The 136,267-nt window shown below is 58.0% G+C and overlaps 5 protein-coding genes across 12 annotated transcripts in view; 2 read left to right on the top strand and 3 right to left on the bottom strand.

The window, feature by feature from the left end:
* LOC116436038 (acidic leucine-rich nuclear phosphoprotein 32 family member B) overlaps positions 1 to 3,169 on the top strand; it is an 8,348-nt gene extending 5,179 nt beyond the window's left edge. For both annotated transcript variants that reach the window (XM_032092913.1, XM_032092912.1), the window contains exons 6-7: positions 1 to 30; positions 1,244 to 3,169. The exon at positions 1 to 30 is cut by the window's left edge and continues 25 nt beyond it. In XM_032092913.1, coding sequence (XP_031948804.1) covers positions 1 to 30; positions 1,244 to 1,332 — 119 coding nt within the window. In that variant the 3' untranslated portion in view covers positions 1,333 to 3,169. The remainder of the gene's footprint in view (positions 31 to 1,243) is intronic.
* Positions 3,170 to 4,472: 1,303 nt separating this feature from the next.
* Positions 4,473 to 12,667, bottom strand: ZNF414 (zinc finger protein 414). Of its 4 annotated transcripts, none has more exons than XM_032093043.1 (9): positions 12,543 to 12,667; positions 7,993 to 8,117; positions 7,544 to 7,639; positions 7,358 to 7,465; positions 7,059 to 7,164; positions 6,401 to 6,933; positions 5,995 to 6,045; positions 5,328 to 5,483; positions 4,473 to 4,898 (listed from the first exon to the last, which is right to left on the bottom strand). In XM_032093043.1, exons 2-9 carry the CDS (start codon positions 8,060 to 8,062, stop codon positions 4,822 to 4,824), a joined length of 1,197 nt encoding a protein of 398 aa, XP_031948934.1. In that variant the 5' UTR covers positions 8,063 to 8,117; positions 12,543 to 12,667; the 3' UTR covers positions 4,473 to 4,821. The 4 variants fall into 4 exon arrangements, with proteins under 4 accessions (XP_031948934.1, XP_031948935.1, XP_031948932.1 ...); XM_032093044.1 differs by lacking the exon at positions 12,543 to 12,667 and adding an exon at positions 11,576 to 11,965; XM_032093041.1 differs by lacking the exon at positions 12,543 to 12,667 and having other exon boundaries at positions 7,993 to 8,873.
* Positions 12,668 to 15,472: 2,805 nt separating this feature from the next.
* Positions 15,473 to 30,756, bottom strand: MYO1F (myosin IF). The gene is made up of 28 exons (XM_032092999.1): positions 30,650 to 30,756; positions 27,119 to 27,256; positions 25,280 to 25,369; positions 24,708 to 24,802; positions 24,090 to 24,177; positions 23,808 to 23,897; positions 23,164 to 23,295; positions 22,950 to 23,084; positions 22,740 to 22,872; positions 22,020 to 22,216; positions 21,846 to 21,926; positions 21,564 to 21,650; positions 21,319 to 21,405; positions 20,811 to 20,978; positions 20,644 to 20,729; positions 20,192 to 20,273; positions 19,983 to 20,089; positions 19,665 to 19,763; positions 18,990 to 19,134; positions 18,778 to 18,892; positions 18,011 to 18,180; positions 17,732 to 17,877; positions 17,301 to 17,447; positions 17,073 to 17,221; positions 16,759 to 16,842; positions 16,468 to 16,669; positions 15,912 to 16,078; positions 15,473 to 15,835 (listed from the first exon to the last, which is right to left on the bottom strand). Exons 1-28 carry the CDS (start codon positions 30,650 to 30,652, stop codon positions 15,759 to 15,761), a joined length of 3,300 nt encoding a protein of 1,099 aa, XP_031948890.1. The 5' UTR covers positions 30,653 to 30,756; the 3' UTR covers positions 15,473 to 15,758.
* A 1,168-nt stretch (positions 30,757 to 31,924) lies between these two features.
* On the bottom strand, positions 31,925 to 94,206 carry ADAMTS10 (ADAM metallopeptidase with thrombospondin type 1 motif 10). The gene is made up of 25 exons (XM_032092711.1): positions 94,167 to 94,206; positions 81,484 to 81,795; positions 75,503 to 75,858; positions 70,704 to 70,863; positions 67,631 to 67,848; positions 66,087 to 66,170; positions 65,582 to 65,727; positions 61,780 to 61,823; positions 60,390 to 60,495; positions 58,570 to 58,716; positions 56,369 to 56,510; positions 52,217 to 52,324; positions 49,006 to 49,151; positions 48,172 to 48,235; positions 46,579 to 46,681; positions 41,806 to 41,939; positions 40,563 to 40,686; positions 40,024 to 40,104; positions 38,588 to 38,751; positions 37,883 to 38,009; positions 36,440 to 36,569; positions 35,887 to 36,091; positions 35,088 to 35,264; positions 34,240 to 34,396; positions 31,925 to 33,599 (listed from the first exon to the last, which is right to left on the bottom strand). Exons 2-25 carry the CDS (start codon positions 81,569 to 81,571, stop codon positions 33,490 to 33,492), a joined length of 3,321 nt encoding a protein of 1,106 aa, XP_031948602.1. The 5' UTR covers positions 81,572 to 81,795; positions 94,167 to 94,206; the 3' UTR covers positions 31,925 to 33,489.
* Positions 94,207 to 98,512: 4,306 nt separating this feature from the next.
* On the top strand, positions 98,513 to 132,235 carry LOC116436126 (tyrosine-protein kinase ZAP-70). Of its 4 annotated transcripts, XM_032093056.1 has the most exons (14): positions 98,513 to 98,834; positions 100,607 to 100,653; positions 117,340 to 117,790; positions 120,429 to 120,589; positions 121,772 to 121,910; positions 123,452 to 123,530; positions 124,161 to 124,201; positions 125,347 to 125,395; positions 126,023 to 126,203; positions 127,479 to 127,685; positions 127,958 to 128,150; positions 129,181 to 129,321; positions 130,898 to 131,010; positions 131,445 to 132,235. In XM_032093056.1, the coding sequence occupies exons 3-14, from the start codon at positions 117,389 to 117,391 to the stop codon at positions 131,566 to 131,568; spliced, it is 1,830 nt and encodes a 609-aa protein (XP_031948947.1). In that variant the 5' UTR covers positions 98,513 to 98,834; positions 100,607 to 100,653; positions 117,340 to 117,388; the 3' UTR covers positions 131,569 to 132,235. The 4 variants fall into 4 exon arrangements, with proteins under 4 accessions (XP_031948947.1, XP_031948948.1, XP_031948946.1 ...); XM_032093057.1 differs by lacking the exon at positions 98,513 to 98,834 and having other exon boundaries at positions 100,485 to 100,653; positions 126,029 to 126,203; XM_032093055.1 differs by lacking the exon at positions 98,513 to 98,834 and having other exon boundaries at positions 100,485 to 100,653.
* The last annotated feature ends 4,032 nt before the right edge of the window (positions 132,236 to 136,267 follow it).

The following is a 136,267-nucleotide window of genomic DNA, read 5'->3' as shown; positions in this document are numbered from 1 at the left end:
AGGAGGATGAAGAAGATGAAGCTGATGAGGGTGAGTTGAGTCCTAACAAACCAATTTCTTGCAGAGCTGCCTCAACAGTCAAATATTTGATGTTTATGGAGCTTCCCCAGCCTCAGCGCAGGGCTGGTGTTGCTGCAGCTTTTCTGCCCAAGCTGGGACCGAGCAGTGTCACCATCGGGGTCACACAGGGAGGGGAGAGGGGCTTCAGGACCTCCAAATTCCAGCCATGCTGGATAATTCTGGGACATGTGAGAGGTCAGTGGCTTAGAAAAGCAGCTCTGGGAACTGATGGGCCGTGCAGGAGCAGGGTTCTGTCTCAGGAGTGAGCGAGGGAATCTCCTGGGGACACGTTCTCCTCTCCCCAGTTTAGACCTGAGCTTGGGGCCAGACTCCTCTGGTTGTGACAGACACGAACACCCAGATGAGTGTTAACAGAGTCTTGTGGCTGGAGTGAATTCAAACAATCTTGGATGAAGATTTAAGGTTGGGAAATCCCTCTGAGTCCAACACCACCACATTCACCACTAAGCCCTGTCCCCAAGTGCCACAGCCACACGTTTTTGAACGCTTCCAGGGATGGTGACTCCAGCACTGCCCTGGGCAGCCTGTGCCAGTGCCTGACCACCTTGTCCTTGAAGGGATTTTTCCCAATATCCAATCTAAACCTCACCTGGTGCAACTTGAGGCCATTTCCTCTTGTCCTGTCACTCATCACCCGGGACAACACTGAGCCCCCCCGGCTGCCCCCTCCTGTCAGGGACTTGTGCAGAGCCACAAGGTCCCCCCTGAGCCTCCTTTGCTCCAGGCTGAGCCCCTTTCCCAGCTCCCTCAGCCTCTCCTGGTGTTTCAGCCCCTTCCCCAGCTTCATTCCCATCTCTGGACATGCTCCAGCCCCTCCATGTCCTTTTTGTGAGGGGCCCAAAACTGTCCCCAGGGTTTGACGCCTCAGCAGTGTCAGCAGAGGGGCCATGAGCTTGGTCAGGAGTGCCTGAATTCTGCAGATGCTGCGTTTTTGAGGGTGCTCAACAAATACCTCCCCTTTTCAGCTGTTGAAATGCAGGATGCTTGTAGGGCATGGAAGGTTTTGGTGTCTCCTGCCAGCCCAGGCTTTTCCATGAGGAGCAGGGCAGGGCGGATCTGCTCCCAGATGGTGCCAGTCTGCCCCATGCTTGCTCCCAGCTCCACAGCTCAGCTGCTGCTCCCCGGGCTGGGCTGAAGGGTGAATCCTCCCCTCTCTTTGCAGACCATCCATGTGGGGAGAAGAGAAAACGAAGTCTAGAGGATGAAGGAGAGGAAGATGCAGAGGATGAAGAGGACGATGAGGATGACTGATCCCAGCGAGCCAATCAGTTTTACAGACTCTGACTGTGCTTGTCTTAAACCTCCCCGTTGTGTCTGTGTGAGACTGTAAATCCCCGTCTCCCACTCCTCCTGCTCCTCCCCCTTTGTATGGCTGCAGCGTCCACAATATATTTTTTTAAGATTTAGAATACTGTAGGCATTCAGGGGAATCTTCCATACAAGGCTCACTTCTTTCTCACAAGTATCTCATGACCAAAGGCTTCTCCGTTCGGTGGTTTGTGCAGCAGCTTGCAAAAAAAAAAAAAAAAAATCACAAAAAAGAGAAAAAAAAAAAAAAAAAGAAAATCTCCTCCGTAGGGTATCTTTGTGTCCGAAATCAGCTGTACCACACTGGACCCAGAGCTCCAGCTCGCACCTTGCCAGCACAGAAGGCCTTTGCCACCCTCGTGCCCTCAGCCCAGGGCTCTGAAGACGCTTTTTGAGCCATCTCGGGTGCAAAATCTGGTTCATCTGCGTGGACTCGGAACGATCCCTGAGGGTGTCTCAGCTCTGAAATCATGGTGATGTGATCTCTGGACATGCTTGAAGATGCTTTTAGTGCTGGGGATGGGGGGTGCCTGGGGTTTTGGGGGGAGGAAGGGAGGGAGGGGGCTGCTTGCATGACCTGGTCCCTCTGCGATGCACCTTGCAGTAGCCCTGCACTTGCTTTCCTATTTTTGTTATAAACTGGAACATTTTTCCCAGTGGCCGCCCGAAACCCATCCCTTGGGACGTCCCGAGCGAGTGGGGATTTCGTGGCCGTGTCTGTGCTGCGGGGAGGCTCCCGGTGCCCCCGCAGCACCTTTGGGAAGGGATAGGGAACGCAGGTGTGGGGATACTGCTCCTCCATCCGTGTCACACTGCACAGCCCCGCTCAGCCACGATCACTGTGATGCTCCTGCAGACCGTGTTAGCCTGTAAATTCTCAGGGTCCTTCTGCCAGCCAGTGCCAGCTCTGCACAGGCCCTCGGTGCCAGCCTGGCCTGGGCATCCTCCTCCTCCTCCTTTCCCAGCACGGAGCAGAAATCCAGCTCCCTCCTCGTGTCCCTGCTGCGGGGGTTCTGCTGATGCCACCCCGAGGTGGCTGCAGGGAGGTTTTGGGGAATCCAGCCAGGTGCAGCATTCCCAACCCCATTCCCACCTTCCCTCACCCCAGAGGTGTCCGGCCAGCACATCCCTCGGGAGAATGACCCTGGGGCGGGGGGGATGGGGACACCCCAGGGGTGCAGACAAGCACTGGCACTTTGTGGCATTCCCGCTGGGTGCTCCGGGCACTCTGCGGGCCCCCGAGGCTCCAGCCCTGCCCTCCGAGGGGGGTTTGGGGCGTGTTTGCAGCACAGCCCCGTTCCCGGGGTTTGTGGGGTGTGGTTGCAGCACAGCCCCGTTCCTGGGGTTTGTGGGGTGTGTTTGCAGCACAGCCCCGTTCCTGGGGTTTGTGGGGTGTGTTTGCAGCACAGCCCGGTTCCCTGGGTTTGTGGGGTGTGTTTGCAGCACAGCCCCGTTCCCGTCGCTTCGTTCTCGCTGGTGTCTCTCGCATTGTACAGTCGCTGTGACCATTCGGAGAAGAACTAATCCTGTAAAATGCAAAACTGAGTAACTTATAAATGTTTAAGGAATTTAAAAAAAAAAAAAATCTCAGAGCAGCAGTTACTTCTAATTTTTTTTCCCTGCATTTTTAGCAGATTGTATGGATTTTATATTAGCCTAGTAACTGTCAGGTTTTGATTGGTCAGACTAGTCCCAGAAATAAGGATCTCCAGCCCTTTTGTATCTTTTGTTACAAAATTTGGATAAAATTTTAATAAAGACTTCAGTTTTTAAAAATGCATTGCAATGGAGCTTAGCTTGGCTGCCTCTGCCTTGGGAACAGCCAGGAATGCTCTGAGTGGGAGCCGTGGGGCAGGTTCGGGTCTCTCCTGGGAGCAGGGGCTGTCCCCGGGAGGGCTGGGTTCGGCTCAGCCTGGGCTGGGGGGGACGGAGTGGGGGCTCTGCTGTGCGGTGGGGTCTGCAGGGCCCCCAGGGGCCAGTGCTGCCCTTGGAGGTGGCTGGAGCCGGTTCCAGGGTCAGGCACAGCTTGGGAAGGGTCTCCCTCCTGCCTTTCGGGGTGGGCACTCACCAGGTGAGTGTTCGATGGGCTGGGGGCCAGGGCTGTGCCAGCTGGGGATGGGGGCTGAGCTGGGCCCCCTGCCCCCCTTGGGGGGTTCTGTGACCCCGTGCTGGCTCTGTGATGAGCTGGCACTCTGTCTGGTCTCAGCAGCTCAGGGACACTTCAGGGTGTCCATCCCCCTGCTCAGGGCCCGAGGGGACCGGGCTGGACTGGGGAGGGCACGGTCCCAGCTCAGGGGGGCCGCAGGAGCGAGCCGGGGCAGCCCGGGGTGCTGCTCGCCCTGGGCAGGGATGGCAGCGGGAAGGAGGGGTGCCCACCCCGCCTAGGTGGCCACTGGGCCTTTCTGAGCCCCATGCCGGTGTTTGTGTCCCCGCCCGGGGCTGGCAGCAGCAGGGCAGGGGGTGCCGGCGCTCCCATCGCTCCCATCCCTCGCTCCCAGCCAGCGCTGGCGTAGGCACCAGCAGGTCCCAGCACGCTTCCCCTCAAACCAGTTTGCAGCAAACTTTTCACCCCGCTGGGCTGGGACCGGCAGAGCGGGACTGGGGCAGCCCCAGGGTGCTCCCACGGGGGGTGCAGGGGGGGAACCCCCCCCGGGCTGGGCACCAGGGGCCCTGCCCCTCCCAACGGCTCTCCCGTGCCATTCCATGCCCTCTTCGGGCACCTTTGCCTGCGGCAGGGCTGGGACAGGCACTGCGGGTAGGGTCCCACCCTGCTTTGGGTGCTGGGCTGCAGCTGGCAGAGGCTCCAGCCCTGCTGCTCAGGAGCCCTGCATGCTCTGGGATGTGCTGGCAGGGGGAGGAGGGAGCGTCCCTTCCCCTTCCTCAGACCTTCCCCTCCCCCAAACACTTCCCTTTCTCCTTCCCCAAAGCAGCCCCTGGCAGGGCCAGCCCGGGAGCAGAGGGTCACACCCCCCTGCACTCACCATGTCCCCTCCTTTGGTTTTGGGGGGGCTCCATAGTGCCAGCCCCGCTCCCCCATCACCCCCAGCCCCCACGGGACTGACAGAGCCTCTCCCGGCCGCCACTCCTGTACAATTCCCATTTATTATTCCAAGATCTCATTCCAGAGAAGTCCACTAACCCCTGAGAACCTACCGGGCTCCCCCCAGAGCCCCTGGGGCTGAAGCAACAGAACCTTTAGGGGAGGGAGATGCAGGGGTTCCGGGTGCTGGAGAGTTTCCGAAAATAAAAAGGAAGGGGAGAAACTCCGGGGCAAACATCCGCCCCTGTGGCACCGCGGGCTGGGCTGGGGGTGCTCCTGTCACCAGGGAGGGGTCCCTGTCCCAGCACGGTGGCAGGGGCTGTGCTGTGCCCCCTGCCCGGCTCAGGGGAGGGATGGGGAGGCGCAGGAGAGTCCCGTGGGAGCCGAGGGCATCAAAGCTGGGAGTACAGGGAGTTCTCCATCTCCGGCGGCAGCTTGGCGTGGAACGGGGCGAGGCCCACCCCGAAATCTGCAGGGAGAGGGGAGAGAACTGTCAGCACGTCGGGGAGGGGCACATGGACCCCCGGGGGCATCACAGGGCCTGGGGGGCACATGGAGGGCACTGGGAGGGGACACAGACACCCCCAGGGCACAGCAGGGGCTGGGGACACAGGGAGGGCAGGCACATGGACCCCTCCAGGGCACAGCAGGGGCCGGGGGACACGGAGAGGGCACTGAGGGGCACACAGACCCCCAGGGTCCTGCACAGGCTGGGGGGCACAGGGAGGGCACACAAACCCTTCCAGGGCACTGCTGCAGGCTGGGGAACCACGGACTGGAGCCTGGCCAGCCCCTGCCAGGCCAGAGCGAGCGGGATGTGCCTTATCCCAGCGGGGCAGGGAGCCCATCCCCGTGACATCCCAGCAGCCGGGGCGGTCCCCACGGGTCCCTCCCGTACCCATCTCGGCCTCCAGGCGCCCGGGCGGGGGGTTCTTGCGGTGGTCCTCGGTGTGCAGGGTCATCTCGTCGCGGGAGGCGGTGGAGAAGGGGCACTGCGTGCAGCTGTAGCGGCCCCGCGTGTGCTCCCACACGATGCGGCTGTTGGAGGAGTGCCCTGCAAGGACGGGCGGGCAGGGAAGCACAGGGATCGCCCCGGGATCACCGCCGGGATCGCCCGGAGCCGGCTGGTGCCGCGGGGCTACGGGGGCTGGAGCCCCCCCGCTCCGAGCCCCACACGCTCAGGGGTTCCCTTCCCACGGGAAGGACCCCGACTCTGGGAGCAGGGAGCCAGGGGTCCAGCCTGGGCTCATACTGGGGGCACTGGGGGCACTGGAGCCCGGGCAGCTGCTGCTGCTGCTGCTCCTCCTCCTGCTGCTTCTGCCCTCGGGGCCAGCCTGGGGGGTTTGGGGGGGGTGCAGCCGGAACCCCCCTGCCTCCGAGCCCACCTGGGCCGCATCCCCTCTCCGCGGGGCTCCCGAAAAGGAGGGAGCCCTCCCTCCCCCTCTGCTCCCCGGGGAGCACCACAGTGCCCCTGGGGCCTCTCCCGTCCCCTGTGGCCCCCCCCGCCGCCCCCCAAACCCCCCCGTGACAGAAAGCAGCCCCCACCCAGTAGGTGCCAAACTAACCTGGAGTCACTCCTGAGCCAAAGCATGGGAGGAGTGGGCTGACACTCACACCTGCGGAGGGAATCGAGGGGCAAGACAAGCATTAGGTCTTCCCCTCCCTGGGGGGGACACGTGGGAGGGCAGGCCTGGCCCGGCCCCCCCGCCTCGCACCCCCAGCACGCCGGGGAGCAGCAGGGCCGGGAGAATTTGGAGGCGTTTTTTTTGGCGGTCGCCGGTGCTTTGCCCAATCGAACATCACAGAGGGGCTGGCACAGGTGGCACGGGGCTTTGTGGGGGGGGCTTTTGGGATGGAGGGGGAGGAGGGGGCCGGATCCTCGGCTGGGCGGCGGCGGGTCCTCCTCGGGAGCTGCTGCTGGTCAAGGCGGGAGCAGAAGAAGGTTTGTCCCGCACGGCTCTGTGCGCTCACCTTGGCTTTTCTTCCAGACGGCGTTGGAGACGCTGGGGGGGCCGTGGCCCGGCAGGAAGGGCCGCAGGCGGTGCTGAGCCGGGGGCTGCGCCAGGCCGTAGGGCGAGGGGGGCACGTAGGACAGGAACGGCCCCGGCACCGAGGACGGGGGTGGCCCCGAGAACCGAGTCAAGGACGACGGCCCGAACAGGCCGGGCTCCAGCAGCGGGAAGGGGTGGGGGGCCGGTGACACCAGCGGCAGCGGCTCCAGCGAGCCGGGCAGCTCGGGCAGCCCCGTGGGCAGCGCCGCCGGGGCAGTGTCCGCGCCCGCCACGATGGCTTCTTTCTCCAGGGGCCGGAGAGCGCTCGGGAGCTTGGGCAGCCCCTCGGCTGGCTTGGCCGGGGGCTCCTTCTCCGGGGCAGAGGTAGCGGGGGGCAGGACGGGCCTGTCGGCCCTGGGGGGAGGCGCGGGGCCGCTGGCGCTGTCGGAGCAGACGTGCAGGTGCTTGAAGAGCGAGCGGTGTGTCCGGAAGCGCAGCAGGCAGTTCTCACACCTGGGCGGTCGGGAAAGCACCGTCAGTGACGCTCCCCTCGGCATCGCCCCCAGCCCAGCCCGCTGCAAGGGGGGCTCGGTGTCCCCAGAGGGGATGGGATGGGGACAGGGAGCAGCGGGACTCACTTGAAGTAGCGGTTTGGCTTGTAGTGCACCTTCATGTGGGCCATTAGGTCCTGCATGCTGGGGAAGGTCTCGGTGCAGCCCAGGGTGGGGCAGTGGAAGGTTTTGCCTGAGCAGAGAAATTCAGAAAGAGATTCAGCACCAGCCCGGCTTGGGACAGCCCCACTGCTGGGTCCCCAGCACCTCCCACGCTCCCCCCACTCCCATCTCCTGGAACACCATCACGGGCCCTGCCTCAGCTCTGAGCCCTGCTCTGCTCCCTCCCACCCAAAAAAAGGGCACGTGGCGTGTCCTGGCCTTACCCTCCAGGGACTGCGTGGGTCTGTAGTGGACCTTCAGGTGGTCCATCAGCTCCTGCATGCTGAGGAAGGCCAGTTTGCAGCCGTAGCTCGAGCACTGGTAGTGTTTCCCTGCAAGGACACAGATCCGTCGGGCTCGTCCGTGCCCCGGCTGTCGCTGTCCCCTCCCCGGGGCGGGGCTGGGCTCACCTGGGACAGGTCTGCGCTTCAGCGGCCGCAGCTCCGGGGCCGGGGTCCCTGCGCTCCCCGGCATCGGGGCACTGGGCAGGCCTGGGTCACTGCAGCCTGCGGGGAGAGGGTGTGAGGCTCAGCCCTGCCAAACCACCCCTCTGCCCTCCCCATCTCTTAAAAACAGCGGAACGGGGCCCGGGGGGTCTGGCTGGAGAGGGCTGGAGCCCTCCAGGGTGTGAGAGCTGGGAGGGGCTTTGCTCTAGGAAAAGCTGAGGTGGGAGAGTGAAGCCTGATGGTGTCTGGAACACGCTAGGTGATGCCACCTGCACACCCAGGCACACCCAGGCACATCCTGGCACAGCTGAGCACATCCCCATGGGGTGGGATTCGGCCAAAGGGACCTCCTAGGACAAAGGCGTCCCCCCTGCTCCTCCCCGACTCCTCTCACCACCCCTGAGGGCACTCACCTGCCCCCTCTGTGCCAAATTTCCCCCGCAGGGAGAAGGTGGCCACAGCCTCGTCTTTCTCCGTCTTCATGGCTTGGCTGGAGCTGGGCACGGGCACAGGGACACGGCGGCTCCTCCCGGCGATGCTGCACCGGGAGCAGGGGAGGGAGGTCAGATCCCAGCCCGGGACCATGGTGACTCCCTCCTCCTGCTCCTTCTCCTCCTCCTCCTCTTCCTCTTTTTCCTCCTCCTCGGTGCCCCGTGGCCGTGGGACCGACCCTCCCACCCGGGGCCGAGCCCACAGGAGATCCTGGCTTCACAGGGGCTTTGAACCCAGAGCTGGCACTGTCCCTTCCTGCCTCTCCGGCCCCGGGGTGTCCCCAAAGCCCCCAAATGCCCCCACAGGTGTCACCAGGATCCTGCTCGTGTCCAGCTCACAGCATCTGTAGCCAAAAATTGCCCGAAGTGCAGGATCCCCTCCAAGGCACAGCCAAACCAGGGACTGCCAGAGCTGTTCCAGCCTCCTGCTCCCAAGGCTGGGGGGGCTCCCCTCCAAATTCCAGAGGGTTTTCCAGTCAGGAGGAGCAGCAGGTCCCACTGAGTGACTGGGAGTTGGTGATGGGCACGTGGGGACAGCTCCTGCCCAAAATGACATCGGCTTGGCCTCACCATGCCTTGGCACGAGGCTCCTACATGAATAAGCCAAACTCTAATTCCCAGTGAAAACCATCTGGAAAACCCCCTCGGTTTGGGAGACTTCTCTGTAGTGTCTTAATGTTGGAGTGAGAGAGAAAATGATGATCATAATGGCGATAATAATGCTAATAAATCATAAGCAGTGATGAAAACAAGGACAAAAGGATAAAATAAAAAGGATGAGAGGCTAAAAATATTTATAATAATGCTGATAATGATAATGATGAAATTGATCATAATTGTAATAATTATAATAATGATAAAAATTATAATAATAGCAACAATAATAAATATCAGTGCTGGGGCTGTGAAGTGGGCACTGGCCAATGTTTCCCCAAGAGCTCAATAATTCCTTGGGAAATCTCCCTGGGGATCAGCTCTGCTGGCTGGGGCACCCCATCCTTCCCATTAACATCTGCTCCAGAGGCATTTTCCCAGCTTTTAGCTCTGGGGGGTCTGGCCCTGCGGGGCTCAGCCTGGCCAAGCCGGACCCAGCAGCTGTTCCTGCAATACCCAGCACGCTGGGATCACAGCCCAGTGGGAAATAAATCAGGGAGTGGGGGAAAGATCCATGTGGGATTATTGCTGTGGCTGCTCCCGGCTTTGTCTGTGGGTTGTGGGGCTTTTTTTTGTTGTTTTCTCAGCTCAGCGGCCTCGGGATAGAATCAGCCAACCATGGAGGGGGACTGGCCATGGAACAGGGAATTTGGGGGAGGGCTGGGGCTGGTCATGGCCCAGGGGGGGAAATTCAGCCCTGCATGGAGGGGATGCTCCATCTTCATCCTTCTTCCCTGCAGGACATGGGGTAAACAGAGAAAGTTTAATGGAGCTTTGTTTATCAGGTAGAAATGAGGGTTTTGGTGGGAAAAAAGGTCTTGGGAATCTTCTTTTTGGGGAGACAATGCTGAAAAGCTCGAGGCAGGGCTGTGTCTGTCTGCCCAGCCCCGGGCAGTGTCCCTGTGGCACCGCCACGTTTTGGTGCCCGACCCTGAAGCCGTCAGAGCTTTCGGAGCTGCCAGAGACTGCAGTGAACAAAAATTCCTGCTTCCCTGCTGGAAATGCCACTCTGGACCAAAGCTGGGTGGCACAGCCTGTGCTCAGGACCCTTGGCAGACCCTTGGCACCAATGGCCTCCAGATGAGCCCGAGCAGAGCCACAGCACTGGGGGCTCAGCTGCAGCACAGGGAAGTTTTTCCAAGAGATCAGGAAATTCTTCCTCAGCAGCAGTGCAGCAGGGGACAGGGAGCTCCTGGTGCTCCAGGGTCAAACCCAGCAGTGCCTTTGCATGTTGGAACCTCCGTCCTGTCCCTCTGGGATCACAGAAGCCACTCTCCATTTCCCCATTGCAGCATCCCAGTGATGCCCTGTAAGCTGGTTTTTTCCTTGGAAAAGCTGGGAAAATGCCTCTTGAGCAGATCCTGTGAGGGCAGGTGGGATGGACGCTGGGCTTGTGGCCCCGATGTTCCACAGGGGTGACATGGCAGAGGACACGGTGGCAGCACCATGGCATCACCCTGTGCCCAGCCCAAGGACTGGGTCTTGGAGAGCAGGTGGCACCTGGATCATCTTGCTGTCATTTGTCACCTCCCATGGGATGGTGGCCAACACTTCTCCTCCTGCAGGACTGTCTGTTCTGCAGCCCTGAGCATGACACCCTGACCCAGGTGCTGCTGACCTGCCACTGTCCCCATCCCCAGTAACCTCCTGTGGTCACCAGAGATGTGATTGCCCCAGAAATGTGACTGCCCCAGAAATGTGACCCCCTGGTGACATGATTCCTCCAGAGGCAGGACATCCCCCTAGAAATATGACACCCCCCGAGATGTGACCCTCCTGGAGATGTGACCCCCAGAGACACAACTGCCCCTGAGATGTGACCACCAGTGCAAACCTGCCCTGGACCCCCCAATCCCAGAGCTGCCGCTGTCACTGTCATTATCCCCAGGGTTTTCCTGCCACAGGTTCAGCCTCCCCAAAAAGCTGCTGACACCAAACTCCCTCATCCCAACCCCCGTGGGGTGAACAGGGACCTGAAAAACCCTTCCAGGGCTGCCAGCCATGAGGGTGGGCAGGACGTTTGCAGCTGCCGGTCACCCCGCGCAGGCTCTGCTGCTGATTCAGTGAATAATTAACACAGCTCATCCCCCTCAAACCATCCGAGGGCTTTATCCATAGCCCGAGACTTTTCTCAACCCACCCCAGGAGGATAAATGGGACAAATAATCCGATCTGAGCATCTCAGTGCATGCTCTGAGGCCCGAGGATGAGGAGGCTCCCCCCAAACGCGGCTCCTCGGTGCAGGAGATGAGACAAAGGCTCTGAACAAGGGGCTCATGTGATTGCAGCCGGGGGAGGACGCGCCGGTGGTGCCACCAGCACAACTCCTCCAGTGCCACAGGGTTCAGATCCACAGCCCCAACTCAAACACACCCTGTGGATTCTCCTGATGCCTCCAGATATGGCAGGGAGCCCTCAGAGAGCTGGGGGTGCTGGGGGGAGGATGCTCCAGGCAAGGTGGGTGCCCCAACCCCAGCATGGGCTGGAGTAAAGCCGCTGCCTCTGCCCCTCCCTGCGTGGGTTCCCTGCCTTCCAACTCAGAACCCACATGGAGAGCCCGAGGAGCCCCCCCGAACCCAGTGACAGGGTGAGCATCCAAAGGGGGGACACGAGCCCCGTGCACAGCCTCACTGTCACATCCCCATGGTGGCCACGGGGACAGCTCAGCTCAGGCCCCTCTTCCCTCTCAGGGGGGAAGCCTGGGGGTCCCCAGTATCCCCTGCTGCCATTTCCCCACATGCCCACACCATCCTGGTGCCCCCCTTTATCTGGCTGCCTGTGGATGGCCAATCCACCCAGATGCATCAGCTCTGCAGCTGGAAAAAAACCCCTCCTTTCCTTCAGGACCCACCTGGGGACGGTGGGGCTTCCTCCCTGAGGCTGGGCAAAGCTGACCTCGAGCAGCAGCACCAGGCTAGTTCACACCGCAGCCAAGGCCAGGAGCCCCCGGCTCTGGCAGCAACAAAGCGGCTCCCACAGGTGTGGGAGGATGGAGGAACCACAGGGAGATCCTGGCAGGTGCATCCCGGGATGTGAGGGGGGTCCTGGTGCTCCCACAGGCCACACACCTGTCAGGACCCAGGGCGAGTGGCTCCCGGGGCTCCCTGTCCCTGTCAGCCCCACAGGGGGTAACCCCACGGGAAGCCCCCATGGCTACCGGTTTCTGGAGCTGGTAGCCCCCCATGGGCCGTACACCCATGGCTACAAGTCCTGAGGGTAGTGACAGCCCCGGGAGCACCCCCACGGCCACCCCCGCCATGGGCAGTGGCCCCGTGCCCCGAAGCCCCTGTGGGCAGCAGCCCCGGGGCTGGTGCAGGTCCTGGCTCCCTGCAAAGCCCCGGTACCGCGGGCCCCGCTCCGGTACCGCTGTTGTCCCCAGTGCTGGTCAGCCCCGGTGCTGCTCCAGCCCCAGGTGCCAGGACAGCTCTCGGTCCCAGTCCATCCCCCGACAGCGGTGCACCCCCGGTGCCAGCACATCCCCTCGTGCTGCTTTATCCCTGGTACCGATCCAGCTCCGGTGCCAGTCCACCCCTGGCCCGGTACATCCCCCGGTGCCAGTGCCCCCTTCCCGGTGCCAGCACACCCCGGTGCCAGCACAGCCCGGTGCCGGGGTATCCCCGCTACCGGTACAACCCCGGTGCCGATACAGTCCCGGTGCCGGTACATCCCCGCCGGTGCCGGTGCATCCCCGGTGCCGGTAAAGCCCCCGGTGCCGGTCCATTCCCCGATCCCGGTGCTCCCCCCGGTGCCGCTCCCCCCTCGGCTCCCCCGGTGCCCGCCGGACCCTCCCGGTCCCTCCCGGTCCCTCCGGGCCGTACCGGGGCAGCGGCGGGGCCGGCGCCTCCCGGGTCGCGCATCAGCGGCGGGGCGGCCGCGGGGCCATTTTCTGTGCGGAGCTGTCGCGAGAGCGGGGGGAGGAGGAAGAGGAGGAGGAGGAGGAGGATGACGGGGGGGGAGGAAGGAACGTGCGGAAGGGCGGGCGGGGGCCTCGGGAGGGGACCGGCCCCGCCCCGCTGCCCTCCCCCCGCCCCGGCTGCTTTTCCCGGGGGATTCTCCCCACCCCGCATCCCAGCGGCTGCGGACAGCTCGAGGATCCCGAGGTTTGGGAGCATCCCGGGGGTGTTGGAGCATCCCGGGGGTGTCGAAGCACCCCGGAGGATTTGGAGCATCCCGGGGGCTTTGGAGCATCCCGGAGAGGGAAAGATATCCGAGCGTCCTGAAGCTTTTGGAGCATCCCAGGACCCTGGAGCATCCTGGGGTCTTGGATCATGTCAGGGGCTCAGAATATCCCGGGGGCTTGGGCATCCTGAAGGCCTTGGAGCATCCCAGGGCTTTTTGAGCATCCTGGGGCTCTGGAGCATCCAGGGAGACTTCAGAGTACCCCAGGGGCTTTGGAACATTCCAGGGACAGGGGTCATGGGGCATCCTGAGGCTTTGGGGGCTTTGGAGCATCTTGGGATCCTCAGAGCATCCTGGGGCTTTGCAGTATCCTGGGGGAATCAGAGCATCCTGGGGTGCTCAGACCCTGAGCCCTGTGGGAGACCCTCGGAGCATCCCAGGGCCCTCTGAGCACCCCAAGCTCCTGGGAGCACCCCGGACTCCCGGGAACACCCCGGACTCCTGGGAATACCCTGAACTCCCGGGAACACCCCAAACTCCCGGGAACACCCCTCCAGCTCATGTGTGGCCCTGAGGAGCAGCCCAAGCTCCTTGGACCCTCCAAGATCCTGAGAGACCCCCAAACTCCTGGGAGCCCCTGGAGCCCTTTGGAGCATCCGGAGCTCTTTGGAGCACTCCAGGGAGTGCCTGAGCTGGCCCAGCTCCCAGCTCCCACTGCCAGCACCCACTGCCAGGGTGGTGCCCCCCATTCCTGCTCCCCCAGCCCCCAGGAAGGACTGGAAGGTGCAGGAAGGAGTTTCCTAAACCCCCAGAGCTTCCAAAGCCGCTGTTTTTCATTACAATAAAACCAGACACCTCCCCCTTGCACTCTGATCCCCTTGTGGGATCAGTCCAGGCTCTGTGGGATCAGGGAAGGAGGAAGAGGAGGGCTGGGTGTTGGATCAGGGAGGAAGAGGAGGGCTGGCTGTGGGATCAGGCCGGGCTCTGTGGGATCAGGGAGGAAGAGGAGGGCTGGCTGTGGGATCAGGCCGGGCTCTGTGGGATCAGGGAGGAAGAGGAGGGCTGGCTGTGGGATCAGTCCAGGCTCTGTGGGATCAGGGAAGGAGGAAGAGGAGGGCTGGGTGTTGGATCAGGCCGGGCTCTGTGGGATCAGGGAGGAAGAGGAGGGCTGGCTGTGGGATCAGGCCGGGCTCTGTGGGATCAGGGAGGAAGAGGAGGGCTGGCTGTGGGATCAGGCCGGGCTCTGTGGGATCAGGGAGGGAGAGGAGGGCTGGCTGTGGGATCAGGCCGGGCTCTGTGGGATCAGGGAGGAAGAGGAGGGCTGGCTGTGGGATCAGGCCGGGCTCTGTGGGATCAGGGAGGAAGAGGAGGGCTGACTGTGGGATCAGGCCGGGCTCTGTGGGATCAGGGAGGAAGAGGAGGGCTGGCTGTGGGATCAGGCCGGGCTCTGTGGGATCAGGGAGGAAGAGGAGGGCTGGCTGTGGGATCAGGCCGGGCTCTGTGGGATCAGGGAGGAAGAGGAGGGCTGGCTGTGGGATCAGGCCGGGCTCTGTGGGATCAGGGAGGGAGAGGAGGGCTGGCTGTGGGATCAGGCCGGGCTCTGTGGGATCAGGGAGGAAGAGGAGGGCTGGCTGTGGGATCAGGCCGGGCTCTGTGGGATCAGGGAGGAAGAGGAGGGCTGGCTGTGGGATCAGGCCGGGCTCTGTGGGATCAGGGAGGGAGAGGAGGGCTGGCTGTGGGATCAGGCCGGGCTCTGTGGGATCAGGGAGGAAGAGGAGGGCTGGCTGTGGGATCAGGCCGGGCTCTGTGGGATCAGGGAGGAAGAGGAGGGCTGGCTGTGGGATCAGGCCGGGCTCTGTGGGATCAGGGAGGAAGAGGAGGGCTGGCTGTGGGATCAGGCCGGGCTCTGTGGGATCAGGGAGGAAGAGGAGGGCTGGCTGTGGGATCAGGCCGGGCTCTGTGGGATCAGGCTGTCGTCACTTCCTCCGGCGCAGGGCCTGGCGGGGGGAGCGGGGGAAGCCGGACATGAGCCGGACATGAGCCGGACATTCCGGCCCTGTTCTTCCCTCTCCCTGCTGAAAACCTCCTGGAGCAGCCCCGGGTGGGCCTCAGCCCCCACGCAGCACCCCCAGCCCCAGCTGTCCCGCTGCCCCGGGGCTTTGGGATGTCCCTGGAGCCGGGCCAGCCGAGCATCGCGGGTGCCACCCCACGCATCGATCCTGGCCCCTCATGGATGAGACCCCCGGCCCCCGCCAGCTGCGGGGCCCAGCACCCCTGTGACACCGCCAGGAAAAGCTGTGACAGCTCCGTGGGCTTTGTCTGAGAGATCCTTGGAGTTTTCCTGGGAGAAATCAGGGAGTGGTGACAGCACCCTGCTCCTGTTCTGCCTCGCCGCTGCCCCGGCTGTGCTGAGCCATCCAGAGCCGCAGCGGGATGTGGAGATGCCTGAGCCGGATCCCTGGGACAGCTGGTTTGTGTATTCAGCGTTTTCTGGAGGGTTCATTGTGGGGGGAACGGGGCTGCCTCTGCTCTGTGTCTGCCCTGTCACAGCTCTTGTCACACAGCGACAGTGGGAGCTGGCACCAGGGTGAAATACAACCCCCAAATTCAATATTTGAGTCAAAATCGCTGAGTCTGGTTATTTCCCATAATTATTAACAACGAATCTGTTCATACCACGGGGCAGTTTCAGTCCCAGGGTACGAACAAGCAGCAAAGAGCCCGTCCTTGCTGCAGGGGTACCCCCAGCTAAAGGGGATCCAGCGCTTGGCACCGGCACAGTCCGGGGGGCTCCTGAGGAAGCGCTCGCTCCACGCCAGCGTTGCTGGAAAAACTTCACAGGGCCACCACTGGCACCTTGGGCACAGCGTCTGGAGGTGGGGTGGGAGGATGGTGACCCTCTCCTGTCCTCCATCTCAGATCTTCTGCACGTAATTCCCAGGGAAAAGCCCTTCCTTGCCGTGCAGCCGGCCTTTCCACCAGCCGGAGGCATCTGGGAAGGGAATAAAAAGTCAGGTGTGGTGCCAGCACAGCGGGGAGAGGAGCTGGGCAGGGCAGGAGCCTGGTACCTTCCATCAGGATGTCAATGACGTCCCCAACGTTGAAGCTGAGCTCGTCCACGTCCTGCCCGATGTACTGGTAGAGCGCCTGGCACCGCGGCCTCTCCGCCTTGGGCTGGGGCTTGGGCCGCCGGGCAGGGGGCGGCCGCTGGCTCACGCTGCGCCGGCGCTGCATCCTGAGGGGTGGGAGGGATGGAGTCCTCACCGGGAGGGCAGGAGGGCAGGGGATGTGCTGCTCATCCTGCCCACCCTGCTGCCCCACACCCATGGCGTGCTCTGTGCCTGCAGGTGAGTGCTCCCAGTTCAAGGACTGGGACTACTGGGGCAGGATGAGCTGCCCATCCTGCTGCCCCACACCCATAGGATGCTCTGTGCCTGCAGGTGGGTGCTCCCAGTGCAGGGACTGGGAGAACTGGGATGCACAAGAGCCTGGGAGATGTGTCCTGCAGCAAAGCCAGACTGCCCCACTCTGGTTCCCTCCTCAGAGGGGAAAGCATCTCCCGGTGCTGGTGGCAGTGGAAGAGGAGGATGGGGCAGGGAGAGAGGGACGTGGGACAGGACCTACCCGGCCACCCCCTGGTCAGGCACGTTCAGGAAGTCCATGTTGTGCTCGGATGGGGGCCGTGCCCTGGGCTGGTGGCCGGCGCTGCGGGCGGGAAGAGCTGCGGCCGGGGGACCCCGCGTCTGCTTCTGGGGCATCTTGTAGGTGTCCCTCTGGGCCCCGCCATCGCTGTGGGGGAACTGGGGACCCCCGTTCCTGCAGGCTCCTGGAACACCCCGTCCCGGGGGGCATTAGAGGGGGGCCATGCACGGCCTGCACCCCCAGGAATCCCCCGCCCTGGTACCCCCTCCTCACCTCTGGGTGCCGGTGGGGCACTTCGGGAGGGCGCTGGACACCTGCTGCCACCTCTGCCCTGCGCTGCCCCCTTCCTTGTGGGCTCTGGGGGGACACGAGCCCCCCGTTAGGTGACAGTCCTCAGAGCCAGCTGTAGGGGCTGTCCCCCCATTTGTACCCTGTTCCCCAAAGCTCCCCGTGCTGCCCCATCCCCGGAGCAGAAATGGCTCCTTCCTGGGTGAGACACAAACCCCACAGGGTACACCCAGCCCTCCCTGATGCTCCCAGCGTTCCTGCGTCCCCCTTCTGCCACCCCCCAGTGCCCTGGCACTCACTGGCATTCCTGGGGAGCCCATCCCCGATGCTGACCGTAAGGGTTTTGCCTCCAGCTTTGAGGGCGGCCACGTCGCCCTGTCCTCTGACGAAGGTGACGTTGCGGGTGCCACCGCCGCCCCAGCCCTCCTTCTTCACCCGAAACTGTAGTCTGGGGGTGACAGAAGCCGTGAGGCTGCGGTAACAGGACCCTGTCCTGCTTTGTCCGCTCTCCTGGCCCCCATCCTTACGTGTCCTTGAAGGAGAGGGGCAGCTTGGAGTGGGTGAGCTCCTCGAAGCGCTTGCACAGGAGGCTGATCAGCTCCGTCTTGAAGATGGACTCCAAGAAATTGTCAGCACCGTTCTCGTGGAGGATGAAGAAGTCATCCTGCCTGGTGCTGGGGGACATGGGAGTGTCAGTGGGGGGCAGGGCTGGTGCCAGCTGGGCTGGGGGAGAGTTGGGGACCCCACTGGGCTTGGGTCCACCACGAAATTTGGAGACGATTTAGCTGGAAAACTGCCCGACATCCAAAGCCCCATCTGCAAAGCACCCCGTGGGGAGCCTCGTCCTCAGGGCTGGATGCCCCTGTGGATGAGGGACTGGGGAGCACCAGGCCGTGGAGAGGCTGCTGGAGGTGAGAGGAGACGCCCAGCCGTGCAGAGCCCATGGGGAGGGACACACCTCAGCGAGACGCCGCTCACCGCCTGCAGCTCCACCTTCTTCTTGAGCACCTCCTTGATCTGCCCCTTCTCAGGCCCCTTCTTCACCTTCTCCCGCCCGATCAGGTAGAAGTACTTGGGGGTGAGGATGAAATCCCGCTTGATGGGCTGGGAAAGGGCAGGAGAAGGGGGTGAGGAGGGGTTTGCTGGGGGACACAAGCCCCACACACACATCCCACCCAAGGGAAGCCAGCAGGAGCTGCAGCTTGGCCGGTCCCCAGCCCCAGGGGTGTCCATGTACCTTGAACCTCCGGTCGTATTTGGTGATGGAGTCGGCGAAGTCGATGCGCTCCCGCTTGGCCAGGAACTGGCGCAGCTCCGGCCGCTCCTCCATGCCCAGGTAATCACCCACAAAATTCCTGTTGATGCTGTTCCTGCGCCGCTCTTTGAAGTTGTAGAGGATGCTGGCAGCTGGAGGGACCCCGAAGAGGGGCAGGTCGGACAGGGGTCTGTGCAGGTGGCTCAGAGCCCCCCAAACCAGCCATAGTTCATGGCAGCAAGGAGTGGGGCTTGTTTTATGCCATGGGAGGAATCCCAGCTGCTTGAGCTTGGCTGGCTTTGAAACCCATTAACTGCCTTCAGAAAACCTCCTGCTGTGGGAAGGAGGGGTGGACCCAGCTGCTTTCTGGGTTTTTCCTCCTTGATTTTTTGCTGCTCGCTTGGGAAAACCCATGATGGGGTCAGTCAGGGACCAGTGGCTTGTCCCATCCTTCTGCCAACACTGACTGTCAGATACTCAGATACACATCCCTGTGCAGGCCATGAAATGCCGAGTGAGACAGCACAAGGATCTGGTTCTGTCCTACGGCGGGAACTAGGAGCAGGAAATCTGCGCTCTCCTTTCAGAGTGGGAAAAGAGTCCCAACATCTCATGGGCTGGCTCCTCCATCACCCAATCACCATTAGTGCCATGATCAGGAGCCAGGCTGCTGCTCTGACAGCTGGGCTGTCCCACTGAAAGGCACCCTAGAAGGGCTCTGGGGTGTCCCTGTCTTTGCCCAGCCTTACCCTCCTCTCTCATCTGCTCGTATTTGCGGATGGCGATGTGCCGGCGCCAGGCCTTCTGGATCACCCGGGCGAAGCCGTCGAATTTCCTCTCCCTCATCTCCTCGAGGAGGAAGAGCTGGCAGGGACAGGCAGTGCTGAGCCAGGACACCCCAAACCCTCCCCAGTGATGCCCAGCCACGGGCAGTGTCCCCAGAGGGGTCAGGGCCACCCACCGACTCGGGGTTCTTGACGAACACCTTGCTCCGGCCCATCTGGTACTGGTCTGGGTCCATGTTGACCGAGCGCAGAAGGTGCTGCACCCCTTGGCGCTCGTCCCCGCGCCACGACGGCCACGTCTCGGGGGTGAGGATGGCATAGCTGTGGAGAGAAACCAGGGTCACAGAATCCCACGATAGTTTGGGTTGGGAGGGATCTTAAAGCCCATCTTGTTCCAATCATCTGCCGTGGGCAGGGACACCTCCCACTGTCCCTTCTGCTCCAAGCCCCAGCCAGCCTGGCCTGGGACACTGCCAGGGATCCAGGGGCAGCCACAGCTGCTCTGGGAATTCCATTCCAGGGCTTCCTCACCCTCCCAGGGAACAATTCCTTCCCAATATCCCATCCAGCCCTGCCCTCTGGCACTGGGAAGCCATTCCCTGTGTCCTGTCCCTCCATCCCCTGTCCCCAGTCCCTCTCCAGCTCTCCTGGAGCCCCTTTAGGGTCTGGAAAGGGCTCTGAGGTCTCCCTGGAGCCTTTTCCTCTCCGGGTTGAATGCCCCCAACTCTCTTAATCTGTGAAGCTGTGCCAGGGCCTCCCCACCCTCACAGGGAAGAATTTCCCTCTAATGAGGTGCTGTGGGTCATGGCTGGGCTGTGGGATCTGCCAGCCCCACGCCAGCAGCCGCTCACCGTTGCAGGAACTTGTGGAAGAGGCGGCGGTAGGCGAACCCTGCCCGGCGCACCCGGATGTTCTCCTTCAACCCCAAGTACTCGACCTGGTGCTTCACCCTGTGGAGCAGGGAGGGACAATGTGGGACAACAGGGCATGAGGGGACCTAAAGATGCACCTAAAGAGGGCAATGTGTCCCCACACGCCCCGTGTGCTCCGCTGGGTCTGAACAGCTCGGAGGGACCAGCTCAGGGCTGCAGTTTTTGGAGGAAAGCTGGTCCTGGCCACATCTCCATGCCCAGGGTCGCGTTCCCTGGGCTCTGTGGGCTCCTGGTTACCTGCTCTCCTCCCAGTCCCGCGGTTTCTTGGTCTCGTTGGGTTTGATGCAGCGGATGTAGTGTGGGGTGCACTTCATGAGTGTGTTCACCAGGTCGTTGGCCTGTTTCTGGTGCAAATATCGAGCTCTGTAGCATCAAAGGGGGCGGTGGGAGCACAGTCCCTGCCACCGCCCCAGAGGAGCTGCTGCTCTGCAGCCCATGGGACACACCTTGATTTTGGAGCCTGCGGTGGTCGGTCTTCCCTTTTTGTCAGAATCAAGTTTTTCTGGGAAAAGCATCCGGATGAAACCGCTGGAAGGGAGGTGACAGTCCCCAGGTGAGAGCTGCCAGGGTCCCCAGGCTCAGCACGGCCTGAGCTGAGGCCAGCTCCAGCTCTGCCTTCTGCTGCTGGGAAATCCTGGACTGTGGGGCTGAGTCCCTCCTCCCTGACCACCCACCAGAGCTGGTGGATGATCCCAGTGGTGGATGATCCCACTGGTGGATGATCCCACTATGCCCAGCCCTGGGATACCCCCAGTGCCCATGGAGCGATGCAGGATGCGATGCAAAGCTGTAATGCCCACAAAGGCAGGACCAGCCCTTAAGGTCTGGATGTTGAGGATTCTGCCCTGTGCCCCAGCCCTTTTGGGGTGCCGCAGGACCCCAGCACTGCCAGACTCACTATTCACTGCTCTGCATGAGCTCGATCAGGTCGGTGAACAGCACGTCCCGGTTGCGCTCGCAGAAGCCGTTCACATCGTAGGACACCTGATGGGACAGGAGGGGACCTCAGCTGCGGTGGGTGGGGCTGTGGGGCACAGGGTGTGGGGTTTGGGGTGCCCTGCCTACCTTGCCAGCGTAGTGGTGGATGACAAAGCCTGAGTTCCAGCTGTTGAAGTGCTCGTGGGTGCCCACGGCCGCCTGCAGCTTCTGCAGCAGGGTCTGGTCGGCGCCCTCACCCGTGGCATGCATGGTGGCACACACGTCATCCAGGACACTCATGATCCCGGGAGGGTTCTGGGACAGGGACAGGGAAGCCATGGGTGTGGCAGGGCCCAATCCTGCACCTGGGCACTGCTGCTTCCTGCTGAGCCACAGCTTAGAGCTGGTGCTCTCTCACGGGTGCTGGAAGTGTCCAAGGCCGGGCTGGATGGCGCTTGGAGCACCCTGGGATAGTGGAAGGTGTCCCTGCCCATGGCAGGGGTGGCACTGGGTGGGCTTTAAGGTTCCTGCTAACCCAAACCAGTCTGGGATTCTCTGCTCCCTGGCAGGACTGGTTTCAGCACCCACCCAGCCCCCTGTCTCTGGGTGCCTCTGCTCCCCAAAAAGCCTCCCCGGCAGAGGGGACCCCACTCACCAGCTTGTTCTCTATCAGGTCACACACCACCTTGTTGTTGAAGTACTGGATCTGCGTCCACTTGATCCCCTCCTGCACATACTCCTCCTGGGGAAGCACAGGGACAGCTGGGTGGGCCCCGAGCCCCTGGGATGTGCTGCAGACCCCCTGCTCCAGTGGTGCCGGGGAGGAGGGGGCTGCAGGAATTGGGCTGCAGGAATTCGGTGCTGGCACAGCCCCACAGTCCCCAGCCCAGCCCCCTGTACCTGCTCTGCCTTTAGGGTGAGCTCGATGAAGATCTGCTGCAGCTTCTCGTTCACAAAGTTAATGCAGAATTGCTCAAAGCCGTTTTTCTGCATGGGAGATGGAAGAGAAAATGGTGCTGAGTTGTCTTCTGCTCCTCTGGCTCATTGGGGGGATCCCAACCTGCAGTGCTTGGGTGCTACTCCAGGAACCCTTCTCGAGGCCACTTGATCCAGGTGCTGTCCTTGCTGTGGGAGCAGGGCAGGACATTCCCAGCTGGGCTCCTACAGCACAGCCACACACACCTGGAATATCTCGAAGCCATAGATGTCCAGCACCCCGATGCTGTACTCCTCGTATGGCTTCTGCATCGCCCGGTTGATGGACTGCGGGGACAGAGGGGACAGTGTGGGTGCAGGGCGGTGGGATTGGCTGGATCCTGGAGCAGGGGGTGACCATCCCCTCTCAGGCCCACGCACCTCCACGAGGAAGTCGAAGACGCGGGCGTAGAGCCCCTTGGCCAGCGCGTCGCGGGTGTAGGCCGCCTGCTCCACGTTGAGGGTGACGGTGATGGACTCGGAGCGGCCGCCCCACTTGCTGTCCATTTTCCTGCTGGTGACCTTCTCGTTGAGGCGCTCCTGGTCGACCCCCAGCAGGTAGGCAGGGAAGGCCAGGGCTGGGCAGAGCGGGGGTGGTCAGGGCTGTGTCCTCCCCACCCGGCTCCAGCCACGGTTGAAGCCCTCAGCCCCATCCAAGTGCGAAGGACAGCAGTGGCACAATGACTGGGGACATGGGATGCGTCCTTCCTCTCCCAAAGTGACACCTGCCATCACCCCTGGCTAATTAAGTTCTGGCTGAGCCAGTTGCTCGCTGCCTCAGTTTCCCCATGTCTAACATGGGGAAGGTGCTGCTGCTGCCTCCCTCCTCCACCAGGGGATTTGTGACACAGCCACAGAATCAAAGGATGAACTAGGTTGGAAAAGACCTTTGAGATCATCAAGTCCAGCCTACGACCTTAACACCTCCTCATCAACTAAACCACGGCACTGAGTGCCACGTCCAGTCCTTTTTTAAACACATCCAGGGACGGTGACTCCACCACCTCCCCGGGCAGACGATTCCATTGCCAGTTTGCCACTCATTCCTGAGGGTCCCTGTGACCGTCCCCAGCTGTCCCCTGGAGCCGCTTGGCTACTCACAGTCAGCGTTCTCCACCCGGGCGTAGTTGCCCTCCTCGCGGAAGCTGATGTTGCCCAGGTGCAGGATCCCTGCCACGATCTGCAGCACCAGCTGCTGGTCCTCGCCGCGGATGCCGATGACCTGCATGGCGTTCTGGGGGTGCAGGGACCCCGTGAGCCCCCGCCCGGCCCCAGAGCCTTTGGGGACTCCCCTCCCTCCCGGGCACTCACCACGGTCTCATGGAAGTCGCTGCGGTCATCTGTGCCCTCCACCTGGTAGGTGTCTGTCTGGTTCAGGTAGAAGTAATAATCCGGGCTCATGATGCCCAAATTCTGCCGCTGCTCTTGGGATGCCCCTTGGATGAGCTGGGAGGGGACACGGGGCTGTGGTCACCCAGCTCCTGGCCTCCCTCTGCAGCCCGGTGGCTTCAGGCCACCCCCATACCTGATAGTAGATGTGGAAATTCCTCTCACACTCGTTCTGGCTCACCACGCGCGACTTCTCCAGCAGGAAGTTGGAGATCTTGCCCCCGTCGGGTTCTCCGCCCCGGCTGAACTGGATCTCGAAGTATTTTCCCTGCTCCGGCACAGATCCTGCTCAGAGCTGTGGCCATGGCTGGGGGGATTCCTCATTCCTCATTCTCCTCAACCCCTTCCCCACTGCATTTTTTGGGATGCTGGGATTTGCAATCCCTGGCTGAAGACTTTATGGTTCATGTGGAGACCTCATCGCTCTCTCAACTGCCCCAAAGGAGGTTGGAGCCAGGTGGGGTCAGTCTCTTCTCCCAGGTGACAGGCGACAGGACAAGAGGAAACAGCCTCACGTTGCCCCAGGGGAGATTTAGATTGGATATGAGGAAAAAATCCTTCACTGAAAGCATGGTCAGGCACTGGAACAGATTGTGGTGGAGTCACCATCCCTGCAGGGATTTAAAAGCCGTGTGGATGTGGCACTTGGGGACATGGCCCAGTGGTGGCCTTGGCAGTGTTGGACTCGATCTCAAAGGTCAACTTTCCAACCCAGCTGGGTCAGTGACTGTGCTGCAGCGCTGACCCCCTGCACCCGCCTGCGACTGCCCTGGCACTTACAAAGCGGCTGGAGTTGTTGTTCCGGACAGTTTTGGCATTTCCAAAGGCCTCCAGCAGCGGGTTAGACTGCAGGATGATGTCCTTCACGTGCTGGGGACAGAGCAGGGGAGGGCTGAGCACAGCTGGGTCCCCCTCCAGGCCTGGGGACAGATCTGGGGCTTTGCGTGTCCCCAGGTCTGGAGTGGCCACAGTGCCACCATCAGCTCTGGGGATTATGGGCCGGCGTGGTGGGGGTCAGTTGGGAGGTGACATGATAGGTGGCAGGGGGGACAACAGACCTACCTGGACCTTCTCCCCACCCCCAGACACTTTGGAGATGTAGCCCATGATGTATTTTGCTGCCACCGTTTTCCCAGCTCCGCTTTCTCCGCTGTGCAAACGCCAAAGCAGAGGAGATGTGAAATGCCCCCACTAGAGCCACCCGTCCTGAGGGTTTTGGGGTGGGTCCTGGAGCAGGACCAGAGGGTGACAGCGAGTTTTGGGGACTGTGGCCACCCCCCTTGGACGGGGCTGCCCAGGGGTATCGCTGTGAGCAAAGCGTGGCTCGCTGAGCTGCTCCAGGCGACATTGAATTTCTTGTCACCGGATTTAGAAGAGGAGGAGGGAGACTTGGGAGCCGCAGAGGGAAGTGTCCGGCCTTGCCCCACATCCTGACCATCCCCCTTGCAACACTGCCCCGGAGAGCTGCATTGCACAAGGCTCTGGCCCTGCCTGGGACCCCCCTGGTCACAGCCTTGCCTGGTGGCCCAGGGGGTTCCTCCAGACACCCCAGAGCCCAGGAGCCACCACTCTTCAGCTACATCTTAGCTGGGAAACCCCTGGACTGGAGAGAAGGGGTGGTGGGGACAGATGTCCCCAGGGGCAGTGATACCCCAGCTGTGCCCCAGTGTCCCCCAGTACCTGATGATGACACACTGGTTCTCCCCGTCGATCAGCATGTTCCGGTACATGTTGTCAGTCAGGGCGTAGATGTGGGGGGGATTTTCATACTGGGCCTAACCGGGGGACAGGGACAATGGGGCTGAGCACAGAGCAGCCCCCAGCTCCCTTCCCCAAACCCCTTAACTGCCCACAGGGGAATCAATCTTCTCATACTGACCCTAAACAAGGCACAGGGACAGCGGGGCTGAGCACAGAGCAGCCCCCAGCTCCCCAAATCCCCCTCACTGTGCCCTTGTGACAGTCAGCCTCTTCCCACAAACATCGGCTCATCAGCAGCGTGTCTGGGGTTTCCTAACCCTCCCCTCCTCCTTGGGAAGCTCGCTGGGGCTGAGCTGTGTTTTACCATGTTTGGGTTGCTTTAGTGTGCATTTCTGAGCTGAATTTCCCAGGAATGTGAATTTGCTGCTGGGTCTCTCGTTAGGAGACTGACCCCTGCAGCAGCCACGGGGCTGTGGAGGATGGGGACCCTCAGGGGACGCTCCTGGGGGTTTTGCACGGAATTAACCCCGAATTGCCCCCGGCAGCCTCACCGCGCCCTGGTACAGCTCGATCTCCCGGTCGGTGAAATACGGCATCTGCTTGAACGGGTTCACGGAGATCAGCACGGGCCCGATGTAGGTCTGGGCAGCAGGTCAAGGGCCGTGTGTCCCGTCCCATGTCCCCCCTTCCCACTGCCCAATCCCACCCCGCAGGCAGGAAGGTGGGTATGGGGTCCCTGCCACGTCCTGGCAGCTGCACCAGGAATGCCACGAGGGATTCCAGCTCGGCACAGGCAGAGCTGCTCTGCTGCCGTGGCTTGGGGCACTCCCAGCGTGTCCTCGGCCCCGGAGTGTCCCCTGGGGTGTGATGGCTGTAGGAGCATCCCCTCAACTCCCTGGCCTGGCTGAGGATTGGCTCCAAAAGCTTCTCCAGCATCCCGCAGCCTCCTGGAATTCACCCTCTGCTCACGCTCCTTTTGCAGCAGGAGCCCATCCTGGTATTACATCCAGGGAAACTGAGGCACGAAGAGGAGAGGAACTGCAGCTCCTGCCTTTCCCTGCCCAGCAGCCACTCTGCTGCCTTCCCGGCAGCATCCCCGAGTCACTCAGTGCGGGCAGAGGCACGGAAAAGCAGGGAATTGCACCTGGAATTGGTGCGGCAGCGGGGTGGGGATGAGCCCCCAGCACGGCGAGGAGATGGAGGTTGGGGATGGAGCAGGTGGGGTCATCCCAAGCCTTTGATATCCTATTTGTGTCCCAGCTGGCAGTGGGACAGTGAGGCAGGGGGCGAGCAGCCGGAGGGCAGGAAGAGGGAGCTTTTCTGCGAAATGCAGAAGCTTGGGATGTTGAGTCATGGTTGGACAGAGCTCTGCGTGCAGCAGCACAGAAAAAAAAAGGAAGAGAGAGGCTGCGTGGGGTATTTTTCCCCTCAAACAACAACAACAACAACAACCAAAACCAAAAAAAAAAACCCAAAAAGCCAACTCCAAACCAAGCCCCAAACGCGTGCAAAGCCCCAGGGGCTGTGGCGGGAGGTGGCTGAGTCACAGCATCGCCTTGTAAGGACAGAGTCACATCTTCAGGGGAAATGCAGCGGCGTGGGCAGGAGCCTCAGCCCGGGCTGAGCCCTCCCCGTGCCCTGCTGTGCCCCTCGGGGCTCTGCTCCTTGTCCCCAGCAGGGACAGCCACCCCCGCACTGGGGAGCAGCGAGCTGGGATGGTACCGGGGCCACGTCCCCAGGCGGGTGTGGGGTGAGCAAGGCTTGGGGACACGTCCCCGTCCTCCTCCAGAGCTGTGGCACCCGGCAGTGCCAGCTCAGGGATGGCAGCAGGGAGCTGGAGCCGCTCCGTGTCCCCTGCGCTGGGTGACGGTGTCCCCCGTGTCCTGGCACCGCTGGGGACGAGGGGTGGCACCTCCGCCTCGTGCCTGCGGGGATGCTCCCGCTCCACCCGGGGCTTGCCTGGATTTGTGGGGGGTGCAGAGCAGCCAGGACATGCTGTGGGCATCGCTGGGGGTGGGTGACACCAACAGGGGACGATGGTCACTGCTGCCACCGGGGAGACTGCTGCCACCCCCGTCACAGGCAGGGGGTTCCCGGTGTGCAGGGACAGAGGGACACTGCGGGGCTTTGCTCGGGGCTCTGTGGCTGCAAAGGAAGGACCAAAGTGGGTCCTGGGGCATGGCAGGACAGGGGGTTTGGGTGCTGTGTCTCTGCCAAGTGCAGCTCAGCTCGGGAATGGCGACGTTCCCCCAGCCCATCCCAATCCCGTCCCAGCAGGACACAGGACACAGCAAGCGCTGGGGCAGCTCCAGTTTGCCGCGCCCCGACAAAGCCTAGGAGCCCATCCCTGCTGCTCCCTGTGCCTGTCCCCACTGCCTGGGCAAGGATACAAAGATGAAATCGTCCATGAAACGCTTCTTGAGGTTCTCCACGATGGCCTCCTCGGAGATCTTGGACAGCAGCACCATGTCGTCCACGCCGCTCTGCTTGACATTGTGGCTCTGCCAGTGGAAGCGCTCCTTGCTGCCCTGGGGGCACAGGGACACAGCGACTGTGCCGGGGCCGCCTCCTGCCACCAGGGCCACCTCCTGCCACCAGGGCTGGCTCTGACCCCCGGAGCTGCCGGCAGCTGGGACCGGTCCCCGGCTCAGCTGTCACTCCAAACCAGGCACCTCGCGGTGCAAACGGAGGGGTTTGACCACCCTGGGAACTCTCAAAGCTGGAAATTCAGTGCTCTGGGGCTTGTCCCAACCCTCTAGATGGCTCCTCACCTCCGGGCAGCCGGAGAGGAGCAGACAGGAGCTGCCCCAGCCCCCCTCACCCGGGTTAATGAAGGATAAAGAAGCAGTTGATGCAGAGATTGTGAGCCAGAACAACGCAGGGGAAGGGTGGTGGTGGCATCCTCTGCACCCCCACATCCTCCTTGCACCACTGTGCCGCTGTCCCCCTTCGCTCTGCCCAGGAAGATGCCAGCACCCTCTGCCCAGCTATCCCCAACTCGCCCAGCTCTGTCCCCTGGGGGCTGTGGGGCAGCAGCAGAACTGGGCTGGGATTTCAGCCCTTGTGGGGTAAACACAGCCCTGGGCTGGGAGGGGGGGATTTCATCATGCAAAAGCCATCCAAAGGCCTTCCCTCACCCTCGATGTCTCCAGAAACAAGCTGGGCACAGCTGTGGTGCCCATGTGGCCCCCGGCACGGTGCCCAGGAGGGGATGCCCCATCTAGACTGGTCTGTGGCCCCTCTGTCCCCATCCCCGCGGTTCCTCTTTCACCCCCCTTGCTCCTGTCACCGATTTCACTTCTCCCCCATCAGCCCTGGCCTCTTACTCTTTCCAGTTCCCTTTTCTTCTTCTCTTCCCCTTTTGCTTGAATTTCCTGCAGGCTCTCAAGATTTCAGGATTCTGGATCCTGACACCTTTGGAGGCTCCCGGCAGCCCCTGATTTTTGCTGGGTGCCCCCACCCCCCCACCACCACCCTGGGGTGTTTGTCACAAGCCGGCTCCACCACGTGCTGCTCCCCTGTCCATCTCCCTCCTCCCTGGGCTCTGCAACCCCAAACACCCCCTGTGCCCCCTCTCCAAACCCCAAATGCAAGTCAAGCCCCCACAGCTGCTGAAGGGGCTTCTGGCTGTGTTGTCCCACCACCTCCTCTTGGGGTGCACAGAGCTGGGTCAGCTCAGGGGGCTCAGGGGGTCCAGGGCTGCTCACACAGCCTGACACCACTCAGGGAGCTTCTCCTCTTCCTCCTGGTTGTTGTTTATGGGCCTTTTTCTTGCCTTCATCCTAATATCCCCCAGAAAACCCATCTGGAAAAACACCGGCAGGCTCAGCCGTCCTCTCCAGGTCACTGTGGTGTCACCCAGGGAGCTGCCAGAGACCCCAGGAGCTTCCCAGCTTCACCTCAGCCTGGTCCAAACCCTGGGCTTCGGGAGAGAGAGCCCATGGGCAGACAAACACCTCTGTGCCCTGTCCCCATCACCCCAAACTCTGGGCTGCTGATCGAGGCCACGTTAAGGCAGATAGGATTTCCTGCACTGAGAGCTCAAAGGTTTCGAGCTGACACCCAGAAATTGTCCTTCAGCCCCACGACTGCTCAGAGCTGTCAGTGCTGTTTTCACCTCCTCTTCCTCTGGCCCAGCTCAGGGGCTTTCCTGGCCCTGCTGGGGCACCTGGTGCAGCCCAGCTGCGAGGAAAACACCGCCTCACGGTACATGAAGGGTTTGTCCTGGCTGTCTGCAGAGCTCTGGGTGTTCCTGCCCTGTTTCTGGGAGCACTGAGCGTGCCTGGCCTCCCTGAGCGTGCCACGGGCAGTTTGCAGGGCCAGGGTTCACTGAACTGGGTAAAATCAGGATGCAGAGGAATTAGAATCCCTTAAACCCTGGTACTGCCTGAGCTCGGTGCCCAGGGAGCCCCCATGGGATGGGGCTGCAGGTGACACCCCAGCGGGGAGTGGGGGCACAGATTAATATTCCAGAGGTTTGGGGCAGCAGTTTCTCAGTCCCCTCCTCTGTCCAGCCCCAGGCCAAAGCTGCCCAGGGAAGGGGGCCTGGACCAAGCCATTCCACCCTCATGCCAAGCAGGGAGAAGCTTTTGTCCCCCCTCCACCTTCCAGGTGCCCTTTGCAGCCCCTGCGCATGAGGGACTTTGCTCCAGAGGTGACAGGTGACACATGAGGAGCCCCTCAGCACCCCCAGCTGCGGGATGGGCACTGTCACCACCCCTGTGCCCAGGGCCAGGATGCTCCTGGGCAGGGAGGGGAGCAGCCCTGCGGCAGCACTTGCAAAACATGGTGTTTTTCTTCAAAGCTGAGGTCAAACCACAAAGGAACCCTGCAAGCCTCGAGCAAGGAGCGGATGCAGCCCAAGGTGGCACCTTTTGAGTCGAGATAGGCTGAGCCCAGAAGCAGCAACACCTTAAAACCACCAGAAAGCCTTGAGAGGAGGAGGAGCAGCAGCAAGTTTGTCACATCAGTGTCACAGCCAGGCACGGGCAGGGGTTGGGGATGGGGGCTGGCCCTGGGGCTGGGCCCTGGCAGGGGTCCGGGTCGTGGCTGCAGAGTCCCTTGGTCCTTCAGGAAGCCACAGAAAAACTGCAGGTGGCGAGGAGGGGACAGTGGAAGCATCTTCGGTGACAGCATCTGAGCAGCCTCTCAGAGGTGACAGCCACAAGCGTGGGCGGCAGAAGGTTTCAGCCTGGCCACTGTCCCCTGTCCCCTTCCTGTCTGGGTGCAAATAGCTGGGGACAGCATCACCCCCAGGCACGGGGGGAGCAGAGCTGTGAGCTGCAAGGACTCAGCTGTGGCAGCCCCTTACCCCAAGTCTGAGCATCTTCCTAATTCTGAGAGCTTTCATCTTCCTCTTCTGCCTCCAGATCAGCTTCCAGAAGTGGCTGCTGCCCTCCCAGCAGCCCCACATCCTCCCTGCAGCCCCTGGCCCCTGGGCCTGCAAGGTCTGACCATGGGGACCAGCACCCAGGGGGTCCCTCCTGGCCTGGGGCTGCCACCCCCACCCCACAGTCTGCCCCACCAGCACCACCAGTGCTGAGACCAGAAGCACCAGTGAGGACACAAAGCTGTCCCGTGGGTGCCACAGCAGTGATGGCAAAATCCAAACCTCTCTGTGCCAGACAGGCGGTCCCCATCCTGTCCTGGGGGACAGCAGCCCCCAGCCCCCCACACCCACCCCCGGCTGCTCCTCACCCCGGTGCCTCCCCAGCCCCCGTCCCCAAGCTGGGCCGCACCGTCCCCTCTCCAGCAGGGACATGGGGCAGGCCCCTGGCACCTCCCAAAGCAGCGAGGGACCGCGCTGGGAGCAGGGCAGGGCAGGGCAGGGGCAGCCCTGAGGTGGCAGAGCAGGAGGTGACACCCCGGGCTGCCCGAGGGGAGCAGGGTGGGGTCCCCAGGAGGGCCCCGCTCGCACTCACCATGATGTCCCCGTGTCCCTCCCCGGCCCGGGGCGCTCGGGGCTGCTGTCACCGCCGGCCCGGGGCCATCCCAGAGCGATTCTTTTTTGCCTTTCTGCTGATTGTGACGAATTACTTTCCCTCCCCTCACTTCCTCATTCTGCACGTTTGTGGGGGTGGCGAGGACAACGGTGCCTTTGCTACCAGGGGACTTCGGGGTGGCCCTGCCCTGGGTGTCACCACCTCTGCTGCTGCTCGGTGTCACCGAGCTGGGGAGGGAGCGGCTGCTGGACAGAGCCCGGCAGGGATGCTCAGAGCTTCGGTGAGACCTTTCCCCTCACCCTGCGGTGACAGCTGGATGTCACCTGTCCAGGGGTGGTCAGTCAGTGCTGGGGGTGGCTTTAGGAGCAGGATGCTTTTGGTTGCTGCTTTTTTTTGTTTGTTTGTTTTTAATAAAAGAGGCCCCTCTTGAGGTGCAGAGAAAAGCAGAATTCTGGGCCACCATGTCCCCACTGTCCCCTGCAGAGTCACAGAAGGGTTTGGGTGGGAAGGGACCTTAAAGCCCATCCCATCCCACCCCTGCCATGGGCAGGGACACCTCCCACTGTCCCAGGCTGCTCCAAGCCCCAATGTCCAGCCTGGCCTTGGGCACTGCCAGGGATCCAGGGGCAGCCCCAGCTGCTCTGGGCACCCTGTGCCAGGGCCTGCCCACCCTCCCAGGGAACAATTCCTGCCCAAGATCCCATCCAGCCCTGCCCTCTGGCACTGGGAAGCCATTCCCTGGGTCCTGGCCCTCCATTCCCTGTCCCCAGTCCCTCTGCAGCTCTCCTGGAGCCCCTTTAGGCCCTGCAAGGGGCTCGGAGCTCTCCCTGGAGCCTTCTCCTCTCCAGGTGAGCACCCGCAGCTCTCCCAGCCTGGCTCCAGAGCAGAGGGGCTCCATCTCCATGGCCTCCTCTGGAGTGGCTCCAGCAGCTCCCCGTGCTCCTGATGTTGTTCCCCAGGGCTGGGGCAGCTCTGCAGGTGGGGTCTCAGCTGAGCGGGGCAGAGGGGCAGAATCCCCCCTCCCCTGCTGGCCCAGCATTACCAACACAGGCTCTCTGTGCCATGGGGTGCCAAGGGGGAAAGTGTTCCCACATATCCTGGAGCAGCTCTGGCTGCATCCCCACCTTTCCAACCTGCTCCGGCCCCCAGGGAGAACCCTCCCCTGCTTCCAAACCCCTCCTTTGGTGTGAATTGTGGTGCTGTGAGTGCCCCGGCCAAACCCCGGGCTCGAGGAACACGACTGGGAGCAGAAGCTGTGCCCGGGATCGTAGCTACTCCTTTATTATAATTCATGCCTTACGTCGCTCCTCCTCAGAGTTAGTATGTTAAACATTGGCCAGTAGATATATATCGATACAAAAACGATGAAAACACCCCCTCCCCTCACCCAGAAACGTCAGAACGGAGCGTGGCACCAGGAAGGAAGAGAAACGAGGTTTGCTGAGCACCAGAGAAGCTGCGATCGGCTGGAGGAGCAGGTGGACACAAAAATACAGCTGGGAGGGAACACACGGGGGCTCTGCTCTGGGGGAAGGGGGCTGTCCCTTCCCTGCACCGTAGGGATGGCCCCAAGGGAACGAAACATGGCTTTGGACAAAGGTTTCCCATCACTGTGATGTGGAAAGGCCTGAAAATAATCGTAGTTAATAACAATTAAAATGCTAACAAAAAGCACATGCTTTGGAGAGTTGAAGTCAGATCTCCTCCACGGGCGGCCCGTGGAGAGATTGGCCTGGGTTTGGCCATGAGGTGACCTGGAGGAATTTCAAGCCTGCTCTTTTTCCCATCACTGGAGGCCTCCTGCGGGCAGAGGAGTGGGTGGCACTGGGACTGGCACCTCAAGGCTACAGCCACACATGGCCAGGCTGCCTTCGCAGGCAAAGCACCTTTTGGAGGCAAAGCACCTTTGGAAGTCAAGCACCTTTGGAAGTGAGGCCGCAGCAGAGGCTGAGGCGATGTCTGAGCAGGGCCCTGCCGTGCCAGGCCCTGGGGACACCGTGGCAGGAGCGATCCTGACCTGCATCCTCCTCGCTCTGCTCCCTGAGCCTGGCGCAGCCCCGCGGCCCCGAGCACACCTCTGCCCCCAGCTCAGCTTGTGCTTCGAGGGATACAAACTGGTCCTAAAAGTGACAAAGGCGTTAAGGACAAACAGGGCAACACCCCAATCCAAGTCGGTCGCCACGAGAGTTTGGAGAACCCCCTCTCCCAGTGAAACTGGTGTCACCGCTCTGCTCACGGGGTGACCTGCTCCCTGTCCCCTGCTGCCAGTCCCGAGGCGACAGGGCGCAAACCAAGGGGACAAAACCCCTGCTCCAACCCCACTCCCCACAGCGGCTCCTCTTCACCCAGCGCCACGCCACGAGGCACCTGAGCCCTCCTCCCTGTCTCCCCTGGGATCCCGAGGGAAGGGCAGCAGCCCCGGGGGTGCTCGAGCCCCGTGGTGGTGCCCAGAGGACACGGAGCGGGATGAGGCAGGAGCGGGGCGAGCGGTGTCGCTTCCCTCGGTGGCTCTCGGCCGCTACTAATAAATAACAACGTCAGAATTTCAAGTAAAGTCCCTGCTCTGCCCAGCTCCCCCCTCTCCCAGCACTCATCCAGCTGGGGCTGCAGTGGTTTAACTGGGAACCTGCCATGGTGAAGCTCGGGGGCCACGGGGGTCTGTGGGGGACGGGTTTGGGGGACGCCGGCTCCTGCTGGAAGCGCGAACGGAGCCAGGGGAGATTCCCAGGGCGGAGAGGGAGGGCACGGCTCGGCGGCCCTCTGGCAGAGCTTTGGCCTTCCAGTTTTGCCACGAGGGTCCCACTGTGTCCCGCCGTGTCCTAGTGCCCCTGGCAGGTTTTACAGCACATCTGTCGGAAGTAGGTCCGGCTGCAGAACTTGAACTTGAGGACGAGCGGGCAGTAGGCCACCTTGTTCACATCCTTGCACTCTGAGGGGACACAGAGAGGAGGAGCAGGGTCACAGCTGGGCTGAGGGCATCCTGGGGGGGTTTTGCCAGGAAGCTGAAAGATGCAGCCGTGATGAAGATGCTGCTGAGGACCTCACTAATGAAAACCTCTCTGTGCCAAGGTGCAGTTCCTGCGTTTCTCGGGGTCGTGGCACACCAGGCTGGCCTGGGACCAGAGGGGACCAGGGCCATGGGGTGGCCACATTTTCAACAGAGTGATTTGGGTTGGAAGGGGCCTTAAATCTCATCCATTTCCACCCTCTGCACAGGCTGGGAGTGCAGAGATCCATCCCTGAGGCAGGGAATGCCTGGAGAGGGGATGGGCACAAGGCCAGGGTGGGAATGTTCCCGCTCCCACTGGGTGTCCAGGCAGAGAAATCCCGGAATTACAGAATACTTTGGGTGGGAAGGGACCTTAAAGAACATCTCACCCCACCCCCTGCCATGAGCAGGGACACCTCCCACCATCCCAGGTTGCTCCAAGCCCTGTCCAGCCTGGCCTCGGACACTTCCAGGCATGGGTTCTCCCCACCCTAGAGCCCAACCCGTGTTGTGCTGGCTCTGCTGTCCCTGTCCCCAGAGCTGGCAGTGCCCCTGTGTCCCCTCCCCAGAGACCCCTCACCTTCAGGGTTGTCTGTAGGCCCTGACTCGCACTTGGTCTCGCACTGCTGCATCCCAGGGGGCTGCAGGGCCTCCACGCAGTCCATGGACGGCTGCCCGGTGTGAGCCAGGCACTGGACGGATCTTCTCTGCTGGCCAAGGCCACACTGGGCTGAGCACTGTGGGGACAGCACAGAGGGAGCTGCCGTGGCCACCATGGCTTTAGGAATGTGACAGGAGTGGGCACAGATGGGCGTTAGGGGGTGCAAAGGGTGCTGGAGGTGGTGGTTCCTTCCCTGCCCAGCGGGGACTCCCTGGCACGAGCGAGTGCTGTGGCCCTGCATCCCAACAAGGCTTGGTTTGATTCTCCAGGGCCGGGGGAGGATCCCTCCATTCAACCCTAAATCCCTGGCTTTTCCCAGGCTTCCCGCACCCCGATGTCACCCTGTGACTCAAGGGGTGTTGGAGGGCAGGAAGGACTGTCAGGGTCACCCCTCTGGGCTCTAAGGGGGACCAGCAGTGGCCTTGCTTGTCAGTAGGGCCAGCCCAGCTCTGCAGCCACTGCCCTGCTGACCCCCAGATACCCAAGGGGACCCCTCGATGACTTCTGTGGGGTCCTGGACACCCCCAGAGTCAGCTCTGGGGTCCTGCCAGGCCCAGGACACCCCCAGGGTCAGCTCTGCCCTTGGGCCACCATCATAAATGAGGCAAAAAGGGGGCAAAGAACATTGCCATGGGGTCCTGCTGTCCCCTGGACAGTAGTGGTGGCCACACAGGGTTCTGGTGGCCGGTAAAAGCCTTCAGCACCACAGGACTTGAAGGGCTGGGAGGCTTCTCCTGCAATGTCCCCGTGGGGAGGGCTGTCCCTACCTCTCCCCACTCGCCGGTGACCCAGCGGGGCGGGGGGCAGCGCCGCAGGTTGCACCTCATGCTGGTGGGGGGCTTGGCGGCCTCGTGGCACTGGGAGGTGGGCAGGGTCACGCTGTGGTCGCCACTCTTGCACAGGACGATGCGGTGGCGGAAGCCGGGCCCGCAGCTCGGGGTGCACTGCAGGGACAGGAGACACGGTCAGGGCAGCCAGAAAGGAGGGGACAGAGGCAGCTCTGGCTCCCCCCACGCTGCTCCCACCTCTCCTGGCTCCTGAGCTACAACATCCCCCACTCTGCACTCTCTGTGGCCATCACTGGTGACCGGCACTGCCCTCCCACAGAGCAGCGCCCTCAGAGAGGTGAGGACGATGTCAATCACAGAATCAGAATATCCTGAGCTGGATCCCACAGGGATCCTGAATCCAGCCCCTGGCCCTGCACAGACACCCCAACAACCCCAGCCTGGGCATCCCTGAGAGCGCTGTCCAAACGCTCCTGCAGCTCTGGCAGCCTCGGGGCCGGGCCCATTCCCTGGGGAGCCTGGGCAGTGCCCAGCAGCCTCGGGGGGAAGAACCTTTCCCTGAGCTCCATGCCCAGCCCTGACCCAGCTCCAGCCGTTCCCCGGGCTCCTGTCCCTGTCCCAGAGCAGAGCTCAGCCCCTGCCCCTCCGCCTCCCCTCGGGAGGAGCTGCAGCCCCCAGGAGCCTCCCCTCAGTCTCCTCTGCTCTGGCTGAACGAGCCAAGTGCCCTCAGCCACCCCTCAGACCTTCCCCAGCTCCGTGTCCCTCCTTTGGCACTCGCCTCCGACCAGTCCAGGGCCACCCACTCAGGAGGACACGTTTGGTTGTTGCAGGGCTCCAACATCTTTGGCCGTGGCTGGGTGCAGGAGGCATCATCCAGGGTTTTCTCCTCACTGGCAGAGATCTTCCTCTTGCAGAAGACGCTGCGGGTCCGGACGCCCTCGTTGCAGCTCCGGCTGCACTCGGACCAGTTCCCAATGGTCCAGCTGGAGATGGGCCAACAGCAGAGCTTGGAGGGGCACGCTGCGCTGGGCTTGTCCCCACACTCCTGCACACAGCCCTGCTCCTACTCAGCCACAGCCTCCTGGGCAGCTCTGGCTGAACCACAGAGTTCCTCCACAGCTGCCCTTCCCCTCCAGGAGAGGAGCCAGGGAAGGGCTGGGACAATTCCTGAGGGACTCACTGAATAAGGGACAGAATAAGAGGAGAAACCCCAACCCCATTCCCCAGCAGAGCTGCTCCAGCCAGGCAGTGCCACCCCTGGCTGCCATTCCCAAGGAATTTCACCCTCTTCCACCCTGGCTTTCCCCCCTGCACGTGCCCCAGGTACTCACGCTGGGGGACAGGGCTCGGTGTTGCAGGGCCTCTGCCGCTCGGGCACTTTGGTGTCAGTGCTGCAGAAATGGTTGGGGACAGTGGAGCCATCGGAGAGTTTCCTGCACACCACAGACTGGATCTGGCTGCCTGCCCAGGGAGAAGAGGGAAAGGGGAAAGGGAGGAGGAGGCTGAGGCTGGAGCAGGGCCAGGCTGCGGGTGCTGGCCCAACAGCTCTGCTCCCGTGGGGTGACGTGACACAGCGGCCACTTGTCCCTGCACATTGAGCCTGGACTTATTCCTCCTTTCATAACCAAGGGCTCCTCTGGCATCTCCAGGAAAAACGGGTGGTGTGGAATGATGGGGTCAGTGTGTGGATGTGGCACTCTGGGTGACAAGGTGGGCATCGGGCACAGGTTGCACTCGATGGCCCTGCAGGGCTTTTCCAACCTCGATGATCCCGGGATGCTAAAGCTCACCAGCCAGGGCAGGACACACCAGAGGATGGAGGATCACAGCATTCCAAGGATCTCATGCTCCAACGAACCTGTTCTAACCTTGGCCTTGTGAAATTTCCTGGGCAGCACTTGGGGAGTAACAGGAACAAGGAGGGACAACACTTGATCGATGCCTAGCATGTGAGACCAGCCCTGAGCTTTAAACAGGGAACATTTTTGAGCCACTCTCTTCTCTGGCTGAACACCAGCTCAGCCCCTCCCAGCCAGGCTCACCAAAGTCCTGAGACACGGCCCAAACCTCCGTGTCAATCCCCATGGGAACCAGGCCAAGGGTTCAGGGAAGCACCAGGGGTGTTTCAGTTCCCAGACCATTGATGTGGGGCCAGATCTGTTGTGATCAGCCAACCTGTCCTTACTCCATCCCTGGCAGTGTCCAAGGCCAGGCTGGATGGGGCTGGGAGCATCCTGGGATAGCGGAAGTGTCCCTGCCCGTGGCAGGGGATAGCACTGGATGGGCTTTGAGGTCCCTCCTAACCTAAAGCCATTCTATGATTCCATGCATTGCACAGGTAACTGGGTTTAAAAGGGCCTGGAGAGGGACAGGACACAGGGAATGGCTTCCCAGTGCCAGAGGGCAGGGCTGGATGGGATCTTGGGAAGGAATTGTTCCCTGGGAGGGTGGGCAGGCCCTGGCACAGGGTGCCCAGAGCAGCTGGGGCTGCCCCTGGATCCCTGGCAGTGTCCAAGGCCAGGCTGGATGGGGCTTGGAGTATCCTGGGACAGTGGAAGGGGTCCAATTTTGATCTTTAAGGTCCTTCCACCCAAACCTGTGGCCCAGCTGAAGACAGCACCCAGGTTCTTTGCCCTGCCACAACTCCCACGTGGCTGAGAGCGGGGTGGGGCCATGCAGAGACCCCAGAGCTCCTCAGAGCCAACCACAGGCCCAGACACAGCTGCAGGGGGGTCCCACCTGTCCCCCCAAACCAGCCCAGCACCAGAGCTCACCCCCTGCACACAGCACAGAGCACTTGGTCCATGGGGTGTAGTGCCAGGAGTAGTGGCTGGAGCCGTCCCTGCCCACCGGAGCGTTGAACTTGTAGCGGATCCCCTGCAGCTCCGTCCGCACCAGCACCTGCGGGAAAGGCACCCCCGGGACATCAGTGCCACTGCGGTGACCACCCAGGTGGCATCCCACAGCCTCGCTAACATCCAGGGCAGCTGGAATCTTCCCCTGTCCCCTTTCCAGCCCCTCCCAGAACTGGCAGGGCAGCCACCAGTGGCGACAGTGGTGCTCGATCAGAGAATGAGCTCCCAGGCACTTAAAGGTGGAATCATCCCAAAACCTGATGAATTAGGGAGGGAGAGCTGAGAGTGCCCAGTGGATAAAGCACTGGCCCCCTAAGGCAGGGATTGTGGCTCCTGTCCCACCTGGGGTGGCCCTTTCAAAGACTGGACGTGGCACTCGGTGCCATGGCCCGGCTGACGAGGTGGTGTCGGGTCATAGGTTGGACTCGATGGTCTCAAAGGGCTTTTCCAACCTAATGAATTCTGTGATTGATTGTGTGAATTGAGCCCAATTTACCTCTGGTCTCTGTGTCCCCTCATTCCCCACAGCCACCCCGGGGCTGAGTAGCCCCAATCTCCACGTAGCCACGGCAAGGTCCTGTTAGCCCAGCCAGGAGCACACCGGGGGGGTATGAAGTTACCAACCATGACAAAGAGAGTGATGTTGGTGGGTCCCAAAGCCTCCAGTGACTCGGGCTCTTCGGGGGACCTCCTGTAGTGGAAGGTGGTGCCGGCGACATCGAAGCGCCGGGGGGGATCGATGGAGAGCTTCCCGTTGATGAAATATTCACCACTGTCCCCTCGCAGCGCTGCTGGGACAGGGGAGGGAGGTCACACAAAGGCTGGAAGCACCTGGGCCAACTTCAGCCAGGTGCTGCTCGCCTGCTGGGCTCAGAGTGGGGCTGGGACAGAGGGTAAATGGCCCCAGCCCTGGCCAAAGGGAGGGGACAGCTGGGGGCTGGCTCAGGGTCGCACAGAGCAACCAGCAGGGTGGGACCAAGGTAGCCACGGTGTGCTCTCAGCCTGGCCAGCACCGTGCTGTGGGGACCACCAGCAGCCAAGGAAAAGGCAAGGAATCTCTTCCCATGGGATTGATCTGACCCAACCTGAGCTGGGACCAACATTTATGGATGGGACACCCCCGGGCTGGGCTGGGCTGGGCTGGGCTGGGGGACAAGCTGTGGCCACGAAGCCGGGCTCAAACCCAGCTGTGCTAACTGGGTCGGGGCTGCTGGAGCTGCTGGGGCCTGGAGCCGGGCTGTGGTTGCCCGGGAGAGTCGCTAGAGGGGGATCGGACCGCTCGCTCCATCCCATTCCCATTCCCATTCCCATTCCCACTCTGTCCCTCCGCTCCCCGACACTCCGGGAGTGGCTCCGGGCACTGCCGCCCTCGCCGACCCCGTCTCGCTCGGGGCAGGGAAGATCCTTGGCGCTGCTGAGGGCAGAGGATGCTCCCTCCCTCCATCTGGGAGGCCAGGAGAGATCCCGGAGTGGCAGAGCTCGGTGGCAGTGGCCTCAGAGAGCAGAAATCCGGTGTGGGTGGACACGAGGAGTCCCCACACACTGGGCAGGGAGGGATGGCGGCACCTCCGATCCCAGCAAAGGGAGCTGGGCTGGAGGGATGCGGCCAGCAGAATCCTGCAGGCAGCTGGCAGGGAGCCAGGGTGGGCACCCTGCCCTGCCTGGCATCGCTCGGGGGACAGGGAGGAAAAAAGGGGAAAGAAAAATCCTCGTTGTGAAAGCGGGACTGAGCGAGGCTGGAAAACCAAGCCCGAGGAAAATGTGAGCGTTTTTAATCGCCAGGCTGGCAGAGGGGCGATGCCAGGGAGCCACAGGCAGTGCCAGGAGCTGCGGGGTTTGCTCGGGGTTGTGATGCTAACACAGGGCAGAGGCACAGGCAGGGACAGTGGGGGACATGCAGCCCACGCTGGCCTGGGAACACCCTGCCCTGCTGCCTTCCCCTGATCCCAAACCCCAGCCTGGGTGGGAAGTCCTCCTTGCCGGGCCTTTCCCAGGGCCTGTTAACCCCAGGGAAACGGCAGGGCCCAGCTGGGATTTCAGCCTCCCCAGGTGCCTCTCACCCAGGTAGTTGATGGACAGGTTCAGCTCCCGGATGTCGATGTGGACGGAGCCCTTGGGGATCTGGATCACCTCCTCGTAACCTGTGGGACAACCAGGGGCTGCTGAGCAGGAATGTTCAGCCTCCAATCCCAGAGCTGCCCTGGGCTGCTGGAGGGGAGCACGAGCCAACCCCCTACCCATGGGGAAAGGATGGGAAAAGCATTTGGGGCACCAAAACGTTGTGGGTCTGCAGCATGGGCCCTTGTGGTGGGACTGCTGTACTGGGAATGTGCTGTGGAGCTGGGATTTCCATGGGCATCTCCCAGCCCTGGTTCCCAGCACGAGCTGGGGAGCAGGGAAGGAGCCTGGAGCTCTGTGCCCGAGATTCAGGTGCCAGTGGGGGCTGGGGCACGGCTTGGCCGGTGGGCAGCAGGGGTTTGTTCGCTCCCAGCCTGGCCCTACCCCTTGGGATGGCTCTCCGGGATGTGTCCCTGCCCGTCCCCAGGGGCAGACGAGGTGGAGGAGGGATTTGAGGGTGACCAGGCCGTTTGTTCCCTACCTCCCTCGGGCAAGGACTGGTTGAAGACGCCCTCGATGGTCTCGCAGGAGCTGCCGTCCCCCCCGCACACCCGGCACTTGTCCTCCTTGGAGTCGGAGCCCAGCACTCGGTCACAGCCCACGTGCTGCGGGAGGGAGCAGCAGGAATGAGCCATCCTGGGGGGGCCCTTCCCTTCCCTCCCCTCACCTGCCCTGGTCCCCTCAGTGCCCCGGACACCTCAGCAGCGTCACCTCTGCCACCCCTCTCCGAGGCTGGGAGGGTGCAGGCAGGAATCCTGGGATCTAGCAGAGCTTGGGATGCCCGTGTGGAGCTGCAGCACCCAAGGGATGCCCCGTCCCTGCCCACGCGTCCTTGTGGCTCGTGGGGTGGCACTCGGGTCACCAGCAGGGCTGCAGCTCCCTCTGGTGCAGTCCCCCTTTGTTCCACAGCCCCATGGAGACAAAAAGATCCCAGAGATACCGGAAGGGAGACAGACAGACCCACAGGGAGCTTGTCGGTCTGTCTGTCTGTCTGTCTGTCTGCCTGTTGGGGGGTGTTGGCCGCTCCCACCGCGCTTTCCTGTAATTAAACTTCTACAGCTCCCTCCGGATCCCATTGCAAGGGAAATATCAAAGTGCCTGGGGGTGCAGAGACCCGTCCCTGAGGCAGGGAATGCCTGGAGAGGGGATGGGCACAAGGCCAGGGTGGGAATGTTCCCGCTCCCACTGGGTGTCCAGGCAGAGAAATCCCGGAATTACAGAATGGTTTGGGTGGGAAGGGACCTTAAAGCCCATCCCACCCCTGCCATGGGCAGGGACACCTCCCACTGTCCCAGGCTGCTCCAAGCCCCAATGTCCAGCCTGGCCTTGGGCACTGCCAGGGATCCAGGGGCAGCCCCAGCTGCTCTGGGCACCCTGTGCCAGGGCCTCACCACCCTCCCAGGGAACAATTCCTGCCCAATCTCCCATCCAGCCCTGCCCTCTGACACTGAGAAGCCATTCCCTGGGTCCTGGCCCTCCATGCCTTGTCCCCAGTCCCTCTGCAGCTCTCCTGGAGCCCCTTTAGGCCCTGCAAGGGGCTCGGAGCTCTCCCTGGAGCCTTCTCCTCTCCAGGTGAGCACCCCCAGCTCTCTTAACCCTCCACCCATCCCATGTCTGTGGGAGCAGGTTGAGGGCAGCACTCCCCTGCCTGGGGGTCTGTCCTTGTCCCCCCATCCCAGGGGTCTGTTCCTGTCCCATCCCAGGCTGTCCCAGCCCCGGAGCACCTTGCACTCGCCGTTGACGCAGATGTCATTGGAGTCCGGCCGGCACGGGGTCCCGTCCACCACGGCTGCCGCCCGCTCCGTGTAGAAGTTGAAGCCCTCGGCCAGGCAGTTGAGGGAACAGGCCTTGACACCCCCTGGGAGAGGAGCACAGCTTCAAATGGGGCCACCGAGGAGAGAAAAGATGTGGAAAACCAGGAGGATCCCCCTGGAGGAGGGATGCAGGCCCTTGAGCTGGACGCTGACCCCTGGGGGGACACTGTCCCTTCTGCTCCAAGCCCCAACACTGCCAGGGATCCAGGGGCAGCCCCAGCTGCTCTGGGCACCCTGTGCCAGGGCCTGCCCACCCTCCCAGGGAACAATTCCTTCCCCATATCCCATCCAGCCCTGCCCTCTGGCACTGGGAAGCCATTCCCTGGCTCCTGTCCCTCCAGCCCTTGTCCCCAGTCCCTCTGCAGCCTGGGAGCAGGGGCTGGATGTGATGGGGAAGGACACAAAGTGATTTGTCCTTATCTGGGTCACTCCTGCCTCTTTGCAAGTTGCCAACACCCCTCTGCCCACTTTACCAACAGGGAAACTGAGGCAGCAGCTCCCGAGTTACCTTTCCAAGGTTTTTCCAGCTGCCGGAACAGAACAACCAAATTGCTGGGCCAGAGAAACCATCCCTGTCTGTCTGAGGCTGGTGGATCCCAAATCCTTCCCAGCAAAGGTGACTACAGCACCGCGAGGATGAAGGGGAAGGACCTTCAGGTTACAGCTGGAATTCCTGTTCCCCAACAACCTTTGCCAGGGCAACACCCCAGGAACACCCTGGATATCTGGATACAGTGCCTGGAGCAGGATGTGGGTCCAGCAGAGCATTCCCTGGCTTCTGCTGCTGGATTTTATCAAATCCTGGCATGGCTTGTGGCATTCACTGCCTTTCCTGAGCATCCCGGGATCCCAGCACGGACCTGGCAGAGGCAGTTCCCTCCCGGGGGCACCACCCATGGTCCTGCTCCCTGTGCCAGGGCTGGGAAGCACCTTGGATGGGAGGAATGGGAACGTGCAGAACTGGAAACTCCACCCAGCACATCAAAGGGGCAGAGGGAGGGGGCCCAGCTGTGCCTGGGAGCACCCGAGAGCAGCTGGGCAGAAGAGAGAGCAAAGCTGGGAGAGGGAGGAGCAGGAGGAGACAGAGAGGGGAATTCAGCAGCTTGGAGGCATTTTCGGGAGCAGGATGCCTGGGCAAGCCCCTGGAGAAGCTCTGGAAGCAGCTGCTGAGCAGGGGGAGCTCAGCAGCCCCCGAGAGCAGCGGCTGCCCCTGGGGGTCGGGCAGGGAGCTGGGACTCGGCTCCCGTGGTCACACTGCTCTGTGTGGGAGGAATCCTGCTGGCTCTCCTCACCGGTCACTTGGGAAAGGCCTTTCTGTGGGGAATTCCTGCCCTTCAAAGTCCCATGGAAGAGGAACAGGGAGAGGGAGAGCGAAGGAGGAAGGAGGGAGGGGTGACCCTGCATTGGTACTGACTGACACTGCTCCAGCGAGCTGCCTGGGCCACCTGAGCTCTGGGACAGTCCCCTCACTCTCCCTGGGGACAATTCCCAGGCAGGATTTGCCCTTGGAAGCCAGGTCACCATCCCAGCCACCAGAGGAAAGGAGACTGGAATCACTGCCCAGCATCTGTTGGGAACGGGAACGGGAGTGTCCTTGGCACCGAGAGGTGCCCTGGGCATCCCCTTGTCCTTGTGCAGGTGGCTCCAGGGACAACTGTGTCCCCATGACAGCAGCACTGAGCACAGTGAGGGCAAGTCTGGACCCCAGAAAGGTCCTCTGACACAGCACAGCGTGCCTTGGAACTCCTGGAGATGGGAGAAGAGCGACTGCCACAGAACGAGTGAGACCTCTGAGCCTGCCCAGGGAATGTTGCTAAATACAATTATGGAATCCTGGAGTATCCTGAGCTGGAAGGGACCCTCAGGGATCATCAGTGCAGCCCCTGGCCCTGCACAGACACCCCAACAACCCCAGCCTGGGCATCCCTGAGAGCGCTGTCCAAACGCTCCTGCAGCTCTGGCAGCCTCGGGGCCGGGCCCATTCCCTGGGGAGCCTGGGCAGTGCCCAGCAGCCTCGGGGGGAAGAACCTTTCCCTGAGCTCCATGCCCAGCCCTGACCCAGCTCCAGCCGTTCCCTGGGCTCCTTTCCCAGAGAGGTGAAAGCCCCAGCCAGGCATCAGCCCGCAGATTTTGACCCCCTCCCTTCACTCGGGGCCTGCCGTGGTTCCTCCTTTGCGTGTTTAACAGAGTTATTCAAATCGAGTATTTTCCTTCGGCTGCTGCCTCCGAGGATGTTTTGTTCCTCCTGCCTGCCCTCTCCCATGGAGGAATTAAACCTTATTACCATTTCTGACGAGCACTCTCCTGTTTTCCGAAAGCTCCTGCTCCTCCCATCCCTCTCCCACCCCAAACTCCCGCATCGGCCAAGAGCAAAAACGAAGAACGGAGCGAGCAGAGCAAAGTAAACAAACAATTAAAGCCGCATTCCACGCGGTATCTGCGGACTGCTGAGCTCAGCGCTCCTCTCCGGGGCTCTGCGTCCCGACCCCGCGCTCTGGGCTCCGGGATCGCTGGGAACCAAACAGCCCCAAACACAGCCCGACCACAGGTCAGGCTTCTTCCCTTCCCAAATCCCCGCAGGACTGGCAGCCCCCTCCTCCAGGCGTGTGGGGCACTCCTTGTCTGCAGGGTGGAAATATCCTCCGTGCCCAGGATATTTCCCGAAGAAACGTGGGGTGAAGCCTCTGAGGGACACAAGGCACCCCTGAACTCACCCACCCACCCTTTTGGGAAGCCCGAGCGGCTGAGCTGAGCAGGGGAAGGGGCTCAGCAGAGACCCAGGGTGGGGATCAGCTCCTAAAACCAAGCTGAGGAGCAGATTCCTGCCAGCTGCAGGGAGGAATGCCCAGGGATGAGACTGCCAGCAAAGAGGGCTCCTGGGGAGCTGCTGGTGCCTGCAGGGAGGGAGGGACTGACACCCTCACACCCGAGCGCTCCGGGCACTGCTGGAAGAGCCCAGGAGACGAGGAGCAGCCCTCAGTGCCATCCCAGGGTCTGGTGGCATGGGGGAACACAGGGACTGACGGCAGGACGGCAGCGGCCAGGGCAGGACAGGACGGGGTCGTTCCCCAGGGTCAGGTCTGTGACGTGAAGAAGGGGGAGGTGCAAGGGATGTCCTCAACTCCCCCAGGACGTGCCTCTGACACCCAAAAGCCACCAAGGGTCACAAAACCCCACAGGCACGAGGATGAAGGTCCTCGTGCTGCTGAAGTCGCGGAGTCACAGAGGGGGTTGGGATGGAAGGGACCTCAAAGATCACCCGGTGCTACCCCTGCCATGGCAGGGACACCTTCCACTGTCCCAGGCTGCTCCAAGCCCCAATGTCCAGCCTGGCCTTGGGCACTGCCAGGGATCCAGGGGCAGCCCCAGCTGCTCTGGGCACCCTGTGCCAGGGCCTGCCCACCCTCCCAGGGAACAATTCCTTCCCAATCTCCCATCCAGCCCTGCCCTCTGGCACTGGGAAGCCATTCCCCCTTGTTCTGGCACTCCAGGCCTTGCTAAAATTCTGTCGTTCTTTCCAGCCCCCTTTAGGTGCTGAACACAAACCAGGTCTCCCCAATCCTGAGAGAGAGCCCAAACTTGTGCAAAGAAGTTCCTTGACCTTCCCCACTCCGTGGTTCCTCCTTGGGCCACCCCAGGGGACAATGGTGACACCCTTTGACACTGAATAAATCAAAGTGCTCCTCATGACCATTCCCCACAGCCAACGCAGGAAGAGGAGATGAAGCTCTGAATCCCTTCAAAACCTGGCACTGTCAGCACCCTCAGCCTTCCAGGAGAGGTTCCACCACTCATTTTATGAAGCTGAAGCAGAGAGAGAGGAAGGGGCTCTTCATGAAAGCAAAAAATCCGTATCAGGATCAGATATCAGTCAAAAATCCATATCAGCATCACCTCGAGGGCGCTGCTCAGCTGGCCAGCCCAGCCCCGGGCCATGCCTGGAGAGGAGCGAGGTCTGAGCAAGGGCAGCCCCAGCCTGCAGGGTTCCCTTCCACCTCGGCATCCATCGGGCTCTTTGGGGGACTTTGCAGCCTCACAATTTCATTACATTTTTATCGATCCATCCCCTGCAGCCTCGGCACAGCTGCTCCAGCTGCGGGAGCCCCGCTGCGGTCTGGGCTTGTTTGCACAGCTGGGAAGGATTTCCCCAGGCCACTTCATTAACTCCACGGAGGAGATGAGCTGTTCCCCCTCATTATTGAGAGATTTCTGCCACGGAGCCTCCTCCTGCCCCCTCTCCTCGCCAGACCCTTCTGCAGGACCCAGGGCTGACCTCGGGAAGAGGGAAGTGCTGCTCCTTGGAGGATCCATGGGATCCCATCCCTTCTCCTGCTCAGGAAGTTTTCCCTGCCTGCTCTGTCTCCTCCCCATCAGGCACCAGACATTCCCTGCTCTTCTCCATTGTCCTCTGCTCCCTCAGCTGAGGAACCAGCCTGGAGGAAAGAAGCTGGAACAGCTCCAGAGCTGCTGGGATTGCTTCTGGCAGAGCAGTGAAAGGGGGGATGACCCGGGACGGGGGGACAGGCGACTCCTGGCGGGATGGCAGCACATCCCAGGAGCACAGAGAGGGAAACCAGAGCTGCGGAAATCCTCACCACCTGTCCCCACACCCCTTGGACCATGAGACCCATCCCTGCGGAGCGTGAGGGGAGCAGATGTGAGCAGCCCCTGCCCCAGACTCACCTCCCCGGTAGGTTTTCCAGCTGTAGTACTTCCCTCGGAAGGGCACGTTGTCAAACTCGGCGCACTGCAGCTCTCGGAAGTCCTGCGAGCCCGGCGGGCAGTCCTGTGGTCACACAGCCAGCGGTCAGTGCGGGGCTGGGGTGGCCAGAAGGGCAGGGGCTGCTCCAGGCATTGCCACCAGCCCCTGAGGACAGGGACAGCAGCCCTGACACTGCTACAGGGCGCCCTGAGTGTCTCTCCTGCAAAGCTGGACACGATTTGAAGACCAAGAGCACAAGGAGGGGCCGCAGGAGCTGTGGCTGAGGTGTGACCCTCGGGAACAATCCCTCAAACCCAAGTGCAAAGCGCAGGGAAGCACCAGGACCCCTCTGTTGTCCTCACCAGCAGCTCGGGGGTGTTACAGCTACAATTCCCCAGCCCCAAAGCTTCACCGAGCATCCCTTCCCCACAGTTTTTGGTGTAAATCTCTGGGGTTTAACCCTCAGCTCGGGGAAGCAGAGTCTGACCCAGGCTCTCCTGAGCAGCCCCGAGAGGCAGCGCTGTCCCAGCAGAGCTGGAATCCTCTGAACTCCCCCCCTTATCTCCGGGCCCCTCTGGATCCTGCAGGTCCGTGCAGCCCTCTCGGCCCCCGGAGCCATCTCCCACACCTGCCTGGTCCTGCCCGGAATTCCCATTGTGGGATTGCTGCGGGCACACCCCGCCCTGCCACCCCCCCCCCCCCGCCGCCTCCTCCTCCTCCTCCCGGGGATCCCACGGTGCACAGAGCACCCTGCACCTGTGTGTGGAGAGGGCTGATCCCCCCGGACAGGGCTCATCCCACTGGGAGAGGGCTGATCCGACCCGGACAGGGCTGATCCCCCCGGACAGGGCTGATCCCACTTGGACAGGGCTGATCCCACTTGGACAGGGCTGATCCCACTTGGACAGGGCTGATCCCACTGGGAGAGGGCTGATCCCATCCGGACAGGGCTAATCCCACTGGGAGAGGGCTGATCCCACTCAGACAGGGCTGATCCCACTGGGAGAGGGCTGATCCCATCCGGACAGGGCTAATCCCACTTGGAAGGGGCTGATGCCACCCGGACAGGGCTGATCCCATCCGGACAGGGCTGATCCCCCCCAGACCGGGCTGATCCCCCCGGACAGGGCTGATCCCATCCGGACAGGGCTGATCCCATCCGGACAGGGCTGATCCCCCCGGACAGGGCTGATCCCATCCGGACCGGGCTGATCCCCCCGGACAGGGCTGATCCCCCCCGGACAGGGCTGATCCCATCCGAACAGGGCTGATCCCACCCGGATAGGGCTGATCCCATCCGGACCGGGCTGATCCCATCCGGGCAGGGCTGATCCCCCCCAGACCGGGCTGATCCCCCCCCAGACCGGGCTGATCCCCCCCCAGACCGGGCTGATCCCCCCCGGACCGGGCTGATCCCCCCCGGACAGGGCTGATCCCACCCGGACAGGGCTGATCCCATCCGGACCGGGCTGATCCCCCCCCGGACAGGGCTGATCCCACCCGGACAGGGCTGATCCCCCCTCTCTATCCCTCCCATCCCCCCCAGCCCCGCTGCCGGGCCCGGCACCACTCACGTCGGTGTTGCAGGAGCGGTAGCGCTTCCTCTCCCCCAGGCAGTACTTCCCTCCGATCGTGGGCCTGCCAAAGCAGAGAGGAGATGCTGGAACAGCTCCAGCCGGTGTTTGGGGCAGGGTTTTGCCCCCAGGAGCTTGGGGTGGCTGCCCCAGCTGGCTTTTCCCAACCCTGCTCTGCCACAAGGACCGATCCTGCCTGGCTGGGCACGGCTGGAGCGCAGCCCCTAAAATCTCCCTGAGTGCACAGAGGGTTTGCACAGCGGGGTTTGGGGTGTGCTGCAGCTCCGACACCAACACAGGGCACAGAGCTGGGCAAAGGCATTCAAAACCTGCCAAACCTTCCAGGAGTCAGCACTGAAATGGAAGCAGGCCCGGCTTTGTGTGCAGGGACCCCAGTGCAGCTGTCCCTGATGCTCAGGTGACATCAAAGGACAGGCACTGGGCTGGTGTGGCACTGGGGGAGTGGATTATTATCAGAATCGTAACAGGATGATGTACCTGCTCCACGGAGAACGGCCTGAGGGGGCTTTTCCTTCTCTCTCTGCCTTTCCTCCCCCCACCCCCTCCCAAAAAAGCAGAGATGGAAGAGGCAGGAACTGTTGGATGAGCCAGTTCTCCAGCTGGGACATCTCCTGTCTCCTCAGGGCAGTGCTTCATTCACTTCTCAAGACCCTCAGGCACTTCCAGGGCTCAGAGGAGGGAAGGCACAGCCGGCACAGCTCCTTCCCCCCAGGAGCTGGGTGTGGGGCTGCACAGGCACCTGGATGTGCCTTCCAAGGGTTGGGGACACTGCAGGGCTGTGGTGACAGGGCCACCACCCACCCCCCCACGTACCTGGGGCTGTCGCAGTGGCGCACGGACGAGGACACGCCGCCGCCGCACGTCCGGCTGCACTCCCCCCACGATGACCACGACCCCCAGGCTCCGTCCACGCCCTCCGGCCGCGTCCCGAAGGGCACACACTCCCTCTTGTAGCACCACTGCGGGGACACAGAGCTCTGAACACCCCAGGCACGGGCGCTCCTTCTCCCAGAGCTTCCACAGGGCACGGAGCCAGCTCAGGGCTGGCATCGGCTTTGATCCTGAGGGATCTGAGCTCGGAGCCGCAGCGGCCTCGGAGCCAAATTCTCTGAGGCAAAGGGCGCTCGCCTCTCCTTCGGGTCATGCTGGCAGTGGTTGTGTACACACAGTGGGACCAGTGTCCCCAGTTCCCACCCCAGTCCTGGGGGACAGGCAGCCACGGGCAAGAGGTCCCATCCCACAGGGTGCCCAGAGCAGCTGTGGCTGCCCCTGATCCCTGGCAGTGTCCAAGGCCAGGCTGGATGGGGCTTGGAGCACCCTGGGCTATGGAAGGTGTCTCTCTGCCCATGGCAGGGGTGGCACTGGATGAGTTTTAAGGTCCTTCCACCCCAAACCAGTCTGGGATTCTCCTCTAGAGAGGTCCTGGGTCCCACAGCTCACATCTGGTAAAAGCCCTTGGCACACTTCCAGGTGGTCTTGGATCAGAGTTGCTGCTGCTGGGCAGGGCCAGGATCCCAGGGGACACGGACACACCCACAGCCAGCTGCTCCCTCCCAGCACAGAGTGAGTTTTGGGTGTACTGGGAGCTCAGGTTGGGGTTGGCCTGTCCCAAATGTCCTGATCAGCAAAGGGCCCGGGTTAAAATCAAGCTTAAATCGTAACATCAGCATTGTGTCATTGTTCTGTGAGGATCCCTAAAGAATCCGCCTGTCCCCGTCCTACTGGCAGACAGATGCTCATGGAAATCTGCCTATGAAATACTTCCCTCAGCCCTGGCACACGTCCCACACCCCCTGGAGTCCCCAGCCATGCGAGGGACGGTGCCAGAGCCGCCGCCGCTGTCCGGGCACGGTGCCGGACACGGAGCCCCGGGGGCTGGGATAATCCCAGGAAGGAAGAAAGCGCCATGTGCTCCTTCCAGGGGCTGGGAACCCACCCTGGAGCCGCTGGCACGGCCTCTCCTGGCTCCTCCCGAGCCAGCTCTCCATGGGCAGCTGGGAAAAACGCACGGTGGCTTCCCAGGAATCCCAGCTCATGATCCCTGGGAGCACCAGCACCTCTCCAAAGGTGGAGGAGATGCTCTGCAGGCACAGCCTGGATATTCCACAATATTCCAACACCTTGGGAATAGCTCCTAGGGGCTGTGGCCCCTTCCCTTCCCCTTCCCCTTCCCCTTCCCCTTCCCCCCCTGGTTAAAAAGTGCTTACAAAGTGGGGGAAAAGGGATGTTTAAAAATGGGAAAAGCTGGGAAAAAGACACGGATAGGAGGGAAAAATGCCACTGTGGGTTCTTGGGGTAAGACAGGCGAAGCCATAACAATCACAGGAGATCGATTAATTGAAAAAAGGAGGATCTGGGAGGAGGAAATACCCAGAGGTTTGGGATGTGGGCACAGCAGAGCTTGGCTCAGCCTTCCCCCACACTGGGGGCAGAGCACAGGAATTTTCCATCTCCTTTAATAGTTCATACTTCAAATCCCCTGATCCTTCCCTCTGCTCTCCCCAGGGGAGAGGGAGAAGCCAGTGAAGACCTTGGAGAGCTGCTCCAGCCAAGGTCGGGGGCTCACCCCAGCAGCTCCAGCTGGGGACAATGCAGACACTCAGCATAAAAGTGCATCTCCTTCCAGCCGAGGCCATCAAATCCCTCCCAAAGAACAAATGGATCCAAAAGGATAAGCACAGGAAGGTAACTGGGGGTTCAGAGCGAGCCAGAATCCCCACAGGGAGCAGCTCCCAGAAATCCTGGGGGGCTATGGCTGCTTCGCTTCCCTTCCCTCAAGGCTTTTGAAGAACCCTGGTTAAAAAGCGGTCACAAAATGGGGGGGAAAGGGATATTTAAAAGTGGGAAAACTTGGGAAAAAGCCATGACTAGGAGGTGAAAAATGCTGTAGTCCCTGTGATGTGCAGCAGGAGGGATGTGCAGCCCCGGGAGCTGCCTGCTCCTCTCTGCCCCAGTTCCCAGCAGCACTAAGAGCAGTGCTTGCAGAGAATCCTGCATTTGGCAGAGTCTCCCCTGCACCCCAGCTCCTCCCGCTTCCTAAGAATCTGAAATGTTTCTTGGGAATTACTTTTCTTCGAGTGGAAGGGGGAATGTCCCAGCCCTGATTCGCCCTTGCCCCAGTGTGCAGAGGCTCTTTGTTTGAGCGGTGCATTCACTCAAATGCTGGGAAAAACGGGTGTGGGAGGAGCAGGGAATGAAGCAATCCAGGCAAAATTCATGGTCGGGAAAAATCCTGCCCTCTCCTCCCTGCCGAGGGTGAAACCCCACGGTTTCATCATAACCAGTTTTCCCCAAGTTCCTCTGAAAGCAGAAATCTGGGAAAACCAGGGGAAAAAATCCCTTTTCTCAGGCCAGTCAGGAGATCCCAGGGGATCCCAGCAGATCCCAGGGGATCCCAGGGGATCCCAGCAGACTTGGGGACACGGTGTTCATTTAAGGACATGGCCTTGCTTGAGGTGACCTTGCTGTGCCTCAGGGGTGACACCAAGAATCTCACTGGAGCGGGGATTTCCCATTCCCCATTCCATATGCCATATGCCATATCCCATATCCCACATCCCATATCCCACATTCCACATCCCATATCCCACATTCCGTATCCCATATCCCATATCCCACATCCCCCATTCCATATTCCATATTCCATATTCCATATCCCATATCCTGTATCCCACAGTCCACATTCCATATTCCACATTCCATATCCCACATTCCATATCCCATATCCCACATTCCATATCCCATATCCCACATTCTGTGTCCCATATCCCACATTCCACATTCCATATCCCAGCACTGCCTGAGCTGAACTCTGAGCTGGGCTTTGGGGTGATTTCTGGGCTCCTTGGCACATCCCGGCCCCCATCCCGGGCAGCTCTGGGCTCTGGAAGTCAGGGCTGGACCGGCTGCTGGGTGCTCCTAAATCAACTCCACGCCCCCAGTGTGAACAGTAATCCTGGTTTTTGCTGGAAAAGGGATCCAACCCCTCCGTGCCAACTCTTCCCGGTGCCCAGGGCTGCCTTACCCCCTTGTCGATGGTGTTGGTTTGGCAGATGGTGCCCTCGGCCGCGGGGATGCTGTTGGTGATGCAGCGGTTGCTTTTGCTCAGACACCACAGCTCGCTGCAGACCTCCTGGAAAGAGGGAGATGTGGGGAGAGACAGGGCCGGGGAGGGGGGCAGAGACAAAGGAACAAAACCCAGATTAGGATTTGCTGGCGCCAGGGGCAGCGTCACACCCGGGAGGCACCAGCTGGGTGGGACATGGGGACACTGAGTGTCTTCAGCATGGTGGGGGCAACACGAGGCCAAACCCTGCCAGGTGCTGCTGGCCACGGTCACCCCGAGCTCACTGACAGCTGTCCCCCTTCTCTGGGCCCAGCCTAAGCCCTGCTGGGATTCCCTGGATGTGGAGGGAGCTCCGAGAGCCGACTCACAGCCAGCCCATGCCACAGAGGCCACCTCTCCTTGGGCACCTCGGTGGCACCGGAGCTGATCTCACTGTCCTTGTCCTCACCCCTCTTCCCAGGGCTGAGGGATGTTCCCAGTTGTGCATCTGTGCGGTGGAGGTTGAGCCCATTCCTGGCTCCTGCCGTGAGCATCCCAGAGCTGCCTCTGTGGGAATCTGGGGCTCCCTGGGAGCACCGACAGCACAGCTGGAGGTGCCCCTGCTCACAGTGTGACCACCTGGCTGCTGGCCACCTCCAGCCAGCCCAAGAATCCTGAAGGGAAGGTTCCTCTGGAAGTTTTAGAGCTGGTTTTGGAATAATCAAAATAATGCCAGATCCTGAGCCAGCCCTTTGGAATCGGGCACCTCTGCTCTCGGGGTCTGCTCGGTGCAGTTGTGTCCCCAGGGTGACACTGAGGACTCCAGACCTCTTTCCAGGAGGTTTCCTGAGCCACAGATCCCGAGCTTCAGCCCATCCTGACCTCTCAGAGCTCCAGCAAAAAAAAAAAATCTTCCCTTGGCTGCCGCAGGACCCACCCAAAAGTGAAATCAGGAAATTCAGGCCCTTTCCAGCTCATGTGTCACTCAATCCCCCCAGGCTGGACTTCAGCGCCTGCAAACTGCAAAGCGGCCCCTAAAGTCTCATTTCCTGCATTTCCTGCCTGGTCCCCATCCTGCTCCTATTCCTACGGAAACAACCTATGGAAAACTTGCTGCTTTTCAGGAGCAGCTTGGGGTGACTGAGCTTATCCAGGAAATGTCGAACAGGTTCAGTGTCAGTGACAGAAACTGTCCTGAGGTGGGAGAGCAGAGCCTGAGCTGCCACGGCTGCTGCCACTGCCAGTGTCACGGAATCATGGAATTCAGCTTGGGAAAGCCCTCTAAGATCAGCAAGTCCAACCATCAACCCAGCACTGCCAGGCTCACCACTAAGCCCTGTCCCCAGGTGCCACAGCCACACGTTTTTGGACACTTCCAGAGATGGGGTCTCCACCACTGCCCTGGGCAGTCGATGCCTGAACGCCCTTTCAGTGAAAAAAAATTTTCCCAATATCCAACCTAAACCCACCCTGGAGCAACGTGAGGCCGTTTCCTCTTGTCCTGTCGCTCGTCATCCGGGACAACACTGAGCCCCCCCGGCTGCCCCCTCCTGTCAGGGAGTTGTGCAGAGCCCCAGGGTCCCCCCTGAGCCTCCTTTGCTCCAGGCTGAGCCCCTTTCCCAGCTCCCTCAGCTGCTCCTGGTGCTCCAGCCCCTTCCCAGCTCTGTTCCCTTCTCTGGACATGCTCCAGCCCCTCAGTGTCCTTCTTGTCGTGAGGGGCCCAAAACTGACCCCAGGGTTTGTGATGCCTCAGCACAGGGGACAGTCCCTGCCCTGCTGGTCCTGCTGGTCACACCACTTTGGACACGAGCCAGGATGCCCAGGGCATTCTCAGCCAGCTGGGCACACTCTGGCTCGTGCTCCTGCCTGGCACAGTGACCATCAGCCCGGGGCAGGAGTGCCCCAGCAGGCAGCTCTGGCCGCCTGTCCCCAGGGAGGTGACAGCCCATTCCTCACCCCGGGGCCGATCCAGCTCTCCAGCCCCGCATTCCTGCCCCTGGCCACGGGTGAGCCGGCCAGCACCGATCCCCCCAGGAGAGGCTGAGTCAGAGACTGGGAATCCTCTGTGAAGGATGAGCTGGGATTGCTCTGCTCCCCTCCAGCCCCCAGAGTGCCCCAGGGAGAGCTGGCAGAGGGAAACCCGGGCGGGGTCCGTGCCAGGGCTTCGGGTCAGAGCTGCAAAGGGAATTTGGCTCCCACCTCCCTCACCCAAGCCCAGCTGGAGATGGCTTTAAGCAGGGGAAGGAGAGAGTCTTTCCCATCTTCAGGCTCTGGCAGAGCCAGAGTGACCACTGGGAAGCAGGAGCCCCTTTTCCTGTCACCAAGGGCTTCCTGGTGACCTCCCAGCTCCAACCATCGACTCTCGGATTGGTTCGGGTTGGAAGTGACCTTAAAGATCACCTTGTTCCAGCCCCGGACACCTGCACTAGATGAGGTTGCTCCAAGCCTCATCCAGCCTGCCCTGGAATCATCTCCATGCTCGTGACACCCATCCATCACCCCCTCTCCTGGCCTGCAGGAAGGGGTGCTGCCCTGCTGGCTCCATCCCTCTGGGGTTTGTGTCCAGGGGAACAGGGTGGGCTCACACACTGGCCCGGATTTACCCGCACACAATCGAGCCCTGGTGCCTTTTGGGTTTATCCCAAACCACCACAGGGCTGGAGGGGTCACCCCGGAAATCTTTTGTGATCCTTGGATATACACAGGAAGCGTCTGCCTGGGCTAAAAATTAACTGGGAGCCAGGGGGAAGTTCCCATTCCTGCCTGTGGCTCAGCTGAGCAGGGGCACAGACCCTGGTGGGTGGCACCTGACATGGGACACCACGACCATGGGACACCATTCTTTGGGGTCAGACTGCTCCTGCTGCATCTGCCCCATGTCCAGCAGGCTCCAGGCCCCTGGGCCCTGTTCAAGGCATCAGCTTTGCCCTTTTCTCACCAGGATGAGCAGGGGACACCTCCAGGAGGTGGGGCAGTGTGGGACCATCCCTCAGTGACAGCCTGGCTCATCCCGGGGCACTCAGCAGAGCTGGGCTGGGCTTTGCACAGTGACAGAGAAACGAAACCCTGAGCTGCTGTGTTTGCTCCTTCACAGCTTTCCAGGGCATGGACTGGGGCTGGAAAAGATCTCTGAGATCATCAAGTGCCACCTTTGACTGACCCCCAGATTTTCAGCCAGCCCAGAGCACTGAGAGCCACGTCCAGGCGTTCCTTGGACACCCCCAGGGATGGGCACTCCAAACCTCCCTGGGCAGCCCCTTCCAACCCCTGGCCACCTTTCCCATGAGGAAATGTGCCCCTGCTGCCTGTGCATCCCACTGCTGGCTCCTCTGTTTTCCCTAAAGGAACGTGGGTGCTTTGAGGAGCTCAGGCAGCCCTTCCATGCAGAGGGGCTCTGCTCAGGCCCTTGGCAACGTTCAGGACATGAAGAACAGCAAAGTGCCCAGCTCAGACCCTCTTTTCTCCTGGAGCAGCCTTTCCTTTCAGTGGTTCTCTGCGTTCAGAGACCAGGGGATGGCAGTGAGGTGGTGGGGATGGGGCTCACGTGGGCAGCAACCTCCAGCACATCCCTCACCTCACCTGGGACAAAGACTTTTCTCCTCCTGTCATGGAATCATGGCAATCAGCTTGGAAAAGCCCTCTAAGATCAGCAAGTCCAACCAGCAACCCAGTACTGCCAGGCCCACCACTAAACCATGTCCCCAAGTGCCACAGCCACACGTTTTTGGACACTTCCAGGGATGGGGACTCCACCACTGCCCTGGGTTTGAGTAAGCAGCACGATGACTTCTGGTGAGGATTATGGAAAATATGTCCTCATGCAAAGAGAGGGGAAGCTGCATGGGTGGGGCCTTAGGGACCACCAGCAGCCAAGGAAGAGGCAAGAAATCCCTTCCCGTGGGATTAACCTGATCCAAACTGGGCTGGGACCAACATTTACAGATGGGACACCCCCTGCTGCGTGCTCTCCCAGGGAAGCACGGCACGGAGCTCACCGGGAACTCCACAGTGCCCCCGGTCTGGGGCAGGACAGGGATGTGGGCAGCAGGGACAGCCCCATGGACCTTTCCTTCCCCCCGTCCCCCCTCCTCCGGCCCTGGGAACCGATAGTAAAGCAGGAAGGCTCTCTACCCCGTATTTACACTGGCGGGATTTGACTCCGTACTGGAAGCGGCACTGCTCGTCGGCATCGTAGGCCTGGCCCGGAGCCACCGTGGGGTAGATGAAATCCTGCTTGGGAGGAGCATTGTTCAGGCACAATCCCATCCCGGAGCTGCAACCAGAGAGGGAGAATCAGAGCTCAGGAAGGCCGAGGGGAGAGAGAGCACCGGGATGGGATCGGCAGCCGCCACTCCCAGCTCTGCTGGGGCTGAGAGGACAAATCTGGGTCTACTCTGGGCAAGAGAAGCAGCTCTGAAATCCCTCCAGCTGTGCACCCCAGGCTGGGAAGCACATCCTGGTTCCAAGGTAACTCTGGAGGTGTTGATCTGAGGGTTCATAGAATCCCAGGAATATCCTGAGGTGGAAGGGACCCTCAGGGATCATCAGTGCAGCCCCTGGCCCTGCACAGACACCCCAACAACCCCAGCCTGGGCATCCCTGAGAGCGCTGTCCAAACGCTCCTGCAGCTCTGGCAGCCTCGGGGCCGGGCCCATTCCCTGGGGAGCCTGGGCAGTGCCCAGCAGCCTCGGGGGGAAGAACCTTTCCCTGAGCTCCATGCCCAGCCCTGACCCAGCTCCAGCCGTTCCGCTGGCTGTTGCCAGCCCCTGGCTGTCCCCATGGCAGAGCCCAGGCTGGTGTGCCCAGGCCGGTGTGCCCAGCACCCTCAGTGGGCAGCGGGTGGGTAGAGCGGCTGCTCCCCCACCCAGCTGTGAAGCCCCAGCTGTGAGCAACCAGAGCCCCCAGCTCCAGGCCCGACCTCCTGCTCGCCAGAGCTCTGTAGGAGCATCCAAATTCGGCCAGAAACGCCTCTCCCTCCCCTTTCCCCACTGCTCTCTGAGCTCCCCCTAAATCAAGGCTGCTGTCATCACCCCCAGCCCCAAATCCTGCACACCCCATGTGCCAGTGGAGGCTCCTGAAGCCCGGGGTGGCCAGCACGGAGCATGAGGAGCGGGAATGAACTCTCCATCCTCCTGCAGCCCTGCCAGGAGCTCGGGGTCAGCGGAAGACGAGGCAGCCTGGCCGTGCCACGTGCCTCGGTCACCAGCGTGGGGGACAGGCGTGGCCATGGCCGAGCTGCAGGACAGATGTGGGATTTGCTGCTGAGCCACGAGGTTTGGCCGAGCCCTGCAGGACAGAGGGAGCCCCTCGGGGAGGAGCCGTGGCTGCTCCTCTTTCTGCGTTCCAGGAGCTGAGCTCTGCTGCTCAGACTCCCTGGGGGCTTCCCTCCACACTGACCCCACACTTGTGCTGCTTCCCGTCGTCCCTCAAGCCCTGCCAGTCCTTCCTTCAGGAAGTGCCATTGTCCTACAAAGAACCTCACTGAAATGGATCCCCACTGATTGTTTTGGGATAGAAACCCAGGGGCTGCCTGAACCCTGCACAAGGGTTTGGCTCAGGCGTGATGACAGCCTTGAAACTCTGGGATTTAGGAGCCTAAATCATGGAATCATGGAATGCTTTGGGTTGGGAGGGACCTTAAAGCTCATCTCAGTCCACCCCCTGCCATGGGCAGGGACACCTTCCACTGTCCCAGGCTGCTCCCAGCCCCAATGTCCAGCCTGGCCTTGGGCACTGCCAGGGATCCAGGGGCAGCCCCAGCTGCTCTGGGCACCCTGGGCCAGGGCCTGCCCACCCTCACAACAAAGAAATTCCTCCTAATACCCAATCTAAACTGCTCTCTTCCAGTTTGAATCCATCCCCCCTTGTCCTGTCCCTCTCCTGAATCCTAAAGGTGCTTTGGAAAAAAAGAAAACCAAAATCTTTGCCCTGCTTTGCTTGTTCACACTGAAAACTCCTCCTCACTGCCTGGAGAAAGCGCCTGCACCACGCAGACCCAATCCTGTCCCCAGACCCTCCTTCCCCATCACACCAACCCTTCCCTGCAATTCCTTCACTTCAGAACCACCCAAATGCCTCCAGGAGGGACTGATCTGTTTGGGAAGTTCCTGGATGTGGGGAACCCAAATAAAGCTCTCCCAGCTGCAACACAAATGGGTTTAGATGTTCAACAGGCAGGAAAAACACAGGAAAGCCTAAAAGAAGGCAAGAACGTGGCTCTGGGAGACAAGAGAGAAAGCGCTGGGGGATTTGGGGGCTTTGTTTGGCTTTCCCCACTCTCAGAAGAGACTGGGGGAGGCTGGAGGAAGGGCAGGGAGAGGTGGATTCCTTACTCTAGGAAGCTGGTGATGTAATCCCTGCTGCACGTGGACCACACGAACGGGTTGGTCTTCATGGTGATGTGAGCAGCCATCAGCTTGGCCGTCTCCTGCCCCCGCGAGCCGCAGCTGTTGCCGACGCCGTCGTGGTTCATGCCAAACCTGGAAACGGCCGCGGCACAGAGAGGAGGAGGTCAGCCGGGTTTGACACCGATGCCTCAGGATTTCAGCTCTTGTGCTGCTCACACATTTGTAATTCTGCAACTCCAGACTCTGTAGGAACCCAGAGTGCCGAGAATGTTTCTCTGCCTGTTTTTAAGGGTTTTTACCCCCCTGGACAACACTGGTATAGCTTTAAACCTTGGAAAAAATTACCAACAGTCAGACAACAACTAGAAAATACAGTGGTGGGAATTAGGTGATAGACTACGATGTAAGATTGTCATATGGTGAAAGATTTAGAGGTTTTAGGCTTCTCTTTATAGTAAATCGATAAGAGTAAAAAATATCAAAATGGAGGATTGTTGTTGTTCTCTAAACCTTCTTCTCCTTCTTCTACCACTCCATATTTTGCAGTAAAAGTAGTTTGGATTGATTGGATAGAAAATTCCGCAGTTCCTGCCCGTGTTACTGAATAATTGGTAAGAAAGTGAAAATAATGTACGTTTTTAGTAACTATTGGTTAAAATGTCTTTAAAAGGCTGTGTAAATCTTGATAATTAGTCTTTCTCGCTCTCACTCCTATTTTTCCTCCTTCCATGCTGTACCTGGGTCACGCTAGTGGCTCAGTTCCTCTGATAAGACTTAACAAACAACTATCTGGAAGCATTGAAACTACAGAAGACTTCTCGCTTTATCTTCTAAATGCCTTGCAAGGACTTTCAGCAAATTCTCTCCCATCAGGAGAGACTCAATTTATGGCACAAAAACGTGTCAAGACTCCACACAGCCTGTTAGCTGCTGCTCTCCCATCTGGGTCAGACAAAACAATTCCTCTCCAGGCCTGAAAATCAAGGACACCTGACTGCCTCAGGCCTCGAGAAATGTAAACAACAGTGAGCTGGTGGGGAGCAAACCTGGAGTAAAGGACTTCATTACCTGAAGCTGTAATTGGAGGATTAACCCCCAATATGCAAATGGACCAAACTTATAACGATGCCTTGGAGTGGCTTCCTGAAAACAGAGGCTAGACAAGACGAAGGGAATACAAGTGGGTATTTATAGAAGGCCTTCAATAGGAACACCTTGGGCAGCCAAAAAGCTCCCGAGGGGCTACACCCAAGATGGACCCCAGGTCACAGGTTTTTCACACTTTTATAAGTTTGGTCCATTTGCATATCAAGGTTAGTTCTCCAATTACAATTTCAGGGAATGATGTCATTACCCCAAGTTTGCTCCCCCTTCCCAGAGGCTCAGTTTACATATTCTGGGGCCTGGGATAGCAAGGTGTCCTTGAGTCCAGGCCTGGAGAGGGTTTGTTATGTCTAACAGTAGCTAACAGGCTCTGTGGAGTTTTAGAGTTACACACTAAAGCAGTACAGGGTCCGAAAATAAAAAAGCTAAACCCCAAGGCATCAATTAAAGCATGAAAACCCATGACCCATTGTCCATTTTTTGGGTGTAGCCACTGGGTGGGCTTCATCTGCCCTAAAACTACTTGAAGGCCCTTCAATTCATATAATTGCTTTTTATTCTCTTGGTTTGGTCCAGCCTCTGTTTTCAGGCAGTCCCACAAGGCATCAGCACATCTGGATCATCCACAGAAGGGTTTCCAGCCCCTGTTGGCAGGAACAAACCAGCAGGAGCTGCCCGGGCGCCCGTGGTGCCGCACTCACGTGTGGCCGATCTCGTGGGCGATGGTGAAGGCGGTGGCCAGGCCGATGTCCTCGTTGATGCTGCAGCTCCGCTCCCGCTCACACATCCCGCCCACGGGGGCCAGGCCTGGGGAGGGGGACAGGGCTGTCACACAGGGCCACCACAGGGCGTCTGAGGGCACATGGAGGGGTGTGGGGACTGCCCGATGCGCTTCACACTCTGTAACACTGGGCACAGCCAGCTCCTTCTCACCAGCGCACTGGGCTGTGGGATGGACTCATGGCTATTACGGGATGTGGTCACTCGGCACTGATGATCAATTAACAGTGACAGGCTCAGAAATGCTAAGAAAGGGTCAAAATCCTCTGAATTTCATATCCAAATGGTGCAGAGGGGAGAAGCCCTTGGCATAACCCCAGTGGGGGAATCTCAGATGGGCTGTACCAGCTCTGGGGCACCCAAACCTGGCCGGGGAGAGCTGAGCAAGCCAGGATCCAACCTTGGTTCTGCCTGGCACCCAGCAGGAATCCAGCCTGGCACCCAGCAGGAATCCAGCCTGGCTCCGTTTGGAGGACTGGATGATGCTGAAATTCCCCCTGAACTCTGACAGCAAATTCCCTCTGCCCACCCCAGCAGCACCAACTGTGCCTCTGCCCCAGGCCAGGGAAGGATTTGAGCCAGGGAAGGATTTGAGCCAGCCTAGCACCTCCAGCCTCAGCCTCCCTCCCAGGCTCCTCCTCTGCAGCCGCATCAGCTCAGAGATCCAGCAGCTCTCCCCTTTGCAGTGATCCAGGGCAGAAATCCCTCCCTGCCTGCTCTGTCTAGACCAGGGCAAGACAAATGAGGAGCTGCAGCCAGGGAGAGCTGCAGGGTCTGTCTGTGTCAATAAAGAACTCCCTTTACAGGCATCACAAAACCGCCGGATTTCTCCCTGCCCAGCCAGGAATGCTCCACCAGGCCATGGACAAACCCTAAATGCGAGTGGTTCTTAATCATCAGGCTGGGCTCAAGCCAGGGATGGAGCAGAGGAGAGTTCCAGAGCCCATCCGTCCTCAGGGCTGCTGGTTTGGTGTTTACAGAAGGAAGGAGAGGCTGGAAAGCACTGCTCTGGTCCTGGCTCTGCTGCTGGTGCTGGGGCAAAGCTTCACCTTCACTGGGAAGGGATGGAACAGCTGGGAAGGGGAATGGGACAGGTGGGAAAGGGAATGGGACAGCTGGAAAGGGAATGGCACAGCTGGAAATGGAATGGGACAGGTGGGAAAGGGGATGGGACAAGTGGGTAAAGAAAAGGGACAGGTGGGAAAGGGGATGGCACAGCTGGAAAGGGAATGGCACAGCCCACCCTCGCCACATTCCCGAGGTTCTGCGTGCTGCTGGGAGCTGCTGAGGGGGTGTCAGGATCCCACTCACCCAGGGTGCCACAGGGCTTGTTCTTGTAGATGCAAATGTCGTACCTGCGGAGGAGAGAAGGCAGCGTTAAGGACATGTCTGATTTTGGGGGCTGTCATTTTGCCGATGTGTTCACATCCAAACCACTCCAAACCAGCCTGTGGGACGTTCCTGGGACGGGAAGCACCAATGGTGACAGGCAGGACATCCCTGGTCCAGGTTATACAACGCTCACTTTGCCCAGACTGGGATTCACTGAGGGTTTTTAATAATGGCATTTCCTGTCCTTCAACTCTGGGGCAGAGCTGAGCCAGGCCAGAGGTTTGGTTTTGATGAAATGTGGTGGTAGAGCATGAGCAGGGAAGGGAACGGAGCTGGGAAGGGGCTGGAGCCCCAGGAGAGGCTGAGGGAGCTGGGAAAGGGGCTCAGCCGGGAGCAAAGGAGGCTCAGGGGGGACCTTGTGGCTCTGCACAAGTCCCTGACAGGAGGGGGCAGCCGGGGGGGGGTCGGGCTCTGCTCGCAGGGAACAGGGACAGGAGGAGAGGGAACGGCCTCAGGCTGGGCCAGGGGAGGCTCAGGTTGGATATTGGGGAAAATTTCTTCATGGAAAGGATTATCAGGCACTGGAACTGCCCTGGGCAGTGGTGGTGGAGTGGCCGCTCCTGGAGGTGTTAAAAACATGAGCAGATGTGGCACTTCAGGATGTGGTTTGGTGGCAGTGGGGAGTCGGTCGAAGGCTGGGCTCGATGATCTTGGAGGCCTTTTCCAACCTCAATGATTCCATAAATCAACAGGGACAAGGCTGTTCCAGACCTGGAGCTCTTTGGGTTTGGGTGGGCCCAGCTCTGCTCCCCAGCACTCCCGGGAGGCCTCGGGCACAGGGGGGAGAGGACAGGGCCGATCTCTGCTCTGTAAGCTCAGGTCTCTTGCAGGAAATGGCATCAATCAAATAGAGAAACCCAGAATCCCAGCATGGTTCAGGTGGGAAAGGACTTTAAAAATCATCCAGTTCCACCCCCTGCCATGGCAGGGACAGCTTCCACTGTCCCAGGGTGCGCCAAGCCCTGTCCAGCCTGGCCTTGGGCACTGCCAGGGATGGGGCATTATCAGCACTTCTGATTAAAAAATCGGTAATTCTGATTAAAAATAAAATAAAATAAAATAAAAAAAAAAAGGAAAACATTTCAGTTTGAAAACACGTTCCATTTCTAACCCCACTGCGGTTTCATGAAAACGCTCAAGTGATTTTTTATATTTTTTCTTCTTTCAGTTCAGTGCTGTACTGAGAATTTCCCAAACAAATCCAATCTGGGTTGATTCGAGGTGACTCTTCCCTCTGTTCCTGGCCTCGATTTCCAGCCTTTGCATCCAGGAATCCGCTGTTTTCACTTCATTAGGGAACAAGGAAAGGCAAAACAAGGAGAGCAAAAACCTCCTCCAAATGGAAACGCAGCACCCTCAAAATGGGAAGAGCCGGCAGCTCCGAAAGAGTTTGGGTTAGAGAGGGAACATTCTCATGTCCTTGCAGAGATAAACATTTGGGGTTTGCAAATCTGGGCTGAAAGGGGCCGGGCTGAGAGCTGGGTAGGGTGGGACCAGTGGGGGGACCAGTGGGGGGACCAGTGGCAGCTGGGCTGGGCCACCCCAGAGCCGGGTTGGGGTTGCACTGAGAATTGTGACCCCAGTGCGGGTTTGGGGACACCCATGGGGTGAGGATGGAGGATTGTGACCCCAGTGTGGGTTTGGGGACACTCATGGGGTGAGGATAGAGGATTGTGACCCCAGTGCAGGTTTGGGGACACCCATGGGGTGAGCAGGACAGGGGATTGTGACCCCAGTGTGGGTCTGGGGACACCGGGCAGGATCGCTCACCCCGGTGACCCCACGGGGATGAGGATGCTGGGTGAGAAGTGCCAGCACACGAGGGGTTAAGCGTGACACATTCCCCAGGATGGCTCCTGTCCCTTCGGCCCCTGGCACTCCCTGGAAGTGCCCAAACCTCTCCGCTGCTCTCAGCAGGAAACCCAGCAAGCTCAGAACATTCGCGGCTTTGTTTTGAGCCTTTAAAGCCTTCGGAGGCTCCGCTTGGACACGTCCCCGCAGGAGAAAAAAGCCCCGAGCTCAGCAAGATCTTATCGGGACACCGGGAATTTATTGGGGCCGGGGCGGATGCGCCGGGCGCTGTCCGAGCCCAACGAGCGGCTCCGGGCTGGCTCCGACATCTGGAGGGAGGACAGAGAGCTCGGAGCCGGCGTTTGCATCCCATGCGTGTGGAGGGAGGGCAGGAAAAAGCCACGGTCCCCTCGGGAGGGGGAGAATTTGGGTCGGAGGGGCCCTTCTGTCGCTCCTCTGTGGGGTCTTGTCCATGGGATGTTCCAGGCTCGCACTGGAACTAGAGCAGGAGAGCAGCGCAGGGATAAAGGAAGCGGCTCCCGCTTGGAGACTCCCCTCTCCAGAACTTTCCTTTCCTGGCTTTCTCCCGCTCCGCAAGAGAGGGGGGAAAGGCACAAATGTTGGGTTTGCCTCGGGCCTCTCCCGGGATGTTTCGCCTCTGTCCAAGCAGGGATTTGTGGGCGCTGGAGGGACAATCGTGGACGCAGCCGGCAGCACTTGGAGAGCTCAGCACTCCCCATCCCCTCCATCGTCCTGTGGCCTTCCAGACACTCTGCCATTCCTTCCACTGTCCCTGTCATCCTCTCTGTGTCTCCCTCCCTCCCTCCTTTTCTTCTCCCCTCCCTCCCTTCCTCCCTGCCATTCCTTCCACTGTGCCTGTCATCTTCTCTGTGTCCTCCTTCCATCCATCCATCCATCCATCCATCCATCCATCCATCCATCCATCCATCCATCCATCCCTCCATCCATCCATCCATCCCTCCATCCATCCCTCCATCCCTCCATCCATCCATCCATCCCTCCATCCATCCATCCCTCCATCCATCCCTCCATCCATCCCTCCATCCACCCCTCCATCCATCCATCCATCCATCCCTCCATCCCTCCATCCATCCCTCCATCCATCCCTCCATCCATCCCTCCATCCATCCATCCATCCATCCATCCATCCATCCATCCATCCATCCCTCCATCCATCCATCCCTCCATCCATCCCTCCATCCATCCCTCCATCCATCCCTCCATCCATCCCTCCATCCATCCATCCATCCATCCCTCCATCCATCCCTCCATCCATCCATCCCTCCCACACCTCTGCCACCCCAGGCTCGAGCACTCACCATTTCTGATGGGTGTTTTGTCCCGGGTGTGGCAGCTCAGAGCCCTTCACGAAGCCCTCAGGGCCTGATCCAGCACCCAGGTCCCTGAGCTGACCTCCCCTGCCGTGACAGGAGCACAGGGACACCGGCAGGGCAGGGCTGTTCCAAGGAGAGAGCTCATCCTGACACAGAGGCATCTAAAATGAGCTGAGCCACATCCTGGGCTGCTGGTGCTGGTCCCAGTCACAGGATCCTGCTGGAATCCTCTTCCCCTTTCAGAGCAGGGGCTGACAGGGCTCTCCATCCCGGCAGGAAGCTCCAGGATTCCAGGTTGGGCTCCTGCTGCCTTTTGGGGCAGAAATGCCCCGTGGCTGCACACTGAGCTCCTTGAGAGCCCAGCAAAGACTGAGGGAAGACTGGGGGGTGACAACCATCTGGAGTGGAGGGTGATAATGAACTGGAGTGGAGGGCGATAACGAACTGGAGTGGAAGGTGATAACCATCTGAACTGCAATAATCTGCATCCAACTGAGGGCCAGGGAGCCTTGGATGAGCCCCTTGGACAGAGGCTGGGGACAGCTGCCACCCCCCTGCGAGGGGACAGCGCTCACCTGGTGATCAGCACGGCGGTGTCGTGGTTGGCTATGCCGTTCTCGGGGATGGCGTTCCCGTTGCCGTTCCTGTTGACGATGGATTTCTGCCACTTGCAGAAGCTGTCCAGGGATTTCCCAGCGTGGTGGTTGATCTCCAGTGTGGGCTGGAATGGAAGCAGTGGGAGAGTGTGAGCCCAGGAAAGCTCTGGTGAGAAGGCACTGCCCATTCCGTGCCGGCAGAGCGCTGACACCACTCCAGACACCCCCAGTTTCTCATGGGAAAGCAAGAAAAGTGGGGCTTTAGGAGAACTAAAGCTGCTTAAACCTCCCTAAAGTCACCTTATCATGGAAAAAATCAGATTCCCAGAGGTCTCTTCAGCCCAGTCCCCTGGTGACGTTGGGAGGATGTGGAGCAGCCAGACTGCACCGAGGGGGGCGGGGGGGGGAATTCCTGGGAGTGGCATCCAGAGGGGACACACAGTGCAGACACAGGACAGGAGAGGCTCAGCAAAGCCCAGCTTACCTGATCCTCTGTGAGCAGGATCAGCCGGGTCACCAGGATATTGACAATATTGCCCAGACTCGAGTCCTGGAAAAGTTTGGCAACCTGACCTCCAAGAAACAAGAAAAGAGGAGTCTTAAAAATGAGCTCTGTGGCCTGATGAGCTGGGGAGGGCTGGGCACTGCAGGGAGTCGGGGCTGGGGTCTGAACACAACATTTTTTTTGGGAAGCAGGGGTGGGAATGGGACTCCACACCATCACCTGGATCGCAGAATTCCCTAAACCACGTTCAGAGCTCTCTGTCTCAGAGCAGTGAAGCCAAAATCCCGCAGCAGCTGCTCCTTGCCAGGAGCCCAGCTGGGGGAAGCCCCTGCTCCTGGCATTTTGTGCAGCCCCGGGGATGGAGCTTTGCCGAGGGGAGGGCACAGATCCCTCGGGAATAATGGAGGAGGCCACAGATCCCCCGGGAATAGGGGAGGGCACAGCATGCCCCGGGAATGAGGGAGGGCACAGATCCCTCAGGAATCGGGGAGGGCACAGATCCCCCGGGAATAGGGGAGGGCACAGATCCCTCGGGAATAATCGGGGAGGGCACAGATCCTTCGGGAATGAGGGAGGGCACAGATCCCTCGGGAATGAGGGAGGGCACAGATCCCTCGGGAATAATGGAGGAGGCCACAGATCCCCCGGGAATAGGGGAGGGCACAGCATGCCCCGGCAATGAGGGAGGGCACAGATCCCTCAGGAATCGGGGAGGGCACAGATCCTTGGGAATGAGGGAGGGCACAGATCCTCCGGGAATGAGGGAGGGCACAGATCCCTCGGGAATGAGGGAGGGCACAGATCCCCCGGGAATGCGCCGTCTGGGGGTGTCGCAGAGCAGATGAAACGCTTCGAACCCGGATTGTTCGAAAATCTGGCGTCGGCTTTAGAAATGCAAACCGTGAAAAGCGATCCTGCGGAGGCCGGGACAAAGAGCCCTCCCAGAGGGGCTTTCAGGGGATTGATGGATAACTTCCCAGCCCGTCTCACCTCGCAGGAGGATCCAGCACGGCCGATTCAGGCTGCTCATGCATCCAGCCTGGTACCCTGCCGCCAGCAGTGCCCCAAAGCAGAGCCACAGCTCGGGGGGGGATTTCTGCCGGCCCCGCTTGCTGCTCAGCCCCCAAGCGTGAGAGCTCCCTGTCCTTACGCTTTCCCATGTGTTTCTCAGCTCGCCTGGCCGCATTTGCAATGCTAATTTGAGCTGGGAGATGCTGTTCAAAGAAAGGCTTTTGTTCTCGCAGCCCGGATCCGCTGTAGCGCGGTCAGACAGGCCAGATTGACCTCTCCGGCCTCCGGGGTCCCACTGCTCAGCAGCAGCAGCAGCCTGGCAGGATTTTTGACCCCAAAGCCTTGCTCTGAGCCTGGGGAGAAGCCACTGCCAGCCTGCAACAGATCCGATTCCCCCACTGCGTCCCCATCCCACTCCTCGCAGGAAAAGTTTTCCCAGCCGGGACATTTGGGGCGATGAAGAGGAGTTCCCGCCCAGCCCGCCAGGTTCCTGGTGTGGGTGTAACACTTACAATATTCATGATGGCCAGGATGTACTGCTCGATGTCCCTGCGGCCGTGGTACCCCACCATCATCTTGTCGGCCACCACCAGGGTCTCCACGTAGCGCTCGGTGCTCACCGACCTCTTCAGGGGCAGCTGCCCCCGCTGGCTGTGGTTGCCCGATGGCTTCAGAGGGGAGGGTTTCAGCGTCCTCAGCCACCAGTGCCTCCCCTTCCAGGGCTTCTCATCTGCGGAGGGAACGGGACGGTTCTGGTGCCCTCGGGCAGGAGCTGCCAGCCCACAGGGGTGAGGGGTGGGTTCGAGGGGAGGAAAGGCCACGGAGGGCTCTTTGTGCACCACGTGTGGACACAGAAAATGTCCCAAAGGCAGTCCAGGGCTGTCCCCAGGCTCCTGCTGGTATCTCACCTGCCCTCCTGTCCCCTCCTGCCAAACAGCTCTGTGCCCATCCCACCACAGCCCCAAACCCCTCCGGGCTGCACAGCCCTGCCCTCACCTCTGCCCCAGGCTGCGTTTAGAGACTGCACAGCCATAACCTGAAAATGAAGCCCTTGCAGACCCTCTCCTCTTCCCTTTTCCTGCCAGGACCTGGATTTAGGACCTGACCTTTCCACCACAGAAAGGGCTGCAGCCTCCACAGCAGCAGCAGCAGCTCTGTAGGACTTTGCTTCCAGCGCTGCTGACCTGAGCCTGGGGATGTCCCCAGCAGGGCCATCGGCTCCAAATTCTCCTCCTGGAGACCACCACAGGGTAGGGGAGGTGCCTGGGAGGCTCCAGCCCCGCTCCTGCCCTGCTGGATCTTTTCCCCTGCTCTGAGGCTGGATCATCAAACACCCAGCGAGGCTGGGAACACGGGCACACCCCAGGCAGCCCCACAACCTCCCAGCTCCAGCTCCTCCAGCTGATCCAGGGGAGCTCCTGGGGGTGTTCAGGGACCAGGAGTGCTGGGCAGGACAGGACAGGACAGGACAGGTCCAGCCTGCAGGACAAGGGGATGGGGTGGCCTTGCTGGGGCCGTTGCACTGTGGTTGCTCTAAACTCCCCTTGGCCCGTGGCTCCCACTGCTCATCTCTGCTTTCCAAGAAGCAATCAGGAGCGGGCTAAATTATTTCTGGAAGCTGGGGAATGTGGCAGAGAGTCAGCAGGAGGGGAGTCTGCTGGAGCTTCATGCAGCATGGCTTTGGGAGCTGGGACAGGCAGCAGGCCAGGGAAGCACGGGGCGGCTCCAGAGGTGCTGGTGAGTCTGGGGACACTCAGAGAAGGTGACAGTGCCCTGGTGTCCCCAGAGGCTCCATCCCTTCCAGCAGTGACACCTCATCTGCTCAAGTGTCACCGCTGGGGCAGTGATGGACATCCTGCAGGGACACCCAAGCAGGAGCAGCAGGGCCAGCTCTGCTCTGTCCCCACAAACTGACCCACGAAAAGCCCCTGGGCCCTGCTGCAGGGCTGGCATTTGCCCTCAGCCTCAGGGAGCCTCTCTGGGCCAAGGGAGTGGCATCCTCTGGGCTCACAGCCTTTTGGGGAGATGGCGAAACTTTGCTTGTTCACAAGGGCCAGGGATTCCAGCCAGGCTCTGGGACAGACTGGTGGGACGGGCAAGGACCAGAAGGGCACACGGGGAGAGGCCAGGGCAAGCCTTTGTGGGTCTTTTGGAGGTCAAAGCCCTGGAGGTGCAGAAATGGGGTCGATGTGCGGTCACCATCCTCACTAAACATCCCCCAGAGCCCCCTGTGACGGACCAGGCTCCACATCCCACCCTCCAAGGCCCTTTTCCAGCTGGTCCCCATCAGCAGCAGAGTTACCCCAACATGGACACGACCTGCAGTGACCAAACCCCAAAGCTGAGGCTGTGCTGAGCACACGTGAGCTGCGATTACCCAACGCTCTGCAAATTGGCCAAATCCGGGAGGATTCTTCTGAAGAAAAACAAGAGGTGTTTTTTTCCTCTTCTGTTCCATGTTCTATTTACAAATTTTAAAGCCCTGCTGTGGGGAGGAGAGGATGGGAGCTTCCCAGAGCCCAGGCCACCAGAAATGGGTAAAAGTAACACAGAAAAATCTGGAATTTGGGAGATAAATTTGGTTCTGTGCCACGTGGAGCAGGGTGGACCTGTTCTGGCAGGATTTTCCCAGCCTGTTTTGGGCTGGATTGAGGAGGAGGAGGTGGTGGGAGCGTGTCAGAGACTGAAACAGTTCACGCCTCAAACATTGATATGAAAGAGTTTTGCCCATTATCACAAAATATAAAGAGGCTACAACCAAAGAAGCCTCCCTGAAGGTGCCTGACTGGGACTTTGGACTGTAAGTTAAACCACCTAGATAACGCTATTGTTCAATCATCCTGGCCTAGGGAAAAACAAACGAGGCTGAGGGAGAGGAATGCATCCACAAGAAAGCCAAAGGCAGCAGAGAATCCTCCCTGGCTGGGTTTGGGGTGCAGAAGCCAGGTTTACTCCCCCCCACCCCCGAAATGAGGGTGGGGAGGAGGTTTGGGGTGTAACCTCTGCTCAGAGGCACTGAGCACCCGTCCTCCCTTACACAAACCGGCCCAGCTGTGGAGCCCCCAACCCCACACACCACACCCACGGGACATTCAGGGGAGAGGCAGCTGAGGGGGTGTCAGAATCCATCAAAGACCCCCCCAAGTTCCCCCCCCCGAGTCATTCCTGAGGCCTTGCAGCGCAGGGCTGCACGTGATGCAACAAACCCGGGCTCTGTTGTAAGAGAAAATGCCAAACTCCCCCCCCCCAGCGAGGTGCCTGGGTTTTCCTACCCGGCCTCAGCTCTATTAACCCATGGGATTCTGTGCTTTTTGGGGGGACCTTCACCACCAAGACCAGCTGGAGAGGATCAACAAAACACCCTTGGGATCCACGGAATGGTGATATTTACCTTATCCTGTCCCTGTCACTCTCTTTCTGTCCCACACGTCTATTTTCTATTTCTTTCTTCCTCTCTCTCTCTCTCATATTTACTATCAAATAAAACCCACGCTGCTGCCACTGGCAGATGGTCTCGTCTGCACCTTAATTCGGGCAGAGGCGTTTCTCAGGACTTTAACGAGCGGATGACGACAGAGCACCTACCCAGCACTCCGCAGGCTGCGTCCATGTGCGGGTACTGCAGGGACGAGCGCTTGTACACGACGTGGGGGCTGCCCTTGCCCTCTCCCCCCGCGCTGACGTTGGCTCCAGGGCTCAGGGGCTCGATGAAATATTCCTCCTCATCCGCCACGATCACCCCGTGCTGCAGGAGGGAACAGAGGGGAGGCAATAACCGAGGTGAGGAGAGAGTTGTGGGACAAAGGTGGCTGCTCGCAGTGAGGTTTTTGCTGATTGGTCCCGACTTTCTGGGGACTGACAAAAGTTGTGGAGGAATCCTGCACAAACACTGAGCTGCAGGAACCCACAGAGCAGAGGAAGCCCAGCCAGATGGTGGTGGATGCCTTGGGACATCTGTGTTCACTGAAGTCCTCTGGAAATCACGGTCTGAGTTATGAATGAGTTGTTTCCTATTCCACCCACTCGGTCTCAGCGGGATCCCTGTGGGATCCCAAACACCGCCCGCTCAAACACTGCAGCTCCGAGCTCGGCCTCCCCAAAAAACCCTCCCAAGCAGCTCAGCACCATCGTCACCAGCTGGGAACTCGGAGCTGCAGAGAGGGGTGGATACCCAGAGGCTTTGGGAAACACCCCAAATGTTCAAAATCTGAAGGCTGATTAAGCAGAGGCCACTAGCAGAGCCAAACCCCTTCTCTGGAGCCTGGATGGGGCATCCCAGCCCCTTGTACACCTCGGATTGGCCACGTCAGTGAGATGAGCTGGGGTTTGCTGCCTTATTTTAGTTTTTGATTCTTTGACTCAATCTCTGCGAGCCCAGGCTTTGCTCTCAGAGTGGACCCACACGAGGCAGTGACAGCCAGGAGCAGCAGATCCCGGTGGGATGATCACCAAACCCACCAGGGACTTGCAAGGTCCCTCCTCTCCACCCTCTGCCTGAAAGGTCTGAGCAACCCAAAAAGCTTCTGGTAGCCCAAGACAATCCCAATTCCTGGCACTGAGGAATTGAATTCTCCAGGGAATGCGGTGTCCCTTCAGCTGAACTTCACCAGCAAGTGACAAGGCACAGGAATGTGCCCGGCATGGCTCAAACATGATCCCAAAAGTCCAAGAGACAAAAGTCCTGGCTGTCACCCCCCTCCCTGGGTGCAAACGCAGCTCTGGGTGCAGAGACACCCCTGCCCTGCCTCCAGGGGTGTCCTTTGGAAGGGACAGCGCTTTTCCAGCTCCCGCTGTGCCCGAGGGATGGGAGCCCTGCTCTGCCAGGATGGGGAGTAGGGAATTCAATCCCTTCCATGGAAGCACCACCTGGAGCAGCCTCACCGCCGGCTGTGGGTGGGGGAGCCTCTCGGGGGGCTCAGTCCCTCCCTGCCGGGGCTGTCGCCGTCCCCTCCCCGGCCGGAGCTCAATCGGGGCAGTGTGTGCGCGGCGAATCCCGGCCCCCAGTGCCGGGGGATTTCCTCCTGCCCGGGCTCTGCTGCTCTTGGCTCGGCTCCACCTTTTCCAACACAAGCGAGGTACTGTGAGGTTACCCTGGCCGGGCTCCGGCGGGAGCCGAGTGCCGGCAGAGCCAGCTGCAAAGGCTTTGTGGGATGGGGGGAAGGAGGTGAGAAGGATGGGGGGAGAGCACCGGAGGGGAGAGCACGTCCTGCCCCAAACCCATCCCGCTGGAAAAGGGATGTGCTCACCCCAGCCTCTGCAGAGGCTCCACGCCTGCCTGGCACCTTCCAGCAGCGAGGCTGGGATGTCACAGGAGCCTGAACATTGTCCCATCGCTGACCCCAAGGGCTGAGCTCTGAGGGCCGGGCGCTGGATGTGACACAGGGCTGGTGAAGGGGGTGGGGAGAGGTCCTGAGAGAGCCCTGTGGTTTGTGGGGGAGCTGGGCTGGATGTCCTGTGTGTGATTCACGCAGGTCAGCTGCAGAGCGGGGAGGGTTTGCACTGTCAGCTCACACCACAGCCCAGCCTGGGCCAGCTCTCCCAGCTCCTGGAAGAGCCGTGTGGCAGCGGGGCCACCTGGGTCCATTCCTCCTCATCTGGGTCCCTCCGGGCACTCCTGTCCATGCTGGGCTCAGGGGACTAACCAGGAAAGCTGCCCCTGGATCCCTGGCAGTGTCCAAGGCCAGGCTGGACACTGAGACTTGGAGCAGCCTGGGACAGTGGAAGGTGTCCCTGCCCATGGCAGGGGGTGGAACGAGATGGAATTTAAGGTCCCTTCCATCCCAAACCATTCTGGGATGCTCTGATGAGGACCTGGCCTTTCAGCTGTTCCTCTGCCACAAAAGGGGAAAGAACATCCCTTCTCTGCTTAGTGTTTTCTCCTGGCTGTGATCGGATCCTTGGGATCTCTTGGGATGAAACACAGGGATTCCAGCTGAGGCAAAGCTGCTCCCTGGAGGCTCCCAGCTGCTTGGCCTTTCTGGCAGCTCAAAACACGGAATATTTTTGAGAACGGACCATGGCACCCTTTGCTTCCAACAGAGGCCACGTGGTGGGGTCGGGGCTGTCCCATGCAGGACCAGGAGGGACTTTGATTTCCTCATGGGTCCTTTCCAGCTCAGGATATTCTGTGGTTCTGTGGCTCTGGGAACTGGGTGACTTTCTCCTGGCTGAGCCTGAAGCTCAGCAGGGTGTGGGAGATGTGTGGGGTGAGCCCTGCTCCCTGCCTGCCCTCGGGCCGGGGTGACAGTGCCTGTGGCTGGGAAGAGGAGTCCATGGGAGAGTGTCCAGGTATTGGGAAGATGAGTCAATGGTTGAGTGTCCAGAAATTGGGAAGAGGAGCCACTGGGGGCGTGTCCAGGTATTGGCATCCAAAGCTGATGCACTGTGAGGGTTGTGTTGGGAGTGTTCAAAACCAAAGTGGTTCAAACCCAAATTCTGTGCTTGCAGGCACAGGAATTCCTAAGGGATGTGGGAGCTGGAGGACAGGAGGATGGCCTGGAACTGCTACTGCTGTTGGACACAACCCCTCTCCCTCCTCCTCGTGCTCAGCTCACCCCGTACCCAGCACCGGGTCCCAGTTTGTGCCCGGTCACCACCACAGTGCCCGAGTGCCCGGGCAGCATCACCCGTGCAAAGCCGGGTCAGTGCGGTGCCCCCTCAGCAGGACCCAGCACCTGGGGACCCCCTTCTGTCCCCTGCAAAGTGGGTGCTGCCCTCCTGGAGCGGAGCCTGCTGGGGATGAGGGTGGGCACGAGCGGATCAGGGTTACTGGTCACCCAGAGAGCTGCACAACATCTCCCACGGCAAGTCCAGCCCTCTCTCTACCAGCTAAAAACATTCCAGACTCCTCTTGCCCAAATTCCTGACCCCACTCGTCCTGACTGAGCCCAAAGTTCTCCTCCCCCATCCTCGCCGTGTCCGTAACTCCGGAGGGCAGAAGGACAGAGTTCAGGCAGAGGAGAGGTTGTTGGATGACCCCCTGTCCCTCTCTGTGCCTGGCTGCATTTTCCTCCAGACAGCTCTTGGTGCCTCTCCAGAGCTAAGCACAGCCTGGGGACCGAATTCTCCCAGTTCCAAGTGCTTGCCCTGGCCTTGCTGCCCTGTGGGGTGGGCGATGCCAGATCCCTCTCACTGCCAGCAGCACCCAGCTCACCCTCTGGGAGCACCACGAAATTCCCTGGGACTGGAGCAGAGTTCCCACGTCCAAACAAAGGGCTCGGGAAGCGGGAGTTGGTGCGGCTCGGAGTGTTGGCTGTGAGCTGGAAACTTTAGACTCTGCGATATAATGAGTCAGATTCTCATTTCTGTTAATAACCCACAGCACTGTTCTGGCAGGGTCACCCAGTAATAAATCAAATGGGAATTCATTCCCGTTTGGAAGCTCTTCCTCACTGCCAGAATGCTGCAAGGAGGTGGGGCTGCAGCAGAAATGTGAACCTGGCCTGGAGAGACTTTTTCTACCCCTCCAAGGGAGCCATGAGCCTTGGGATTCACTCATGGGGTTTGTTTGCTCCATCTCTCCATCTGGCAGCTCAGGAAATGTACTGTGTGAGCCAGAAATATCAGAAAATCACAGAAAAATAGGGATGGAAGTCCTCAGTCTATTCCCAGGGCTGGGAGAGCTAATGAATCATACCTGGAGGGGTTTTGAGAGCCTTTTGTCTGGCCTGTTCCTAAAGATCTCCCAAGACCTCACTCTCTCCAAGCAACCTGGCCCAGAGCTCAGCTGTTCTTACACTCATGTCCACCACTAAGATTCCCTGCTGATATTTAGGACCAGAACGTTCAGTCTGAGCTGTCAGGACTTGGAAAATCAACCATTCCCACCCTCCTTCCCACAGCCTTGCTGGTTTTGAGGAAATGCCACCTTGCCCTGTCTTGACGTTCCCTTTTTCATATGGAAAAACTGATTATTTCAGTTTTTTCCCCTCAGAAGTGACAATTTTTTAGCTCCTAAAACATGGGCAGAAGCGACTGGGAACCCCAGGAATGCATTTGCAGTTGGAGGGATCTGGATGCACTCCTGACATTCCAGCGGCGCTGGGAAATCCCTCCCCGCCCGCAGCAGCACACGCAAAACAATTTTTGCCGTTGCTGTTGGAAGAACTTGGTGAGAGCCAGGTCTGGGTAACCCCAGAGAGCCAGGATTATCCCATTCCAATCAAAACCAATGGGAAAAGGCCCAGAAACTGGACCAGCAGCGACCCAGGGATCAGGAAGCCCCACGGACGTGACGGGGGATGTCCGCGCCCTCCGCCGATTGTGATGCCAGTGTGGGATATTCCCGCTTGCCACCAATCCCAAGCTTTTCCCACCTCACAGATCCACCTGCTGGAGGACCAAAGCTGTTGGCATCACCCCTGGCTGGCCAAAGCCAGACTCACCAGCCCGTTGCAGTTGCTGATGGCCACCTTGGAGCTGAGGTACTGGTCCTGCAGGTGGCCGGCGTAGTGGCAGTCCTCGTGGAAGTCGTGCTGCCAGTCCATGCCATCCCGCTTCCAGTACTCCACGGTGAAGTGCTCGGCCAGCAGGTTGGAGTGCAGGGTCAGGTTGAGCAGGAACTGGGTGTGGTGGGCAGAGACTTTGTAGAAGACCTGCTGCTCCGAGGGCTCATAGGGCAGGGAGCGCCGGGGCCGCGGCTTCAGCTGCCGGCGCATGTCGAAGGTGAGGAAGTCCCCGTTCTGGTCCACTTGGATGGGGAAGGCGATCTCATAGTGATCCAGGCTGGAGAGGAATTCCTCTGGGGAGGGAAGGACATGCATGGGAATGATGCACGTGGGGATGGCAGCCCGCTGAGGGAGTTGGACACCCAGCAATGCCAGCCCGAGCACGGCCACAGCCAGTGCAGGGTCCTGCCACAGCATTCCAAAAATTGGCATCTCAAGGCTCTGCCCAGCCTGAAGGATCCTTGGGATATTCCCCAACCCTGCAGCCTACAGAGCCTTGGGATAGCAGTTTTTGGAATGCAACTTTTTCCTCTGCGGGTGATGGAGAGGAACAGCCTGGCCCAAAGGGCCTTTCAGGACACCCCGACTGTGGCTCTGGACCTGGACTATCCCAAATCCTTCCATCTCCCCTGGGCAGAGGGAATCCAGGTTGTGCAGAGTCCAGCTCTGAGCTTTGGGGGGTTATCTGGACCCAGATCCTTCCAGGAACAGACCCAGCAATGAGGGCTCTTCAACAGGAGGCAGAAGGAGCCTTGGGGTGACAGTGGCTCAGGAGAAAAGTCTCCTGTGGGTTCCTTGGGACATCTGCAGCTGCTGACTCTGAGAACACAAAACCAGCACCACCCCAACCCCCCATCAGAGCTGCAGGGGCCACAGGGGCACAAAGTCACTGAAATGCCAACCAAAATAGGAGAGAGGGCAACCAGAATTCCCCAAGCCGTGCTGAAAATGAGCAGGAGTGGAAGTCAGACACCCCAAATCCCCAGTCACAGATGTCTGTGACCCCATCCTGCCCTCCCAGCTCCCTGGATGGGTTTTTATCAGCTCAGCCTGGCTCAGCAGCTCCTCTGGGGAGCTCCCTTCAGCTCTGCTCGTGTGCGGTGCCACCCAGGCTGTGACGAGGGCACTGTCCCCAGCCCCTCCGCCGGCTGTCCAACAAACTGGCACCCTCCTTTTGGCAAAAACTCCTCCTTTTCAAAGGAAAATGTTCCAGGGGCTGCCAGATTGGATCTGAGCAGAGCTCTGGCTGTGTCTGACAGCCCTCAGCCCCGAGGCTGGGGCTGAAGATGGGAAATATCTGTCTGCTGGAGCTCCTCCTGAACCCCTCGTGCCTGGAGGGTTTGAGCCTCCTGAGCCCTCATGGGAGGGGATTTTCCCTCTCTTCCCTCTGGAAAACTCTTCCTGTGCTTTTTGCATCCCATTTGTTGTTGTTTCCCGAGAAAACAGGAGGGGCTGGGCTGTTCCGGGGAACTTTGCCTGGCTCCACAGCCCCCACCTGCAAAGCCTTCCCGGCCATCAGAAACTCGGCCAGCTCCAAACTGCACCCTCACCACAGGGCAGCACTGCCGAGTTTCCTTTCCCTCTGTTTTCCAGTGGGGGAGCCTGACAGAGTGCTTTCCTCGGCCACCAGGAACGGGGCAGCCCTTCCACCCTCTGGGGTTAGGGGTGAGCTCCCATCTTTGCTGACCATAAACACTCCTGGCTCCTCTGCCTTGCCAGAATTAATGATTAGGTTTTTAACTTCCAGCTTTCCCTGCATCCCAGCACCTCCCTGTGATGGGGCCGGGCAAACAAGGGCGACTTTTTGCACTTAGAAATGACTTCAGGCTTGGAAAAATTTGCTGTCGGAAGTGTTTTGTTTTCCTTTTTGCCTCTCTGCAGTCCATGTGGGCTTGGAAAAGAGTGAATCAGAGGGTGGTTTGTGCTTGCTGTGGCTACAAAGGGCCTGGGACTCTGGGCTGGAGGCTCTATCCTGACCTGAACAGCGCTTCCAGAAGGAAAAACATGTCCAGAGCCTGAGGGTGAGGTGGTGTGTGAATACCTGGTGCTGGTGTAGGGTGGGCACTGCATCTCCTCAGGGATGTCCCTCTGGACACTGAGGCACGGGAAGAGCCCAAGAGCAGTGCCCTGCATCACCAAAATGGTTTGGGAAGTGGTGCTGTGGAGTGGGAATGCCACACATGGAAAAAATAATCATGGAATAGAATCATGGAATGGTTTGGGTGGGAAGGGACTTTTAGAGTTCATCCAATTCCACCTCAGCTGTGGGCAGGGACACCTTCCACTGTCCCAGGCTGCTCCAAGCCCCATCCAGCCTAGTCTTGGACACTGCCAGGGATCCAGGGGCAGCCACAGCTGCTCTGGGAATTCCATCCCAGCCCCTCCCCAGCCTCCCAGGTGGGATATTCTTTCCCAATATCCCACCTCAATGTGACATTCCCAATACCCAGCGTCACACGTGTGACGGCTCTGCTGACAGCGTCATGTCATGTGGACAACAAAGGGAGACTGTCCAGTGCCACAGCTGCCTCCTTCCTCTGCCCTAAAAGATCAGTCCAGGCTCCAAGAAATTTGGATCTCTCCCTCCCTAACCCCGCATGATCCTCCCAACATCCCACATATTCCCAATCCCCGCATTTCCTCACCCCTGCCTTGCTCATGCTCCCCCTATTCCAGCCCACAGCCCTTCCCTCCTGTGCCCTCTGCCCCTCAGGCACTTCCCACTCCATGAGCAGCTCCTGGCCCGGGCTCTGCCCAGCAGGGTCCGCGCTGCAGATAAGCCCTGGCGTTGCCAGAGCCCTGTCAGACCACTGGGAAGGGAGGCCATAAAAAGCCTTTCTCCAGAGAAGCCCGCTCGTGGCTGGGCAGGATGCTGGGTACCCCCGGGGGAGCACAGGGAGAGAGCAGGGGGGAAAGCTGGGAAGGAGGAGGGGTGGTCTGGGGAGAGCGGCACCCCAGGGTCCCACTGCTGGTGGCAATGGAGCAGGGATGGCACAGGGAGGGAAAGGAGCAGAGGGAGAGCTGAGCAAAAAGGGGAGAGAGAAGGGGAAATGGAGGAGGGAGGGTTTGTTCCTCTCTCATGAGCTGCTCGGAGCACGGGAAGGAAGCAGAAGCAGGCTGTGGTGCTGGCACCAAAGGGAGTGAGGGGCTGGCAGAGCCCGAGCTGCAGCCCAGACAGGATTCCCGAGGGATGGCTGTGGAGATGCTCTGGGATCCCCTGGTCCAGGCTGCCCTGGCACCGTGGCAGCCTCACTGCATCCTCCAGGGGCCCTTTGTTCACCCGTGAGCTGGGAACAGCGGGATGAGCCCCACCCGATGCTCTGTGAAATGGGAATGTCTGATCCGTCCCCACAGTTACACCACGGTCCTGCAGGAATTCCCTTTGGATTAAAACCCACCCAGCACTGTGAGCATGAGCTGAATCTTCGGTCAGCTCCCAGAATCCTGCAATGGTTTGGGCTGGAAGGGACCTTAAAGCTCATCGAGTCCCACCCCTGCCATGGCAGGGACACCTTTCACTGTCCCAGGCTGCTCCAAGCCCCAATGTCCAGCCTGGCCTTGGGCACTGCCAGGGATAGAGCAGCCACAGCTCCTCTGGGAAAGTTGTTCCAACGATTCCAGCTGCTCCCTGAGCTGTTACGAGCTGCACCCTGAGTGTCCAGGCTACCTCTGAACCTCTCTGCTGCCTTGGAGAGCCCATCAGCACCAGGCTGCTGCTCCCCACGAAGATAAATTAGAGCTCAGGGCTGAGACCTTAATCTCCCTCCTGCACAAACCAAACACGCTGATGTGGAGTGGTGCACGTGGGGCACGGGAATCCTGCTCCAGAGCGGCCTGCGGCCAGTCCCTGGGGTCGGGGATAACACTGCCCTTCGCTCTCCAGCTGCTCCCAGGAGATAACAGCGCCTCACCCTCTCCAGAGGGCGTTGCGGGGATTAGGAACTGTCCCAACAGCCGGGAGAGGCGTTGGGTGACATCAACAGCCTGACGCCAAAACCAGCGCTCTGCCAGCAAGAGGGGCCCCTGGGGCAGCAGGGACTGGGCAGGGACAGGGACCGGGTGGGGGATAGGGACTGGGGAGGGAAAAGGGACTGGGGAGGGAAAAGGGACTGGGGAGGGACTGGGACAGGGACTGGGCAGGGACAGGCACTGGGCAGGGACAGGGACTGGGGAGGGGACAGGCACTGGGCAGGGACAGGCACTGGGCAGGGACAGGCACTGGGCAGGGACAGGCTGCAGCCCTGGCACGGGATGGGTGCTCCCAGCACACCGCATCCACCCCATGGCACCACATCCCAAGAACTCCACGGGCTGGGCCCCATCCCCAGAGCTGCTCAGGGCCTGCTCTAGGGGAGCACAGGTTAATCCCTGTTAATCCCGGGTTTAATGGAGCTGTGTCACCCCATGGAGAGGGGGGTCCCGGTGCTGGGAGCTGGGATGGGGCCGATCCCACAGCGCGTCCCGGTGGGGCTGCACATGGAGCAGAGCGTGAACTGATGGGCACGGGAGGCCCAGAGCAGCCCCGCAGGCACTGCCAGAGCCTGTGGAGAGCAGCAGCAGGAACTGGGAGTCCTTCAGATCCCGACCTGCCTGGAGAACGTTCCCAGCTCCCAGCTGGGGCTGGCTGCTCTCCTGGTGCTGCCTGCCCGGGATGCTGAGGGGCTCTGGCTGCGTTTGTCCCTGTTCCCAGCTCTGCTTCTGCAGCCAGCTCATGGCCCTGGGCACCACGGCCGCTCACCAGCCCAGGAATGCCACTGGCTGTGGCTCTGCCAGGGCTGATCTGGGCACGCAAGGGGTGCAGGGTTATGGCTGTGTGACACTGCCAAGGTTTGAACAGCTTGCATGGATAAATCCCCTGCTCCAGGGCTCGCTCCTCGCACCTCTCTCTGGTGCCTGGTGGCAGAGTTCACGCTGCTTCTTAAGGAATAATCCTACAAATATTGCCATTGATCAGTTTAACTCCTCTTTGTTGTCTGTGAGGGTGGTTTGTACTCCAGGTTGGGCTCAAGGCTCCCCCCTCCCCCCCATTTTGCGGCCCCTTCGCTCCTAACCTGGAATAAAATCAGGTGCAAAAGCACAAAGCTCTGGACAAGAGACCCACATTCCCCTGTCCTCGCAGTCCTGAGTGCGACTCTGTGTAAACTCGAGTCCTTCAGACACAGACACACGAGACGGGCACAGACACACTGAAAAAACGCGTGTACAAACCAACAAACCAACCCTGCTCCTCCCGCAGCACGTTCCTGTCCGGGCTCAGCTGGGCAGAGGGTTTGGGTGCTCCAGCACCGTCCTCCAGCCCTGGACATGCCCAGGACCAGGCACACACTGTGCTCCTCCCAGCACAGCCTCTGCTCTCCCGGGGATGTGCTGCTCCCCAGAACGGACCCATCCCCTGCTGCCACCACAGCTCCTTCCTTCCCAAGCCCGACACAGCTCCGGCCTTGCACTGACCCTGCCCTCTGAATTCCTCCAAAAGCCACCGAGTGCAACACCTGAGAGCAAAACACCTCCATTCCTTGGGGGCTGGCAGAGAACCCCGGCCAGGGGGGCGGGAGGAGCTGGGCAGGATTAGCGCTGGAGGTGTCTCCACTGCTCCCAAAGTCCCTCCCAGGCCAGCATTAGGGTTCTGCCAGCAGCGATGCGGTGGATCCAGCTCCCTTTCCCATGGGTGGATCCAGCAAGGGTGGATCCAGTTCCTCTCCCCACAGGGGAATCCAGTTCTCCTCCCCATGGGTGGATCCAGCTCCTTTTCCCCATGGCTGGATCAAGCTCTTCTCCCCACAAGTGGATCCAGCTCCCCTCCCCAGAAGTGAATCCAACTCCCCTGTCCATGGATGGATCCAGCTCCCCATCCCATCCCATCCCATCCCATCCCATCCCATCCCACCCCACCCCACCCCATCCCATCCCACCCATACCTTGTGACTGGAAGGAGTAGCCAGGGAAGGTGCCCACAGCCAGGCCGAGGGTGACCGTCCAGGTGAGGAGCCTCCAAGCTGTGGCCATGGTCAGCGCCGCTCGCGTCGGAGCAGGGAGATCTGTGCCGGCTGGGAGGGCGCTGTCCCCACATGTCTCTCCCTCGGCCACCCCTTATGTCCAGAGAGGAGTCCCGGGTCCCTCCGCAGGCATCCTCGGCCGCTCCGTGCTCTCCCGAGGCTGGCGGGGTGTGGGCAGTGCCAGGCCAGCACTGAGTGGTCAGCACGGGCTCATCCCCGGCACCGGCATTGCCCCTGCGGGTGAAAGGTGGGGATGAATGAAGGGATGGAGGAGAAGGACACGAGGCGGGCAGGGGAATGAGGAAAGCTGGATCCTGGAGGAGGCAGGAGTGGGATGGAAGGAAAGGAGAAGAGGAGGAAAGGATGGGAGACATTTGAGCATGAATTAACCCCATCGGCTCCTGCTCTGCAGACACTGCACTCCCAGGGGTTCTCCCAGCTGGGATCTATCAGGTACCTGTGGAATGGAGCTCGGGATCAGTGGGAATCCTCGAGGAAGCGCAGCCCCGAGAGTGCCTTGGGTTACTCGATCCCTTAAAGAGAGCAGGAAATAACAGCCTTGGCAGGGGGTGGTGAGCAGCAACCCAGAAATCCCCTCTGCGGTTTCCCTGGATTTCAAACACACTTCAAGGACTGTCACTGCACTGAGGGGAGAGCTCTGAGTGTACTGGCTGAGCCTAAAAAAGTGATGGAAAACAGAGGACCCATTCAGGGAACTCACCCTCAACCCCATCCACAAATGGATCCCAAGATTCCAATGGCATTTGTTCTTTAAAACGCTTTGCTGATTGCTCCGGTGAAAGATTCCTGGCTGGCAGAGAATTCCCACTCAGTCTGAGGCCATTACACCAAACTCACATCATGCTGGGGGCTTGCACAAAACCTGTGGGGTTTTGTTCCTGTCCAGCCATTCCGTGAGTATGGGACGAGTGCAGCACATCGCTCACCTCCCAGAGAATCCCAAATATCCCAGCAGTGGTGCAGCCCTGCAGCCAAACACAAACCTCCCCGCAGAGGGGACAGATAAAGATCTGCAGCAGTGGTGCTGGAGCAGGGCTGGGAAAGGCAGGACGAGCTCCCTGAGAAAGGCAGGACGAGCTCCCTGAGAAAGGCAGGATGAGCTGCCTGAGAAAGGCAGGATGAGCTCCTGAGCCTGGGAAGAGGCTGGGGATGGGAGGAGGGTGCTCTTTGCAAAGGTGTCAACAGCCAGGGCCTGTGTGTGGTCCTCATCCCAGTAAGGAAACGCTTGGAATAACATCCTTAACCCCTGCCTTGCTCTGCTCTGGGGTGGTTTAAACAGCCAAGGCTGGGCTGGGCAGAGCTCAGGGCAGGGGATCCGGGTCCTCCTGGGATCTGCTGTGCTCCCCTTCGTGTCCTTATGGGAATCTGAATCCCTGAAAGTGAATTCCTGCTCCTGTTTTCCCATCGTTTCTGTGCCATTTGTGCTGCAGGGGCTCGGAGTGACACCCAGCACAGGCCAGAGGTGGCACAGGGGAGGGACAAATCCAGGAGATCATTCCTGCCCCAAATTTATCATGGAAATCACAGAATGGGTTGGGTTGGGAGGGACCTTAAAGCTCATCTCATTCCACAAGGGCAGGGACACCTTCCACCATCCCAGGCTGCTCCAAGCCCTGTCCAGCCGGGCCTCGGACACTTCCAGGGATCCAGGGGCAGCCACAGCTGCTCTGGGCAACCTCACAGGGAAGGATTTCTTCTTAAAATCTCATCTAAATCTCCCCTCCTTCAGTTTAAAGCCATTAACCTAAATCAATGATTTTTTTCCCTACTAGGCAGAAATGGTGGCAGACGGAACATGCAGCTTTAAACACAACTTGGAGTTGCATAACTTAAAGATTAGGATATTTCACTGCTCATTTACAGTTAATAATGGCCAAAGATCCTCGGTGAGGCCTCGGCCTGGACTCCCCGGTCCCATCTGGGGCCACTTGCCAGGTTTTCCTCTGCAAAGCCCGGACACAGCATGATGGTGGCCTCCAAAATTGTGCATCCTGCGAGTGGCCCTGAGAATAAACTGCCCGAGGGGGGGGAAAACTCCCACCTTGAGCTGCTCCTTTTCCCTGGGACAGGTAACGGGAAGCAGGGAGTGGGGGGAAGAGGCTTGGGGCAGGAATTCTGCCCCGTTGCACCCCCACACGAGGATGCCGAGATCTGGTGACAGCGTCACCTGTGGTGCCACCTGTGGTGCCACCCCTGGGTCGTGGTAGGTGGGGGTTGCTCTGTGCCCGCTCCCAGCTGCAGGAATTGGGCTGGAAAAGGCAGAAGTTGAAAGCAAAGCCCTCTCCTAGGTCAGCATTTTTCGGCATCTCCCTAAAGCTCGAGATTCCAGCTCTTAAATCCTGTCACGGCTCCAAAGCCCACGGAGCTCAGTTCAAGTGTATTTTCTCCTGGGCTTCACAGCGCTGATTTCCCTTGTTTTCCAGCTGTCGAACCCTTTCCCTCCAGGCTCTCGTTGCTTCCCGTGCTCCCCCCGCCTCTCCATGACCCTCGGCGGTGCCCCCGTGTCCCCTGTGCCCTTCCCGGCTGCTCAGCATCCCCCGGAACAGCGGGAGCCGCCGGCGCCAGGAGCCCGCAGCCTTGACCTTGGGGGAAGGAGGCGCGTTCGGAGCAGCACAAGTCGGGAATTACAGCTGCAAAATTCCTGCGGGCCGGGCCGGGGGAAGGGCCCGGCCGCGATCCCTCCCTGCAGGCAGCGGGGAAAACACGGCCCCTTCCCGGCGGTGCTTCATTCCCAAACCCCGAGCAGCAGGAGAAGCAGCCGGAGGAAGGAGCAGAGAGCCGGAGGAGCGCTGGTGCTTCCATCCCTATCAACTTTTCCATAACCTCACTCCGCAGCTTCGCTCCGCGGCCGGACAACCCCGAGGATCGCGGAGCCCCGGCGGGACACGGGAGGGGGGTCCCACGGGCCGGGCTGGGCGAGCTCGGGGACAGCTCGGGGACAGCTCGGGGACACGGGGTGACCTCTCCGGTCTCGTGCCTCCCTCGCTTGGGCCGCTTCCGATTTGCTCCTTCCCAAGGAATTCGTTGTCCTTGGCAGGCTCGGCTCGGGCTGACGCTGCCGGCTCCCGGTGCCAAGGTGGCTTTGGCCGCGTGAACCCGAGGGACGCAGGCGACGGTGCCACCGCAGCGGCCGGGTCACCTCGGCCACCCCAAAAGCCCGCGGGAGGGAAGGGGCTGGGGAAGGAGGGGGGCTGTAAAATCCCAGCTGGAATGAAGCGCAAAGAGAAGAGAAGAAAGAGCGAGGCGGATGGCAACTGTTCCTCATTTCAGCCGCGGCGCTGCAGACAGAATTCCCTGGAAGCTCGGCTGCCTGGCCGGCTCCAGAGGCAGCGCCAGGGGAAGGTAATAGGAAGCAGATGGGCGCTGCTCGGGGCCAAGAGGAAGGTTCAAGGTGCCTCCTAGTGCAGAGAAGAGGAATTTAACTGCTTTTAAAGATGCAGGGCCCGGCGGCTTCCAGGTTTCTCATCCAACTTTTGCAAATTATGAGCTCAGGTGTCCTTTTCCCTTTTTTTAATTTTTTTTTTTTTTTTGAGGGAGAAATAAATACAAACACAGATTTCTGCTTCCAGCTTGCCCGGGGGGGAGGGAATACTTGCAGTGCACCCCCTGCCAGGCCTTCCACTGACAGCTTCCAGGCATGGGAGCACTGGGAGAACTGGGAGCAGTGGAGAAGTGAGAGCAGCATCCCAGTGGGAGCGCTGGGAACAGTGGGAAAGCAGTGGGAGCAGGACCCCACAGCTGCACCAGCTCAAAGGCATTTCTGGGCTGTGTTATTTTAAGGAATGAAAGCCTCGAGGTTATTTTATCCTTCTGTAAAACAGGGAATTGTCACCACCCCATAACCACACTGGGGCTATCGGGGTTATCGTGGTGCCACATCCCACAGATTGCTCCCTTTTCGGCTCTGGGTGCCCCCTGAGCCTCCCAAGGGGCTGAGCAGCACCTCAGCCCCACAGCAGCCCTGGCAGCCCCTACAAACAGCACCACAGGGATTTCTGCTCCTCTGGCCATTCCAGGCTGGGAGTTGTTCCACCAGGTCAGAGTTTATCTCTGGGGGGAAGAGCTGTGAGCACCGGGCTGGCTCCACAGGCCTCATTTTCTATGGAATCCAAGTTAAACACAGCAGGGACTGCAGGGATCTGTGGCCCAGGGGCTGTGCCAGTGCAGCGAGGGCACTTGGCAGCAGCAGCACCAGGGTTTTCAGGCTTTCCTACCACCCACACAGGTCCCCTGCCACACACAGGGGGCTCTTTCCTGCTGCTGGGGTCCCAGCTGCCCCCCAGGGCACAGAACAGCCCCTTAGTGCAGGTAGCTCCTGGATGCTGATCCCAAAGTCACCTGACACAACAGTCCCCTTGTCACCTGCGGTCACTGTTTCATGGAGGGCCTCAGGTTTTGGCTGTAAACGCTCAGCTGGAATCGACCTTCATCCTTCCAGTGAAGGAATTTTTCCTCATATCCAAGCTGAACATCTCCTGGGGCAACTTGAAGCTGTGTCCTCTCCTCCTGTCCCTGTTCCCTGGGAGCAGAGCCCGACCCCCCCCCCCCCCCCCCGCTGCCCTCCTGTCAGGGAGTTGTGCAGAGCCACAAGGTCCCCCCTGAGCCTCCTTTGCTCCAGGCTGAGCCCCTTTCCAGCTTCCTCAGCCGCTCCTGGGGCTCCAGAATCACAGAATCAAAGATTTGTGCATAGAACCATGGAATATCCTGAGCTGGAAGGGACCCTCAGGGATGATCCAGTCCAGCCCCTGGCCCTGCACAGACACCCCAACAACCCCAGCCTGGGCATCCCTGAGAGCGCTGTCCAAACGCTCCTGCAGCTCTGGCAGCCTCGGGGCCGGGCCCATTCCCTGGGGAGCCTGGGCAGTGCCCAGCAGCCTCGGGGGGAAGAACCTTTCCCTGAGCTCCATGCCCAGCCCTGACCCAGCTCCAGCCGTTCCCTGGGCTCCTGTCCCTGTCCCAGAGCAGAGCTCAGCCCCTGCCCCTCCGCCTCCCCTCGGGAGGAGCTGCAGCCCCCAGGAGCCTCCCCTCAGTCTCCTCTGCTGCAGCTGAACGAGCCAAGTGCCCTCAGCCGCTCCTCAGACCCTTCCCCAGCTCCGTGTCCCTCCTTTGGACACTCTCCAACAGCTTTGGACCCTTCTGATCTTGTGGCGCCCAGAGTGCCCCCAGCACTGGAGGTGAGGCTGCCCCAGTGCAGAGCAGAGCGGGACAATCCCTCCCTGGCCCGGGCCATGTTTGAACCCTTCTCATTCTCTCCGCATCCCTGCTCGTCCTCCCCCCTCTCTGCACACCCCAGGGCCCGGCAGGGGCAGGTCCCTCAGAGTTTGTGATGCATTTCTGTGTTTGCTGCTGGCTGGGGGGGTCTCGCCCGCTGCACTTCCCGGGGCCGTGGGTGTTCCGTGCGTGCTCAGCCACCTCCCAGCTCCCTGCTCCCGGCTCCTGGCAGGTTCCTGCACATTCCTGAGGACGGAATAAACAGCCCCGCTCCCCCCACCAGGCCGCTCCTCCCGCGGCACGGGGTGAGCACGTGGGGGATGCAAAGCTGTCCGAGAGACCTCCCCGGCTTCCAGCAGGAGGAGAACGTCCTGATATTCCCGACAAAACATTTGGCTGGGCTGCCAAGTGGAAAACATGCTGAGCTGCAGATGGCAGAAGTCTTCGCGCAGTCATCTTGCCAGCACGACAGGACTTCCACTGGGAAGTCATTTCTCAGCTGTAGGGGTTAAACCCACAGAAATCAGCATTTTTGCTGCCAGGAGCATCTGCAAGCTGCGAGCAAGGGGTTAAAGTCACAGGTCTGCAGAACACAAAACAAGAACTTGAGCCATAATCTGCTTTGCTGCTCCAAGCGTGGCCTCTCTGGGGCCACGGCGAGTGAAGAATTAGAAACGCGGAGTTATCCCTGTTCCCAGAACGCTGCAGCCTCCAGCCCTAGGATGGTTCCTGCCTGCCCAGCCACCCTCTGGCTGCCCTGCCACCCCTCTGCTCGCCCCTGACACCAATCCCCCCCTGTGCAATGCCAAGGGCTCTGCCTGTCCCTTCCCTGCCGGCACCCTCGGGGCTGGGAGGGGGCCCAGGGCGCTCAGTGCAGCCCCCTTGGCTCGCTCGGGTTGATTCACCTCGCCCCAAGAGCCGTTCTTTGCACTCCCCAGTGACTGCGGGTCCGATTTCAGCTCCCCAGGAGGGGAGATGCCGTTCTCACACCGTTCAAATCACATCCGACCCCATCCAAAGGCGCTCCCCAGCAACGCGGGAAATCTAGACTGACACTGCCAGTGTGACCCTGCAAGCTGAGGGGTCTGACCCGGGGTCTCTGTCCCCCTGCCAGCACCCCGGTGCCAGCCTGGGTGCCAGGGGCATTCCCTCCCTGCCTTTGAACCACCAGCTCCCTCTTGCAGGCTCTCCGTGGTGCTCCACACCCGGCCCTGCTGTGCTCTGGCCGGGCACACCCTGCATCCCTTTGTACAGCGACTTCACGGGGCTTTGGGTTCGCTCCAGCACTGTGTGGGAGGAGGGTTTCTTTCAAAAACACGAGAATTGTTTCACAGTCAAATCTATGCAGTGCAATCGTGGTGAGGAAAGGGCTGAATTCCCCCTCGCTTCTCTCCAAAATCTTTAATTTTGCCAGCAAAGGGGCAAAAGAAGACCGTGCCAGAGGCAGGGCAGTGAGAGGAGAGCTGGGAGCAGCGACCTTGCTCTGACACCGCCTGCTTGGCTTTCTGGAAATCCTATCCCTGTGTTACATAAGGATCTGGCCCTATCTGGAACGCCGGGGTCATTGCACTTCTCCAAGTGTGGTAAAATGCTCGGAGGTCCTCAGCAGGAAAGCAGCAGGGAAGTGCCAGCTCCGATCCTCCTCGGGATGGGGAGCTGGGCCCGGGGCAGGGCTCAGCCCTGCTGGAGCTGCCAAATTCCAGCCGGGTGGAAGGTGGGCACTGAGATTCCCAGTGCTCCCATCCTGGGACTCCCTCTGCTCTAGGGAGAGGACTCCACCAAGCAGGTCCACTCTCAGACAGGACTTATGCAAGAGTTTGGAGCCACTCCATGTGACCCAGACTTGCTGGCGCTCTGCCACCGCTCTCCTCGCTGGCTCCAGCCAGGCACAGAGCGGCGGGATTAGAAAGAGCCCAGGCAGTCATTAACTGGGTGCCAGTCATTAACGGAGTGCCAGCCATTAACTGAGGGTGCAAGTCATTAACGGAGTGCCAGTCATTAACTGAGGGTGCAAGTCATTAACGGAGTGCCAGCCATTAACCGAGTGCATCGCCCGTCACACAGGGCCCTGCCAGTGACACACACTTGTCCCAGGAGTGTAGGGACACACGTGTCACCCACATGCAGCCAGGGCACTGCTGCAGCTGCCTGTCTGCGTGGGGATAGGGATATGTGGGGTTTGTATGTGGATTAAAAATGGATACACGTTATCTGCGTGTGATAACACCTTATCAGCATGGAGATACATGTTATCTGCATGTGGATAGACGTTATCTGCACATGGATAATGTTACCTGCACGTTGATAACATGTTATCCGCATGTGGACACGCACACCCCACCTGCAGACAGGTCTGATGCCCACACCTGCCTTGTGCTGCCATCCCGTTCCTGCGGATATTCCATGCCCAAATGCCATTTTTGTACGCGGCATCTCCATGGCCGCTTCTGCCTCCATGAAATGCTCCCTCTCTGTGGGGTTCAGCACAGCCAGAAGAGAATCCAGAGCTCAGTCCAGAGCTCCATCCAGAGCTCCATCCAGAGCTCAATCCAGAACTCAATCCAGAACTCAGACCGGAACTCAGTCCGGAACTCAGTCTGGAGCTCTGTCCAGAACTCCATCCAGAGCTCCGTCCAGAGCTCCGTCCAGAGCTCCCGGGCCTGTGCATGGGCAGCTCTCCCTGTGCACCTGCTGCTCCTCCCCGCACGGAGCGGCACCAGGGCTCTGCCAGGAAAGCGCCCCAGGCCCTGGGAAAGGCCGGGAGCGCTCACACCTCGGAGCGGGCAGGGAAGCAGACACTGACCCAGCCACCTGCACCCTGGCACGGCTGGCTCTTCTCTCCATCCCGGCACGGCTGGTTCCCGACTCCATCCCGGCACGGCTGGCTCTCCTCTCCATCCCGGCAGCGCTGGCTCCCGCAGCTGCCTTCCAGCAGTCCCGGTGCTTACACAACCCACCCCCGCCCGGCGCCGAGCCCCGGGATTGCACAAACACCCTCGTGTGCCAACACCGAGATCTGCTCACCTGCAGAACCCCCCCGGCCCTCTCCAGGCGGGAGCTGCTCTGTGCTGGGAGTCCCAGCTGAGGCAGGAGTGTGGTTTATGTGGTTTGTGCAGCTGTCACAGCTCTCCCACGCCGAGCGTCGCACCTGCAGTTTGGCTCTTTGTCAGCCAGGCTGTAGGACAGGGCCATACCCCAATCACAGAATGGTTTGGGTGAGAAGGGATCTTAAAGCTCATCCAGTGCCACCCCCTGCCATGGCAGGGACACCTTCCACTGTCCCAGAGTGCTCCAAGCCCCGTCCAGCCTGGCCTTGGGCACTGCCAGGGATCCAGGGGCAGCCCCAGCTGCTCTGGGCACCCTGTGCCAGGGCCTGCCCACCCTCACAGTCGACAAAGATGTGTCTGGTTATCAGGCTGGACGTGCTACAGGGGAGGGTAAAGTCCCCCACAGCCGCTGTCACCAGGTGCCGCACCTTGTGCCCCCACAGTCTCAGGCTGGAGTTGGAGAACTCCATTGAATTTCCCCAGAAAAGCCTCTGAGGTGACTCCAGCAGAGCTGTGAGAAGCACTGATGGATCTGCAGTGAGCCCAGGGCTCAGCAGCTCCTTCTGTCACTGTCCCAGCACAGACTCATCCAGCAGTGGCCCAGTCCTGGCCAGGGGGACGGATCCACAGCATGGCCCAACTCCAGCTCCTTGGGCTGAGCTGGTCCTGCCAGGCTGAATCAAGGAATAAGTGAGGTTGGAAGGGACATGAGGGGGTCTCTGGTCCCATCCCACTCTCAGAACTGGGCTACCTTTGATGCTGGATCAGGACCACCCAGCCCAGGCTGTGCCAGGGGGTCACAGGCATGGCTTGGAGGAAGCGCAGGGAGCTGTGGAGAGGGACCCTAAAGCAGCAAAGCCAATTTGGACCTCCCTGTCCTCCAGGAAACCAGAACCAGTCAGAGAAGTGACATCGTGGTGACACAGAGAATGTTCCTTTCACAGCGGGACAAACCAAGAGTGATTTGGTGACAGCCAAGGGAACAGTCGGTGCAGGACCATGGGGTCACCCCCAGGCAGTGACCCCGGGGGTCCCCTTGGTGCAGGGCAGTGACCCTGACAGAGGCACCCACAGCCCCAGGACAGGTCACCCCAAGCCAGGGGAGCCCTGCAGGGACAGGGATGCCTCCTGTGGGATGAAGCCTTGCAGAACGCTTCGGCTGTGGAATCCCTCCAGCCCTGACAGACCTGCAGATCATGTCCAGGCTCTGGCTCCTTGGGAGCTCTGGGACTCTGCTGGGCAGAGTTTTTGGGCCCTTTCCCCCTCCCTGTAGGTTCTTTACTCAGGGAAACACAGATGGTGTGGCCCAGATGCAGCTCCTTCCTCTATGGCCAGGGAATGAAGAGTCCCTAACCCTGACAGGACTGAACTCATCCTTTGCACTTTCATTTTGGTCAAAAACCACTTCCCACCGAGGTCACAAATCCCACAGGAGGAGGCGAGGAGTTCACCTGCCAGTTTAGCTCAGTTGGGACCAACATTTAGGAGTGATTGAGTTCAAGAAGATTTGCAGGACTGCACAGGAATAGATTCATTTTAACTCATTTTTCCTTTTAAATTAAGCTACCATGGAAGAGTAGGAAACCCAATATTGGTAATGGGTGATAAACAGAAGTGTAAAGCTGTGCATATCCCACCCTTGGAAGTGTCCAAGGCCTGGCTGGACAGGGCTTGGAGCAATCTGGGATAGTGGAAGGTGTCCCTGCCCATGGGAGAGGGGGAAACTGGATGAGCTGTAAGGTCCCTTCCAACCCAAACCATTCCATGATTCCATGAGAGACACTGAGCAGTCAGACATGGACTATCCCAAGCATTTCCCAGCCTGGGAGGATGCAGAAGGTGAGAGAGGAGCAGCAATGGTGCTGCTGGATGGAGACCCTGCACTTCACACGTGCGCTGATGTTGCTCCGCTGAAGTCGGACGGAGCTAAAATATTCCAGCAGTTTCCCAGTGGAGACTCCCCCAATCCTTCAGTCGGCTGCAGACTTCATTGAAGGCCCTCACAGTAACCAAGGTGGGAAAACTGGCTTGGATGGTGTCCCTTTAAACCTCCCTCAGTGCTGGAAAACAAGGCTGTATCCAGGCTGGTGCTTGTCCACGTGTCTCACTCCCCAGTCGCCGCATGAGATCCGACCTGCTCACAGATTCCCGGGAAATGTTTGTAACTCCTCGCCCTGCAAACATTTCCTGCAGTGGTGGGGTCAAGCGAAGACCTCTGTGCCTTGTGTGTCTTCAGCACATCTGAGCTGCCATCACCCAGCGATTGTTTCGAAAACGTGACGAGTTTGGTCCCAATTCTGTTTGTTTCAAGCTCATTTTGTGTTAACTCAAGACCGAGGCAGGACAGGACGTGACAAACACATCCTGCGGTGCTCCTGGCTCAGAAGGAATTAATTGCTGGAAACTTGGCCAGAAAAGTGGGGTTTGGAGCTGGGGGTTTCAGATAAGCTGGAGATAAGGGTTTGCGTGGGATCATCCCTGGGTGCATCCTGCGCTGAGGGCCTTTCATGCAGCTGCTCCTTTGGGAAGCGGAGCCCAGGCTGTCCCTGGACCAGGATTTTATGGAATGGTGAGAACAGCAGCTCCTCCCCAGCAGTCCCTGGGTGGCCTGAAGCCATGGGTGATAAGAGAGCCTCTCATGTTTCAGGTTTGAGGAGCAGACACTGTTTATGTTGAGCAGCAGCACCTTCCTCCCCTCGGGGCTCCACTTCATCCCCTCCGCGGCTGCTCAGGCCCGGCTTATCGGGGCCTCCCTGTGCCAAAGGAAACAGCTCGGCCCCCCCAGCCTTATCCGGGCAGAGCTGATTTGCAGGAGATGACAGCACCTTTCCCATTCCACCCCAGGAGCAGCCGCTTGGGGAATGCAGCTGGAGCCGCCCCAAGAGGCGCCGGGAGGTTTTTGGGATGGCAGGAGGAGGAGGGGAGCAGAGGGTGCTGCCCTGGGGCGAAGCAGGAACAGCGGGAGGCTGAGGATGGAGCAACTGGAGCACTCAGCACGTTCCATATATGGAGAAACTTTGGGAACAACCTCCCAAGAACTGGAGGAAGCCTCACCGATGGAGGCATCTCGGAACAGTCCAGGCAAGGCTGTTCCCAACACAGGGAACATCCCGGCGCTGGGAATCACCTGGGCGTCCCACAGAGCATTTTGGGAGACCGGAGGGGAACAAAGACTTCCCAACCCCCTCCTGCCATGCCCAGCCGTGCCCTGCATCCCACCCTGGCACCGCTGGGCGCTGCTAAGGAGAGTAAGACCGAGCACGACCAGAACCAGAGCTCTGGTGGGGCCGAGCCGTGTCCAGCACCGGGGATATCGGCAGGGACTGGGGCAGGAACACAAACGCCCCCTGAGGTTTGCATCTTGACCACAAAACAAAGTCCCCAAAAATGGGCCTCGGTGTGCAATGTTACATTTTGCTGCAGAGGGTACCTGCCCCCGGCGCAGCTCCGCACTTCCCTCTTGGTTGATTCTTCCCCTCTGGCAGATATTTGCCAAGGTTATTTTATAAACTCCTCTCTATTTATAGCCCAGCTCCTTCAGCTCTAATGAGATAATCTTCTGGCATCTCACCATCACTAATATTTACTTTGATGTTTAAAATAACATCTTCTGAGGGATTGATTTATCTTTTTTAAAAAAATAATTAAAAAAACACCTTTAAAACATAATCAAAGCAAAGAAAGAAATGAGCGGAGCAGTGGGGCCGAGCGCCTGGGGATGCACAAGGAGTCGGTGACACTGCAACTTTTTCAGGGCAGACTCTTTATAAATCCTCTGAGCACATCAGGAGGGAGAGAGGCATTGGCAGCTCCTGAAGATGGAGAGAGAGACAGGGAAAGAGGGAGAGAGAGCGCGGGCTGTGTTTATTCTCAGGAATGAAGGCAGCGAGGAACGCTTCATTCTGCAGCGGGGCTCGGAGCTGCTGCTCTCTGTAACTGAGAGCTTCGCCCCGGGCAGCCCAGCAGAGGAGATTTGGGGTTTAGAGCAGCAAACATTCGATCCCTGGGTTAATGCAATTAAAAAAGTGCAGCCGAGAGGGGCTGGGGGAGGCGGGGGAGCAGCGCACGAGATCCCGGCTCCTGCTGCCTGCAGCCACTTTGAAACACAAGCCTGCGTTTTTATGGAAACTCTGAATGTTGGGGAAGGGTGAACATGGTTTTCATTCTCATAAATGTTTTTCCAGCGTGCAAGGCTCTCCGGGCTCATTCTTTCTCCAGGGAGACGGTTCTGATTTCAAAGAACATTCGCGTTCCCTCCACCCCAGACCACCCCACTCCAACCTCAAAGAGTCTCCTCTGGAAAAATTATTTTAAAGAGCGTTTTACCTTTTCGAGTGCTTTCCCTTCTTTCTTCTTTTTTTTTTTTCCCCCTTTTAATTCCTTCAGCTTCTCTCTCTCTCTTTTTTTTTTCTCTTCTTTTTCCCAGCAGCAGCCAAAAGCTCCTCTCTCCCCCTCAGCCCTGCGCGTGTCAGAAAGTTTCCAGGCTGAGAGTTTGTGTCGCCTTCCTCAAGAACCTTCTTCTGTCAGACCCAGGCAGAGCTGGAGCTGGAGCCTTTGCTAAAAAGTCTCCTTTCAGGAAGTGAGCAGTAATAAGAGAGCGGCTCGGAGGCAGCACATGGATAGGGGCTGCTCGAGAAAAAAAAAAAAAAAAAACAAAAAAAAAGAAAGAAAGAGGGAGAAAAAAAAAAAAAAAACAAACCAACAACTTTGCTGAGGAATTTTGCCAGGATTATCCAAAAGAGAAAAAAAAAAAAAGGAAAAAAGAAAAAAAAATCCCCAAACCCACAAGGCTGGAAAAGTCCCGCCCTGACTGCTGACATCAGTGCAGAAGGCAGGTCTTGGCTGAAAGAGTATAAAACTAATCAGCCTTTCTGTGGAGGAGCAGGGAGGGAGCTCGGGGCAGCCCTGGAGGCGATGCCGGCGGCTCCCCGGTGGATAAAACATCCCAGGAAAAGCCATAAAACAGAGAGCCCGTGCTGATAGTGCGGACAAAGCAGATAAAGCAAGCCAGGATTGGTTTTGGTTTGGTTCCCCCCCCACCCCCCCACCAACAAACACCACCCCCATCCTTCATTTTAACCGGAGCTTTCCAAATGCTTTTAAAAACCCAGGGAGTGTGTGAGGAAATGGCCTGAAAGGCAGCCGTGCTCACAGCAATGGCAGGGATTGGCTTTGAATCGAAAAAAAGCCCTCAAGAACTCGCCGATGTTTTCAGAAGTCCCTTCCCTCTGCAGTTACATCATTCAGGCCCCGCTGGCTCCGCTGATCCCGGCATTCTCCTGTCCTGCTGCCACCGTGGAGTGTCCCACCGAGGACAACCCACCTCCAAAGTGGAGAATAAGCACTGGAAGTAACCAAATGCTGCTTCTTTCCAAACAACCCCCGCGCAGGACACCTCAGAGATCAGCAACAATGAAAAGCAGGAGCTCATTTCCTCCTCCCTTCTGAAGGCGGCTCTGGGATTCCAAAGCTGAGTTTGGGAGCCTCGGTGGAGAGAGAATTACCTGGCAGTGCCGCAAATGTTGGAAAAAGGAGCCTTTCCGAGCTGCCCTGCTTTTCCCTGGGAAGAGAGAGGGGCCCTGGGGAAAGGATGGAAGTGCCAGGGTGTGGATGGACCCCCAGCCTGAGCCCTCTCTGGGGACAGAGCAACCCCAAAACCAACCCGGAGGTGCCTTTTCTTCCAGGAGGATTTGAATGAACAGTTAAGGGGTGCGAAGTTGCCAGGGGGAGATGTAACATATATAAATATATTATATACATGTATTAAAGCAAACTCCCTGAACCTGAGACCCCAGCAGGGGATTGCAGGGGGGCTCCGGGGCAGTGAGAGGGGATTTGCAGCCCTGGGCAGTTGGTGTGGATGCCAGGACAGCCCCTGCAGCCTCGTGTCCTGCCGTGACCCTTCCAGGCACAGCCAGCGCCAAAGCCACGGGAGCTCCTGGCCACGGTCCCTGGTGCCACCCAGGCTGCCCCTGCACCAGCCTGCAGCCACCAGACCGTGAGATGGGGATGGAGAAGGAAAAAAGCCTCAAAGGCCTGGCCAGCTCCATGTCCTGATGGGATGCTGGCCTGAAAAAAACAAACCAAAGGGATGAAGAAAAAAGCAAGAAGCTGTGGTATTTTTGTGGCGGATCCTCCTGGATCCTCTGCTGTCAGCAAAGCAGGATGAACCTGAGCAGGAGTTGTGCCAGCCGTAATTCATGTTCTGACATGAGTTTGTTTAAAGCCTTTTCTGGAGCCCTCTGAATGCCCCTCCTGGGATGGAGCAGCAGCAGGAGGTGCCCAGGAGGGACCTCCTGAGTCCCCCAGCATTTTGTGCTGCCTGGAAGGTTTGCTGATCCGAATAGCCCTGAAAAAACAAGGAAAACATCCTTTGCTCCCAGGAGGAGCTGGCTGAGGGTGGGAGATCACAGCCCCCAGCTCCACTCCAGCCACTCTCTCTGTCCAGACTGGAAAGGGCTGGCTCTGCACTGGAAAACTGAGTTCAAAGGGACTGGGATTGATTGCTGGGCTGGATTTTGGGCCAGTTCCCTGGCTGGGTGGACAGAGTGGTTTCCTTCCTCCCCAGGCCACGCTGGCCATTGTCTGAGCCCCCAGAGCACACCCAGAAAAGAGCAACTGAACAAAATATTTGGGGTTTAATTGAATGGTGCTGCTGCTGGCCAAGGGAAGACTAATTGCTGCGAGCGTGGCCCGGTGCCATTCCAGGGGTGTTCTGTCTGCTGGAGCTGGTCTCACTCAGCGTGGAATGAACAGGGACTGAGGGGCAGATTCCCAGTTTTCCTTCCCCGGAGAGTGGCTCTGTTCTGCCAGACCCTTTGGAAAACTTCTTTTCCGTTGATTTGCAGAATTTCCAGTCCCTCCTGGGTGGTAAATACAGAGTTAGAGACTCCTGACTTAAAAGGCAAATTCCCCCAACCCAGCACTGCTCCGAGAACCCTCAGATTTGCACCAGACCAGCTCCAAAACCGGGCTTTACTCCAGTCTTGACCTGTCTCTGAGGAGGGGATGGAGCTGCACAACCCTCACAAGCCAAGACCTCCATCACCTGCACAAATCCTGGAAAACAGGGAATGGTAAAAAGACCAGAGGCTCACAGCAAAGAGGAGGAGGTGATAAATAGCATAAAGAACAGGAATTTTCAGTCCCTAAGGTCGCTAGAAAGTTTATTTTCCAGATGAGTTTGGTATCAGAAACCGCCTGAAAATCTGCCTGAAAAAATGGTTTTGCAGGCAAGAAACAACCCCCAAATTTCATCTCCAAAATCACCCAGCTCCTTCCTCCCCCTAGGATGAGGAGACAAGGCTGAATTTCCAGCAGATATTTGAAATCCTCGCTGTCTAGGGCGGGGGGATGGAGAGGAGAGTGCCTGGCTCCGGGAGCAGCCCGGGGACACTGCACCCTCCTGTGGCTGCACGGAGCGCGCCGGGTCCGGCCGGGATGCTGGGATCCCTCCGGGATGCTGGAAACACCCTGGGGTGATGGAAACCCCACTAGGATGATGGAAACCCTCCGGGATGCTGGAATCCCTGCTGGGATGATGGAAACCCTGCCAGGATGACGGAAATGCCGGGGGGATGATGGAAACCCCACTGGGATGATCAAAACCCTGCCAGGATGATGGAAACCCCATTGGGATGATGGAACCCCCACTGGGATGATGGAAACACTGCTGAGATGATGGAAACCCCGCTGAGATGATGGAGACCCCGCTGAGATGATGGAAACCCTGCTGGGATGCTGGGAACCCTGCCAGGATGATGGAAACCCCATTGGGATGATGGAAACCTCAGGGGGATGATGGAAACCCTGCCAGGATGATGGGAACCTTCTGGGATGATGGAAACCCCACTGAGATGCTGGAAACCCCAGGGGGATGCTGGAAACACCCTGGGATGATGGAAACCCCACTGGGATGATGGAAACCCCACTGGGATGACAGAAACCTCACTGGGATGATGGAATCCCTGCTGGGATGATGGGAACCCTGCCAGGATGATGGAAACGCCGGGGGGATGATGGAAACCCCACTGGGATGATCAAAACCCTGCCAGGATGATGGAAACCCCACTGGGATGATGGAAACCCCACTGGGATGATGGAAACCTCAGGGGGATGATGGAAACCCTGCCAGGATGATGGGAACCTTCCGGGATGATGGAAACCCCACTGGGATGTTGGAAACCCCGGGGGGATGATGGAAACCTCACCAGGATGATGGAAACCCTGCTGAGATGATGAAAACACCCTGGGATGATGGAAATCCCCTGGGATGATGGCCTGAACCCCAGGGAAGCACAAAGACCGACACTTCCAGGCTGATTTGGCGCTTCCCGGTGGTGCTGGATGACGCCCAACGCATCCACCCCGCACGGCACCGAGGCCAGGGCTCATTTGAAGGCTTGAAAAGGCTGCAGACTCCGTCCCAGCTGCCATTAGGACGCACAGGGAACGGTGCTGAGGCGTGATGGGGTAATTCTGTGTAAGCATTCTGTACATAAAATGAAATATTCTCCCTCCCTTGCTATGTCTGAACTGCAGGGCCTGGGCAGAGTTCCCAGCTCTGGCTCTACATCACAGCCTGGCCCCAAGTCCATGTTGGGACAAGCTCCTTGGCCACAGACTCACCCTTTTTATGGCTGTTCAGCACCCAACACAACAAAGCTCCATTCAGCCCTTCAGCTACTGCAGCAATAAACAAAGTGCTCGGCTTTGTTTGGAGCCCAGAGGCTGCAGGTTGAGAACCTGCGAGCGAAACAAACGGGTTTGTTTTTCCACGGGGCACAGACATGTGAACTAATTGCCCAACAGTAAAGCTGGACTTAATTAGTCCCAGGTGTTAAATAAAATAGGGTCGGTGTTTCCCAAACGTGTAACGCCGGCTGGAAGGAGCCACAGGCTTTGAGAGCGGAGCCATCAAGAAGTGATTGTCCAGATCGTTGTGCCTGATCCCAGAATTTTGTGGGGATTTTGGGGCAAAGGACAAACATTCAGGTGGGTTTTGCTGCGGGCGCTGCGGGGGAGGGGTGTTGGGGTGCTGCATTTTCACCTCAGGATCTCACCTTGTCCTTGGAAAAAGCTTTGTTGTGGATTTCTGGGTAAATGTCGTGAACAGCTCCACGTGAAAATGTAAACAAAGGGCTCCTGGGGGGATTCGGCAACGACATTCCATGGGGCTGAGGGATGCTCAGGGACACCTTGTACTCTGCCAATCCAACCTTATTCCCAAATTCTTTTATTCCAGTCAGTCCTGAGCATCACTAAGCTCATCCTGCTGGGATCAGGGCCTTCCTTAGTCCCGACTTCTACAGTACAATTTTTTGCCAGAAAAAGCAAAAAACTTTGGGATTGTCCTTGGGACACTTTGTCCTTGGGACACCTCTTTTCATTCAGCAGGAATTAGTCATGGCCAGGTTGGAGCATCCTGATCCGGTGGGAGATGTCCCTGCCCCATGGCAGGGGGTTGGAACAAGATGGGCTTTAAGTTTCCTTTCCAACCCAAAGCATTCCATGATTCTGTGGTGCCGCAGCCTTTCTCCAAGGCTGGCCCTTGTCCCTGTACCCATCAGTTCCAGGACAGGTGGCAGCGAGATGGGGATGAAACACGGGGATTTTTCCCTCTGGAAAGGGAGACCTGGCCCTGAGGAGCAGCTGGAAACCCTGCAAAACATAAACACCCTTTGGTGGCACTGGAGCTGGACGGTCCCCAGCCCAGCTGACAGTGGTGGGACCAAAGCTGGATGGTTCCCAGCCCAGCTGTCAGTGGTGGCACTGGAGATGGAAGGTCCCCAGCCCAGCTGACAACATTCTGGCCACTCTGGCACTACAAAGAGCTGATCACTGAAATAGGGAGAAGAACCAGGCCATGAGAGGCTTCTTGGGTTCCTGAGCCAGCTCTGGTCCATCAGAGCTCCCAAGTAGGCCTTCACAGAGGGCCTTTCTCAGTAGCTCCTGGCTTGGATGTGGAAAATCCAAAGAAATTCAGTTTTCCTTACTCCTCCATGATTTCCAAGAGGCACAGCCTGGTGTGATAACGGCTCTGACAGGAGCAGGCAGCCGGGGGGGGTCAGGCTCTGCTCCCAGGGAACGGGGACAGGATGGAGGAAATGGCCCCAAGCTGTGCCAAGGGAGGCTCAGGGTGGACATCAGGAGGAATTTCTCCATGGAAAGGGTGCTCAGGCCTTGGCAAGGGCTGCCCAGGGAGGTTTGGAGTGCCCATCCCTGGAGGTGCCCAAGGAAGGCCTGGAAGTGGCACTCTGTGCTCTGGGCTGGGGACAAGGTGGGGATGTGGCACAGCTTGGACTCGATGATCTCAGAGGGCTTTTCCAGCCCAGCTGATTCTGTGATCCTGTGGCAAAGACCCTCATGCACAGAGATTCCCTTCCCACCAACATCTGCTTGGTTGGAGCTGCTCAAGAAGAGAACTTTGCTCCCCAAGCAATGTCTCCCCCTAAAAAATTCATTTAAACAACAACAGCTCCTCACCACCTCCCTCTGATCTGTTCTCTTCCACAGCAGACCCCTGCCCTGGCACAGGGAAGATCTCAGAGCTCTTTCACTCCTCAGAGCAGCACAGCTTTTGTTTGATCTCCTTTCCTTTCCTGTGAAACAAGGAAATAGGGTCACATTTCAGAGAAACCCAGCTAGAGGTGGTTTGCGAATGCCGGAGCTCTCACTGGATGCTGCGGCCTCTTCTTTCCCAAAATCGGCACAACCCTCACTCAACAGAGATTATTTTCCCTCTTTTTTCCTTTCCTGCTTCCCAGCTGCTGTAGGGGAGCCCCTGAAGCCGCTGTGTTCCTCAGCAGAGCAGGTAAGAGGCACTTTTTGATCGCTGCTGGTGTCTTGGGTGGCGGTTCTGTCATGGCTGCTCTGCTCCCTGCCCGGTGCCTTTCTGCAGCACCAGGGGGTTCGGAGGGAGGATCCCGTGAAATGTTGGTGTTAAGATTCCAGATTAATTCCTCACGTGACCTTTCTCTTCCCACTGATCACTCCACTGGAAAAAAACGGACTTGAGTTGGGGGCATCACGTCCTTTTGGAAGCTGAGGGGGTTTAGATGGGTCAGAAGATGAGGGGATGATGGCTTGTGGTCCAACACTCTTGGCCAGCCATCCCCGTCCCTTTGCCTCTGGACATGGTATCAGAACTCTGGAAGCTTCTCTTTAAACTTCCTGCGAGCCTCAGAGGCACCGTGGAAAGGTTTAGGATCTTGGTGGCAATATGGGAAGGTTTAGGGTCTTGGTGGCAGTGTGGGAAGGTTTAGGGTCTCGGTGGCAGTGTGGGAAGGTTTAGGGTCTCGGTGGCAGTGTGGGAAGGTTTAGGGTCTTGGTGGCAATGTGGGAGGATTTAGGATACCTGGCACCTGCTGGATAATGCTCCAAACACTCCGGAGCACTTCAGGGATTTGCTGCTGGCCATCCTAACAACAAACAAAAATCCAGAGGCAAAGTCACTTTTATTTCCTTGGATTTCTTTGGCATCTCCTCTGCTGCTACTCGGTGAAAAGAGGCACAGCTCCAAATCAGCCCAAACACAGTCTGGGGTGTTAGGGAATAACCTGGGACAAGGGAAAGGTGGGTTTGAACCTCAGAAAACCTTTCCTATCCATTAGACTGGGAATAAACCCCACAGGGACACCAGGAAAGCCCATCCCAGGGAAGAACTGGAGAAGGGATCAGGCTCCTCGCTGGCAGGGGGTGAGCAGACGGATCTGTGGGGCTGTGCTTCCTGATTTATTTATTTATGATTCTGTTGTTTTCAATCCCTCATCCTCCTTTTCCCTCCTGAGAAGAGGGACCCAATTCTCTGGAAAATTTGCTTATGCTGCCAGGAATGGGGTTTCCTAAAGAAATGTGGGTGATGCCATGGCAGGATTTCGAGTTCACATGTATAAATATAAAACTTTAAAAGTTAATTCCCATTAAGAACTTAGGAAAGAGGCTTTCCTGGAAACTCTCAGATAACCAGGACGATGCCATAGTCTCTCTGTAAAGCACCCAGCTCCACAAAAAGCAGAAATCCTGGCAATGCCCAGCTTCCATCCGTGATGCAAACCCACTCAACCAGGCACAGAGCTTGAGCTGCAAAGGTCAGGAAGGACAAAGATGTGTCAGTTAAGCTGAGCTTTTCCTCACCCAAACCCTGAGCAGGTGGGACTGGAGTCACAAAAATAGAGAGGCTGAAGGCAAAGGGTGGCAATGAAAGGATTTCTTTCACCTCTGATATTTGGGGTTGAGTTGGGTAACGTGGCTGGGAAGAGAAAGGAGCAGGGAGCGGCTCTTTGTGGGGCAAAGCGGGAAATTCTGGAGGGTTGGAAATACTCAAAAGTTCAAATAATTGTTCCCAGGTGATTGAAGGCCTCACACATTTTGTTTAGTGCTTGATTTCCCAGGAATTTCTGTGGACTCAGAGGGAAGATTAGGTGGTTACAGCAAATGGATGGGTTGGGAATTAAAGCCGTGGAATCCCAGAATGGTTTGGGTTGAGAGGGACCTTAAAGCCCATCCAGTGCCACCCCAACCATGGGCAGGGACACCTCCCACTGTCCCAGGCTGCTCCAAGCCCCAATGTCCAGCCTGGCCTTGGGCACTGCCAGGGATCCAGGGGCAGCCCCAGCTGCTCTGGGCACCCTGTGCCAGGGCCTGCCCACCCTCCCAGGGAACAATTCCTTCCCAATCTCCCATCCAGCCCTGCCCTCTGGCACTGGGAAGCCATTCCCTGGGTCCTGGCCCTCCATGCCTTGTCCCCAGTCCCTCTGCAGCTCTCCTGGAGCCCCTTTAGGCCCTGCAAGGGGCTCTGAGGTCTCTCTGGAGCCTTCTCCAGGTGAACACCCCCAATGTTTAATGCTTGGGTAACATAATACAGGCTTTAAGTACATCCTAAAGTATAGACATAGATATAATAAATACAGTTAATATAATATAATGAATAATATTAAAAGATATTGAAAGATATTGAAAGATATTAAAATATATTACAATATATTATATTATATTATATTATATTATATTATATTATATTATATTGTATTACATTATAATACAAGCTGTCAGTCTATTGCTTAGTCCCTAGAGCAGGAATGTGCATTTTTAAACACAGCTTTGATCCCTGGATGTGCTGATTTAGCCTTGTAGTATCCCAGAGGCACCAGGAAAGGCTCTGCTGGGTGTGGGATTGAACAGGCACAGCAGAGAGAGCCCAGCACATGGAACAGATCCCATGGGGGCCATGGGCAGCTCCCACAAACTCCAAACAGAGCCAGGCATCAAATTCCAGCCTCAGTGAGGGAGGCAGAGAGGGTAGAACACGAACCAGCCTGAGATAACTCCATTTGCCCACATCCCACCCAAATCACTGGAACAAAACCCCTTTGCCATCGTAATTAAAAACAAACACAATGCCCTGGCCAGATCTGACCCTTTCATTTCCCTCTGCCTCAGCTTTCTACTTGGAAAATAGGGATGCCAAGCTGCCAGTGAGGGGAGCATTGCCACACTCAGGGAATGTGGGAGCAGATTCCCACCGCCCCTGGCAAATCAGCGCTCGCGTGCGGGGATGTCCTGACCCTGCAGAGAGGAGCGCTTCTTGCAGCACAGGAGCTCATGTGCACCCCTCTCACTTCCCAGTCGTCTTCATTTCCCTCTTTGGGAATTTCCTCTTTGGGAATTTCCTCTGGCCACCCTGTAGTCCTGCCCAGCCAGGATTCCTGTTTAATCCCCAGAACACAGACGAAGAAAGGAACGTTCTCTCTCTGCTTTGAAATAAAGTTCCGGCACTGCTCAGGCAAAGTCTGAGCTCCCACTCCCTGGAGACCCTTCCAGAGCATCACCCACCACCAGGACATTCCACACGTGGGATTTTGGGCTCTCAGCTGGATCCTGCAGAATTCCCTTCCTTGTGGCAGGTTGGATTTCAGCCTTAGGTTCATCTTTCCTCTGTTAAAACTCCAACCAGAGCATCTGATGCTCAATAAACATCCCTGCTCCGAAACTTTCTGTTTTAATTTTCCCCTTTCTGACCTTCCAGCCAGGAGATTCCAGTGCAGACTCCATCAGTCCAGGTTTCCATTGCCCTGGCTCTTCTCCACAGAGCTGGGAAAGTGTTTCCTGGGGCATCAAACATTCCCTGGGCAATCCAGGAGCCATCCCCCACTGCCCTGGGAGCAGCAAGAACCAAAGGGGGAATGTGGGGACCTCAATTCCCAACCTAACGTGACATTTGCAGCAGAAGCAGGACCTCAGATTGCTCCTGACCCCTGGGGTTCACCATCCCAGCATCTCCCAGTTCAAGCCAAGCTTGGCCAAGCCCTGCTTTGATAAATCATAGAACTGAAGCCTCTCCAGCCATTCTTTGGCTTCCAGCAGGATCCAGGAGTCCCTCAATGACAGAATTCCTTCAGCAGGGACAGATGCACCCAAACCCTGCAGGATAAATGCTGAAAAATTTGAAACTTTTTGCAGGGCTTGTCACCTGAACCTTGGGAGACACCCACAGTCGTTTTATTCTTTTATTTTATTCTCCTTATTCTTTTTATTCTGAATGAGCCCGAAGTTCACGGCAAAGCAACCACTTCACCTCCTGGGTGCCCCTGAGGGGACGAGACAACACAAAATTCCTGCAGGGAGTTCAGAACTCAGACAGATTTAGGGCTCTGGCACAAGGAATGGGGTAAGAGGCTTCAGGTAATGCCAGATTTTTCTGAAAATCCCACAGGATTTTAGAACAGCACAAGAACTTCAGTTCTGAGCCTTGCTGGCTGTACAAGAGGAGGTGTAAAGGTGACCAAGGGATTGTTCCTTCACAGCCGCAGATCCCAGATTCCTAGAGCTGGAATGTCCTTCCTGGGGGCAGAACAGTGCAAACACGAGTGTTTTACCTGGGAAAACTCCAGCCCATTGCTGGGAGCTCCTCTACCTCCCTCATCATCCTCACCCTCAGGACAGGGATCATCAATGTCACCCCTCAGCCACCCCGAAATCCAGAACTGATGTGGCACAAGGGCAGAGCAGCAGCAGCACCTCTGCAAGGAGCAAAGCTCTCCTCACCCTGGACAAAATCTGGGCTCAAGCCTTGGAAGGGACAGGGAACAGGGAAATGCTTTTGGGAGAATCCCTCCAGGTGTTGCAGGTGGGAGCTCTGAGCTCCCAGAGCAGACAGGAGCAATTTTAAATCTTTCCTGGACACATCCAGGGAACGGCTGGAGCTGGGTCAGGGCTGGGCATGGAGCTCAGGGAAAGGTTCTTCCCCCCGAGGCTGCTGGGCACTGCCCAGGCTCCCCAGGGAATGGGCCCGGCCCCGAGGCTGCCAGAGCTGCAGGAGCGTTTGGACAGCGCTCTCAGGGATGCCCAGGCTGGGGTTGTTGGGGTGTCTGGGCAGGGCCAGGGGCTGCACTGGTGATCCCTGAGGGTCCCTTCCAGCTCAGGATATTCTGGGATGCTCAGAAAATCCTCTGCTGCAAGAGTTAAATCCCAAAGCAGAACCTTGAGCCTCCCAGTTCGCCCACCTGGAGCTTTGGCAAGGGCTTGGAGTGGGTGGGATGGAGTGAGCGGGACTCTCTGGATTCTGCCCGGGGCTGGGTTGGGCAGCACTGGATGAGAAAACTGCGAAGCAGAAATCCCTGAGCAGCAAAAGCACCATTTCTGGGGTTGTTTGATCCACCAACTACACCAGGAGCACTCCAGCACCTGCAGAAAATACGTGAAGCCTCAAACCTTCTTTTGTGACAATTTCACCCAAACCAGTCGCTCTCTCCCAGCACTTCAGAGATGTTTCTGCCTGACAGGAATTAACTGGACAGCAAAGACAGGCAGAGCCTGAGCTGGAAGAGACCCCAGCCCCAGCATCTCTCAGTGATTGACTCCAACCCTGAGCTCAGATCCCACAGAAAATCCTTCTGCCTCCAAGATGCCCAACACAGCTACGTTTTTCTCAGATTCCCTCTTATTTTGGCCAAAAAAACCCCCAGGGGCTGAGTGTTTTAAACCCTAAAAGTCTCTTACAAAACCAACCAATTTGTGCCTCTGGAAAGCTTCTAAACAATTCCTCAGCTGAGTCTCTGCAGTAACTCTGGTGGGCCAGGGAAGAACAGAGTATTCAGGGGTTTGGCTCTCCTGCTTTCTGTCTCACTATAAAACTCCCAGTGTTGCTCTCTGAAGCAGAGTGAACCCTTATAACTCGATTTTGGAAAGGTGCAGGCAGCACTGAGCACCCTGGAAAGCAGATCACAGCCGAATCTGTTGTTGAGATCTGCAGCACACGTGGAAAGTGCTGGGTTTTTCAGTGAAAACCATGACTTTTCCGGTCAGACGTTTGTGCAGATCCAGTAGATTGCTCGTGAGCATGTCCATGTACAGTTCACCCCTCCGTTTTTATCTGGGTTCTGATCTTTCACACACAGGACTCCGGAGGCAGAGGTGGGAGTGCCCAGCAGAAATAAAATATCCCAGCCAGAGCTTTGTTTCATTAATGCAGCCCTGGGGAGGAGTGTGAGACTGAGCACGTGTCCACAAACCGGTGGAAAAGCATCTCCCAGTTTCTGTAGCAAGGTCCTGTTGTCGTGGTCACCTCCAGGCCAGAGGGGGAGGGATGGAAGAGGGTCCTGCCAGAGCCAAACTGGGCAGACTGGGCACAGACTCCAGAGCTGTGGCTGAGCTGAGAAAGCATCCAGCAAATCCTGCCCCAAGGAACATCATTTGGATGCAGAGGCAGACGAGAGTGTGGAGAAAAGCCCCACAGCCACAGTGGAACGGGGCAAGGGATGCCAGAGGGACGGGAGGAACGCTCAGGGGTGCTCGGGGCTGTCTGTGCCTCCCCAAAATCAAATCACAGGGGTTAAACAGCTCCAGGCCCTTCTGGGAACTCAGCTGGGCCCAAGTAGGGCAGGACAGGCCCTGCTCAGCTGCCAGGGTCCTGCATTCCCTGGGATGTGGAGGGATTTCCACCCCGGCTCTGCTGGAAGTGCTGAATAAAAGCTGCTGGCTCTGTGAAGTGGCTGTGGGGGAAATAAGAACTCTGCTCTCAGTGCCCCAAAACACTGCCAGGAACATCCCCCACAGCTTAGAGGGATCTCCAGCATCAATCCCCATTCCTCTGACCACAGTGTTCTCCCTGGAAATTCATGTCCGTGGGTTCTTGCTGTCCCCCAGGTCCAGCTGGGGCGGGGGAGCACAGCATGAGGGCCCCAAAGGTTTTCTGTGGGGCAGCATTAACTCTCCCCTGCTCCTTCTAGTGTCCCATCCAAGAGGGAAATGCTGGGTTTTGCTTGCCATGGGATGTTCAGCTGCAAGGTCACCTCAGAGTTTTTTCTGCTGGGTGGAAAAGTGAAGGGAGAGGTGGATTTTGCCCATGTGAGAACAGCCTGAGCATGGGCAGGTATTGGTCAGCGCAACCTCCCCTTGAGAGCACAGGAAGGACAAACACCAGGAACTCACCAGACCGTGCAGAATGAGGTTTTTTTTTTCACCTCGGTCCTGATGACTGAGTTATAAAAAAGTGCCAGAGAATATTTACTGCTGTGCACGGGGAGGGCTCCACTCTCCTTTCACACAAAAACACCACTGAAAATGTCACCAGCACGAGCAAAATCCCTCTGTGTTCGGTGTTTTCCAGTTTTCCACAAAAGACTGATGGAACTGGAAATCACATTGGCCCCAGAAAAACACTGGAAGTAGGATTTTCCCCAGTGGAACTCAGGATTGCAGGAATTAGACATGGGAAAGTCCTGTGAGCTCATCCCAGGTTCTTCCTGCCCGGGGAGGATTGTTCCCATTCCCTGATCCCCTGGCTGGCAATGGGACTTCCACTCTCCCCCTGTCCCACATCCTGATGAATCTTCTTGCTTGGAAATGTTTCTTGGTACCCAGACTTCCTTTCCACTCATTAATTTCTTCTGCTTTATCCCTTTATCATCTTTATCAGCACATCCAAACCAGTTTTTCCTCTCTGAAAGAAACTTGTGCTCCTCAGATGCTCCTCCTTCACTCTCAGATGTTCCCCCATTGCTCTTGGCCAACAATTAATGTTCATCCCCATCCCCCAGGGCTGAGCCCATCAATCAGCCCAGCCAGGCCCTTCATCTCTTTCACTGCTCTCTCCTGAATTTGTCACGTTTCCAACACTTTGAGGCTCAAACCACCCTCCCAAAAGAACTCATTTCAACCTCACCACAGTGCTGGGAACATGGGACTGAGCCCCAGGGCTGGTGTTTATTTTATTCTTTCATTTTTAAACTGCAGGGGACGTTCAGGTCTGGTCTGTGTAGACTGAACTCCTCTTGCTGTGTCTGAGGAGCAGTGAGAGCACCCAGGGCTCCTCCAGCTCTTCCCCCCCCTGGCAGCAGCTTTCACCCTCTGTGCCCACAGGAATATTCTGACTATAAAAAGGAACCCAACACATTCATTTTGTGGTGCTGGGAGCTCCTGGTGGCCCCCTCACCTGGGCTTTCAAAGATTGAGAAGCCCTGTGACTCACAGCCAGCAGAGCCCCCGGCACTGCAAGCACAGAGAAGCTGCTTTGGTGTCTCAGCCAACTCCAGAGCTGCACATTTCTGTATTTCTACATTCCTAACCTGCCCAAAGCCCCTCCAGCAGGGCTACAGAAGGCTGTGTCCCTGCTCCAGGCACTCCTGGAGCGCAGGAGCTGCCGTGCCCCACTGGAAGGGAAGGATGGAGCAGCTCCAACATCTGCTGCAGATGTTCGGAGACCACAGTGGTCTGGGGGAGCTGGAACTTCCACCTGGCACTGCCCCAGGCAGAACCCCCTGTCCAGTGGCTGTGGGCAGTTCTGGGGCCACTCAGGGCTCAGGGAAGCCTTGGTGTTGTCCAAGCAGAGGTGACCAACACGTGGCACTGAAAGAGCAGCAGCACAACAAGCTCAGTGCTGGTTTGGGTGGCAACTGCTGGGTTTGGGGTGGATAATGGGGAGAAATTCCTTACTCAGAGGGTGCTGAGGCCCTGGCACAGGGTGCCTGAGCAGCTGGGGCTGCCCCTGGATCCCTGGCAGTGCCCAAGGCCAGGCTGGACAGGGCTTGGAGCACTCTGGGACAGTGGAAGGTGTCCCTGCCCATGGCAGGGGTGGGATGGGATGGGATTTATGGTCCTTCCCAACCCAAACCATTCCATGGTTCTGTGGTTCCCTGTTTCAATTCTCCTTTCCAGGAGGGACTTGCAGAGCTGCAGGGGTGGCTCTAGAGGAGAGCTTTGAACCAGAAATGTACAAAATGCCATATCTGCACAGAGATGCTGCCCCGAATGAGAACGCCTTAAAAATCCACCTTGGGAAGCAGGCAGAGGAGAAGGGAGGAGAGATTGGACAGAACCATCCGTGTCTGGCAGCAGCCACCACGCAGAGCCAGAGCAGAGCCTGTGCTCAGCAGGGAGGTGTCAGGGAGACACAACAACCATTCCCCCTCAGAGCTCAGTGGAGGCAGAATCCCTGAAGGACGGAAGCCCAGCCACGCCGATCGCTTCACGCGCGTGGTGCCTTTATTTTCAAACGGCAGCGGCGAGGCGAGAGCGCAGCTGTTCATGGCCCAAAGCCACTGCCACTTGTGGTTGGAAATCGAGCCCTGAGCCCCTCCGGCACCTGGAGCAGGGAGCGGGGCAGGGGTGAGGAGGGCCCGCTGCTCAGGGCAGCTCCGAACCTGCTCGGCACCTTCAGGAGGGCCCAAACCAGTGCAGGCCAGGATGAATTTGTTTCCAGTGCTCTCAAAGCCCTCTGTGTCACCTTTCCTACACCCTGGTGAGAGCTGTGCTACTTGGAGGAGTAAGCAAGTAGTAAAGTAGCTGAGGAACGGGCTCAGCCACAAGCTCCTCCTCAGTCCCTCACGTAAATATCTCGTTTAACCTTCCTGCAGTCTGACACTCCCCAAACCCTCTGTGCTGGCAGGGGTCAATTTCCAGGCCCTTGAGGTTGTCTGTCAGTTGTCATTTCAGCAAAAGGTGATGCAGGGAGGCCAGGGAGAAGCAAAGGAAAAAAATCAGAGCCCTTCTCCTCCAACTTGTGCAACAAACTGCTGCAGTTTCCTGTCCTTGGCTCCTGCTCGATCCCAAAGCCAGAGGATCTGCTGGATTTCTGACTCCTCTCCATTTGTTGTCAACACTTTGGTGGCAGGGATGAGCTCTGGGCTCCCCCAGCCCCAGAACAAAGCTCCTGGCACGATCTGTTGAGAGGCAGAGTTCTCAGCCCCCAGGAGCACAGGGGATGCCAGGCAGGAAACGGGGGGGTTGTGTTTAATTCTGTGCCACAGCCCCTCATTAAAAACCGTTCAGGACCAATGGCTCTGGAGCCAGGAGCGCTTCCAGGGGCTCCACAAAGGCTCAGCAGGGTGTGTCCACAGCCTGCCCAGCTGAATCCACAGGGCAGCCTGAGGACAGCACAGGGACCTGGTTTTACACACAAGTGTCCCAGCAGTGCCAGCCCAGGCCCAGCGCCCTCCTGCTCCAGAGGGAAGCTGCTCACCAGGGACATCTGGCTTGGGAGAAGATGCTTCTACAAACCACTTCCAGGGGCAGCTCTGAGGGCTTCTGTCCCTGCTCTGAGCCAGCCCCTGAAGCCTCTGGCAGAGCTCTTCCCTCTGCAGGACACAGGGATGGGGGCACTCGTGCCTGTCTGCACCTCTTGGTGGTCCTGAAATATTGATGTCAGCTGGAGTTGGGACAAAGAACCACACTCGGTTCAATTTTCTTTGCCTGTCATTGCAGAATTTTGGGAAAAATATTCTTCTTTAGGAAAAAATATTGTTCTTTAAGTTCTCATCTATCAGGAGCTGCCAGGCTCCTACCTGGGATAAATAAATGTCCAGGGATCTTTTCAGAGGAGATAAGGAACTGATACCCTTTTTTTTAGGGAAGGGGCTGAGAATTTTGGTTCAACTCCTGCAAGGGGTGGCAGAACTGGAGCCGGCTCTGTGACCCAGTGCAAAGTCACCCAGGAACTGCCCTGTGCCAAGGAGAACAGAGACCCCCATGCCTGGATGTGCCTTTCCATCCATATTCCCACTCAGAGAACACCCAGACAACCCAGTTTCATCAGAGACAGGTTCTTTCTCTGCTAGAAAGAGCAGTGGGACCCCACAGACACGAGCACATGGGAATAGGAACAGAGCCTGTGCCCGTCCAGAAGGATTCACACAGCACCTGCACCTGCCAGAGACCTCTTGGTGCCGTGTCCTCGCTGTGCTTCGGCTGCTCTCTGCCTGTGTGACCTCCTCTGGTGGCCGTGGCCCCACAGAAATTCCCGCCCCAGTCTTTGTGGGGAGGCACCTGAGGCAGCTGGGAAAACGCAGAGGAAGCAGGGTGACACCAAAAAGCTGCTTTCTGGGAACCAAAAAACTGCTTTCTGGCAGTGCCAGCTGTTAGAGAAAGGCAGCCTGAAGCGAGCGGGCACAGAGCTGTCCCCAGCAGCAGCCCCAGTGCAGGTGGCCGTGTCCCTGTGCAGCCCCCTCCCCTCCCCTGCTCCCGGAGCAAATCGCTTCCGCTCATTAACAAATCACCCTGAGAGAAACAATCCCCAGCAGCACCTGAAGGAGCCCAGGCCTCCGGTGCCATCTGGGGACACCAAACCGAACCCGCCTGGCGTGGATTTCCCACGCTCTGCTGCACCCGCTCCTGCCTTTGGGGCAGGAGGAGCATCCTCAGCCGGGGCAGAGTCCGAGTGGCCAGGTCAGAGCAGAGCAGGAGGGAGGATCTGGGAGGTGGGAGCAGAGGTGACACAAGGCAGAGGTGACAGAGTGTCAGGAAGGGCTCTGTGAGCAGTGTGACCCCTCCAAGAGCCACCACGAGCACCGACTCGTGGGAATCGATGTTTAACCGAGCTGAGGGTGCCAGGGCAGCCTGTACAGCTCAGCTCCTGGCTGGGAAGTGACAGCAAAGCGGTCACCCCTGAGTGGGTCAGCACGGGCTGGGTCCAGCACTCGTGGGGCTGAATCACAGCATTGCTGAGGCTGGGAAAGGCCTTTAAGGTCCTTTAATCCAAGGGTAAACCCAGCACTGGGAAAGCCACCACTAACCCTGTCCCCAAGTGCCACACCTTTTAAATCCCTCCAGGGGTGGGGACTCCACCACTGCCCTGGGCAGCTGTGCCAGGGCTTTTTAACCCTGCTCCTAATATTCAGTCTGAGCCTCCCTGGCACAGTTGAGGCTGTTTCCTCTCGTCCCATCATTTTACCTGGGAGAAATGACTGACCCCACCTGGCTCCACCCTCCTGTCAGGGATTTGTAGAAGGGAGAAGGTCCCCCCCAAGCCTCCTTTTCTCTGAGACTCACAAGCACTTGAGCAGAACCATCCCCTCAGTTTTGGATCTCTGCTAACACTGGGATGGGGGTGGCACGAGGTCTCTGGGAGGGATTTAAAAGGGGGTAGAGGGCACTGAACTCCCCAGGACCATCTTTTCCCTGGTCCTGCCACTGTCAGGAGCCCTCACACATCACCAGGTCCCTCCGTGGGCCTTGCAAGTGTTGTGGAATTCAACATTTTTCCTTCTGAAAAGGCCTGGGGATTGTCCCTGGGGCCAAATGGCTCCCATATTTCACTTCAGAGCGGGAGCAGGACATCAGGAAGGATTTCTTCATGGAAAAGGGTGTCCAGCACTGGAACGGGCTGCCCTGGGAAGTGGTGGAACACTTTGGAGGTGTTCAAGAAACAACTGAACGTGGCACTCAGTGCTGGGGTTTAGGGGACAGGATAGTGTTGGGTCAAAGGTTGGACTCCAGCTTGGAGGTCTTTTCCATCCTCGGTGATTTTTTTATGGAGCATTTCTGCAACAGGCAGCGCTGGGGCACTGAGGACTCGGTTCAGCGCCAGCAAGAGCAGACCAGGTCCTTGGTGGGAGTCAGGGAGGTTTTCCTGCAGATTTACTGTAAATTCACCCATTTCAAGCGGCTGTGAGTCAGTGAGGCTCCCTGAGCAGGAGAGCAGATCGTTATCTGCACACGCAGCCGTGTCTGTGACACAAACACAAACGGGCTCCGCTCTCACAAACTCCCACTCCCACACAGCTCAAGTGTTAATCAAGAGCTGAGCAGCTCGGGCTTAATGAGCAGCCAGCAGGGAGGTCAGAACAGCAGCTCCAGGAATGTGAGTGCTCCTAAATCTTGGGAAGAGCTGCCACGGAGTGCACAAATAATTAAACATTAGTAATTAGAAGAATGCAGCCAGGTCAAAGCAAAGCGAAGTTTTTCAGGTTTTTCTTTGAACTAAGGAACGCTGCATTGAATCAAAGTTATTGCGAGTTAAGTCAAAATTATTGCAAGTTTTCTGTTATTTAAGATTAAAAAAAAAAACAGCAACCCCAGGAATCCTCCAGGAATCAGGTCCTCAGTTCCTCCTCTTGCACAGTCCCAGCCAGCCCTGGGATGAACGACCTGGAAAGGCAACTTGGACACTGCAGGAATTATCCAACCTTTCTTATCTTCACCCATAAATCAGGAACAAGAGAATGAAATGCAGGGAAGAGGTGAGGGCCAGGCAGAAGGTCCCTGGCCGTGCCCATCCCCTCTGGAGCAAACAGCCCTGAACCAAGTGCATTTATCTGGCATTAAATGCAGGTGGGCCCAGGCACTGCACCGCGAGAAGCAGCTTTGTGGCCATGTCACATCAGGAGGGGACAGCAGAGACCGGGGGAGCTCAGGACAGAGCTGGTGCCCCACAGCCACCCTCTGCCTCCCCCTGTGGTGCTGCTGCAGGATGGGCAATCCCAAAACTGCTCCATCCCCTGTCCACCAGGAATGACCCCAGAGCAATCCCAAACCCAGACTGTGTTATCAGGGATTATTTTTGCTGTGTGGGATCATTGCTGCCAGGACAAGGAGACCCAAAACATGGTCCTAACAGGATGCTGAACCTTGCCAGCGCTGACTCCAGTTTCACCAGTACAACCCCCCAGCCCAGATTTGCACCAAGTGCTGTTCTGGGAAATTATAAAATCAAACCAGTTCCTGTTGGTTGTCGTCTGATCTGAGTGAAAACGAGTGGCCAGCTAAAAATAGATCTGAGTGATATCTCCAGGGCTTCCTGCCTGCCTTTCCTGTGTCTTGGGGCACAGACCAGACTGATTTCACGTGGGAGTTGTTTTTTGGGTGCATCTTCACTTCATGACACCGACTTGCCAACGTGGCCATCACCAGAGGAGCCCTGGGCTTCCAGCCCTGCTCCCCGTGCCCAGCCTGTGGGAGCACCCAAACCCAAGGGAACACCCAGCACCTGCAGCCCACGGAACACAGATTAAGCTGGAAAAATGAGCTTAATTATTCAATTAATGATTTAATTCCTGGCAATGGAAATGAATAATGGTGGAGGGTCCCTTGCACAGGTTCTTTCAGGTGTTGGTCCGTGGAATTGGTTCTCATTCCTGGCTGCATCTGAGAGCGTGGGAGAACAAAGTTGAAGGAAGTTTGTTGAGGTCGCTCAGGGTTGCTCAGGTCCACTCAGAGGTGGTGCCAAGGAACAGAGAGGGAGTTTGGAAGAGGAATTAGAGGAGACCCTGAGCTGGCGTGTGGGCAGTAAAACCAGCCAGGACAGCAGGACAAATATTTAAAAGTAAGAGCTTTAGAGGGATTATAAATCTCCCTGTTCAGATCTGCTCTCAGGCTTCAGCGGGTGACTTCCCCTTGTGTCTGGGGACCAGGAAGGTTTTTCTCAGCACAGTAATTTCCCACCAGGGTTCATCTATGGCAGCAAGGCTTGGGTGGCACAGCCTGACCCAACCTCTGAGCCCGGGGTCCCTCTCCTATCTCTGAGAGGGTTTCTTCACTGCCAGCTCCATGTTTGGAGAGGTAAAACATCCTGTTTATAACAGAGCACCGTGTGTGGGCAGCTGGAAATTCTGTGAGGGCTCGGATCTCATCAATGACTTCTGCCCTCTCATTTTCACCTGGCTGAGCCACTGACAAAGGTCTTCCATTCTCTGTGATGTTCTGCTCCTGGACTTTCCCGAGGAGGGACTCAGCAGGTTTGGGTGCAGATCTCATGGCTGTTTATCCCAGGGGAAAGCAGCAGCTCACGGAGGAGGCCGTCGACCTCCCCCTGCGCACTCAGCATTTCCTCTTCCTCATGAACGTGACTCATGAACCTGATTGCAGCTAAACCCAAGAGCTGCCATCCTCACTGCTCACCTCCTTCAGCCCATTCTCCTGGGATTTTTCCCTCCCCTGGGAGCAGGCTGAGGTTGGGCAGAGCTGGCAGCGAGCTGGTCTCAGGAGCTGAACTCAGCTCTGGGAACCAGTCTGGGCTTTGATGCCTGGAGGCATCAGGGGATTAGGATGCTTTGCTTTGGTCCCAAGCACCAACCCCAGTTTGGGTTTGAGCCTCAGGATGTTCCCATTCGTGTTCCCTTCACCTCCATGTTCCAGGCTGGCAGCTCTGCCAAGACCCCACTTTGCTCCATTTGGTGAATTTGGTGACAGGGTCTTCACAATTTGGGCTGATCTGAGCAGAAACCTGGGACGGTTTCTGCTGGTCCCTCACGCTGACTGTGAACCACTGACGCTTCCTGTTGTGGTTTCCTGCCTCGGCTGAGACGCCTCCTCTCTGCTCTCCCTTCCTGTTCTCATCAGGGCCACTTTGGGCCTTCATGGGGACAGCAACTTGGTAGAGGAGGCTCTGGTTGCCATAAATCCAGCTCCTGGCAGGCCTTTGCTGCTGAGGGCTGAGCAGGGCAGGGTGCACAGGGCAGAACAGCTCCTCCTGAGCCTGTCCAGCACAGAGATCCAGCCAAGCCCTTCCCAGCTCCAGTGATCCCAGGGGATGGCAGGAGGCAGCCCTGTGCTGCCGAGAGGGGTGAACCTGGCTGGGATGAGCCAGGGCAGGGCTGACCACCAGGGCAGAGCTGGCCACATGCCCAGGCACAGCTCTGGCCACTGCCTGGGAGCAGAGGCCACAGCAGTGGGCTCGGCCCATGGGGAAGTGACTTCTCCCACCATGTCCAGAAATGAGAGTCAGATTGGGAAGAATCAGGGCAAATACCCAGCATGCTGCCCCAAAATCTGATATTTTCTTCACTCCTCACATGAGTGACGCATTTGCAGGAGGTGCAGATGGAGAAAATCTCTCTGATCTTTTTGGGGTCATCATCTGCGAAGGAGCAGCCCCAAAGTTCAGGCTCCGGGGAACAAATGAGACCCTTTGGTTACGATAATTTTTCCATTGATTACAGCAAATTGGGCTCCGTCAACACCCTCTGGGTGGGATTTTAGATGATTCAAGATAGTGATACGAGCCCTGTACAGACACAAGCCCTAAAGCTCTTCGGCACCAGGGGCTCTGCAGGGACTTGGTCAACAAAGGGCCCTCTCTGCCAACGGGATCAGAGCATCAGGAACCAGCCAGAGCCAGGTATTGTGGGGAAAAATTCCATAGATTGTCTAAAAAACAATTCAAGGAAGGTTTCTTCTTGTTGTCGCTGACTGATGGTTGATGTCTGCCCAGAAGCACTTGGGTTTCTCTCCTTCCACTGTGCTTGGTGCAGTTGTTTATCTAAATGTTGTTTTAGACATTTCATATCCACTTCGTGTTTTACTCTTAATGCATTTAAGGTTTTGGCCTCCTAGAGCTCCATGGCAAAACTCATTTATTCAGAGAGGCCAAAGAATTTCCTTTGATTGTGAACAGGGCTGGAGAGAAAATGGTAGGAAGTCAAGGCTAAAAATGTCAGGATGGATTTAAGGAGCACATTTTTAATGGAGAAGGTAATTAACCACTGGAGGAATTTACTGTAGGATTTGGGCAATTCTCTATTGCTTATGATCTTTAAATCAGGATCAGGTGGATTCTCTATTCCTTGGGATCTATAAATCAAGATCATGTGGATTCTCTATGGCTTGGGATCTTCAAATCAAGATTGGATGGATTTTTATTTACACTTTCCAGCTCAGTCAGGGTGGGATGGAGGAATCACCGTGGGATGCTGTGATGTTTGGAATACACAGATAATCAGTAGAGGAACTTCTAGATGTAAGGAGCACATTTTTAATAGTGAAGGTAATTAACCACTGGAGGAATTCACTGTAGGATTCAGTGCATTCTCTATCGCTTGGGATCTTTAAATCAAGATGGGATGGATTTTTATTTGCACTTTCCAGCCCCGGTGAACTTGGATGGAGAGAAAATGGTAGAAAGTCAAGGCTAAACACATTGACATGGATTTAAGGAGCACATTTTTAATAGCGGAGGTAATCAAGCACAGGAGGAACTCTCTGTAGGATCTGTGGCATTCTCTATTGCTTGGGATCTTGAAATGGAGATCAGGTGCATTCTCTGTTCCTTGGGGTCTATAAATCAAGATTGAGTGGATTCTCTGGAGCTTGGGATCTTTAAATCAAGATCAGGTGGATTTTTATTTACCCTTTCCAGCTCCAGTTAGGGCGGGATAGCGGGATGTGGGATGCTGTGATGTTTGAAACGACCCCACAGAGAGCCAGCGGGAGAACCTCTAGACAGGAAAGTCTGAACCCCAACTAAACCATTTTACAAAACGATGCCTCAGGGACGAATCTTCCCTTCCAGGCTGAGCCCCAGCAGCGCGTGAGCCATCGCGGCGAGTACGGGCGGGGAGATGCCGGACGCCGCCGCCCACCTGCCCTTCTACTACGGCAGCATCGCGCGCTCGGAGGCCGAGGAGCACCTGAAGCTGGCGGGGATGGCGGACGGGCTGTTCCTGCTGCGGCAGTGCCTGCGCAGCCTGGGCGGCTACGTGCTGTCCATGGTGTGCGACCTGCAGTTCTACCACTACCCCATCGAGCGCCAGCTCAACGGCACCTACGCCATCCTGGGGGGCAAGGCCCACTGCGGCCCCGAGGAGCTCTGCGAGTTCTACTCCAAGGACGCCGACGGGCTCTGCTGCCCCCTGCGCAAGCCCTGCAACCGGCCCAGCGGGGTGGAGCCCCAGCCCGGCGTCTTTGACAGCATGAGGGACAACATGGTGCGGGAATACGTGCGGCAGACCTGGAAACTGGAGGTACTGGGCCTTTCCAGGGTTGGGGTGGGAAGCCATGACCTCTCTGGCACTGTTGTGTCCCGCTTGCGGCATGGCAGAGCAAGGTCCCTCTCCTTGCAGGGTGCCGGCACTGAGAGGGGTCTGAATCCTGCTCTTTCCCAGTTTCTTCTTCAGAAACTGGTCCAAACATCTTCCCAAGCCTTCAGACCCGTCCTTGGAACAGCTGGAGCTCACTTTGCAAGCCTTCCCCCAGGCATCCTTCTCCTCTGCAGGCATGGGATGCTCCCTGCCTTAGACCAGAGCTCTGATCCCAAAACTTAACAGCCAACTTCAAACCCCAACAAACCCATCCCAAACCCCAGCAACCCCATCCCAAACTGCAACAGCCTGTCCCAAACCTCCACAAACCCATCCCAGAACTAAACCAACTCATCCCAAGACCCAGTGATTCATTCCAGAACTAAACAAGCCCATCCCAAACCCCAACAAACCCATCCCAAACCCCAACAAGCCCATCCCAAACCCCAACAAACCCATCCCAAATCCCAACAAACCCATCCCAATCTCCAACAAACCCATCCCAAACCCCAACCATGGAGCTCCAGAGGCACATAAAGACATGACCCCCATGCCATGGACATGTCCCTGGCACTGATGGTGGCAGATTCTCCATGGCAGATCCATCCCAATCCTGGTGCTAGTAATGCCAAGGTTGTGGCTTCCATCCCCATATGGGCCATTTTCTTAAGAATTGGACTTGATGATCCTTATGGGTCCCTTCCAACTCGGAATATTCTGATTTCTGGGAGTAGCTCTCATGTGAGGCACCTGTGCCTCCAAGCCTTGTGCTGAAGATGAAATAAAATCAGACTTAGACTTCTGCTCAGGTCTTTGCCACTCTTTGGAGTGCATTTTTTGCCTCTCTGGAGGGTTTTTTTTGGCCAGTGAAGGTTTTACCCATGAGAGCGAGGCAGGGGGTACTGGATCAGGCCTGTGTGTTATTTAAATTTAAAAATAGCCACAACCAGGTTCCTGTGTTTTACTGCAGACTGGGATATCTACAATAGATGCATAAATCAAAACTCTAAATGACCCCACTGGAAGCCATGGAAGTCCCTTCTTTCTGCCTGTACCACCTTGGCTCCTCAGACACTTCCAGTGGTCATTTTGTTGTTTCGTTGGAAAGGGCTGCCCAGGGAAGTTCGGAGTGCCCATCCCTGGAGGTGCCCAAGGAAGGCCTGGACGTGGCACTCAGTGCTCTGGGCTGGGGACAGGGTGGGGATGGGGCACAGCTTGGACTCGATGACCTTGGAGAGCTTTTCTAACCTGAATCATTCTGGGATTCTATATTTTGTTTGAAGTCCTCAGAGAAATATGGCTCAGGCATTGTCCTTATGGAGCCTTTCTGCAGAAGCTCTCTAAATTCGGCCTATTTACACCAAATGTGTTTGACAGAATGAGGTATTTTATAGGGTGAACGAGGTGTTCTATAGGGTTTCTATAGCGCAATGAGGTGTTCTGGGCTAAAATGAGGCGTTTTGTAGCAGAATTCTCTCCCAGAACCGGGGATTCTGTAGGGTTTCCCCCAGAGCAGATCTGTGGCCACCTGCAGATAACACAAAGGACATCGCCACCTCCTGGCAAAGGGACAGTAACGGTTTAACACCGGAGTGAGCCCGGGGAAAGGAACTCAGGGTCTCTCCCTCGTGATTTCCAGACTGCACCGATCTTGCCAAGTCCTGGTGTCTGTGGGTAGTGAGCAGCCAGGAGGGCAGGGGCACCAGAAAGGTTCTGCTCTAAAGAAAAGCATGGAGCCATGGAATATCCTGAGCTGGAAGGGACCCTCAGGGATCATCAGTGCAGCCCCTGGCCCTGCCCAGACACCCCAACAACCCCAGCCTGGGCATCCCTGAGAGCGCTGTCCAAACGCTCCTGCAGCTCTGGCAGCCTCGGGCCGGGCCCATTCCCTGGGGAGCCTGGGCAGTGCCCAGCAGCCTCGGGGGGAAGAACCTTTCCCTGAGCTCCATGCCCAGCCCTGACCCAGCTCCAGCCGTTCCCTGGGCTCCTGTCCCTGTCCCAGAGCAGAGCTCAGCCCCTGCCCCTCCGCCTCCCCTCGGGAGGAGCTGCAGCCCCCAGGAGCCTCCCCTCAGTCTCCTCTGCTGCAGCTGAACGAGCCAAGTGCCCTCAGCCGCTCCTCAGACCCTTCCCCAGCTCCGTGTCCCTCCTTTGGACACTCTCCAACAGCTTTGGACCCTTCTGATCTTGTGGTGCCCAGAGTGCCCCCAGCACTGGAGGTGAGGCTGCCCCAGTGCAGAGCAGAGCGGGACAATCCCTCCCCTGGCCTGGTGCCCCCCAGGACATGGAGGCCCTTTGGGCTGCCAGGACACACCGGGGACTCAGATCCAACTTGGACCGACTAGGAACATGAGGCTGAAGGACACCCCACAAGCCTGACACGAATCTTCCTCACATGAATGTGGTGCCTTCTCTCTTCCCTCTCCAAAGTCAAAGGGCTTCAGCTGGAATCAAGGCTGGATTCAAGGCCCTTTAATTACGAGACCTTCCAAGTTTCCTGTGTCGTCTGCCCCACACGAGCTGTGCTGAAGCCATCAGCAGTGCAGCAGGATGAAGGGAGGTCTCTTTTCCTGCTCTTTCCCAGGGGGATGCCCTGGAACAGGCCATCATCAGCCAGGCTCCACAGGTGGAGAAGCTGGTGGCCACCACAGCCCATGAGAGGATGCCCTGGTACCACGGCAACATCAGCCGGGAGGAAGCGGAACGGAGGCTCTACTCGGGGGCACAGCCTGATGGGAAATTCCTGTGAGTATCCAAACCCCTGGAAGATTTGGGATCCCTGGATTTTTTACCATTTCCCACCCCCACTGCCCTGCTGTTACTGGTTTCACACGGCAGAGGAGGATTAGCTGCAGGTGCTCAGAGTGGTTACAGATGTTTCAAAGATGGGCTGAGCCCCAAATATGTTCTTGTCCATTGTCTGCCCCCCATGAAGAGCCAATCTGGAGTTTCATTTGTTTCTCACATTTAAATCTCTCTGTGAAATGTGGTCGTTGCTGCACAGGATGATGAGGGATGGAGGGTTCAGTGGGGGAAGGTATTAAATACTGACACACTGGCAATGTAAGGCCCAGAAAACACAGGAGAAAGTTTTGTTCTGCATCTCTGCCCAGGTGAGACAGCCTTAATTTAATTTAATTATCTCCTGGATGAGTTAGGGAAATAAAGAATTAGCTGGAGAACAGCTCTTCAGGAGCTGGAGTGATAGGACAAGGGGGAATGGGTTGAAACTAAGAGTAGGGTTAGATGGGATATTGGGAAGGAATTGTTCCCTGGGAGGGTGGGCAGGCCCTGGCACAGGGTGCCCAGAGCAGCTGGGGCTGCCCCTGGATCCCTGGCAGTGTCCAGAGCCCCAGTGGATGGGGCTTGGAGCAGCCTGGGACAGTGGAAGGAACTGGAACACTGGGTGTTCTTGAAGGTCTTCTCCAACCCAAACAATTTTGAGATTCTCTGGTTCTATGAGAAGGGCGAAAACCTGGAGGTGAAGGGTCCCTCCTCAGCCTTTTCAGAGCAGGGCTGGAATCAGCTGGAGAGGGTGCAGGAGACTGGCAGAGCCTGCAGGTGAAGATCCCTCCTCAGCCTCTTCAGAGGGTTTTGAGATGGTGACAATTCCAATGAACCCGGCCTTAAACTTTTGCTCAGATCTTCCTTGATCTTTGGAGTGGAGTTTAGGCCTCTCTGGGGGTTTTTGCCTTAATGGAGGGTTTTTTTTTTACCTGAGGTAGCAGGTACTGGATCAGGTCTGTTATTTAAATTTAAAAATAGCTCCAGGCAGGCTCCTGCATTCTATTTTGGACTGGAACATATAGAATTGATGCATTTTATACAGGGACACCTCTGCCCACCCACCACTGACACCGTGACACTCCTCAGCGTAAAACCAAGAGCTGCTTTTAACAATTCATTAATAATTTTCCTTCCTGCCAGGCTGAGAGAAAAGAAGGAGAACCGTGCCTATGCCCTGTCCCTCGTCTATGGCAAGACCGTGTATCACTACCGGGTGGATCACGATAAATCCGGGAAATATTCCATTCCTGAGGGCACCAAGTTCGACACGCTCTGGCAGGTACCGAGCTGGGTGTGCTTGGAAACTGAGGCACCTTTCCCTTGCTTTGAAGTGTTATCAGATCCCTCAAAACCATCAGGATAAATAAACCCCTCTAACACCATCTTTTTAGTGTCAGCAAGTCAGGAATTATTTTATTCCTGGCCAGGGTTTGTGTGTGCGGCCGACGAAATTCTGGCCTCCACGCAGACCCCGATCCAAAACTTTTGTCATTTATTTGTACATTTATATGTTTATACTTATTTATATGGTCAAAGAAATTCATGTTCAGTGGTTCTAAATGCCATCATAACACCAAGGTTGTGGGTTTGATCCCCATTAATAATTAATAATCATCACAGTTGATCCCCATGGGCCCCTTCCAACTCAGAATATTCCGTGATTCTGTGCTAATTCTCTTTCATTAGTTATTGTTCTATCCTCTATTTGGTTATTAATGTCTCTGCTTTTCTGCTAATTAGACCATTATTTTAAATCTTTTTAGTCTTTTTTTTCTCCAGCAGGAACTTTCCAATGCCTGAACTGAACCTTTTTCAGTCTCTTTTTTTTCTTCTGGTTCCTCCAAAGTCTCCTTGTGGTCCATAAATTCTGCGTTCCAGATGTCCAGCCTCAATCCATCTTCCCCTCCCAGGCTTTGTTCATTGGAGTAGATCAGTGTTAGTTTACCAAAACTTCAAATTCCAGTAATTTTCCCAAGCTGTGCTCCTGCAGAAGTAGCTCATGACAACCTTGCTCCATGCTGGCTGAGAGTAATTGAAGAATAACACACTATTTGTAATTAATACTTCTATTGGTTGGGATTCATTAATTAAAACAATTAATTTTAAAGTTAAACCATGAATTAAAATTATCCAGGGAGTGGATGCCGGAACTCCCTCCTGGCCAGGGCTGTCTGAGGGACAGTAACCCCATTTTGCTGAATTTTCTGAATTCCCAGGGCTGTTTTCACTCGGAATCTTATTGAAAACAAAGATTTTTGGGGCGTTTTTATGGCAACAGAACCGTGCCAGGCTCCCGATTGCAGCTGAAATCTGAGCCAGCCAGGAGGGAAAGGGAAAGCCTGGTGTCCCTGGGGTCTGGTCCCAGGGCTGGGCTGGTTGTGCCCAGCCTCAGTCAAGCCTGGATCCAGTGGTGCTGCCGTGAAAAACTGCCTGGGATCCACGGAACAAACCCTGGAGTTCCTCTGGGAAAGGATGAGCTTTCTCTCAGGATTTATCCCACACACCAGGGCCTAAAACCCTTTCTGGCTGGGACAGCAATAACATTGCACTGAACATGCCCTACTCGTGCTGGAGAATTTGTCTTTCTTTGGGCCTTATCGAATTTCCCAAGTTCTTCCCAGCTCTGGCAGATATATCCAGGGCTGCAATCACACCCTGGGATATCTCTGAGTGCACAGAGGACAGAAGCAGTCTGGTCCCTGCCTGCCATAAATCTGAGAGGAATCATTGCCCTAAGCCACAAAAGTTGCCTTCAATAGTAAAAAAAAGAGATGATTTTCTCCTCACAATAATCTCTTTTTCCTCCCACCCCTTTCCCAGTTGGTGGAGTACTTAAAACTCAAACCAGACGGGCTGATTTTCTACCTGAGGGAAGCCTGCCCCAACCCCAACATGCCAGGTGAGCTGACACCTCTCAGTGCCACCCCTGGCCTCGGTTTGCCACCCACTGGTGCCAGCTGGAGCAGTGCCCGCCCAAATTTCCCTTCCTGTGCCCAGCCTTGCTGGGGAGGGGGCAGTGAGGGCTCTGCTCCTCTGGCAAACTGGGCCAGTGTCCCGTGGTGGTGTCACTGCCCAGGCCTGAGAGCAGGAGCAGGTGGGGGGAGTCAGTGGCCAAAGGGATTTGGTGCCCCACAGACAGGTTCTGAGCGTGACCTGATTTTTAGGCAGCAGGAAAATCCGTGTCCTGGAAGGCTGGGCTCTGCTGGCTCTCTGAACACTCAAAACCAGCGGGCACTTTGGGTCCACGTGTCACAAATGTCACTTCAGAGCCTGCCCTGTCCTGGGGCACAGCTCAGCCGGTCTCTGCCCCAGTGGTGGCACTTTCCCTGAGAAAATTTGGGAATAACAGCCACATCCAGACACGTTTCCACACCTTTCTAGGCTAAAGCTGTGGAAACTTTCCTTTGGGGGGTGGAGGGGCTGTGATCAGACCCAGGCACCTTCAAGGTCTGGCCCCTGCTCGGACCCTGCTTAGGGCAAACTCCTGATAACAAACTCCTGATAACAAATCCTCTCTCCTGATTTGCAGCCTCTGCAGCACCAGCTCCACCCACCCACCCCTCCGTGAGCGTAAGTTTGGGGGAGGCTCTGTTTTATTGGGACCTCAGTGGTTTTAATGTTGCTGCATTTCAAGCTTGGCTGATCAAACCCTTCTCTTCAAACCCTGCTTTTGTCTAAGAGCTCAGGAGCTGCACTGGATATGAAGCCCAGCTGGGACGTTGTTCCCTTTCCAGCTTGGATGGGGATGGGGAATAGCTGGGCACAGAGAGAGCTGAGAAGGGTTTCCATTCATCCTGAACTCCTTGCAACATGTAGGCCTGTCCTTGGGGAGCTCCATCCCTGCCCTGCTCGCCAGGCAGGAGCGAGGAAGCCGTGCTGGGATTCTGGGAATGCTCAGCCCTGCTGCTCCCGCTGGCCCCTGGCCAGGGCTTTGTGCTCCCTCTGCCCCGGGGAATGTCTGCGCTCAGTCCCCGAGTGCTGAGCTGTGCTGAAACCAGCGGGTCTGGGGATCCCAGCGGGGGCTGAGTGAGGCCTGGGGGCTCACCCAGCACCTCAGGGTGCTTTCACAACCCACAGTGGCCTCCAGGCTGCTGGGCACTGCCCAGGTTCCCCAGGGAATGGGCCCGGCCCCGAGGCTGCCAGAGCTGCAGGAGCGTTTGGACAGCGTTCTCAGGGATGCCCAGGCTGGGGTTGTTGGGGTGTCTGTGCAGGGCCAGGGGTTGGATCAATGATCCCTGAGGGTCCCTTCCAGCTCAGGATATCCTGGGATTCTGTGACCCTGGTATTCCAAGCTGTGCCACCCTGTGGCTCTCTGCTCTGGGGACAGTGGCTGCACACTGTCGCTGTGTGCTCACAAGGCCGCTCTTGCCGTGCTGGGTGTGGGCTGAGCTGCCTCCAGGCTTCCCTTCCCTTCCCGGCTCTCTGCGAACTGCGGAGTCCTGCCTGGGATGGGGGAAGCTGAGGGGACGGAGAGCTCCCAGGAGGAGGCTGCTGTGCTCAGGGTCCCTGGGTGCCCCCAGGGCCGGATCCCTGCTGTGCCCTGCCCTGCGGGAGCTGACTGGAACAGGAATGTTGGGTCCAGACCGCAGCTCAGGGCCTTTCAGCGGGGTCACCAGCCGGGGCTGTGTTGGGGTGTAATTTCTCTGTCCCCTTCCCCTCCATTTCCAACGGAAGCGATTTCTCCTTTATCCACTTTCTCCTCATTTCTTTTCCAGAGAAACCTGGGCTCTCTCAATGCAGACGGATACACCCCAGAGCCTGTCGGTGAGCAACTCCAGAGCCCCCTCCTCCTCACAGGGGACAGGACCGGGCATGTCCCAGGAGCCCGGGGGCTCCCTGGAGCCCTGCTACGAATCCCCTTTCTTACAAAAGCACCCAGGAGCATCCCAGACATTTCGGGGTCCTGAGCCCACACCGGGCTCCCAGGAAATCAAGCCCTACCCCCATTCCTTGCCTTACCCAGGAAATGAAGCCCTGTCTTATCCCCATTTCCCACTCAATACTCAGCGTATCCATCTGTATTTCAGTGGGGTAAAGCCCTGGCTGGGGCTGGCAGGGTGGGTATGTGGAGTGGGAATGCTCAGTGATCCTCCAGGAGATGTGGAGTGGGAATGCTCCGTGATCCTCCAGGAGATGTGGAGTGGGAATGCTCAGGCCCCTCCAGGAGATGTGGAATGGGAATGCTCAGGCCCCTCTCCCCATCCCAACTCCTTCAGCAACCAGAACTGGGAGAGGCCCTGGGTTGTGAAAGGAAGGGAGATGCCCAGGAGGGATGAGAAATGCTGGAGGCGAAGGTGAATTGGCCAAAAGAGCAGAGAAACCCTTCCCAATCCGTGAGGGAGAGTGGGATGGGGAAGGGCCGGTTTCTAACCAAGTGTTCCTCTTGGGAAGGGGCAGGAAAATCCCGCCTGCTGCCCATGGACACCAGCGTCTACGAGAGCCCCTACAGTGACCCCGAGGAACTCAAGGACAAGAAGCTGTTCCTGAAGAGGGACCACCTGATGATCGATGAGGTGGAGCTGGGGGCAGGAAACTTTGGCTGCGTCAAGAAGGGAGTTTACAAAATGAGGAAGTGAGTGAGGGTGCTGGGGAAGGGGGAGGAGAGGCACCCGGGCTGGCCTCGAGGTGTCCCCAGCTGTCCTGTTTGTCACTAGATGGGCCCCAAAGTGACAATGTAGTGGATGAGAAATGATCTGGAAGGTCAGGGATGATGGATGTGATGGTGGAGGCACTGCCCCTAGAAGCGTTCAGAAAACGAGCAGATTTTGTGGTGGGGTTCAGTGGGGATGGTGGTGTTCGAGCAGGGGTTGGACTTGATGATCCTGGGGATCTTTTCCAACCTTATCAATCCCATGATACTATGATATGATGCTGTGATTCCGTGGCTTTCCATGGATTTTCACTGACTGCTGCAGTGCCCTGGGTAACCTGCACCACACCCCCAGGCATGCAGCTGCCACTTCCAAAGGGACTTGCTGGGCTCCGAGGAACAACTCCATGTTCCTGAGGCCACCTCTGTCCGTGTCAGGCCAAAGCAGTGACACTGAGGAGTTGTGCCACCCTTGGCTCTGTTGCTGGTTGTCTGTGATGGTCTTTACCTACTTGTGCCTCAGTTTCCTCCTGGAAAAGTGGCACTGAGGACCTAGATCGCAGTGTGGGAGGGGAGGTGTCTCCAGATCAGGGATGGCAACTTCTGGCCTACACCCACAAGGGTGAGGTGACCTTTTCTCTCCATCCTGGGACACCAGAACGGCGCAGGGCTCTGCCAGAATAGGATGTTGAGAGGTCAAACGGTGTCACACGAGAAGGGATTTCCATTCCTGGTGATGCCTTTTCCTGGTCTTAAAATCAAGAGTCATACACAGTTAGAAGGGGAAAAGGGATTTTACCTTGGTATTTATTTTAAGGATCCTTAGGTGCACACGTCCAGGTCATGTGCATTGAAATGCACCCCGCCGAGTCTCTCCCTCAAAGATTGGGTATAACATTATAGGTTTTACTAATTAGCATATCTATCAAAAATTCCCAAATGAGAGGCTCAAGTGAGCCCTGCTCCCCCAAGGAGCCTTCCCCTGGATGGTTCTATCTCAGGTTACAGAATGTGATCTGGAGAGGACCTTGGGGTCTGGGACACACTGATCCCTGGCTACGAAGCTTCTAAATGTTTAGTCTCTCAGCTTGACAAACAAGTCCAAGAATGTAGGCAAAAAGCACTGGGAATACAGAAGTTGTAAAAAGGTATAACAGGGGTATAAAAGAAAAGGCAAAAAAATCTTCATGGCACCACTGGCTGTGACCGCTGAATCCAGCTGTGCTCAGCCCATCCCACGGCTGTTCCCCTGTGCAGGAAGCAGATTGACGTGGCCATCAAGGTGCTGAAGAGCAACAACGAGAGGACAGTGAAGGATGAGATGATGAAGGAAGCACAGATCATGCACCAGCTGGACAACCCCTACATCGTGCGCATGATCGGGGTGTGCGAGGCCGAGTCGCTGATGCTCGTGATGGAGATGGCTTCTGGAGGGCCTCTCAACAGGTTCTTGGCTTCCAAGAAGTGAGTGTTGGATGAAATGTGGCTGATCTTCTGCGTTTCTGCTCAAAATCTACTTCAAAAGCTCACCCCTGTAGGAGCAGGGAACTCCTCCTCCACCCTTGTAGGAGCAGGAAAGTTGAAAAGAGCAGGAGGAGAAATCTTTTCATATGAGGGACCAGGGGCTGATGCTTCTGGAGCAGAGATCTCCGTGTTCATTCTCCCTTGCAGCTGGAAAAGTCAGAGGGGACCACAACAGGTCCTTTATTGCTGAATTCTCCTTCCACCTTCCCCAGGGATGAGATTACAATGAGCAACATCGTGGAGCTGATGCACCAGGTGTCCATGGGGATGAAGTACCTGGAGGAAAAGAACTTTGTCCACAGGGACCTGGCGGCCAGGAATGTCCTGCTGGTCAACCAGCACTACGCCAAGATCAGTGACTTCGGGCTCTCCAAGGCTCTGGGAGCCAATGACAGCTACTACAAGGTGGGTGTGAGCACAGCAAAGGGTCTGGGGCAGGAACCTCCTGGCTGGGAGGATGAGATCCCCAGAGACTTGAGGATCTGGGCTGCTCGTGGACCCCTCTGCACAGCATCAGGCTCTGCCTCCCTGCTGTGACATTAAAGGGGCTTTGCAGAGCTCTGGTGACGAGGAGGATGCAGAGGCAGCCGGGGGGAGGGGGGTGGTGAGGGGCAGGGGGGTGAGAGGAGCCAGAGAAGAGAAGGGGATGAAGAGTGAGCCAGGGCTGATCTTCCCAGCAGTGCTCAGCTGAGGGAGAGACCCCACCTGGAATTCTGTGTCCAGCTCCAGGGCCCCCAGCACAAGAAGGATGAGGAACTGTTGGAATGAGTCCAGACAAGGCCACTAAATTGGTCACAGGGCTGGAGCCCCTCTGGAGCCAGGCTGGGAGAGCTGGGGGTGCTCACCTGGAGAGGAGAAGGCTCCAGGGAGAGCTCCGAGCCCCTTGCAGGGCCTAAAGGGGCTCCAGGAGAGCTGCAGAGGGACTGGGGACAAGGCATGGAGGGCCAGGAGCCAGGGAATGGCTTCCCAGTGCCAGAGGGCAGGGCTGGATGGGATCTTGGGCAGGAATTGTTCCCTGGGAGGGTGGGCAGGCCCTGGCACAGGGTGCCCAGAGCAGCTGGGGCTGCCCCTGGATCCCTGGCAGTGCCCAAGGCCAGGCTGGACATTGGGGCTTGGAGCAGCCTGGGACAGTGGAAGGTGTCCCTGCCATGGCAGGGGATGGACTGGGATGGGATTTAAGGTCCCTCCAACCCAAACCATTCTGGGATTCCATGGTTTAAGTGAGCCCTGGGGGCGGGGGCAGGAGGAGGGGGGCACCGTGGGCATTCAGCACCTGCCCAACAGGACAGCAGGGCCTGGGCTGGGCTTTGGAATTCCCATTTTAGGTGATTTTTTCAGTGATGTGAGGTTTGACACAAACACTGAGCAGAATTCAGGCACAGCTCCCAGCACTCCATGCCTCAGGCTGGAAATGTCCCTCCTCACTTATCTGCAGGCCAGGACAGCAGGGAAGTGGCCCTTGAAGTGGTACGCCCCGGAGTGCATCCTCTTCCACACGTTCTCCAGCAAGAGCGACGTCTGGAGCTACGGTGTGACCATGTGGGAGGCCTTCAGCTACGGGCAGAAACCCTACAAGGTGAGTCAGGAACCCTACAAGGTGAGGCAGAGCCCTACAAAGTGAAGCAGGAACCCTACAAGGTGAGGCAGAGCCCTACAAGTGAGGCAGAGCCCTACAGGCTGAGGCAGAGCCCTACAAGGTGAGGTAGAAATCCTACAAAGTGAGGCAGGGCCTTACAAGGTGAGGCAGAGCTGGCTCTGTCACCGATGGATGTCACACTTACAACAGGGACACTCTGGAACTCCAGTTCCTATTCCCTTGAGTGGTTGTTCCCACAGTTGGACACACAGGAAAGGAGACTTTGGGAAAGGCACAAAGCAGGTTGGATCCTGCAGCTTTGTGTTCGTTTTAAGAGAGAAGAAACAGAAAACAAACAGAATTGATTTGGGTTTGAATCAAAGCTGAGCTTCTTTTTGATCCTTCTGCTCACTTGAGAGAGAAAAAATCACTTCTCATCCACTGCTGGGCCTGTGCTTGGGTGGTGCCTGGAGGGTGGGGTGGGCAGGATGGGTGGGATGGGGTTGGCAGAATAGGAGGGATTGGGCGAGTAGGATGGGCAGGATGGGGTCTGCAGGGTGGGTGGGATGGGGTCTACAGTGGGTGGGATGGAATTGGCAGGATGGACAGGATGGAGTGTGCAGGATTTCTGGGAGTCTGGATGGGGTGGGATGGGATGGGATGGGATGGGATGGGATCTGCAGGCTGGATGGGATGGGTCAGCAGGGTGAGTGGGATGGGGTCAGCAGAACTGATGTGACGGAGTAACCAGGGTGGGTGGGATGGAGTGTGGACGCTGTGCAGAAGGGGGTCTGCAGGATGGCTGGGATGGGGTCTGTGGGATGGGATCTGCAGGATGGGATCTGCAGGATGGGTGGGATGGGGTCTGTGGGATGGGATCTGCAGGATGGGATCTGCAGGATGGGTGGGATGGGGTCTGTGGGATGGGATCTGCAGGATGGGGTCTGCAGGATGGGTGGGATGGGGTCTGTGGGATAGGATCTGCAGAATGGGGTCTGCAGGATGGGTGGGATGGGGTCTGTGGGATGGGATCTGCAGGATGGGATCTGCAGGATGGGTGGGATGGGGTCTGTGGGATGGGATCTGCAGAATGGGGTCTGCAGGATGGGTGGGATGGGGTCTGTGGGATGGGATCTGCAGGATGGGGTCTGCAGGATGGGTGGGATGGGGTCTGTGGGATGGGATCTGCAGAATGGGGTCTGCAGGATGGGTGGGATGGGGTCTGTGGGATGGGATCTGCAGGATGGGGTCTGCAGGATGGGTGGGATGGGGTCTGTGGGATGGGATCTGCAGGATGGGGTCTGCAGGATGGGTGGGATGGGGTCTGTGGGATGGGATCTGCAGAATGGGGTCTGCAGGATGGGTGGGATGGGGTCTGTGGGATGGGATCTGCAGGGTGGCCTGGCCACAGCGTGGGACACCAGCTCTGGCTGCTGGGATGGGAGCAGTGACTCTGCTGGGTGCGGGGTGTGTGTGGGATCAAAGCTCCACCCCAGGCCCAGCTCTAAGCTGTCTCCTCTAACCCTGCTACCAGCTCTGAACGCATTCACCCCTTTCCCACTTGCTCCCATCCCAGAAAATGAAGGGCCCCGAGGTGATCAGCTTCATAGAGCAGGGCAAGCGCATGGACTGTCCCCAGCAGTGCCCGGCAGAGATGTACGCCCTGATGCAGCAGTGCTGGACATACAGGTGAGGATCTCACCACGGTCCCAGCTCCATCAGAGTCACCAAACCCCAGCTTGGGATTGGAAATTTGGGTTGGAAGGGACCTTAAAGCCCATCCAGTCCCTTGCCATGGGCAGGGACACCTTCACCGCTGTCTGCATGGTGACAACAAAAAGCAGATGGTGTCTCCTGCCTTGGTTCATGATAATTCCCCTATCCATATTATCCATATCCCCTATATTTACTATCAGACCCCTCCAGCTACCTGTGCCAATCCTGGAAGATCCCCAAGGCTCCATGTCTTTGACCCTCTCCATCCCAGAAAAGTCTCAGCTGCCTCCTGAGCCCTGGCACAGCCGGGCTGCTGCTCTCCCCCAGGCCCTCTGTGTACCCCCTCATTGTATCAGGTCACTTTTATCCTCTCTGATGACTTTATTTGTTCCTCTCTGCCCTTGCAGATGGGAAGAACGCCCAGGATTTGTGGCTGTGGAAAACATCATCCGCTCCTACTACTACAGCATTGCTGCCAAGCCCGAAAACGGGCCAGAGACAGCGGACAAGGCCAAAGCAGCTCTTCCTTGAGATTCCTTCTCTACTCCTCCACCTGCCCTGCATGGACCTGGAAAGGCTCTTTGTGAAGTTTTGCTTTAACCTCTCAAATGCTGGCTCTGTCCTCAGCAGCTGCAGAACTGAGGGCGTGGGGGACGTTGGTGTCCCCACAGACAGGGACACCCAGCTGTGCCTCCCAGCTCCTCCAGCCTCACCCAGCCCAGGAGTACAGGCAGTGTTAGAGCTCCTTCCCACCCAATTCCAAAGCTATCCCAGGACCTCAGAGCTTTGTGCCTCCTAGGCTCACCGAGGATGAACTGTGTTGGCTCCAGAAAATCTGGATTTTTCTTAACAAACAATCCTGTCCCAGGTCACCACCAGGTGCACGTTTCTGGTGGGGTTGGCATGGGGTGGGACACAGCACAGGGAGCCACCGAGTCCTTTTCCCCTCGGATTAGGGCAAGGAGCAGCTGGTTTGCTGCTGGGATGGGGAGGAGCAGTGGGACAGAGCTGGTTTGTCCCCCTGCACCCCTGGCCAGCACGGAGCAGGTGTCACCCAGCCCTCCAAGGTGGCTCCCAAACAATTCCAGGACCAATCCCTCAGCTCCTGGATCCCACCTGGCCCCTCTGTGCTGATGAAATGTTGTTTTTCAAGCTTAAAAACTGGTCACCCTATAAATAAACTATTCCATGTTCTGAACATCCCATGCCTCAGATCATTGAACTTGGAGAAATTCTGGCAACTGCTTCAGGCTGGCTGCCAAAAACCCCCAAACCCACTGGGTAACAGAAACCTCCAACGCTGCATTTTTAGTGTCAGAAAATCGCTTCGTTCTCAGCTCTGGGTGGGGATGGGGCTGACAAAATCCCAGCCTCCACACAGCCCCCGATCCAAAATGTCCTCACCTTCTTATACATTTTTAGCAAACAGAGCAGTGAATGTTCATTGAGGCATAGCAAGGTTAGCTCAACAAAATTCACTGTTTTAGTCACTTTTCCAGGCTGTGTTCCCACAAAAGGAGCTTTGCTGTATGCTAAGAGTAATTTAAGAATAGCACCTTGTCGGTAATTAATATATTGGTTATGATTAATTAACTAAACCTTATTTTAAAAGCCTTATCATTTCCAACAGGCTGACAAGAAAATAATTGTGATTTCCCTCCACTTTAGGCCAGGATTTCCCTCCCTGATGCTCTCCTTGCCCAACCTGGCCACCTTTGGGCTGGTTTTACTGCAGAGCTGGTGGGTTTTTTGCAGGTTTTCTTGCAAAAAAAATTGCTCAGCTGGGTCTGCTGTGATCCCACCTGCCCCCAGTGCAGGGCATCGGCCGAGGTGGGGGCTGAGCTGCAGAGAACAGAGAGGCTGTGAAGGCTGGGGGAGCAGAGGAAGGAGGAGGTGGGAGCCCTGCGATGCAGTGAACACAAGAATTTATCTCTCACCATCTCCTGGTAGTTAAAGCCACAGAGCAGCTCCCCCTCAGCACCTTGTCCTGGGGTGAAACAAACAGCCTCAGGCCAGGGCAGAGGTCCAAAGCCTCGGTGAGGGGGGGATTTGGGCTGAAAACAAAGTTCTGGGGAGCATTCAGGTAATTAACATTATCAACATCTGAATTAAGCAGTCACAGAGCCCGCTTGGATGAAAAACAAGTCCTAAATTTCCTTGCTTAGGCTGAAGCCTCCAGTGACACCAACTCTCTCAAGCCCATCAACTTGTCCTGGATGTTGAACGCTGGATGTATTATCCCTCCCAGCAGAGAGGAAAACAGGTACCCGAGGAGAACCTGCCTTGTTCCCGTTTGTTCGGTCACTCAGTGCAGACAGGAAAAAATTCTCCTCCCTGTCATGTTTTCCTCCCAGAGAAAGCAGCTCTTCAGCCGGAAAAGAGAAGGCTCAATGTGTTTTCTACTTGAAAGCCACTTCCAAAACTTTTTGTTTAGGCTTTGTTTTCAAAACAAATCCGTTTTCTGGTCTGAAATGGTTTCTTGCAATGAATTTACGGTTAGCTGGAGGCTGCTGGGTTTTTTCAAACAGGGAAAGAAAGCACCAGAGAATTCCCGGAGAAACTTCTGGTTTTGTTGGAGATGGATTTGAGTGTGTGTATCCACACCCCGACAGACAGGACATAAATCCCTTGGGATTGTGCCAGAGGACCAAGGAAAAGAGTTTATCCTGCCTGGGCTCGGGATGGTTTGGGTTGGAAGCTGTCTGTTCCCAGAGCATTGGAAAATATCAGGAGTTGCTGGAAGGGGGAAAAAGGAGTGAGACAAGCAGGACCTGAAGTCACAGGGCTCAGAGAACCTTTGTGATCCCTGCTTTTGGGATGTGCAGGGTCTGACAGCCACCCCTGAGGGGAATTTCCTTGGAACTGAGGCCCTGATCATCCCCACTCTGCCATTCCAGAGGGACTCAGCCCCCTCAAGTGGGAACATCTCCGGGTCTCCAGCCCTGCAGTTGCCTTTCTGCCACCCACAGCAGGGATTTATCCAGCCCTGCCTCTCTCCCCACTCCCTGCTGCAGGTGGAACACCCTGCTGGACCTCCAGCCCCTTCCCTGCCTGATCCCAGGGATCTGGGCTTGGATAAGAGCAGTGACCCTGATAAAGGCAGCAGCTGGAGAGCACAGACTTGGAGCTCTGTGGCAGCTGCTGCTCTTCCAGAAACTTCCCCAAATCCTCTTTTTTCTTCCTTCCCTCCTTCCCTGCACTCATCCATCTCCCTCTGTTTTACCCAAATCTTTCAGGCTCTTCTTTTCCACTCCCTGTGTTGCAAGGGAAGTGACACAGAACTGTGCCATAAATCAAGTCCCTCCTGATGGGAGAGAATTTTCTAAAAGTCCTTGCAAGAAGTTTCAAAGATAAACCGAGACTTTTCCTTGGTTTTCAATGCTTCCAGACAGTTGTTTATTAAGTCTTATCAGAGGAACGGAGCCACCAGCATGACCCAGGTACTGCATAGAGCACAGAAAAGCAGGAGTGGAGTCCCTCTATCAAGATTTACCCAGTCTTTTAAAGATATTTTAACCAATGGTTACTAAAAACGTACATTATTTTCACTTTCCTACCAATTATTCAGTAACACGGGCAGGAACTGCGGAATTCTCTATCCAATCATTCCAAACTACTTTTACTGCAGAACATGGAGTAGTAGAAGAAGGAGAAGAAGGTTTAGAGAACAACAACAATCCTCCATTTTGATATTTTTTACTCTTATCTATTTACTACAAAGAGAAACCCAAAACCTCTACATTTTTTCACCCTGTGACAATCTTACATCATAGTCTATCACCTAATTCACACCACTGTATTTTCTAGTTCTTGTCTGATCGTTGGTAATTTTTTCCAAGGTTGGAGGTAAAAACAGTGTTGTTCAGGGGAGTAAGAACCCTTAAAAACAGGCAGAGAAATCCTCTGGGCACTCTGGGTTCCTACAGGGAAGGGATGAACTTCACCTTCTGAGCACCCACAGAGACAACACGATCAAGTGTGGGTACCCTTCTGATCATCCCTGTGACACTCATCAGATCCCCCACCCTGATCTAGCTCATCCCAGCCTCTCTTATCACCAGGACCCCTACCTTATCACCAACACCCCTATCCTATCACCAGGACACGCCTGGTTATCAGCTGCACACAGCACAAGGACAAAGTGACCTTTCCATCCTTCTCAGGTTTTGTTCAGCAGCACAAAAATTGGACTAGAGCAGCTCTGGGCTCACTGATCTCTGTTTCAGAGCCCTGAGGAGTTCCCTGAGCCCATGGAAAAGGAGATTTTCCAAGCTATTTTCCCTTCTCCCACAGGGCTGTCCCATCCCTGGCCAGCAGGAGTTGTGTGGGATCAGAGATTCACCTGAATTCCACAGAGAAATGTGAGATTTGGAGGTGTGGTTTTGGCAGGCCCAAAGCTTTCTGTGCCTTCATGGTTGCCAGACATTTCCCTGCTGGCCAGGGATGGGACAGCGTGGTGGGAGAAGGGAAAATAGCCAGGAATAGCTTGGAAAATATCCTTCAGAAACCCTTCAGGTGGATTTTATTTTTTTAATCAACAACAGAAGCCTTGGAAAAGAAGAGAGGTGCTGGTCCTGGAGTCGCTGGTCCTTATAGGACCATTCCAAGTTGATGATGCTGTTGGAGAGTAGGAAATCCATCCTCACTCATCTCTTCCAACTTCCAGAGACCCCCATGTGGGGACAGGAGCACCCTGTGGGGTGGGGACAGGCACTGGGACACTGCTGGCAGGTCCTGCAGCGAGGCAGGAGGTGCAGAGAGCATCGGTGACACTCCTGTCACAGAGAGAGGCTATTTTTGCCCCTAACTGCCAGCAAGCAGCACAGGCAGTGGCGGTGGTTTCAGCAGCTGATTCTCTGGGCTGGCTCTTGTGGCTGTCACTGCTGAGCTTTGGCCACTGGGAGATGTGCTCAGGGGACAGTGCCTGGTGTCCCCACGGCCCCCTCAAGGCCTCTGCTCTGCTGAGGTGGCACTTTTGGGGCCTTGTTCTTACAACCTGGAGGAGTTGTGGGTAGCCAGGAATTTGGCTCTTGATCTGAGGTCCCCTCGTGCCCCGTCCTCCTTCTTCTCCTCCACTTCTGGCCTCTCCCTCCGGTGACCTCCAGCTCTCCCTCCTGTGACCTCCAGCCTGGGCTTGTGCTCTGGGACAAGGTGAGGGACGCTCGAACTGAGCAGAAAAATAATCGGGTGCCAACAGGTTCAATAACTCCTTCAGTAAATACATTTTGCC

This window comes from Corvus moneduloides, chromosome 28 (assembly GCF_009650955.1).
Source record: "Corvus moneduloides isolate bCorMon1 chromosome 28, bCorMon1.pri, whole genome shotgun sequence".
NCBI lineage: Eukaryota > Metazoa > Chordata > Aves > Passeriformes > Corvidae > Corvus > Corvus moneduloides.
Note: the sequence above shows the minus strand (reverse complement) of the source record. Positions and strands in the feature narration are given on the sequence as shown.

Bases quoted from the DNA above. Each gene is read 5' to 3' on its own strand.
- ZNF414 (XM_032093041.1), bottom strand. From the start codon at position 8,164: ATGGTCCCGGGCTGGGATCTGACCTCCCTCCCCTGCTCCCGGTGCAGC. The intron at 6,934-7,058 runs GTGAGTCCCGCT...CCGACCGCCCAG, and splicing joins AAGCCAAACCGCTACTTCAA to GTGTGAGAACTGCCTGCTGC. The intron at 4,899-5,327 runs GTACGGGAGGGA...CTCTCCCTGCAG, and splicing joins GCGCCTGGAGGCCGAGATGG to ATTTCGGGGTGGGCCTCGCC.
- ADAMTS10 (XM_032092711.1), bottom strand. From the start codon at position 81,571: ATGGCCACAGCTTGGAGGCTCCTCACCTGGACGGTCACCCTCGGCCTG. The intron at 70,864-75,502 runs GTGAGTCTGGCT...TCCCTCCTGCAG, and splicing joins TCAGCAACTGCAACGGGCTG to CACGGGGTGATCGTGGCGGA. The intron at 58,717-60,389 runs GTGAGTGCGGCA...GGCCGTTTCCAG, and splicing joins GCCCACGAGATCGGCCACAC to GTTTGGCATGAACCACGACG.
- MYO1F (XM_032092999.1), bottom strand. The intron at 22,217-22,739 runs GTGAGTAGCCAA...CGCTCTGCCCAG, and splicing joins CCGGGTGGAGAACGCTGACT to CCCTGGCCTTCCCTGCCTAC. The intron at 20,090-20,191 runs GTGTGTCCCATG...TATTTGCACCAG, and splicing joins CCGCAGGCTCCAAAATCAAG to AAACAGGCCAACGACCTGGT.
- LOC116436126 (XM_032093056.1), top strand. From the start codon at position 117,389: ATGCCGGACGCCGCCGCCCACCTGCCCTTCTACTACGGCAGCATCGCG. The intron at 120,590-121,771 runs GTGAGTATCCAA...CCTTCCTGCCAG, and splicing joins CAGCCTGATGGGAAATTCCT to GCTGAGAGAAAAGAAGGAGA. The intron at 128,151-129,180 runs GTGGGTGTGAGC...ACTTATCTGCAG, and splicing joins CCAATGACAGCTACTACAAG to GCCAGGACAGCAGGGAAGTG.